Source organism: Phocoena phocoena, chromosome X (assembly GCF_963924675.1).
Source record: "Phocoena phocoena chromosome X, mPhoPho1.1, whole genome shotgun sequence".
Classification (NCBI taxonomy): Eukaryota; Metazoa; Chordata; class Mammalia; order Artiodactyla; family Phocoenidae; genus Phocoena; species Phocoena phocoena.
Window position 1 is genome coordinate 130,083,037 of NC_089240.1, and position 144,179 is coordinate 130,227,215.

Here is a 144,179-nt window from a genome sequence, read left to right on the forward strand (position 1 = left end):
ATTTGTGGATATTGAAAAATCCTTGCATCCCTGGGATAAATCCCACTTGATCATGGTGTGTGATCCTTTTCAACATGTTGTTGGATTCGAATTGCTAGTATTTTGCTGAAGATTTTTGTGTCTATGTTAATCAGTGATGTTGGCCTGTTATTTTCTTTTTTTTGTGGTATCTTTTTCCGGTTTTGGTACCAGGGTGATGGTGGCCTCGTAGAATGAGTTTGGGAGTTTTCCTCCCTCTACAATTTTTTGGAAGAGTTTGAGAAGGATAGGTGTTAGCTCTTCTCTAAATGTTTGATAGAATTCGCCTTTGGAGCCATCAGGTCCTGGACTTTTGTTTCTCGGGAGTTTTTAAAACACAGTTTCAATTTCATTACTTATGATTGGTCTGTTCATATTTTCTATTTCTTCCTGGTTCAGTTTTGGGAGATTGTACCTTTCTAAGAATTTGTCCATTTCTTCCAGGTTGTCCATTTTATTGGCATAGAGTTGCTTGTAGTAGTCTCATATGATCCTTTGTATTTCTGTGGTGTCAATTGTAACTTCTCCTTTTTCATTTCTAATTTTATTGATTTGAGTCCTCTCCCTTTTTTTCTTTATGAGTCTCGCTAAAGGTTTATCAATTTTGTTTATCTTCTCAAAGAACCAGCTTTTGGTTTCATTGATCTTTGCTATTGTTTTCTTCCTTTCTATTTCATGTACTTCTGCTCTGATCTTTATGATTTCTTTCGTTCTACTAACTTTGGGTTTTGCTTGTTCTTCTTTCTCTAGTTGCTTTAGGTGTAAGTTTAGGTTGCTTTTTTTTTGAGATTTTTCTTGTTTCCTGAGGTAAGATTGTATTGCTATAAACTTCCCTTTTTGAACTGCTTTTGCTGCATCCCATAGGTTTTGGATCATTGTGCTTTCATTTTCATTGTCTCTAGGTATTTTTTGATTTCCTCTTTGATTTCTTCAGTGATCCATTGGTTTTTAATGACATATCGTTTAGCTGCCACATGTTTGTGTTTTTTACAGTTTTTTTCTAGTAGTTTAATCTCATAGCATTTTTTCTAGTAGTTTTTAATCTCATAGCATTGTGGTTGGAAAAGATGCTTGATATGATTTCAATTTTCTTAAATTTACTGAGGCTCACTTTGTGGCCCAGCATGTGGTCAGTCCTGGAGAATGCTCCATGTGCACTTGAGAAGGATGTGTATTCTGCTGCTTTTGGATGGAATGCTCTATAAATATCAATTAAGTCCATCTGGTAGAATGTGTAATTAAAGGCCTGAGTTTCCTTATTGATCTGTCTGGATGATCTGTCCATTGATGAAAGTGGGGTGTTAAAGTCCCCCACTATTATTGTGTTACTATTGATTTCTCCCTTTATGGCTTTTAGTATTTGCCTTATATAGTGAAGTACTCCTATGTTGGGTGCATATATATTTATAATTGTTATATCTTCTTCTTGGATTGATCCCTTGATCATTATGTAGGGTCCTTCTTTGTCTCTTATAACAGTCTTTATTTTAAAGTCTATTTTGTCTGATATGTTATTGCTACTCCAGCTTTCTTTTGATTTTCATTTGCATGGAATACCTTTTTCCATCCCCTCACTTTCAGTCTGTATGTGTCCCTAACTCTGAAGTGGGTCTCTTGTAGACAGCATATATACGGGTCTTGTTTTTGTATCCATTCAGCCAGTCTATGTCTTTTGGTTGGAACAATTAATCCATTTATATTTAAGGTAATTCTCGATATGTATGTTCCTATTACCATTTTCTTAATTGTTTTGGGTTTGTTTTGTAGTTCTTTTTTCTACTCTTCCTCTTTTGTTCTATTCTCTTATGGTTTGATGACCATCTTTAGTGTTGTGCTTGGGTTGCTTTTTCATTTTTGTGTGTGTATCTGTTGTAGTTTTGGGGTTTGCTGTTCCCATGAGGTTTTGATGTGGCAGTCCATATATGTACAAGATTATTTTAAGTTGTTGATCTCTTTCCTGCCTCAAGGAGTTCCTTTAGAATTTGTTGCAAAGTTGGTCTGGTGGTGCTGAATTCTCTTAGCTTTTGATTGTCTGTAAAGCTTTTGATTTCTCTGTCAAATCTGAATGAGAGCCTTGCTGGGTAGAGTACTCTTGGTTGTAGGTTCTTCCCTTTCATCGCTTTAAATATATTGTGCCACTCCCTTCTGGCCTGCAGAGTTTCTGCTGAGAAATCAGCTGATAACCCTATGGGAGTTCCCTTGTATGTTATTTGTCATTTTTCCCTTGTTGCTTTTAATATTTTTTCTTTGTCTTTAATTTCTGTCAATTTGATTACTATGTATTTCAGCATGTTCCTCCTTGAGTTTATCCTGCCTGCGATTCTCTGCACTTCTTGGATTTGGGTGACTGTTTCTTTTCCCATGTTAGGGAAGTTTTCAGCTATTATCTCTTCAAATATTTTCTCAGGTCCTTTCCCTCTCTCTTCCCCTCTGGGACCCCTGTAATGCAAATGTTGGAGTGTTTAATGTTGTCCCAGAGGTCTCTTAGGCTGTTTTCATTTCTTTTCATTCTTTTTTCTTTATTCTGTTCTGCAGCAGTGAATTCCACCGTTCTGTCTTCCAGGTAACTTATCCATTCTTCTGCCTCAGTTATTCTGCTATTGATTCCTTCTAGTGTATTTTTCATTGCAGTTATTGTATTGTTCATCTCTGTTCGTTTGTCCTTTAGTTCTTCAAGTCTTTGTTAAACATTTCTTGCATCTTCTCAATCCTTGCCTCCATTCTTTTTCCGAGATCCTGGATCATCTTCACTATCATTATTCTGAACTCTTTTTCCAGAAGGTTGCCTAGCTCCACTTCACTTAATTGTTTTTCTGGGATTTTACCTTGTTCCTTCATCTGGGACATAATCCTCTGCCTTTTCATTTGTCTAACTTTCTGTGATTGTGGTTTTCGTTCTGCAGGCTGCAGGATTGTACTTCTTCTTGCTTCTGCTGTCTGCCCTCTGGTGGATGAGGTTATCTAAGAGGCTTGTGCAAGCTTCCTGATGAGAGGGACTGGTGGTGGGTAGAGCTGGGTCTTGTTCCTCTGGTGGGCAGGGCTGTGCTCAGTAAAACTTTAATCCACTGGTCTGCTGATGGATGGGTCTGTGTTCCCTCCCTGTTGGTTGTTTGGCCTGAGGCAACCCAGCACTGGCGCTACAAGCTGTTTGGTGGGGCTAATGGTGGCCTCCAGGAGGGCTCACACCAATGAGTACTTCCCAACACAGCTGCTGCCAGTGTCTTCATCCCTGCAGTGAGCCAAGCTGCCCCCCACCTCTGCAGGAGACCCTCCAATACTAGCAGATAGGTTTGGCCCAGTCTCTTATGGGGTTACCACTTTTATGCCCTGGGTCCTGGTGCACACAAGACTTTGTGTGTGCCCTCCAAGAGTGGAGTTTCTATCTCCCCCAGTCCTGAGGAAGTATTGCAGTCAAACCCACTGGCCTTCAAAGCCAGGTTTTCTGGAGACTCCTTCTCCCATTTCCAGACCCCCAGGCTGGGAAGCCTGATGTGGGGCCCAGAACTTTCACTCCAATGGGAAATATTTTGTGGTATAATTGCTTTCCAGTTTTTGGGTCACACAATGGGTATGAGATTTGATTTTATTGCAATTGCACCCCTCCTACCATCTCGCTGTGGCTTCTTGATTGTCTTTCGATGTAGGGTATCTTTTTTGGTAGGTTCCAGCATTTTTTTTGTCAATGGTTATTCAGCAGTTAGTTGTGATTCCAGTGTTCTTGTAAGAAGGGGTCAGCACACATCCTTCTACTTTGCCATCTTGAGCTGTCAGCTTGAATGGATTTTTTTTTAAAAGGCACACACACACAAGATCCAACTATATGTTGCCTACAGGAAGCTCACTTAACTTTAAGGACACATATAAGCTGAAAGTGAAGGGATGGAAAAAGATACTTCATGCAAATAATCAAAAGAGCAGGGTTAGCTATAGTCAGACCAGAAAAATAGACTTTAAGTCAAAAACTGCCAGAAGAGACAAAATAGATAATTATATAATTATAAAGGGGTAAATTCATCAAGAGGATATAGCTTTTGTAAATATATAAGCATCCAACCCTGGAACACCTAAATATGTAAGGCAAATATTAACAGAAATGACGGGAGAAATAGATAACAATAAAATAATAGCAGGAGCCTTCAATAGCCCACTTTCAACAATAGATCATCCAGACAGGAAATCAATAAGGACACAGAACACTTGAGTAACACTACAGACCAAATGAACCTACAGATATATACAGGATGTTCTATCCAATGGCAGCAGAATGCACATTGTTCTCAAGTGCACATGAAACATCTCAAGGATAGATCATATGTTGGGCCACAAAACAAGTTTTAACAAATTTAAGAGACTAAAATCATATCAGTATCTTTTCCAACTACAATTACCTCCACATAATAAAGGGTATATATGATAAGCCCACAATTAACATCATAGTCAATGGTAAAAAGTTGAAAGCTTTTCCTCTAAGATCAGGAACAAGACAAGAATGTCCACTCTCACCATTTCAATTCAACATAGCATTGGAAGTCCTAACCAGAGCAATTAGGCAAGAAAAAGAAATAAAAGGCATCCAAATGAGAAAAGAAGAAGTAATGTCTGTTTGCAGATGACATGATCTTATACACAGAAAACCCTAAAGATGTCACATAAACATTGTTAGAACTAATCAATGAATTTTAAAAAGTTGCAGGATACAAAATCCACACAAAAAAATAAGTTTCATTTCTATATACAATCAACCAACTATCCAAAAAAGAAATTAAGAAAACAATGCCGTTTACAATAACATCAAAAAGAATAAAATACTTAGGAATAAATTTAACAAAGGAAGAGAACAATGTGTATACTGAAAAACTATAAAACATTGATGAAAGAAATTGAAGAAGACATAAATGAATGGAAAGATATCCCGTGTCCATGAGTTGGAATAATTAATATTGTTAAAATGTCCATACTGTCCAAAGTCATCTATAAATTCAATGCAACTCCTATGAAAATTTCAATGGCATTTTATACAGAAATAGAAAAAACAATTCTAAAATTCATATGGTACCACGAAAGACTCTGAGTAATCAAAGCAATCTTTTGCAAGAACTAAGATGGAAACAACACACTTCCTGTTTTCAAAATGTATTACAAAGCTAAAGTAATTGAAACAATAGGATACGGGCATAAAAATATACATACATACCAATGGAACAGAATAGAAAGTCCAGAAATAAATCTATACCCCTACAGTCAACTGATCCTTGACAAGGGAGCAAGAATATACAATGAGGAAAAATAATCACTTCAATAAATAGTATTGGGAAAATTGGATATTTACAAAAAGAAATTTTTCTTTTTGTAAATATCTAAGAATGGACTTGGACCCTTATCTCACACCATATATGAAAATTAACTTAAATGGAATAAAGACTGAAACATAAGACCTGAAACTGTAAAACTACTAGAATAAATCATAGGGGAAAACTTCTTGACATGGGTCTGCACAATGATTTTTTTTGGATATGACCCTGTATTAGTCAGGGATCTTCTGTGAAACAGAACCTTAGAGATAGAGACAGAGATAGATAGATAGATAGATAGATAGATAGATAGATATGAGATTTATTATAGGAATTGGCTCATGTGGTCATGGAGACAAGAAGTCCTACAATCTGCTATCTGAAAGCTGGAGAACCAGGAATTCTGATGGTATAATTCAGTCCATGTCTGAAGGCCTGAGAACCAGGGAAGCCAATGGTATGACTCTCAGTCCAACACCAAAGACCTGAGAACCAAAAAACCACTGATGTAAGTCCTGAAGTCTGAAGTCCCAAGAACCAGGAGCTCTGATGTCTGATGACAGGAAAAGATGGACATCCCGGCTCAAAAAAAGAAAGAGAATTTGCCCCTCCTTTGACTTTTTGCTCCATTCAGGTCTCCCAACAGATTCGATGTTCCCCTCCCACATTGTTGAGGGTAGATTTATTTACTCAGCCTATTGAATCAAATGGCTATCTCTTCTAGAAACATCCTCACAGACACACCAGAAATAATGATCTGCCAGCTATCTGGGCATTCCTTAGCCCAATCAAGTTAATACATAAAATTAAGCATCACAGACACCCAAAACAAAGGCAACAGAAGAGAAATAAACAAATGGAATTGCATGAAACCAAAAAGCTTCTGCACAGCAAGGAAACAATCAACAGAGTGAGGAAACAACCTATGGAATGAGAGAAAATATTTGCAAACCATACATCTAATAAGGGGTTAATATCCAAAATATATAAGGAACTCAAACAAAAAGTGGGCTAAAGAAATGAATAGACATTTCTCCAAAGAAGATACACAAATGGCCAAGCATATGAATAGGTACTTATAATCACTAATCATCAGAAAATGCAAATCAAAACCAGTGTGGTACTGGAATAAAGACAGACATATTGATCAATGGAATATGATAGAGAGCCCAGAGGTAAGCTCTCATGCATATGGTCAAATAATTTTTGCAAGGTTACCAAGACCATTTAATGGGAGAAAGGGCAGTCTTTTAAACAAATGGTGCTGGGAAAACTAAATATCCACATGCAAAAGAATGAAGTTGGACCCTAATCTAACACCATATAAAAAAATTAACTCAAAATAGATCAGATAGCTAAATGTAAGACATAAGACTCTAAAACTCTTAGAAAAAAGATAAGGGAAAATCTTCATGACATTGGATTTGGCAATGGTTTCTTGGATATGACACCAAGGGCACAAGAAACAAAAGGAAAAAATAGACAAATTGGAATTCATGAAAATTTTAAAACTTTGTGTATCAAAAGACAGTATAAACAGTAAAAAGGCAGCCCACAGTATGGGAAAAAATGTTTTCAGATCATATATCAGATAAAGGATCAATATCCAGAATATATAGTGAACTCCTAAAACTCAACAACAACAAACAACCTGATTCAAAATGGACAAAGCCCTTGAACAGACATTTCTCCAAAGAAGATATGGAGAAATCTAAATGGCCAATAAGCACATGAAAGGATTCTCAACATCATGAATCATCAGATGAATGCGAATCAAAACTCACACCCATTAGGATGGATAATATCTAAAGAACAGAAAATAATGTGTTGAAAGGCTGTACAGAAATTGGAGACCTTGTGCACTGTTGATGGTAATGTAAAATGGTACTATCACTGTAGGAAGCAGTATGGAAGTTTCTCAAAAAATTAAAAATAAAACTACCATATTATCCAGCAATTCCACTTTGGAGGTATACCCAAAAGAATTAGAAGCAGGGTCTTGAAGAGATAGTTGAACACCAATGTCCATAGCAGTATTATTTACAATAACTAAAATGTGGAAATAACCCAAGTGTCAATCAATGGATATATGGATAAGCAAAATGTGAATATATATATATATGTGTGTGTGTGTATATATATATATATATATATATATACATATATATATATATATCACTATTGTACTGCGAGTCCTAGCCAGAGCAATCAGGCAAAAAAACTGAATAAAAGGTTCAAAATTGGAAAGGGAAAAGTAAAAATGTCTCTATTTGAAGGTGACATAATTTTATATATACAAAATCCTAAAGACTCCACCAAAAAAATGTTAGATCTAATCAATAAACTCAGTAAAGTTGTAGGATATAACATCAACATACAAAACCCAGCAGCATTTTTATACACTAACAATAAAATTATCCGAAAACAATCCCATTTATCATAGTATCAAAAACAACAAAATAATTGGGAATAAATTTAACCAAGAGGTGAAAGATCTCTACACTGGAAACTATAAGACACAGATGAAAGAAACTGAAGAAGACACAAAAAAATGGAAAGATATCCAGTGTTCATGGATTAAAAGAATTAATATTGGGACTTCCCTAGTGGTCCAGTTGTTAAGACTTCGCCTTCCAATGCAGGGCGTGTGGGTTTGATCCCTTGTTGGGGAGCTAAGGTCCCACGTGCCTCATGGCCAATAAACCACAACATAAAACAGAAGCAATATTGTAACAAATTCACTAAAGACTTTTAAAAATGGTCCACATCAAAAAAAATCTTATAAAGAAATGAATTAATATTGTTAAAATGTCCATACTTCCCAAAGCCATCTATAGATTAAATGCAATCCCTATCAAGATTCCAATGGAAAAATACCAGAAGTCAAACACACAATCCTAAAATTTGTTTGGAACCACAAAAGACCCCAAATAGCCAAAGAAATCCTGAGAAAGATGAACAAAGCTGGAGGAGGCATCGCACTTCTTGATTTCAAACAATATTATAGAGCTAATATAATAAAAAAATTGATTTATGTTTAAAACATAAATAGAAACAAACACATAGAAACAGATACATAGACCAATGGAACAGAACCAAGAGCCCAGAAATAAACCCATGCATACATGGCCAACTAATATTTGACAAGGGAACCAAGAATACTCAATGGAGAAAATTCAGTCTTTTCAATAATAGTGCTAGGAAAATTGGATATTGACATGCAAAAGAATGAAACTAAGACTCCTATCTGACAACAGTCACAAAACGTAATTCAAAATGGATTCAAGACTTGGGCTTCCCTGGTGGTGCAGTGGTTGAGAATCTGCCTGTTGATGCAGGGGACGCGGGTTTGTGCCCTGGTCTGGGAGGATCCCACATGTCGTGGAGTGGCTGGGCCCGTGAGCCATGGCTGCTGAGCCTGTACGTCCGGAGCCTGTGCTCCACAGCAGGAGAGGCCACAACAGTGAGAGGCCCGTGTACCACAAAAAAAAAAAAAAAAAAATGGATTAAAGACAAATGCAAGACCTGAAACCATACAACTCCTCCAAGAAAACAAACGGAAAAAACCTTTCTGACATTGGTCTTGGCAATGAGTTTTTAGATATAACACCTAAACGACAAGCAACAAAATAAAGTAAGCAAGTAGAACTGCATCAAACTAAACAGCTTCTGCATAGCAAAAGGAATGATGAACAAAATGAAAAGGAAACCTACAGAATGGGGAAAATTATTTGCAAACCACATATCTGATAAGAGGTTAATATCCAAAATATATGAGGAACCCATTCAATTCAGTGTCAGAAAAACCCACAAATAATCCAAGTAAAAAATGGGCAAATTACCTGAATAGACATTTTCCCAAAGGTTTTCAAATGGATATTCACATGAAAAGGTTCTCAGCATCACTAATCATCAGAGAAAATGCAAACCAAAACCACAATGGGGGTGGACCTTCAAGATGGTGGAGGAGTAAGATGTGGAGATCACCTTCCTCCCCACAAATACATCAAAAATACAACTACATGTGGAACAACTCCTACAGAACACCTACTGAAGGCTGGCAGAAGATCTCAGACTTCCCAAAAGGCAAGAAACTCCCCATGTACCTGGGTAGGGCAAAAGAAAAAAGAAAAAAACAGAGACAAAAGAATAAGGATGGGAACTGAACCTCTGGGAGGGAGCTGTGAAGGAGGAAAAGTTTCCACACACTAGGAAGCCCCTTCACTGGTGGGAATGGGGGTGGGGGGGGGGAGCTTCGGAGCTACAGAGTAGAGTGCAGCACCAGAGGTGCAGAGGGCAAAGCAGACAGATTCCCGCACAGAGGGTTGGTGCCGACTGGCACTCACCAGCCCGAGAGGCTTCTCTGCTCACCCGCTGGGGCAGGTGGGGGCTGGGAGCTGAGGCTCGGGCCTCGGAGGTCAGACCCCAGGGAGAGGACTGGGGTTGGCTGCGTGAACACAGCCTGAAAGGGGCTAGTGTGTGCCACAGCTAGCTGGGAGGGAGTCCAAGAAAAACTCTGGACCTGACGGAGAGGAAGGAGACCATTGTTTTGGGGTGCACGAGGAGAGGGGCTTCCTGCTCCATGTGCCCACAGATAGCAGAGCACCACCTAAGTGAGCTTCAGAGACAGGCGTGAGCCACAGCTATCATCTAGGACCCCACAGGCAGGCATGGACCACTAACGCTGCCACCACTGCCACCAAGAATCCTGTGTGCAACTGCAGTTCACTACCCACCTCCCCCCAGGAGCCTGTGCAGCTCACCAATTCCAGAGTCCCATGATCCAGGGACAACTTCCCTGGGAGAACACACAGCATGCATCAGGCTGTTGTAATGTCATGCCAGCCTCTGCTGCCATGGGCTCACCCCACATTCCAATTATGACTACCATATCCCTCCCTTTCCCTGGCCTGAGTGAGCAAGAGAGCCCTAATCAGCCGCTGCTTTAACTCCCTCCTGTCTGGGTGGGGAACAGAGGCCTGAGGGTGGCTTACATGCAGAGGTGGGGCCAAATCCAAAGCTGGACCCCAAGAGCTGTGCGAACAAAGAAGAGGAAGGGAAATCTCTCCCAGCAGCCTCAGGAACAGTGGATTAAATCTCCACAGTCAACTTGATGTACCCTGCATCTGTGGAATACCTGAATAGACAATGAATGTTTCCAAAATTGAAGCGGTGGACTTTGGGAACAACTGTAGACTTAGGGTTTGCTTTCTGCATTTGATTTGTTTTTGGTTTTATGTTCATCTTAGCTTAGTTTTTAGTGCTTGTTATCATTGGTGGATTTGTTTATTGCTTTGGTTGCTCTCCTCCTTTTTTTTTTTTTCTCTTTTTGAGAGTGTATGTGTGTATGTTTATTTGGGTGATTTTGTCTGTTTAGGTTTGCTTTTACCATTTGTCCTAGGGTTCTGTCTGTTTGGTTTTTTTGTTTGTTTGGTTTTGTTTTTTTGTGGGGCTTTTTGTTTTTTCTTTTTATGACTGTGTGTGTGTATATTTCTTTGTGTGACTTTGTCAGTTTAGTTTTGCTTTTACCATTTGTTTTGCAGTTCTATCTGTTCGGTTTCTCTTTCTTTTTTTACTTCTGAGCCGTGTGGCTAGCAGGGTCTTGGTGCTCCAGCCAGGTGTTGGGTCTGAGCCTCCATGATGGGAGAGCTGAGTCCAGGAGATTAGACCACCAGAGACCTCCTGGCCCCATGTAATATCAATCAATGAGAGCTCTCCCAGAGATCTGCCTCTCAACACTAAGACCCAGTTGCACCCAATGGCCAGCAAGCTCTAGTGATGAATGCCCCATGCCAAACAACTAGCAAGACAGGAGCATAACCCCACCCATTAGCAGAGAGGCAGCCAAAAGTCATACTAAGTTCACAGACACCCAAAAACACACCACTGGATGTGGCCCTGCCCACCAGAAGGACAAGATCCACCCCACCCACCAGAACACAGGCACCAGTCCCCCCAACCAGGAAGCTTACACAAGTCACTGAACCATCCTCACCCACTGGGGGCAGACACCAAAAACAATGGGAGCTACAAACCTGCAGCTTGCGAAAAGGAGGCTTACCCCAAACACAGTAAGTTAAGCAAAATGAGAAGACAGAGAAGTATGCAGCAGATGAAGGAGCAAGGTAAAAACCCACCAGACCAAACAAATGAAGAGGAAATAGGCAGTCTACCTGAAAAAGAATTCAGAGTAATGATAGTAAAGATATCCAAAATCTTGGAAATAGAATGGAGAAAATACAAGAAACGTTTAACAAAGACCTAGAAGAACTAAAGACCAAACAAACAATGCTGAACAGCACAATAAATGAAATTTAAAATACTCTAGAAGGAATCAATAGCAGAAAAACGGAGGCAGAAGAACAGATAAGTGACCTGGAAGATAGAATGGTGGAAATAACTTCCTCGGAGCAGAAAAAAGTAAACAGAAGGAAAAGAATTGAGGACAGTGTCAGAGACCTCTGGGACAACATTAAACGTACCAACACTTGAATTATAGATGTCCCAGAAGAAGAAGAGAGAAAGAAAGGATCTGAGAAAATATTTGAAGAGATTATAGTTGAAAACTTCCCTAACATGGGAAAGGAAATAGTCAAGTTCAGAAAGCACAGAGAGTCCCATACAGGATAAATCCAAGGAGAAAAATGCCAAGAGACATATTAATCAAACTATCAAAAAATTAAGTACAAAGAAAAAATATTAAAAGCAGCAAGGAAAAAGCAATAAATAACATACAAAGGAATCCATGAGGTTAACGGCTGATTGTTCAGCAGAAGCTCTGCAAGCCAGAAGGGAGTGGAAAAACATATTTAACGTGATGAAAGGGAAGAGCCTACAACCAAGATTACTCTACACAGCAAGGATCTCATTCAGATTCAATGGAGAAATCAAAATCTTTACAGACAAGCAAAAGTTAAGAGAATTCAGCACCACCAAACCAGCTTTACAATAAATGCTAAAGGAACTTCTCTAGGGAGGAAACACAAGGGAAGGAAAAAACCTACAAAAACAAACCAAAACAATTAAGAAAATGGTAATAGGAATACATATATTGATAATTACCTTAAATGTAAATGGATTAAATGCTCCAACCAAAAGACATAGACTGGCTGAATGTATACGTATATATGCTGTCTATAAGAGACCGACTTCAGACCTAGGGACACATACAGACTGAAAGTGAGGGGATGGAAAAAGATATTCCATGCAAATGGAAATCAAAATAAAGCTGGAGTAGCAATTCTCATATCAGACAAAATAGACTTTAAAATAAAGACTATTGCAAGAAACAAAGAAGGACACTATCGATCCTTGATAATGATCAAGGGATTGATCCAAGAAGATATAGCAATTGTAAATATTTATGCACCCAACATAGGAGCACCTCAACACATAAGGCAAATGCAAACAGCCATAAAAGGGGAAATCGACAGTAACACAATCATACTAGGGGACTTTAACACCCCACTTTCATTTTCATTTTGGACAGATCATCCAAAATGAAAATAAATAAGGAAACACAAGCTTTAAATGACACATTAGACCAGATGAAATTAATTGATATTTATAGGACATTCCATCCCAAAACAACAGAATACACTTTCTTCTCAAGTGCTCATGGAACATTCTCCAGGATAGATCATATCTTGCGTCACAAATCAAGCCTCGGTAAATTTAAGAAAATTGAAATCGTATCAAGTATCTTTTCCGACCACAATGCTATGATACCAGGTATCAATTACAGGAAAAAAAACTGTAAAAAATACAAACACATGGAGGCTAAACAAGACACTACTAAATAACCAAGAGATCACTGAAGAAATCAAAGAGGAAATTAAAAAATACCTAGAAACAAATGACAATGAAAACACGATGATCCAAAGCCTATGGGAGGCAGCAACAGCAGCTCTAAGAGGGAAGTTTATAGCAATACAATCCTACTTCAATAAACTAGAAATATCTCAAATAAACAGCCTAACCTTACACCTAAAGCAACTAGAGAAAGAAGAACAAAAAAAAAAACACCCCAAAGTTAGCAGAAGGAAAGAAATCATAAAGATTAGATCAGAAATAAATGAAAAAGAAATGAAGGAAACAAGAGCAAAGATCAATAAAACTAAAAGCTGGTTCCTTGAGAAGATAAACAAAATTGAAAGCATTTTGAAAATTGAAAACAAAAACCATTAGCCAGACTCATCAAGAGAAAAAGGGAGAAGACACAATTGAACAGAATTAGAAATGAAAAAGGAGAAGTAACAACTGACACTGCAGAAATACAAATGATCATGAGAGACTACTAAAAGCAACCATATGCCAATAAAATGGACAACCTGGAAGAAATGGACAAATTCTTAGAAATGCACAACCTGCCAAGACTGAATCAGGAAGAAATAGAAAATATGCACAGACCAGTCACAAGCACTGAAATTGAAACTGTGATTAAAGATCTTCCAACAAACAAAGGCCAGGACCAGATGGCTTCACAGGCGAATTCTATCAAACATTTAGAGAAGAGCTAACACCTATCCTTCTCAAACTCTTCAAAAAATGCAGAGAGAGGAACACTCCCAAACTCATTATACAAGGCCACCATCACCCCGATACCAAAACAAGACAAAGATGTCATAAAAAATGAAAACTACAGGCCAATATCACAGATGAACATAGATGCAAAAATCCTGAACAAAATAGTAGCAAACAGAATCCAACAGCACATTAAAAGAATCATACACCATGATCAAGTGGGACTTATCCCAGGAATGCAATGATTCTTCAATATATGCCAATCAATCAATGTGATACACCCTATTAACAAATTGAAGGATAAGAACCATATGATAATCTCAATAGATGCAGAAAAACCTTTCAACAAAATTCAACACCTATTTATGATAAAAACTCTCCAGAAAGTGGGCATAGAGGGAACCTCCCTCAACATAATAAAGGCCATATATGACAAGCCCACAGCCACCATCATTCTCAATGGTGAAAAACTGAAACCATTTCCTGTAAGATCAGGAACGTGACAAGGGTGCCCACTCTCACCACTATTATTCAACATAGTTTTGGAAATTTTAGCCACGGCAATCAGAGAAGAAAAAGAAATAAATGGAATCCAAATCAGAAAAGTAAAACTGTCACTGTTTGCAGATGATATGATACTATACATAGAGAATCCTAAAGATGCCACCAGAAAACTACTAGAGCTAATCAATGAATTTGGTAAAGTAGCAGGATACAAAATTAATGCACAGAAATCTCTGGCATTCCTATACACTAATGATGAAAAATCTTAAAGCGAAATCAAGAAAACACTCCCATTTACCACTGCAACAAAAAGAATAAAGTATCTAGGAATAAACCTACCTAAGGAGACAAAAGCCCTATATTCAGAAAACTATAAGCCACTGATGAAAGAAATTAAAGATGATACAAACAGATGGAGAGATATAGCATGTTCTTGGATTGGAAGAATCAACATTGTGAAAATGACTATACTACGCAAAGCAATCTACAGATTCAATGCAATCCCCATCAGACTACCAATGGCATTTTCACAGAACTCGAATGAAAAATTTAAAAATCTGTGTGGAAACACAAAAACCCCGAATAGCCAAAGCAACCTTGAGAAAGAGAAACAGAGGTGGAGGAATCAGGCTCCCTGACTTCAGACTGTACTACATAGCTACAGTAATCAAGACACTATGGTAATGGCAAAAAAACAGAAATATAGATCAATGGAACAGGATAGAAATCCCAGAGGTAAACCCACGCACATATGGTCAACTTATCTTTGATAAAGGAGGCAAGAATATACAGTGGAGAAAAGACAGCCTCTTCAATAAGTGGTGCTGGGAAAACTGGACAGCTACATGTAAAAGAGTGAAATGAGAACACTTCCTAACACCCTACACAAAATAAACTCAAAATGGATTAAAGGCCTAAATGTAAGGCCAGACACTCTAAAACTCTTAGTGGAAAACATAGGCAGAACCCTCTATGACATAAATCACAGCAAGATCCGTTTTGACCCACCTCCTAGAGAAATGGAAATAAAACCAAAAATAAACAAATGGGACCTAATGAAACTCCAAAGCTTTTTCACAGCAAGGGAAACCATAAACAAGACCAAAAGACATCCCTCAGAATGGGAGAAAATATTTGCAAATGAAGCAACTGACAAAGGATTAATCTCCAAAATATACAAGCAGCTCAATATTAAAAAACAAACCCAATCCAAAAATCGGCAGAAGACCTAAACACATTTTTCCAAAGAAGATATACAGATTGCCAACAAACACATGAAAGGATGCTCAACATCATTGATCATTAGAGAAATGCAAATCAAAAGTACAATGAGATATCATCTCACACCAGTCAGAATGGCCATCATCAAAAACTCTACAAATAACAAATACTGGAGAGAGTGTGGAGAAAATGGAACCCTCTTGCACTGTTGGTGGGAATGTAAATTGATACAGCCACTATGGAGAACAGTATGGAAGTTCCTTAAAAAGCCAAAATTAGAACTACCATATGCCTTAGCAATACCACTACTGGGCATATACCCTGAGAAGACCATAATTCAAAAAGAGTCACGTACCACAATGTTCATTGCAGCACTATCTACAATAGCCAGGACATGGAAGCAACCTAAATGTCCATTGATAGATGAAGGGATAAAGAAGATGTGGCACATATATACAATGGAATATTACTAAGCCATAAAAAGAAGTGAAATTGAGTTTTGTAGTGAGGTGGTTGGGCCTAGAGTCTGTCATATAGAGTGAAGTAAGTCAGAAAGAGAGAAACAAATACCGTATGCTAACACATCTATATGGACTATAAAGAAATGGTTCTGGTGAACCTAGCGGTAGGACAGGAATAAAGGCACAGACATAGAGAATGGACTTGAGGATACAGTATTGGGGGAAGGGTAAGCTGGGATGAAGTGGGAGAGTGGCATGGACATATATACACTACCAAATGTAAAATAGATAGCTAGTGAGAAGCAGCCACGTAGCACAGGGAGATCATCTCGATGCTTTTTGGCCACCTAGAGGGGTGGGATAGGGAGGGTGGGAAGGAGACACAAGAGGGAGGGGATATGGGGATATATGTATACATATAGCTGATCCACTTTGTGATACAGTGGAAACTAACACAACATTGTAAAGCAATTGTAGTCTCATAAAATGTAAAAAAAAGTACATAAAAGAAAAAACCACAATGAGATTTCACCTCAAATCTGTTAGAATGGTTATTTTCGAAAGACAAGAAATAACAAGTGTTGGCAAGGATGAGGAGAAAAGGCAACTCTTGTGAGCTCTTGGTGGGAATGTAAATTGGTGCAGCCACTGTGGAAAACAATGTGGAGGTTCCTCAAAAAATAAAAGTAGAACTACCATATGATCTAGCAATTCCTTTTCCAGGTATTTATCCAAAGAAAACAAAATCACTAACTCAAAAAGATATATCCACCCCCCATGTTCATTGCCACATTATTTACAATAGCCAAGACATGGAAGCAAGCTGTTCCTATCAATGGGTGAATGGAAAAGAAAATGTTTTACACACACACACACACACACACACACACACACACACAATGGGATAGTATTCATTCATAAAAAGGAAGAAAATCTTACCATGTGCAATAACATCGATAGACCTTGAGGGCTTTATTCTAAATGAAATGAGTCAGACAGGGAAAGACAAATACTGTATGATCTCATATGTGGAATCTTGGGGAAAATACTGAACTCAAAAATACAGAGAATAGAATGGTGGTTGCCAGAGGTGGGAGATTCGGGAGGGTGGGCAAAATAGGTGAAGGTGGTCAAAAGGTATAAACTTCCAGCTGTAAAACAAATAAATCCTGGGGATATAATATACAACCCAGTGGCTATAGTTAATAATGCTGCATTATTTAATTGAAAGTTGCTAAGAGAGTAGATCTTCAAAGTTCTCATCACAAGAAAAAATGGTGTAACTATGTGTGGTGATGGATGTTAACTAGACTTATTGTGGTGATCACTTCACAATATATACAAATATTGGACCATTAGGTTCCACCTAAAACTAGTATAATGTTATATGTCAATTATATCTCGATTAAAATAAAAACAAAAACAATGCCATGCACACACATAGAAAGTCCTCATTATCCAAGGACAACTGGTACTTAAAATGCAACCTGAAGGGAATCAACCTAAAAGGGGAAAAAAATTTCATCACAAATGATGGATAAAAGGTTTGTTTGGGACTTCATCCAGAAAAATAAAACCTAAGATTATGAAAATAAGCTTGCTTAATCTCATATTTAAAAGAATTTAGGTTTTAATTGCAGCTATGCACTAATTTTTAGATTGGACAAAGAATGAAATAAGAATTGTTTGGGGGATTTGGGGCATTTTTCCAATAAAAGTATCACATTATACAGTATCCTTCACCCCATTTATTGTTCTCCTAGCATAAAAAGGTGATTTTTGCCCAAACATTTGAACAATTCATTGTTTTTTCTAAAGACTCCTCATTAATTTGGTATCAAAATACCTATCAATCATCCTCCATGTAGATTTTCTTCACTTTCAGTTGTTAACTGATCTAATTCATGTGTCAGTGGCTTTGGTGTATTGAAGCAAGTATCCAACACTACTTTCAAACTTATGAAATCCTATATCTTTTGCATGATTTATAATTTTACCTTGCAATTAATTTGTAATTTTTTATTTTGGCCATGCCACGCAGCATGCACGGGATCTTAGTTCCCCAACCAGGGATTGAACTTGCGCCCCCTGCAGTGGAAGAGCAGAGTCTTAACCACTGAACCACCAGGGAATTCCCATTAATTTGTAATTTTTGCATTGTTAGCATTCAAAAGTCAACGAAGGACCAATGATATGATGAAGAGTATAGATGCTATTGTTTAGGTTTTTGAGGCGGACTAATTTTATGTGATCAATTTATTGGTGGTCTTTTCCATGGTATAATGAATTTTGCTTTCCTATACAATGTCATAAATCATACACACTCAGAAAAAAATTAAAGTAATTTTTTACACACACATACACACGTCTAGATACATGTAAATTCTTGTGAGATATATACCCTAAATGGTAGGATTAAGGTTGATTTTTATATTTTCCTTATTACCTACTTGCATTTTCAGATTTTTCTATTACTGATCATGCATTACTTGTGTAACTTAAAAAACTTTTATGACTTATCAAATGAAAGTAGGTTTTGAATAAGGTTGGAAAATAATGAGGCTTATAGTCTGTCTAGTGACAGATTTCGTTTGCATTTGTTTTACGAAGTGGCAGCTGAAATTAGGCCTCGGTAGCAGTGTATCCTAGAGACTATGGACAGTAAATGGACTTGAAACTACAGGATGATAGATTTTGGTTATATCTACTAAACGACATTCTGTTTGTGTTGTTAACTCTGGTAGGCACTACTGCAAATTGAAAAATCTGATCCCAGTTTAGGATTAAATCTGATCCTATTTTGGAATTGGGGAATTAAATAGGTTTCCATAGTCTCTGCTTTTGCAGTATTTTCTAAGCTTATCAGCATCACTTGTGTTCCTTGCTACAAATTCAGATACTCATCTTACACCCTCAAAAATGTGACTTTGTAGGCCAGGAATCTATGTTAACAGCTAACACCCCAGGTGATTCTTGTGTAGCCTATGCATACACTGGTGTTAAAGGATCAATGTTTTAGTCCAATGGTTCTAGGAAGAAACCACCAAACTCTTGGTGAATGGACATTTACATTCACTTCTTCATGATCATATAATGAGAGTTTCTTAGGGTCCTCCTTGGGCAATAAAAATGTGATACAACTTCTATATGCATCAACTGGAAGCACCTGCCAACCAAGATACAGTGAAAGATTACTGTTATTCCTCAGTATCAAGTACCAGACCATAGAATGCAGCAAAATTTGAAAGAGAAAAGTAACCACTTAAAGAAAGCTTTTTACCAGATTCTAATACAGCTAAATTATAAAAATTTTTCTTAATGACCAGCTAATACAACCTCATAATTTATAGAGTCAGAAAGATGAAGACATATGAATTGTATTGAAATCAGAATTGTAACAAAATCCAGGACAAAAATGTCTCAATTGCATATATTATTTAAGTCTTTTCAGAGCATGTATCTCTAGTACTTAGCATACTTCTTGGCACATGATGACTCAGTAAAGTTTGTTGAACTGAACTGCTCTGTTTAATTGCAGGTAATCAAAGTCATGGCAATAACTTCTAAAAAAATTTCCTAGAATGTTGGCCTTCCTAATTTGGCAGGCTAAAATTGTATGAATAACTCAGTAAGTCTGGATAACTAAATCATGTTACCTTAATGACTGAAGAAAAGAGGTTCTTTCTGTGGGATTTATTACATAAGCAGTAACCTTTGTCTCTATTATGCTCCTGTCCCACTCATCCTTTAAGATGCAGTTTGACTGTGAAGTCAGATTGGGCTTGGCCCCACAGGAAGCTGCATTGTATAAAGGTATATGGGGACTGTGGAGTAAAAAGAGACATTGGATTTGAATTTCTGATTTGCTATTAACATTTAACAAGAGTTAAGCCCAAGATTTCTCACCATTTTCACCATGTTCTTTTATATATCTACATAAAGAGATGTTTACGGATTGTTTGTAAAATTCTAGTTGTTACTGAAATTTTAAGATATGGACCTCAAGAAGATACTACCCAGGGTTGTTGGAATATTAACTGAGACCACATATATCTAAAAAAATGAATGTAAGAACGTGCCTGACAGTAGGAACTCGACCACTGCAGTCTCCAAGAGAGCAGGAACTGTGTTTTGTGTACTGTTGCATTAGTATCTTGGACATAGCAGGGACTCATTAAATATATGTTCAATAAATAAAATGTTAATGTTTCCTTTCCTCTGCCTACTTTGTTCATAAAATCTCTCTCATATCAATTATTGTTCTACCATGCTAAGTACCTTGACCCAGATTGTGAACATATGGTTTTATCCTTGTTTGTAGTCTCCCAGTTCTTGGTCTTCAGCAGGCTCCAATAAATGTTTGCTAAATAGAAGCCATTAGCCTGAATGTTGATTCAATCCTCTTAAATTTCTATATGACTTTCCATTATACTTAGAAACTTACTGTCTTCTTACAAAAATATTTCCATCTCTCAACAAAGCTAATTATCTGCACAGCTGTGTGAAGATAGAATGCAGAGTTGAGCAAGAGTGTATTCTAGAGATCTTGTGAGCCACAGGATACGTGAATGAATTCCAGCCACTTTTTTTTTACACAGCTTCCAAAACACTCTGCAATTACTTCCCAGAAGGAAGTAAGATACACAAATTAAAAACATATATCCCTTGATTTCTATTGTGTTACATATGGACTCACAGCTTTCAGATACTCTTAAAACATAGCACGAAAACCATTATCTTTACATGTAAGCTATCTGAAGCCTTTTTTTTTTTTTTTTTTTTTTTTTTTGCGGTATGCGGGCCTCTCACTGTTGCGGCCTCTCTCGTTGCGGAGCACAGGCTCCGACGCACAGGCTCAGCAGCCATGGCTCACGGGCCCAGCCGCTCCACGGCACGTGGGATCTTTCCGGACTGGGGCACGAACCCGTGTCCTCTTCATCGGCAGGCGGACTCTCAACCACTGCGCCACCAGGGAAGCCCTCTGAAGCCTTTTAAAATTTCTTTTCCTTACAGGGAACTACCGCGGCCGCAGATTTGAAATAAAGTTGAAGGCTGTGGTGGGAGGGAAAAAAAAAGTTTTGTGATGCCTTGGGGACACCAAAGGTGTGGGTGGCAGCCGCCTTGGGTTCTAGTCCCAGCTCCACAGTCTCTAACCCCGGGATGATTTAGAGCAACCCCTGTGAGCCTTACTATTTTAGACTCTAGGACTGGACTCTATCGGTGGTCCCTACCCCGACCCCCCACCCTGTCAGAGAAGTGCTCCAGGTAAATCCCGAGCCGAGTGGGGAGGGAGATGAAATCCTGCTCACTGTGTTTTTGAGAAGCAATAAAAGAAACAAAAGAAAACCAAAGCTAACCTGCTCTTCATGACTGTTCTGTTCCCTTGCCCCTTGAAGAAGGTCACAGGTTCGGTCGGTTTCCCGCTGCTTTCCCGAACCGGGGTCACGAGCCCGCATTCAGCGGCCATGTTCAGTATGGAAGGGTAGCGGCCCTCCTACCCTTCCATTCCTCACTGGAGCGCTGCACCCTTAACAGAGAAGCTGCCACAGGCAGTGACACAACACCAGGCTTGCCTGGTCTCTGTCCCCTGACCTTGTTCCCGATTCTGTTTCAAGCTCTGGGCCCCTTGGGCCCTTTCTGCCAAGGTCCCTGGGCTGTGTACTCTGAAATACTTCACCCTTTGGTAGCAGTTACGGACTGTCTTACAACCATTTTGCTGAGAAATGTGAGATTTCTGCTCCCTCCCCCATCTCTGCAGCTTCTGCGTTGTAATCGTCCCTTTTCAAAGTGACAGGAAGGCCCAGGACACAGGAACAGAAATGGAGGGGACAAACGGAAGCAAACAGGTCGATCTAGGACTGTTGGATTTAGTCAACCAACACTGATTGCCTATCCTTCCTTGCATTCCCTCTTAAGGAACTTCTGAAACTTATGAAGACGGGATGGATTAGGAAGCCAAGACCTCGGGAGGCAAACCTTGGCCCCTTCAGTTTCTGTGCAACTTGGAGCCACGGTTTTCTTATCTGGAAAAAAAGGTTGATGACAATAATAATGACTTCCTACCATTACACCAATGATTAAATGCAGTAATATATATTTATCTTAGAATACTATTTGATACCAGAGAAAGACATGTGCACAGATATGGAGGTTCAGCGTTCAGTGCTGAGTAAACAGCTGATGCAAAAACTCAAAGGTAGGAACATACCAGCTCTGTTCCAAGATAGAAATCATGGACGTGCAATATGATCACGCCTTAGAGATGTATTTCTACCCCTGTGCATGTGGGGATAACTTATATAGGCATCTTCATCCCTACCAAGGAAGAGTTGGAGAATGGGGAAGACATTGCTATGTGTCCTGGATGTTCTCTCATTATGAAAGTGATTGATGACAAAGATCAGTTTATGTGTGGAGAAACAATCCCAGCCCCTTCCACCAGCAAATAATTGGTTAAAGGCTGAAGGCTTGAGGAGTCAAAAATTCTAAACAATTGGAAATGAGGCAAGGTGGAAAAAACAAATGTCAAGTTACAGGCCTCTCCCATAGGGACACCAGTTTTGTGGTTTGTTATTGCGTTAGATTGTGGATTCTTTACATCAGATTATAAGTAAGCCAACATATGGGTTTTATGCTTAGAGCTTTGAACTCTAAGTGTTCTCAATTTTTCATCAGAATTGTAAAGGAGGATAATTTCAAGTCAGTGCTTTCTTTCCCTCTGTTTCATCATTTTAATGTCTTAAACCTAATTGCTTGCTGTCTGATAGCAGCAGTATCTACCCCAAAGTCATTAGTATCCCTTATTTTTGACTTGGTTATAAAAGTAATTCAAAGTAGCCCATTTTACAGTTTGACATCACCTTTGCTTTGGAAACTTTGGAACTTAAGACACTTAGTTGCCTTGTCAGTGCTGCACTTTCATCTCCTGCACCAAGCCTCAGGCTTGCCTTTGGTCTTGCCCTTTTGAGAATGTTCATGTTCTATGAAGCAGGCCTTTTCTGTTACACTCCATGCAGTGTTTGTCATGCCATTAAAGTGAAAATATAGTGAGCTCCCAATTTCTCCAGGACTAAATGTTCGTGGATAAAAAAGAAAAGTCAAAAAGTTAAATGGTCACAAAATTTGGAATTTCCTCATGAATATTCTGTATTTTTTTTGAAAACTGGAAAAAGTCAAGGAGCTGAGGGAGGTAAAATTCATAACAGAATGAGAGGAGCAAAATATGCCAACTTAGTAAGTGGAACACTTGAATAATTTTGCCAGACCAGGGCAGATATTTCTATATCTGGATGCTCACTTGTTTTTAGAGTAGGCTAATGAAATTGCTCTTCAGATGGGAGTTGATGTCAAGTCTTTATGACTGGCAACAATGCTTTCAGCACTATCACAGTATCATTTTACTTAACCTAAACAGTGAAGCACCTACAATAACTCTGTTTGCTGATGATTGTCTTGAAAATGAGAAGCCAAATCTGAATAGATGTGTCCTTGGGGGCATATCTAATGCACCTCCATAATCTGTGACCAAACCAGAGGAACACTCTGACAGAAGAATGTTGTCCTGGAGAAAAATAAATATATAAAGAAAGCTGGGTCATCAGCTTTCCTCCATTAGAATGCTGAGAGGAGCAAGAAATTAGAATCAATATGGAAATTTGAAAACTCCCCTTTTATACACAACTTTCCTGTGTGCATATAAACTTAACAAAAATGCACTGACGTCTGGCAGGTTGTTTGGGAAATGGATCCTGCAATTAGAAAGTAAAATGGCTTACCAGAATGTGAACATTCTATTACTGTTAGCTGCACATGGAAACAAGAGGTTTAAATTAAAACGTTTGTAGTCTTTTATTTTTGCCTGCCAGCACCATGGCTACGTGTAGCCATTTGACTGAGAAATAATAAATCATCAAAAGTTGGATGATGGAAATGCTTGGTATGTTACGAGAAGCACTGTTCTATTGCAGATGTAAAGAAACGGCATGTCCTTCGTATGATGAGAAATTTCATTGCTATGTGGGATAGAAACCTCAGAAGTAATCCACAGCTGCTTTGCCAAAGCTGGTGTTGGAACCATTGATGGCTCAGACCAACAGAGCGGGAAGTGTGATGACACTAACTGGAATGAGCTACAAAGAGAAACAAACTGTCCCATACTCAAATGTCAATGATTTTGTAGATATTGATAATGTGTTAGCTCCCTCTACTGATTGTGAATTTCAAAGGAGAACAGGCATTCTCAAGGTAGATCTATTTTGAGCACAGACGAACAGGAAGAAAATTTGCCCAAGTCCAAATATCCAGGAGAAAAGAAGCATAAATAGCACTGGTGATCAGTGATAAATTGCAATAATGTGAATGATGTTGATGCCAAAACAACAGTCACTAGATTTGTTTGTGAACTACAAAATAACACATCATGATCCAATCCTGTTAAGCAGAATGTAAAACCAGGATCTCTCAGATATGACTAGAGTTCTGTATGATATATGTATCTTACTTTAGCACAACAGACAGTTCTGGAGCATCTACTATAAGAAAGCTAGTTTGTAATCCAGGCTCCATCTCTTCTTAGCTTTGTAATCTTTGTCATGTGTATAATTGGGAGACTGGATTAGGTTATCTAAACCATCAGTTCTATAATTCCAGGTTTGGTAGCTGCAGGAACTGAAATGGAAATTGAAACCTTTACTCCATAAGCTCATACTATCTAAAATCATGTATTATAAAAAAAGAGAATCCATTTTTCAGTAACCTGATGAAATGGTAACAGAACTTCTAAATTTGAAAATTATCAAATTATAAAGTCACCTATTTAAATGGTTCTGCATGCACTGTAGTATACACATCCAGAAGCACTCCTCTTGGAAACTACCCAACATATTTTGAAAACTGTACATATTAATTAATACCAGGGTAGACAGTATATTGGTATGCTAAATAAAGCCAGATAATTTTTAAAAACCCATACATCATTTCACTCCTTTGCTTGAACCTCTCTATTTCCCGTTACACTTAGAATAAAGTCCAAACTCCTTCTTCTAGCTTACGCAGCCTTGCCAGACCCTCTGGCCACAAAAAGATAAGAGGGAACAAACTCCAAGCAGAGAGAGCTGGTGCAAAGATATAAAGTGAGGAGGAGCTTGACATATTTGAGGAGCAGAAAGGCCTGTGTGATCTCCTCTCCTACTACTCTCCCCTCACTTCCACTACCCTCCAGTCACTATGGCTTTATTTCTGTTCCCTCTGATCTTCTTATGGCTGATCCCTTCTTGACATTTATATTTCAGCTTAAATATTACCCCATCAGAGAGAACTTTCCCTGATTTCCCAGTATAAATGCTTGTGCTAGAGATACAAATTTTGAAGCACAGGTGAGATTACTTTAGGAGAGAATATAGAGTAACAAGAGGGGCTTTGATAGAGCTCTAAAACCTCTAAATTGAGGCAACATTTAGAGTTCATATAGCTATTAACTCAGGACTGTCAGGATCCAAAACTTCTCTTTCTAAGACACTATGCTGTCGGGCTTCCCTGGCAGCGCAGTGGTTGAGAATCTGCCTCCTTAATGCAGGAGACACAGGTTCGAGCTCCTGGTCTGGGAAGATCCCACATGCTGTGGAGCAACTAGGCCCGTGAGCCACAACTACTGAGCCTTCGCGTCTGGAGCCTGTGCTCCGCGACAAGGGAGGCCGCGATAGTGAGAGGCTGGCGCACCGCGATGAGGAGTGGCCCCCGCTTGCCACAACTAGAGAAAGCTCTTGCACAGAAATGAAGACCCAACACAGCCAAAAGTAAATAAATAATTTTTTTAAAAAAGTAATATCTCAAATAATAGGTATTGAATAAAATTAAATTAATATTAAGATGAAAAGTAAACCTTTGCAGAGGATGAAAAAGCTTAAAAACGCGTGTACTTGGCTGGAAAATTAAGAGGTGATATTTAAGATATGTCTTGAAGGGTAAATAAGACTTAGATAAGGGAGGCAGCCTGTGCAAAGTCACTGAGTCATGAAAGAGCATGGCATTGAAGTGTTAACTCCAGTAGGCAAGGACATTGTCTGTCTTGTTCACTGCTATATCACCAGAATCCAGAATAGGCCTGGCTCATAGCAGGCACTTAGTACATATTTGTTGGAGGAATAGATAGATGGATGAATTAGTGAATGACACCATACAAGAGTAGGCTTGAACACAGGATGTGTTGGTGAGAGAAGCAGAATATGAAGCAGGGAAGGTAGAGAGAGGTCAGGTCATTGAAGGCCTTGAATTCTCCGTTTAGAATCTTAGACTTTATCCTCTACATAATGGGGAGAGAATTAAGATTTTAAGTAGAAGTTGGAAATGATCAGATTTTGTTTTAGATAGAACAATTTCAAGTGATGAGGAGTGGGTGGGAGGGAGATCGTGAAGGAGACACTGTACGTACAGAGATATTACTTCTGGTTTGTAGTGCTCAGATCATTTGTCATGATTTTTTTAATGTCTATAGCCCAGCCAGAGCTGATAACAATAAATAAGGTATGGTATATATTGCACACATTAGAGTAGAACAGTTTGTATAGTGCCTCGTGACTACTGCTATATTTTTGTCATGATTGGAAAAATACTGAGGAATGCAGTGGATTGTAACTTACACAAAATATCTCACCATTTCTCATTTTCCTTTTCTTTCTCCCAAAGTATAAAGTAAATGCTAGCTATCATTATGTAAGACCTAATAAAGAAGAACTCATGACAAATATAATGCTTGTTCAATAAATGCTTATTGTCCTTGAGTGCTTACTCTTTGCCAGGCAGTATTGCTCATTTATCATTGCAGCAATCTTTGAAGACAGGTGCCATTATTATCTTCATTTCAAAGATGAGAAAACTGAAGTTTGACAAGTGAGATATTTAGGGAATGGAATTAACATGGCTTGCTGATTATTTGGATGTGAACTATGAGGGAGTGAAAGCATTCAAAATGATACCCAGCTTTCTGGTGTGGGCAACTGATTGCATGGTTGTGCCATTTACTGAGATGGGATTAGAGGAGAAGGAGGAGCAGCTTGTGGGAGAGGGGAGAGTAGAAATGTATTAGGTCAACTAAAGACTACATTAATTTTTAGGTGCCTGAAAGAGATGCCCAGCTTTCATTAGATATTTCAGTCTGGGTTACAGGAGTCTTGTCCGGGCTTCCTATATGTGAGAATCATCAGCATACAGATGATAATCAAAGCAATGGGATTAGTTAAAATCACCCAAGAAAAGTTTGACGACTAAGAAAAGAAGAGAGTGTAAGGAAGAGCCCTATGGAAAATGAACATTTCAAAGGAAAATGAGGATCTGCCACAAAAGTGGGAGGGGAACCAGAAGAGTGCAGCATCTTAGAAAAATCTAAGAGAATAAAGGGTGCTATAAAGTGAATGTTTGTGTTCTTCCCACCCCAATTTATATATTAGAGCCTGGATCCTCAATGTGATTGTATTTGGAGGTGGATCTTTGGGAGTTAATTAGATCATGAGGGTGGGGTCCTCATGAATGGGATTAGTGCCCTTATAAGGGATGTGTGAGAGATACTATCTCTCCACCACATGAGGACACAACAAGAAGGCAGCAGTCTGCAAGCCAGGAAGCAGGTCCTCACCAGAACCCCACCATACTGTGGCACCCTAGTCTGAACCTTGCCAGTCTCCAGAACTGTGGAAAATTAATTTCTGCTTAAGCCATTCAGTCTGAGGTATTTTGTTAAAGCAGCCCAAACTAAGGGGGTTTCAAGAAGGAGGGAATAACCAATGTAAAATCCTGCAGAGTTGAAGTATTGTAATGATTAAAAAGTGTCTATTCTAGCAACACGGTTGAGAATTTTGACTGGAAAGTAGAAGTTAAGTCTGTGTGTGGTGAGAGGTTTGGGGTGGTGTGGGGTTGAGAAAGGTGACTTTGGAATATTTTAGATGAGAGAAACTTTGACAATCTTTAAATGCTGATAATAAAGGGCAAATAAGCAGGGGGCCGTTGAAACACGAGACAGACTAGTTTATTAGTGGAGCTCGACTGAGTAAGTAAGAAGGAATAGGGATGTAAAGGGGATGAGGGAGTTTACATCAAAGGAGAGTAGTTGGTTTATTATTATTATTACCATTTTTATTATTGCAAAAGAATGGGAGAAAGGATTGCTGAGGGATCCAAGGAGGTTAAAAAAATTTCGTGGCGAAAGTAGAGGGAATTCCTGTCAGGTGAATTCTATCTTGTCTGTGAAGTAACAGGCGACGTTACCTGCTGAGACTAAGCAGGGAGACGGTGGGGAAAGCTCGGCTCTTCATTTATGCCGCCGGTGGACTTTTTGTGGCCGGGCATTCTCTCGCTTTCTCTAAGGAACAGCGCTTGATGTTGTTTATGACAAGAATTGTTGATGGAGCGAGTGACAGATTCGGCGATCGGCGATAGGCCAGCCGAAACTACCACTCCCAGAATGCAGTGCGGCTCCTGGGAAGTGCGGAGGTTGGGAACGCAGCAGGCCCCTCCCCTCCTCTCGCTCCCATTGGAGGAGCGCTCATATTCCCAGGAAGCCGCGCGCGGGCGGGGCGCTTTTGCGGAAGCCGGCGGCGTCCGGTTCAGCCTCCTCCGGGAGCAGGCAGTTGGCGACCCCGCGCTAACCGGCGCGACTCTGTCCCGATCCCCGAGTTCTCACACGGTGTCCAGACAGGTAAAAGCAGCGGGGAGCGCTGGGCCGAAGGCGGGGAGACGATGGCAGAGGGAGGGCAGAGGTGTCGACGGGAAGGTGGAATTAGGAGGCACTGCAAGGTTGACTAGGGCTTCTCTGGTGTCGACAGTTCGAATTGTCGGACAGGTCCAGTTTTGGTGAAGTGCGTTTTATGCCGCTAACAGGGCCTCGAGTGAAAGAGTCAGAATGCGTCACTTAAGTTGTTACAGAGGAAAAAAGAATGTTAACTTTCCCTCAGTTTGCATTCTGCAAGACCTCTTTGTACCATTTGAATATCTTGAGATTTCTTGAATCTTCTAAAAACTCTCTACGCCCTTGTTTCGATGACGTCACTTTCTGCTTAACCTCCTACTTCTAGGCTCCTAGCCCTCTGCGTGCCCTTCCTCCAAGGCCCAGTGTTGTAATTCTTCTTCCTCAGTTCGGATAGGAGCTCTATATCTCTGCCCCGACCTATTTCCTCAGCGTCAGACCTGTACAGTGTTGTTCTTCTTATTACTATTGGCCAATATTCAACAAACTGACCACGTACTAGATTCTTTAGTAAATGCTTTACACCTCCCTCCTCCATAACCCCCACAAGCAATCAGTTATCAAGTCCTTTTCTTTTTGTCTTATTAATTGCTCTCAACTACCTGTACCTCCATTGTCCCACCCTTGATCCTGGAGTATACTGTCATGTTTCGGACATTTTTTCCCTTTGAAAAGCTGTGACTGAGAGCAGAGCCACTCATATGTTTTGTTTAACACACATTTATTGAACAGCTAATATGTGCTAGACACTCTTGTAAGTGCAAGGGATATAGCTGGAAACAAGACATAGAAGATCGCTACTCTCAGTAGCTTACATATTTGTGAGTGTGTGTGGAAGGGGCAAACAAGAATCAAGGTGATGTTATATGGTGGTGGTGGTTAATGCAAAATAGAACAAATGTTTTACTTGACAGGGTAGTCTTCTGTCCTGAGAAAGTTAGAAGGGTTGGGTTGGGTCTCAGAGCATCACCGCAAAAGAATATTTGTAATACCAACAAGAATAGTCTTGATCTGTGACCAGACTTCAGGATTTTCATAAACACTTCTTCTTTTTCTCTTTCATATCAATGTTTGTTCTTCATTCTTCTGTCTCCTCCAAGGTTATTACATCAGAATTGGTGGCTTTTCTGTCATTTGCTTAGTTCCTGCCTAAGAAGAGTTGAGGATTGGATTATTCTCAGCTCGACTCCTTTATCTTAGGGAGATAGTTTGGTAATCAAACTATTGTTCTTGCCAGGTCCTACTAAATATAAAGTTATCTGTCATTTATAGTATATTTAAAACCAAAGCATGCTCAGTGTTTATTAAATATTTGAGGGATTATTATATGTCAGGCACTGTGCTGGACATTGAGAACCTAGTAAGGATAAAACAGACACTTTGACCTCTCTTCCAAGAAGAAATAATTGTATACTGAGGGAATTCCCAATACATAGGCTGACACCTGCATTTTTTTTTCTTCATCCAAGATGAGATAATCACAAAACTTTAAGAAATCTTCTAAACAATTGGGTGCATTCTTAGATTATTCACCCTTAAAGTTTATTGCATTTATTTGTTTATGTCTGTCTTCCATATTTTACTATGGTTTCCTTGAGTATAGATGTCCTTTCTTGCTGGTCTTCATACCTCCAGTGTTTACTATATTGGGTGCCATATAGTAAAGCCTTAGAACATGTGTTGAACTGAAATAGAAAAACTATTTCAGGAAATACAAGTTACTTAATTTATACAAGGCCTTCTTTTTACATATGGCCATTAGACTTATCCCAAAACCTTCTCATTTGCCAAATGTGGACCATTCCATCTCATCAGGCTAGTTTATTTACCTTCTCAAGCATGTTCTCACTTCTGTGCCTTCTCTTGTTTCATAGCTGTCTCCTAAAATGAGTTCCCATCTTTTTCCTGAGCACCTTCCATGCCCCCCACATTTAATGTAATGGGACAATTTAATAGTATGCCCCATGATACAATGGTGGAAAAAATTTAATTTCCATAATGTATTTCCTGTGAAACATTCTGCTAATGAACTGTTGCAAGGATTAAACATAATGCATTTCCTTGCAGTAATACAGATAATGGTACAAAATGCTTTCTTTTGATTTGGCATTGGCTATTGCCATGCGCTATGTGACGAGTTAATTCTTCCATTTCTTTCTTCTGTTTGAATAGTTGCGCAGTGTTTATTCATACAGCACATTATAGTATCATTTGGGTTCCATTTGGTACAAACACCTTTGAGTATTATTTTTTGCTTAGCTTGAGATAATTTATGAGTTAGTTATTCTTCCACACTGTCATTTTCAGAATGTCAGAAAACTAAGTCTCAGTTCTTAAAAATAAAAGGCTTTTTCCATGCAGATATCTTTCAGATGTAAATCGTTACTGCAAAGTATAAATTTTGTCCTTATAACTGATTAAAAAACACAACAGGAATACAAGAGTGCTTGAGTCATGATTGTCATTATGATTTTAGGATGTGTCAGCCTAGGAGCAGCCAGACATGCCTCCAATACATTAAAAATTAAGCACTGTTTTAGGGAATTTCTTGGCACCTATGCCTTCGTAATGCAAATGCAGCACTGAATTGTTTGCCATCACTCATTTATATGGTATACATGTAGATAATCCGGGTATTCGTATATATTTTTAATGTTATCAAAATAAAAATACAGAATTAAAAAAATTCTCAGAACACAAAGACTTGAGTGTGAGAAACACCGACTCGTCCTTTTACCCTCCTCAGTTCCCTGAAACCATCTTCAACTTCCATTTGAAGATGCCTCCACTGAGGAGGGACATTTATGTTGTTGCTGTGCTATTTTGTTAGCAATATATTTAATGCAGGCAATCCCTTACAAATGGATATATCCCAGATTTTCCTTTGTAAGATTATTGTTTGAAAATCTGGGTGCATTTTTTTCTATAAATAATGCTACTTATGGCATTTCGGTTGTTAAGCCAACGAATAGCATCATGTATAACCTTTAATGGACTTAAAGACCTTGACCACAATTTCTAATAATTCCTCTATAAAAAACTACATTCAGAATTCTCACTCGGATTCCCCCGTAGCATATCTTTTTTTTGGAATCCCAGCAACTGAAACAAAAATGTTCTTTCCTTAAAACTTTCTGAGCAGTAGAAGCTGGTCTTTCTAACTCTAAGCTGTTGGAGGTTGCTCTTCTGGCCCATCATTCTAAGGACAGGCCTCTAATATGATTATGGAAGGATGTGAGACAGAGGTTTTGGAGAAGAGAGGGAGGCAAGTTGGGGTGATATGAATATGTGGAGAGGGGAGAGTAGGAGTGATTTGGGAGGACTGGTGAGTTCCCAAGATGGGATTTGTTGTGTCCTCAAAAAAGATGTTGAATCCTGACCCCTGCTATCTGTGAACGGGACCATATTTGGAAATAGGGTCTTTGCAGATGTAATTAAGATGTAAGTTAAAGTGAGGTCATACAGGAGTAGGTGTCCTTATAAGAAGGGAAGAGACAGAGACTACCATGTGAAGACATAGACACACGTGGAGAATGCCATGTGACTATGGAGGCACAGATTGAAGTGCTGCAGCTACAAGTCAAGGAACGCCAAGGATTGCCAGCAAACCACCAGAAGCTAGGAAGAGATTCTAGAAGAGATTCTCCCCTACAGATTTCAGAAGGAGCATGGACCTGCCAACATCTTGAATTCGAGCTTCTGGCCTCCAAAACTATGAGGCAATAAATTTCTGTTATTTTAAGCCTTGCATCTTTTGGTACTTTGTCACGCAGCCACAGGAAACTCATACAGGATTCTTAGCAGGAATGTAGTAGAATTGGGATGATGGCTGTGGGACCAAGCAAGGAGTGAGTAAGAGAACAGGGAGGAACAGTGTTAAGACAACTTGCCTTTATATTCCATTATCTTCTTTTTTCTTCTCTTTCTGGCTTATAGTTTAATTCTTTTTCCTCTTGAATCTGATCTTATATAGCACTCTATCATTTAATGGACATTCACATACTGCTAATAATTAGCAGAGCCATGTTTTCGGACTTCAAATGCAGTATTCTTTTGGCCACAGTTGTTTCTATTGTCCCAATATTCATTAAGGCATTACAGATTGTATTGCAAGATAATAATAGTGGGCCCATGTGAGACTTGATTACAGGTGTGATTTTTAGCAGTATAGGAAAGAGTAAGAAATGCTTATTTGTTTTTAACATCTTTATTGGAGTATAATTGCTTTACAATGTTGTGTTAGTTTCTGCTGTATAACAAAGTGAATCAGCTATATGTATACATATATCCCCATATCCCCTCCCTCTTGCATCTCCCTCCCACCCTCCCTATCCCACCGCTCTAGGTGGTCACAAAGCACCGAGCTGATCTCCCTGTGCGATGCAGCTGCTTCCCACTAGCTATCTGTTTTACATTTGGGGGTGTATATATGTCAGTGCTACTCTCCCACTTCATCCCAGCTTACCCTTCCCCCTCCCCGTGACTTCAAATCCATTCTCTATGTCTGTGTCTTTATTCCTGTCCTGCCTCTAGGTTCTTCAGAACCATTTTTTTTTTTTAGATTCTATATATATGTGTTAGCATACAGTATTTGTTTTTCTCTTTCTGACTGACTTCACTCTGTATGACAGACTCTAGGTCCATCCACCTCACTACAAATAACTAAATTTAGTTTCTTTTTATGGCTGAGTAATATTCCATTGTATATATGTGCCACATCTTCTTTATCCATTCATCCGTTGATGGACACTTTAGGTTGCTTCCATGTCCTGGCTATTGTAAATAGTGCTGCAGTGAACACTGTGGTACATGACTCTTTGAATTATGGTTTTCTCAGGGTATATGCTCAGTAGTGGGATTGCTGGGGCATATGGTAGTTCTATTTTTAGTTTTTTAAAGGAAGTTCCATACTGTTCTCCATAGTGGCTGTATCAATTTACATTCCCACCAACAGTGCAAGAGGATTCCGTTTTCTCCACACCCTCTCCAGCATTTATTGTTTGTAGATTTTTGATGATGGCCATGCTGACTGGTGTGAGGTGATACCTCATTGTAGTTTTCATTTGTATTTCTCTAATGATTAGTGATGTTGATCATCCTTTCATGTGTTTGTTGGCAATCTGTATATCTTCTTTGGAGAAATGTCTATTTAGATCTTCTGCCCATTTTTGGATTGGGCTGTTTGTTTTTTTTGATATTGAGCTGCATGAGCTGCTTGTGTATTTTGAAGATTAATCCTTTGTCAGTTGCTTCATTTGCAGCTATTTTCTCCCATTCTGAGGATTGTCTTTTAGTCTTGTTTATGGTGTCCTTTGCTGTGGAAAAGCTTTTGAGTTTCGTTAGATCCCATTTGTTTATTTTTGTTTTTATTTCCATTTCTCTAGGAGGTGGGTCAAAGAGAATCTTGCTGTGATTTATGTCATAAGGTGTTCTGCCTATATTTCCCTGTAAGAGTTTTATAGTGTCTGGACTTACATTTAGGTCTTTAATCCATTTTGAGTTTATTTTTGTGTATGATGTTAGGGAGTGTTCTAATTTCATTCTATTACATGTAGCTCTCCAGTTTTCCCGGCACCACTTATTGAAGAGGCTGTCTTTTGTCCGTTGTCTATTCTTGCCTCCTTTATCAAAGATAAGGTGACTGTATGTGCATGGGTTTATCTCTGGGCTTTCCATCCTGTTCCATTGATCTATATTTCTGTTTTTGTGCCAGTACCATACTGTCTTGATTACTGTAGCTTTGTAGTAAAGTCTGAAGTCAGGGAGCCTGATTCCTCCTGCTCTGTGTTTCTTTCTCAAGATTACTTTGGCTCTTCAGTGTCTTTTGTGTTTCCATACAAATGGTGAAATTTTTTGTCCTAGTTCTGTGATAAATGCCATTGGTACTTAGATGGGGATTGCATTGAGCCTGTAGATTGCTTTGCATAGTATAGTCGTTTTCACAATGTTGACTCTTCCAATCCAAGAACGTGCTATATCTCTCCATCTGTTTGTATCCTCTTTAATTTCTTTCATCAGTGGCTTATAGTGTTCTGCATACAGGACTTTTGTCTCCTTAGGTAGGTTTATTCCTAGATACTTTATTCTTTTTGTTGCAATGGTAAATGGGAGTGTTTCCTTAATTTCCCTTTCAGATTTTTCATCATTAGTATATAGGAATGCCAGAGATTTCTGTGCATTAGTTTTGTATCCTGCTACTTTACCAAATTCATTGATTAGCTCTAGTAGTTTTCTGGTAGCATCTTTAGGATTCTCTATGTATAGTATTATGTCATCTGCAAACAGTGACAGTTTTACTTTTCTTTTCCGATTTGGATTCCATTTATTTCTTTTTCTTCTCTGATTGCCGTGGCTAAAACTTCCAAAATTATGTTGAATAATAGTGGTGAGTGGGCACTCTTGTCATATTCCTGATCTTACAGGAAATATTTTCAGTTTTTCACCATTGAGAATGATGGTGGCTGTGGGCTTGCCATATATGGCCTTTATTATTTTGAGGGAGGTTCCCTCTATGCCCACTTTCTGGAGAGTTTTTATCATAAATGGGTGTTGAATTTTGTTGAAAGATTTGTCTGCATCTATTGAGATTTTCATACGGTTTTTATCCTTCAGTTTGTTAATATGGTGTATCCCATTGATTGATTTGCGTATATTGAAGAATCATTGCATTCCTGGGATAAGCCCCACTTGATCATGGTGTATGATCCTTTTAATGTGCTGTTGGATTCTGCTCGTATATTGTTGAGAATTTTTGCATCTTTGTTTATCAGTGATATTGGCCTGTAGTTTTCTTTTTTTGTGACATCTTTGTCTGGTTTTGGTATCAGGGTGATGGTGACCTTGTAGAATGGTTTGGGAGTGTTCCTTCCTCTGCATTTTTTGGAAGAGTTTGAGAAGGATAGGTGTTAGCTCTTCTCTAAATGTTTGATGGAATTCACCTGTGAAGCCACCTGGTCCTGGGCTTTTGTTTGTTGAAGATTTTTAATCACAGTTTCTATTTCTTTGCTTATGATTGGTCTGTTCATATTTTCTCTTTCTTCCGGTTCAGTCTTGGAAGGTTATACTTTTCTAAGAATTTGTCCATTTCTTCCAGGTTGTCCGTTTTATTGGCATACAGTTGCTCGTAGTTGTCGCATGATCATTTGTATTTCTGCAGGGTCAGTTGTTTCTTCTCTTTCTTCATTTCTAATTCTGTTGATTTGAGTCTTCTCCCTTTTTTTCTTGATGAGTCTGGCTAGTGGTTTATCAATTTTGTTTATCTTCTCGAGGAACCAGCTTTTCATTTCATTGGTCTTTGCTATTGTTTCCTTCGTTTCTTTTTCATTTATTTCTGAGCTGATCTTTATAATTTCTTTCCTTCTGCTAACTTTGGGGTATTTTTGTTCTTCTTTCTCTAATGGCTTTAGGTGTAAGGTTAGGTTGTTTATTTGAGATTTTTCTTGTTTCTTGATGTAGGATCATATTGCTATATACTTCCATCTTAGGGCTGCTTTTCCTGTGTCCCGTAGGTTTTGGGTCATCGTATTTTCATTGTTATTTGTTTCTAGGTACTTTTTGATTTCCTCTTTGATTTCTTCAGTGATCTCTTGGTTATTTAGTAACGTTTTGTTTAGCCTCTATGTGTTTGTATGTTTTACAGTTTTTTCCTGTAATTGATATCTTGTCTTACAGAGTTGTGGTCGGAAAAGATACTTGGTATGATTTCAATTATCTTAAATTTACTGAGGCTTGATTTGTGAACCAAGATATGATCTATCCTGGAGAATTTTTCATGAGCACTTGCAAGGAAAGTGTATTCTGTTGTTTTTGGATGGAATGTCCTATACATTTTAATTAAGTCTGTCTTGTTTAATGTGTCATTTAAAGCTAGTGTTTCCTTATTTATTTTCATTTTGGATGATCTGTTCATTGGTGAGAGTGGGGTGTTAAAGTCCCCTACTAATAGTGTGTTAGTGTCGATTTCCCCTTTTATGGCTGTTAGCATTTGCCTTATGTATTGAGGTGCTCCTAGGTTGGGTGCATACATATTTACAATTGTTATATTTTCTTCTTGGTTTGATCCTTTGATCATTATGTAGTGTCCGTTTTTTCTCCTGTTTTAGTCTTTATTTTAAAGTCAATTTTGTCTGATCTGAGAATTGCTACTTCAGCTTTCTTTTGATTTCCATTTGCATGGAATATCTTTTTCCATCCCCTCACTTTCAGTCTGTATGTGTCCCTAGGTCTGAAGTGGGTCTCTTGTATACAGCATATATACGGGTCTTGTTTTTGTATCCATTCAGCCAGTGTATGTCTTTTGGTTGAAGCATTTAATCCATTTACTTTTAAGATAATTATTGATACGTATGTTCCTATTACCATTTTCTTAATTGTTTTGGGTTTGTTTTTGTAGGTCTTTTCCTTCTCTTGTGTTTCCTGCCTAGAGAAGTTCCTGTAGCATTTGTTGTAAAGTTGGTTTGGTGGTACTGAATTCTCTTAAATTTGTGTGTCTGTAAAGCTTTTGATTTCTCTGTCTAATCTGAATGAGATCCTTGCTGGGTAGAGTAATCTTGGTTGTAGGTTTTTCACTTTCATCACTTTAAATATGTCCTGCTACTCCCCCTGGCTTGCAGAGTCTCTGCTGAAAGATCAGCTGTTAACCTTATGAGGATTCCCTTGTGTGTTATTTGTTGCTTTTTCCTTGCTGCTTTTAATATTTTTTCTTTGTATTTAATTTTTGATAGTTTGATTAATATGTGTCTTGATGTGTTTCTCCTTAGATTTATCCTATATGGGACTCTCTGTGCTTCCTGGTCTTGATTGACTGTTTCCTTTCACATGTTATGGAAGTTTTCAACTGTAATCTCTTTAAATATTTTTTCAGCCCCTTTCTTTTTCTCTTCTCCTTCTGGGGACCCCTATAATTTGTGTCTTGGTGTGGTTAATGTTGTCCCAGCAGTCTCTGAGACTGTTCTCAATTTTTTTCATTCTTTTTTCTTTATTCTGCTCTGTAGTAGTTATTTCCACTATTTTATCTTCCAGGTCACTTATCTGTTCTTCTGTTATTCTTCTATTGAATCCTTCTAGAGAATTTTTAATTTCATTTATTGTGTTGTTCATCATAGTTTGTTTGCTTTTTAGTTCTTCTAGGCCCTTGTTAAATATCTTGTATTTTCTCCATTCTGTTTTCAAGATTTTGGATCTTTACTATCATACTCTGAATTCTTTTTCAGGTAGACTGCCTATTTCCTCTTCATTTGTTTGGTCTGGTGGGTTTTTACTTTGCTCATTCATCTGCTGTGTTCTCTGTCTTCTCATTTTGCTTAACTTACTGTGTTTGGGGTTCTCCTTTTCACAGGCTGCAGGTTCGTAGTTCCGTTGTTTTTGGTGTGTGCCCCCAGTGGGTAAGGTTGGTTCAGTGGATTGTGTAGGCTTCCTGGTGGAGGAGACACGTGCTTGTTTTCTGGTGGGCGGGGCTGGATCTTGTTCTGGTGGGCAGGACGCAACCAGTGGTGTGTTTTGGGGTGTCTGTGATCTTAGTATGACTTTAGGCAGCCCCTCTGCTAATGGGTGGGGTTGTGTTCCTGTCTTGCTAGTGGTTTGGCATGGGGCATCCAGCACTGGAGCTTGCTGGCTGTTGGGTGGAGCTGGGTCTTAGCGTTGAGACGGAGATCCCTAGGAGAGCTCTCGCTGATTGATATTACGTGGGGCCACGAGTTCTCTGGTGGTCCAATGTCCTGAACTCAGCTCTCCCACCTCAGAGGCTCAGGCATGACACCAGGCCAGAGCACCACGACCCTGTCAGCTACACGGCTCAGAAGAAAAAGAGGAAAAAAGAATAATAAAAAAAATTTTTTTAATAATTAAAATAAAAAGGTAATAATGAAAAAAAGAAGAGAGCAACCAAACCAATAAACAAATCCACTAATTATAATAAGTGCTAAAAACTATACTAAGATAAACATAAAAATCTGAAATCAGTTCCAGACAGCAGACCCCAAGTCAGTTACTCCCAAAGTCCACTGCCTCAACTTTGGGATGATTCATTTTCTATTCAGATATTCCTCAGCTGCAGGGTACATCGAGTTGATTGTGGAGATTTAATCTGCTGCTCCTGAGGCTGCTGGGAGAAATTTCCCTTACTCTTCTTTGTTCGCACAGCTCCTGGGGTTCAGCTTTGGGTTTGGTTCCGCCTCTGCATGTAGGTCGTCCTCAGGCATCTGTTCCTTTCCAGACAGGACGGGGTTAAAGCAGCAGCTCATTAGGGGACTGTGGCTCACTCAGGCCAGTGCGGGGAGGGAGGGTTACGGAATGTGGGGCAAGCCTGCGGAGGCAGAGGCCAGTATGACGTTGCAACAGCCTGAGGCACGCCGTGTGTTCTCCCAGGGAAGTTGTCCCTGGATCTCGGGACCCTGGCAGTGGTGGGCTGCACAGGTTCCCGGGAGGGGAGGTGTGGATAGTGACCTGTGCTTGCACGCAGGCTTCTTGGCGGCAGCAGTAGCAGCCTTGGCATCTCATGCCTGTCTCTGGTGTCCGAGCTGATAGCCATGGCTTGCACCCGTCTCTGGAGCTCGTTTAGGCGGTACTCTGAATCCCCTCTCCTTGCGCACCCCAAAACAGTGGTCTCTTGCCTCTTAGGCAGGTCCAGTCAGCTCCCAGCCCCCACCCACCCCAGTGGGTGAGCAGACAAGCGTCTCAGGCTGGTGAGGCTGGTTGGCACCGATCCTCTGTGCAGGAATCTCTCCGCTTTGCCCTCTGCACCCCTGTTGCTGCGCTCTCCTCCGTGGCTCTGAAGCTTCCCCCACCCATCTCCACCAGTGAAGGGGGCTTCCTAGGGTGTGGAAACTTTTCCTCCTTCACAGCTCCCTCCCAGAGGTGCAGGTCCCATCCCTATTCTTTTGTCTCTGTTTTTTCCTTTTTCTTTTGCCCTACCCAGCTACATGGGGATTTTCTTGCCTTTTGGGAAGTCTGAGGTCTTCTGCCAGTGTTCAGTAGGTGTTCTGTAGGAGTTGTTCCACATGTAGATGTATTTTTGATATATTTGTGGGGAGGAAGGTGATTTTCACATCTTACTCCTGTGCCATCTTGAAGGTTCCCTCAAGAAATGTTTATTAGTGACATCTGAGAGGAAAGTAAAGTTTTGGATGTGATGTACCCAATGTTTAATAGGCATTTTTAAAATTGAGGACTGCTTTTATTGAATAAAACACTGCTATGCATAACTTACATAGCTATCCTTATAACTTATATTCACTGTTCCTAGTTATATTCCAAATAATGTCCTCCCTCTTCTAGGTGACTATACTTTATATAAACTTGAAGATTGCTGTCTTTTTCATGTGTAATATTTCTAGTTCCTCTAGCCATTCTTCAAGTGATACAATCTCCAGGTCTCTCACCATACTTTGCCCTTCTGTCCAGTCTTAGAATACTGTACCTAGAATTGAACTCAGTATTACACATGTGTTCTAAAGAGTGCAGAGTATAATGGCAATAGTACTTAAAGAGATCAAGACACCCTGTTTCTTAATGTAATTTAAGATTACATAAGAATTTTAAGCAATTACATCATAACACTTCATAACGAACTTATGGTCCGCTAGCACACTAGATCTTTTTGTATTGTTGCTAAACTCAGTTTTCTTCTTGAAGCTGCTAAAGGACTGAAGCTGCTACCTTTTCATCTCTTTGTCTCAGGGACCATATGATTTCTCATCTCTGTTTCTCTTTGTGTTTTTTTCCCACTCCACTGCATGTCTCTTTGACCCTTACCAATGACCTACTTCCTTATAAAATTTCAGTGACTGTTTTATAATCTTAATACTGTGTATCAGTGAACAGAGCTGGGAGGTGACACTTGTTCCTTCTTCAAGGTTTCTTTTCCTTTGGCTTCAAGGCCACCATACTCTTCTGGCTTTCCTTTCACTTTCCTGGTTGGTCCTCCTCCATCTTCTTTGTGGGTCTCTATTCATCTACCTTTCCCTCAACTATTTGGTATGCCTTGTGTTTTGTCTTTGGTTTTTCCCTCAACTTTGGTTGTGCCTTTGGTTTTTTCTGTATGCAATGTATCTTCAGCAAATAAAGCATGTTTAAAATGGCAGGTCTAGATGAGCTCATCTAGGATAAGAGAGTGCAGAACCAGTACCCATGGAAAGTCAACATTTAGAGGTCAGCTAGAGGAGAAGGATTCAGCAAGAAGACAGAAGGAACAGCCAGACATTTAGGAGTGTTCCCAGAAGGAGGGTTATTCAGATGTGTTGACTATTTCTGAGAGGTCAAGTAAGGTGAGAATAGAGAAATGACCACAGAAGTTTGCAATGTAGAGGCTGTTGGTGATCTTGACAAGCATGGTTTTGTGGAGTGTTGAGGGGAAAAGCCAGATTATAGAAGAGAAGAATTAAAAGAAGATAGAGAAGCAGAGATAGTGTGTAGATGATAATTTTAAGAAATGGAACAGTACCTGGAGCATGTTACATGGTCAGTTGAGGCTTTTAGGTTCAAGGGATATAGTGTATGAGAAAGTCATTTGGAAATTATAACATGCTACTACATATGTGTGTGGAGAAATCCAGAAAGAAGATGGCTGAGGACACAACCCTGCGAAACACCTTCATTTAGAGAGTGCAATGAAGAGACTCCAAGAGGAGTTCAGCTCAAGAGACACATGAGCATTTCCGTTCTGTATGCTGTCCTTCATACCAGAGGCATTCCAAGAGGGAATCAGTGGATTCCCTGACCTCAAGCATTTTATAGTTGCTGTGTTTCACAAAACGTGGTCACGTGAATCGCCTGCATCCAGACAGGCTTGGCTCTTAAGTATATATTCCAGAGCCCCACCTCAGGCCTACTGAATCAGAATTTCAGGGAATTATACCAAGGATTTGAATTTTTAATAAGTGACTCTCACTTTGCCACCCAAGATGACTCTGGCTTATTGGATGAAACTGAACATGTTAACAAATAACATTAGGTTGAAGAGTTAGTTGAAGAATAGGAAGATATTTGTTCATCTCTTTTATGAGTTCATGCCATTAAATAAGAGAAACCAGGCTATTCTGTGGGGAAAAAATTAGTACAAATTCATAAACACGAGGAAAATACAGGCATACCTCTTCTTATTGCACTTTGCTTTATTGTGCTTCACGGATATTGCTGGGGTTTTTTGTTGTTGTTTTTGTTTTTTTAACAAATCAAAGGTTTGTAGCAACCCTGCATTGAATAAGTCTGTCAGTGCCATTTTTCCAACAGTATTTTGCGTACTTCATGTCTCTGTGTCACATTTTAATAATTCTTGGAATATTTCAAACTTTTTCAGTATGTTAGTTATGGTGATCTGTGATCAGTGATCTCTGGTGTTACTGCTGTGACTCCCTGAAGGCTCAGATGATGGTTAGCATTTTTTAGCAGTTAAGTTTTTTAAAATTAAGACATGTACATTGTGTTTTTTTAGGTATAATGCTATTGCACACTTAATAGACTACAGCATAGTGTAAACATAACTTTTATATGCACTGGGAAACCAAAAAATTCGCGTTACTTGTTTTATTGTGATATTTGCTTTATTGCGGTGGTCTGGAACTGAACTTGCAATACCTCCAAGGTATTACTGTAATCTTAAACTCATTCTGTATTGTTTTAGAAATATTTTGTTTATAAAGGATCTTACCATAATTTATAGAACCATTCCTCTCTTGCAGAAGATTCAGGTTATTTTCAGTTTATTTCTGTGATGGATAATGCCTTCGTAGGACAGGCAGAATATAGTATAGGGATAAAATTGTGAGTTCTAGAACCATACTGCCTGGGTTTAAATCCCATCTTTTACCACTTACTAGCTCTGTAATTCTGGACAAATTATTTAAGTCATTTATATTTCATTTTCCTCATTTTAATGTAAGTATCATGATAGTGTATTAATTTCATTGATGTAAGGATTAAATTAAGTGTTTAAAATGGTGCCTGGTGCATAGTAAGTGCTTAATAAATATGGGCTATTATTATTGTTAATAGGTATATTAGTGAATATAGAATCTAACTGCTGTTGAACTATTTCCCTAGGATAAATTTTCAGGATGGGATTACTTTATTAAAGGATGAAGACATTTTTATGTCCCTTTGCCATCTATGGTCATTGCTTTTCAGAGGATGATAACAGTTTGTGCTGTGTAATTTGTAAATGCAACCTATGTATCAGTGTAATGTATGTGTATGTATGCGTGTATCACATATACATTACATTGTATATACACACACACATAAAAATATATTATGTGTATGCATTTGGTTTTTCTCTAAATATGAATGCATATCAGTGTGGTTTAGATTATAAGTTTGTAGAAGACTGTGATTTTGTTAAGTCTGTTGTTAAGTCTGTTCTGTTTAATGTTACAGTGCCTTGGTCAATACTGTCTCCAGATGGATGTTGATAACGATAGTAAGTTACTTTTGAAAGATTATGTCAAAGAAATATTCTAAGTCTTATGTGTCTTTTTTCCTTTTGATAGATCGAAGCCATGGCCATTCTTTTCGCTGTTGTTGCCAGGGGAACCACTATCCTTGCCAAACATGCTTGGTGTGGAGGCAACTTCCTGGAGGTGACAGAGCAGATTCTGGCTAAGATACCTTCTGAAAATAACAAGCTAACGTACTCACACGGCAAGTGAGTTCTGCTCTGTGTGGGCAGCGGGTGAAAGAAGTGAATTATATTATTATAATCAGAAAAGTAGAAAACTAGAAAAGCAAGCTTCTCAGTAGATAATTTGAATAAGCTGACAGAACAATAATCTTTACCAGCTTAGAAAATGTCTGGTTCTATTAATTTTAAATTTAACTAAAAATTATTTTATTCTGTCATCAAAGTGATATTAATATTTTAAAGAAAGATATGGAAATGTTAGATGTAAAAGTGACTTTGCTATAGAGCTCTAGTACATGTGAAACTTGATGTAGTTAAGAAGAAGAATATTTTTTTCTTTCATTCTTTCTGTAAATATTTACTGAGCACTTGACTATCGCCAGACGCTTTGCTTGGTGCTGGGGATACAAGAAATCACTCAGTATTTGCCCTCATGGAGGTTATAGTTTAATGAAGGAGACAGTCAAATCCATAGGTAATCACAGTAGAGGGTAGAAGCTAGTGGACAGGGGGATGGTATTCCAGGCAGAAGGAACAGCTGGTAGAGAAGCATGGAGGCATATTTAGTGAACTGCAGGTGTTTGTCTGTGACTGGTGCCCAACATGGTGAAAATAAAGCTAGAGAGACCGACAGAAGAGAAGTCCTGTAGGGCCTCATAGGCCATGTTAAGGGGTTGTACTTTACCGTATGGGCAATGGGAAGGCATTGAAAGTTTTCAGCTGGGGTGTGACTTGGTAAGCTTTTTCTTTAGAAAGATCACTGTCGTGGCTGGTTGGAGAACGAATTGGAGGGGGCATAGGTGGGAAATCTTAGTAATCATAAAAAGTGCCTCAACCTTCCTCCTCAGTACTTAACAATCTTTTGTTACCTAACTCATCCTAATTTCCTTAGACCCTATCTCAGAAGGAGGTCCTTATTGGTTTCCAGTGCCAACTCCTTGTATAATTTAGGATCTAGTCTAAGCTGCTGTAAGAGAGAGAACCCAAAATACAGTATTAATTTATGAGATAGCCCAGAGATGAGTACTTCGGGACTGGTGGGGTGGCTCTGCCATTTTTAATTAGTGCCTTCCAACTCTGGCCAAGGCAGCTTCTTCAGTTCTTGTTACTTCCCTGTGCTTGCCCAGTATTTTTAAAGGCAAAGCCCAGAAGTGGCCTGACAGTTTATTGTTGACTGCATAGTTATGTAGCTAACCTAGCTGGAGTGGAGACTAGAATTTGTCATCTCTAGCTGTGCAGCCATATGCTCAGCTAAAACTCTGTTACCCTGGAGGAAGTTATAGGACATCAGGAGACAACTTGCAATCTTCCAGTCTACTCTTCTGGGCCACCAAAATATTAGGATGTACTCTTCTTCCCAAACATGGAGCATACCTCCTCTCTGCAGGAGGTGGCCCCAAAGACTCATCTGATCGCTGTGTGCAGCTCCAGGTCCAGACAGTCCGAGTGATACACAGTCCTCTCCATCACGCCCAGGAGTGGCTCCTGTGGCCCATTAACAACAAACTAAAAGACAAGTCATATGATCTCCCTGTTTCATCAGACCAACCCAACAGACATTGGTGGAATAAGAACAGCATCACCAAGTGGAAGTTGTAAACCTTGATTTAGAAAAGGGAAGAACAAGAAACACATAGATGTCACTGCTTCTTAGCAATATTCAAATAACTACTCCACAGCAATTTCAGAGACTCTTATTCTGACCTGGGAGTGGTTAGTGGTTCTGCTTTCTTGGAAGAAATTCTTCATCTTTTCTCTCTTTCTTCTCCAGGAGGCTCTTCCTGGTCCATTATCCTCTCTGGCCACATCCAGAATGGGTGTTAGTGTGTCATCTTTGGGAACTGTATAGGTTTTGTAGTCTGTTACTGCCTGGTGTAGTTTAGGGACTAAGAAGTTACCTCTGGGTTAAATGACCTCAGTTTCTTGTGAGTATGGCTTTAGGGTTTCTTCAAAAATTTATTGGGCTCAACGATCGTGTTTCTAGTCAGTTCCCAGGAAAGTGCTCAGGGAAAGCACATGTCATCTTTGTAGAGGCAAGGCTGGGAAGTAGGGCATGTTCCTTCCACTCATATTTTATCAGGCAGAACTTAGTCACTAGCCATATCTATAGCTACAAGAGAAGCTAGACTATGTAATCCAATGAAAATGTGGTTATAGCGCAAGAAAGTGATGTTATCCATCTGCTGTGTCTTTCCACCAGCATCCTGACCCAGTCCTACCCGGTATCCTTTGGAGTAAGTCTCTATCACTGAGTTGTCTTTTCTTTTTAACCTTCTGCCTTAGTTTCTTTCCTATAATCATGTTCCATAATCCCAATCAGTTTGGGAATAAAATATCTTTTATTACTGTACACCAACAGAAAAAAGTACATTTTACTGTATGAAAATCATTTCTCCCTGAAATCTGACCTTCCTTTTGCTATTTCTTTCTTTCTTTAATAGCATCACCAGTCATTCAGTTGGCTAAGCCTAAAACTTCAGAATCGTATTTGACTCCTTAACCAAATCCTTGCCATTCTCCTCCAGGAGGTATTTCAATCTCCTCTATCCTCACTTGTCATAGTGTCTGTTCAGGCATTCATTGTTTCGCATTTCTAATAACCTCCTCCTAGCTGGTTTTTCTGCTTCTAGTTGATCCCTCCTTAAATCTGTATTTCACATTCCTATGATTATACTTTCTTGCTTAAAACCCATTGCTTTTAGAATAAAGCCCAAACTCAGCCTTCACAATTTTGTCTATTCCTGACTTTTCTTTCCTTATCTCTATAGAAATCTTTGTCATTACCTGACCTATCTATGTTATTTCAAGCTTTGGTATACTTTTTTCATGATTTTGTGTCTTGGAATGTCCTTCCATTCCTAGGCCCCCGGTAAAGTTTTGCTCCTTTTACAGGTTCCAAATGAAATACTTTCTTAATTGTCACTTTAATCCTTCTGATTAAAGGGCAGTTCTGATCATGTCCCTTCCTTCAGCAGGTACTCAGGGTAAAGTTCCTTAACACTACTTGAAAGATTCTTCAAGATCTGCCCCTGCTCCCTTCTCTGGCCTTATCTCTCTTTACTTGAGCCCTCAGTTTTGTTCTCCAGCCATACTCAGCTATGTGCATTTCAGTGTTGGGTTCTTTCTCTCTTCCTAGCCTTTGCAATAGCTATTACTTTTTAAAAATCTGAGTTTGTCTTCCTGAGCTTATACGTTTCCTCTTCTGGAAACCCCTGAATTCCAAGACTGGGCCAGGTGCCCCCTTTTTGTGTATCTCCATAGCATCCTGTGTTTATTCATATTGTAACACTTATGAAGCAGTGTTATAATTGCTATCTTTATTTTTTGTCTCTGTCCTCTGACTATAGGCTCCTTGATAGCAAGGACCATATCTCATTACCTTCTGTGGTCTTTGCACCAACGTACTCCCAAGTGTGGTTTAGGAGAAGCAAATTTTGTGGGGAAAATGATGACTTTCATTTTTGCACCTGTAGTGTTTAAGTTGTCTATGGTACTCCTGTTGGATATGTCTAGTAGACAGTTGTATGCAGGCCTGGAGCTCGGGAGATAGGTCAGATTTAGATTTGGGAATCATTATGATTGTAGTAGCTGAAAACAGATATTGACAGCAAAACAAGAGAGTGGATGCCACCCTCCAGGGAATGTGTGTGAGAAAAGCAGGGGGCTCCGGATGCTGCAAGACATCAACAGAGAGCGAAAGAGACTACCATATAAACCAGGCAAGCCTGGTGTTAAGAAATCTAGTGGAGAGAAAACACTTTCTAGAGGAAGGAAGTGATCAGCACTATCAAATGTGTCAGAGAGAGCCACTGAATATGCAGTGTGGAAATCATTGGTGGAGTTGATGTCAGCAATTTCAGTGGTGGAGGAAGACATTTTGCCTGAGTTCCCATACCTCCTTGTAATTCATATCAAGCCTCTATGTGAACATTAATAATACAATTCAACAAGTATTCTTGTCTATCTACTTGCCCAGGGTAGAAATCTGGGAAGCAAAATAGACTTATCCCTCTGCCTCACCCCCAGTAGCCAGTTATCAAGTTCTATTATTTCTTCTCAGTCCCTTCTTCTTCACTGCCCATAGTACTTTAGTTTGTTTCTCTCACTGTTCTACTTCAATAGTCTTCTGTCTGGTCCTCCTTTCGGTCAGTTCTCCACACTTTAGCCTAAGCATCCTTTTATATGGCAAATCTGATCACACTCCCAGGCTAAAACCCTTTGATGCTTGTTCATTGTTCTTAGGATAATGCATAGTGAGGTTCGAAAGTCTTATACAGCATGATATTTGCTTACTTACAACCTCATTTGTGCAAGCAGTTTATTTTTTCCTTACATTCTATACTCTAGTCCAGGGGTCCTCAAGCCCCAGGCTGCGGACCGGTGGTGGTCCGAGGCCTGTTAGGAACCGGGCCACACAGCAGGAGGTGAGTGGCGTGTGACCAAGCAAAACATCATCTGTTGCTCCCCATCACTCGCATCACTGCTTGAACTATTGCTCGCTCACATTCATTACCACCCGAACCATCCTCCCAATCGCTCGCATGACCGCCTGAACCATCACCCCTTCCCCGCCCGTGGAAAAATTGTCTTCCACGAAACTGGTCCCTGGTGCCGAAAAGGTTGGGGACAACTGCTCTAGTCATATTAACTAATTTTACTTTTAAACCCAGTATTTGCTCTTTTATTTCAAAGCCCTTAAGCTTGTTGGTCTCTCACTCTGGAACACTCTTGCTTGTTCTTTTTGTCGTCTCTTACTTAGTCTTCAGGTATCAGCTCAGGCATCACTTGCTCCAGGATGTTTTCCTGTTACCCTTTGACAAACTCTGTTAGGTGTCACCTCTATGTCCTCACAGCACCATGTACTACCCTTAACTCCTTATCATCCTGCTTACTATGTTGTTCCACAATTGCCTGCACTTTCATCTCTGTAAAGGCAGGGACTGATGGTTTTGCTTATTTGTATCCTCAGCACCTAGCCCAGTAACTAGTTCAAAGTAGATGCCAAATGAATGTTACTGTTAAGTATTCAGTAGAAAAAGTGTTTGCTATGAAATCTTAGGAGAAGGCAAAGAAGACTGTATGGCCCATTTGGGGGTTTTTCTTAATTATGTGTCCCTCAGATGTCATCTCTTGTTCAAACCTTAAGTATCTGGGAATTCCCTGGCGGTCCAGTGGTTAGCACTTGGCGCTTTCACTGCCAGGGCCCAGGTTCAATCCCTGGTTGGGGAACTAAGATCCTGCAAGGCACGTGGCACAGCCAAAAAAAAAAAAAGTCCAATTATGCTTTTGCAGTTATTATTTTAATGGGTAATGTGCATAACATTGCACTATGTAGCTTGTTTTAATTTCTTATTTATTTCTATCAGTTTGACTTCAGAGGAACATGTATATAGGGGAGAGGGAGAATAGACAGTATCTATAAATAATATGGTCACGTTGGCAGTACTAAAATTTCTTATACATAGATAGAAGTGAAAGAGATATTACTCATAACCACAGTAAGTTTTATATCTTTTATTCTACAGTTATTTGTTTCATTACATCTGCCAAGACAGGATTGTATATCTTTGTATCACTGATGATGTAAGTAACTTGAAGACATGTTGCTATTTAAGTATGTGTAATGTTAATAGAGCCGGTTCTTAATTATCTGTATCTGTGGTGGGTAAAGGTGATGTGAATATAATGTCTGTAGCTGGAAATTTTTTTCTATACTTTGTATTTATCATATAGAGCAGCAAAACAAAATGAAAGTTGATATCTGGGTATATGCAAATCAACTTGGTTCTGTAGAGTTTTAGCTTAACCTCTTGTAATTTCTATGTTTATTTTATTGTGTAGTGAGAATTGGTGTTCATAATTATGATTCTTTGGTATCAGACCCCCTCAAAATTTATTTATCTGAAATAGTAAATAGATTATTTCACTCCTCCAATCAATAGTGAATTTCTTTTAATGTATGTGGACTTTGGGAAAACAAAATCACAATACATTATGATCAGCTTTGTAAACCTGTAGTTCACATTGGTAGGTTGTTTTTGAGTATTTGTAGCTTCTAGATGGAAAATGCTCAGTAACTTAATGGTGGTCATCAAGGTCCTTTCTCCTCTCTGCAATCCTAGTGTTAGCTTCTTCCTGGACACATTCCCCTTATGGTTGCATGGAGCCACATGCTTATTTATTTGTGTCCAAAAAAGACGGACTATGTCTTCTCAAGTCTCTTACTGTATGAATGAGGAAACTTCCCAGATGCACACCCTCCCCTCCCCACGCTTTCAAAGTAGACTTCTTTTCATGACTTATTGGCTAGGACTAGGTTACGTATTTATTTCTAAATTGATCACTGATAAGAGGCATGGAATTGGCATGATTGCCATAGGTCAGGGTTCTTACGTTTATTGTATCACAGACCCCTTTGGCACTCATGGGCCCCTCCCAGAATTTTTTTAAATGTGTGATTAAATAAAACCAATTATATACAGTATTCAAAATATTTTAAATATTGATATAGTAATGTATATGCTTCTTTATGAATTCATTAAATAACAAGTTCTCATGGGTCTAATAAATAAAAATTATTTTGATGTGGTGATGAGTATAAATAATATTTTGAGAGATGTTTATAACTGATGGTATATGAAAAAAAGACTTCTCTTGGTGACAAAGTCACAGGTACTGTTAAATACTTCTCCGGTTTGTTACCACATTCACAATTGAAATTTGAGTTAAAGATTGGTGAAAATAATGATGAGATTTTTTTTTTTTTCTATCCAAGTACATCAGCTCCTTGAATTTGGACCATTGACCCCACTTTAAGAACTCTTGGCTTAGACTAATCATCTTAGGTGAAATGGAGATGAGTGTCAACCACAGTGATCATCACAATGATTTATATTCCCTGATTTCACAGTATTTTCTAAAGTTATTTTAAAAATACAGCTATATCTGAAATGACTGATGTGAAAGTGCTTGGAGTAGGTGAGAAATATCACTAAATTTGGGATGGTCAGAGTTGAGTCTTATATTTCTTGAGCTATAATTATATTTTTGTATATATGTTACACACACACACACACACACAAACACACACACACACACACACACTTTTTGATTGGGACTAGATAAGAGTACATCCCTTGATCTTTTCAAATGTATCACCACTATTGAAAAAAATCAATTCAAACTTTATGTCAATAGTGTTATCTTTGTATGTGAAAGACTGTACTATTATGGATTTCTTAAGCATCTTCTTGTGCTGGGCTTTCTGATAGATCCTGTGAAAGATATAGATGGAGTAAAACCCAATTCCTGCTCTCAAGAAGCTAACCTAGGTACTGTTATCTTAGTTGGCAGTAATCAAACATATTTGGATTAGACTCTCAGCTCTTTCATTTACTAGTTGTTTCACCTTTGGCAAGTTAGTTACCTTTTCAGAGCTTTTGTTTCTTTATTAGTAAAATGAGGTCAGTTCCTCCTCATAGAATCATTGTTAGTACATGTTAGCTGTTCTTCTGGTTGTTGTTAATCATCCATATCGTCTTTGTTTACTGTAATGTAAACTCTGTGTTGATCTCCTTTCAGGATTTTGAGCGTTCCAGAGCCTTTAATTTTCTGAATGAGATAAAAAAGAGGTTCCAGACTACATATGGTTCAAGAGCACAAACAGCGCTCCCATATGCCATGAATAGTGAGTTCTCAAGTGTCTTGGCTGCACAGCTGGTAAGATCTTTCTCAGGATATAGTATTTGATTCATATCTTCTTTATTACCTTAAAGCACCATGAATATAGGGGACTCTGACCTGCAGTGTAATTTTCTGATTGTGTTATTATATGCCAAGATAGTAAAACTTCCCTGATTAAAAAAATATATACAAGGGCCATTTTAGGATGGAAAGTGAATAATTGGTGATATTCTCTATAAATGGTGCTCAGAGTATCTCAGGGTTGGGAAAGAGATTAAAGATCATCTACTTCAACTACCCATTTAATGTGTAAATCCACTCAACATGCCAAATGACCTCTTAACCTATACATTAACCTCTACCCTCCCACGAGGCAAATTTAATTTTTGAACAGCTCAGTCAGTCATTTGAAAGTCTGTTCATCTGTATGAATACTTAATTATCCACTCAGTAAAGTTGTACATATGTATACACCCGTGAAATACCACCCTTTTCAAGATACAAAACATCTCCATGACCCTAAAGGATTCCTCATATCCCTTTGCAGTCAGTTCCCTCCCCATCACTCTGCCTGAGGCCACCACTGCTCTATTTTCTGTCACCATAAATTAGTTTTATTTTTTCTAGAATTTCCTATAAATGGAATCATACATTATATACTCTTTTGTGTCTTCCTTGTTTTGTCAGTGTAAGCTTTTTGATATTCATCCATGTTGTATAAATCAGTAGTTTCCTTTTTTGCTGAGTAGTATTGTATGCATACACCACAATTTGTTTCTTCCATTCACCTGTTGCTGGATATTTGAGTTACTTCCAGTTTTCAGCTATCACAAACAAAGCTGTTATGAACATCCATGTACAAATCTTTGTGCAGACGTGTTTTTATTTCTCCTTGGTAAATACCTAGGAATGGAATTGCTGGGTCATATGGTGAATGATGTTTAATTTTATAATGAATTGTCAAACGTTTTTCCAAAGTGGTTGTACCATTTATATTCCCACTAGCACTTGCAGTGTCTCTGCATACTTGCCAACACTTGTTATGGTCTGTCTTTTTAATGTAATTCGTCCTTGTGGGTGTGTAATGATATCTCATTGTGGTCTTAATTTGCATTTCCCTGATGACTAAGGATGTGGAGACCTTAAAAAAATGCTTAGTTACCTTTTATCCATGAAACTATTTGAGTGCAAAGACATGAGTTTTATCTGTGATGGTGTTGTGAATGAGAAAAAGAGACTTACTGTAATTGAATACGTTCCTTTTCACTTCTCCTTTTTAATACCCTTTTTGAGGATTACACTTCTAAATATGCATCCTGTAGGGATGAAGTTCCTTTAAATAGTTATAAATCTTTATTATTCAATCAGTTGGTTTGTTTCATACTTCCACTAGGAAACATTCATATATGTGAAGCTATGTAAAACATCACCAGCAAAATATATACCAGTGCCCATTTGAAAGTAAATAGGGTCAGGTTGGTGGCCAAGACGGTGGAATAGGAAGACCCTGAGCTCACCTCCTTCCATGGGCACTCCAAAATTACAACTATTACAACTATTTACAGAGCAGCTATTGATGAGAAAGAACAGAAGACTAGTAGAAAAGATCTTATACAACTGAAGATATAAAGAAGGAACCACAGTAAGACAGAGGGGCAGAGACACAGTATAATCAAGATCCATACCTCTGGGTGGGTGACCCACAAATGGATAATTACAATTGCAGAGGTTCTCCCCAAGGAGCGAGGTGTCCAAGCCCCACATGAGGCTCCCCTGCCCTGGGGTCCTCCATTGGGAAGATGAGCTCCCAGAACATTTGGCTTCAAAGGCCAGCGGGACTTCATTTCAGGAGTGCCAGAGGGCTGTGGGAAATAGACTCCACTCTTAAAGGGCATGTATAAAATCTCACATGCTCTGGAAACCAGAGCAGAAGCAGTAATTTGAAAGGAGCCTGGATCAGACCCACCTGCTGATCTTGGAGAGTCTCCTGGAGAGGCAGGAGGCACCTGGAGCTCACTCTGGGGACATAGACACTGGTGGCAGCCTTTTTTGGGAGCTTGTTCTACCATCCTTTACTAATGGAGCTTGCAAGCACCATTTTAGAATATTCCCTCTAGCGTATTAATGCCAGGACCTGGCCCTGCCCATCAGCGTATCTGCATCAGTACTGGGACACCTCAAGCCAAGCAACTAGCCAGGCAGGGACACACCTTCACCCACCAGCAGGCTGGTTGCCTTAAGAACCCTTGAGCCTACAGCTACTCCAGGACCTGGCTCTGCCCAACAAAGGGCCCAGGACCTGACCCTGAATAGCAGTGTGCCTGCACTAGCCCTAGGACCCACTGGGCACTGGCCCTGCCTACCAGGAGACCAACACCAACTTCGGGACACCCCACACTCCACAGCCAGCCATCTCAGAAACTAGCTCTGCCCATCAGCAGGCCAACACCAGCTCTGGGATCCCCAGGGCCCTGCAACCAGAGACCCCAGGATCCCCTGGACCTCTACAGCCAGCTGCCTTGTGACCTGGCCCTGCCCACCAGCGGCTGACAGCCTCCACACAAGGCAGGATCTGGTAACCAGCCAGACTGGGGACCAGCCATGCCTACCAGATTATCCACAGTAGTCAGCCAGCCACAACAGAAGGACCCACACAGCCCATGTAGGAGGTATCCTTATAGCATACAGCTCTGGTGACCAGAGGGAAGTGCACTGCTGGGACTCGTAGGACGTCTCCTAGAAAAGGCCAACTTCTTCAAGGTCGGAAAATGTAATCAACTTACAAAATACATAGAAATAAAAAAAGGAAATTAGGAAAAATGAAGGCACAGAGGAACGTGTTCCAAACGAAGAAACAGGATAAAATCCCAGAAGAAGAGCTAAGTGAAGTGGAGATAAGCAATCTACCGAATAAAGAGTTCAAGGTAGTGATTGTAAAGATGATCAAAGAACCCAGGAGATGATTGGATTAACAGAGTGAGAAGTTAGAATTTTTTAACAAAGAGAAAGTGTAAACGATGACCAAACAAAGGTGAATACAATAACTGAAGTAAATACACTAGAAGGAATCAACAGTGGATTAGATGATACAGAGGAACGGATCAGTGAGCAGGAAGACAGAGTAGTTGAAATCACTGAGGTGGAACAGAAAAAAGAATAAAAAGAAATGAGGACTGTTTAAGAAACCTCTAAAACAACATCAAATGTACTAACATTTGCATAATAGGGGTCCCAGAAGGAGAAGAGAGAGAAAAAGGGGCAGAGAACATATTTGAAAACATAATAGCTGAAAACTTCCTTAACCTGGGGAAAGAAACAGATATCTAGGTCCAGGAAGCACAGAGAGTCCCAAACAGGATCAATCCAAAGAGGACCACACCAAGACATTGTAATTAAAATGGCAAAAATTAAAGAAAGAATATTAAAAGCAGCTAGGGAAAAGCAAAGTGTCACATACAAGGGAATTCCCATAAGGCTATCAACTGACTTTGCTGCAGAAACCCTGCAGGCCAGAATGAAGTGGCACAATATATTTAAAGTGATAAAAGGGAAAAACCTACAACCAAGAATGCTCAGCAAGACTTTCATTCAGTTTTGGTGGAGAAATCAAAAGTTTTACAGATAAGCAAAAGCTAAGAGTTCAGCACCATCAAACCAGCTTTACAGGAAATGTTAAAGGGGCTTCTCCAAGCAAAAAAGAAAAGGCCACAAGAAGAAATATGAAAATTATGAAAGGAAAAATCTCATTGGTAAAGACAAATATACAGTAAAGGTAGTAAACCAACCACATATAAAGCTAGGAGGAAGATTACAAGAAAAAGGAGTAAAATCACCTATAACCACAATAAAGGATACACAAAACAAAAAAGATGTAAAATATGTCAGTGTGGTGGGAGGGGGCATAAAAATGCAGGGTTGTTAAAATGCATTTGAACTTAAGAGATGAGCAACTTATAATAATCACGTATGTATATATAGATTGTTACATATAAACGTTATGGTAACCACAAACCAAAAATCTATACTAGATACACACACGAAAAAGGGAAAGGAATCTGAACATAACACTAAGATACTCATCAAATCATAAGGGAAGAGAGCAAAAGAAGAACAAAAAAGAAGTATAAAAACAACTGAAAAGCAGTTAACAAAATGACAGTAAGTACATACCTGTCAATAATTAAATGTAAATGGATTAAATGCTCCAATCAAAAGACATAGAGTGGCTGAATGGATACGAAAACAAGACCCATATATATACTGCCTACAGGAGACTCAGTTCATATCTGAAGATGAAAACAGAAAGTGAAGGGATAGAAAAAGGTATACCATGCAAATGGAAATGAAAGGGAAGCTGGGATAGCAATATTTATATCAGAGAAAATAGACTTTAAAACAAAGTCTGTAACAAGAGACAGAGAAGGACTACTTAATGATAAAGGAATCAATCCAAGAAGATATAACAATTGTAAATATATATGCACCCAACATAGGAGCACCTAAATACACAAAGCAAATATTAATAGACATAAAGTGAGAAATTGACAGCAACACAATAATAGTAGGAGACTTTAAAAAAATTAATTTATTTTTTTACTTTTGGCTGCATTGGGTCTTCGTTGGGTTGCGCGGGCTTCTCATTGCAGTGGCTTCTCTTGTTGTGGAGTACGGGCTCTAGGCTTGAGGGCTTTAGTAGTTATGGCTCTCGGGCTCTAGAGCACAGGCTCAGTTGTAGCACACGGGCTTAGTTGCTCCCCAGCATGTGGGATCTTCCCAGACCAGGGCTCGAACCCATGTCCCCCGCATTGGCAGGCGGATTCTTAACCACTGTGCCACCTGGGAAGCCCAGTAGGAGACTTTAACACCTCAATGGACAGGTCATCCAGATAGAAAATCAATGAGGAAACACTGGCCTTAAACAACACATTAGACCTAAATGGGCTTAATTGACATATATACAACATTCCATCCAAAATCAGCAGAATACACATTCTTTTCAAGTGCACATGGCACAGTCTCCAAGATAGTTCACATGCTAGGCCACAAAACAAGCCTCAGCAAATTTAAGAAAAATGAAATCATATCAAGCATTTTTTCTGACCACAATGCTATGAGGTTAGAAATCAACTATAAGAAAAAAAACTGCAAAAGACACAAACACTTGGAGGCTAAACAGTATGCTACTAAACAACCAATGGATCACTGAAGAAATCAAAGAGGAAATTAAAAAAGTACCTGGAGACAAATGAAAATGAAAACACAATGATTCAATATCTGTAGGATACAGCAAAAGCAGTTCTAAGAGGGACATTTATAGCAATGCAAGCTTACCTCAGGAAACAAGAAAAATCTCAACCTAACATTACACCTAAAGGAGCCAGAAGAAGAACAAGCAAAACCCAAACTTAGTAGAAGGAAAGAAATCATAAAGATCAGAGCAGAAATAAATGAAACTGAGACTAAGAAAACAATAGAAAGGATCAATGAAACTAAGAGCTAGTTCTTTGATAAGATAAACAAAACTGATAAACCTTTAGCCAGACTCATCAAGAAAGAAAAGAGAGGTCTCAAATCAAAAAAATCAGAAATGAAAAAGGAGAAGTTACAACAGATACCACTGACATACAAAGGATCATAATAGACTGCTATGAACAATTATATGCCAATAAAATGGACAACCTAGGAGAAATGGACAAATTCCTAGAAATGTACAATCTCACAAGACTGAACCAGGAAGAAATAGAAAACATGAACAGAACAACTACCAATAAAGAAATTGAGTCAGGAATTTTAAAACTTCCAACAAACAAAAGTCTATGACCAGATGGCTTCACAGGTGAATTCTACCAAACATTTAAAGAAGAGTTAACACCTGTCCTTCATAAACTATTCCAAAAAATTGCAGAGCAAGGAACACTTCCAAACTCATTCTACAGGTCAGCATCACCCTGACACCAAAACCAGACAAAGATATCACAAATAAAATTACAGGCCAGTATCACTAATGAACATAGATTCAGAAATCCTCAACAAAATATTAACAAACTGAATTCAACAGTACATGAAAAAGATCATACACCATGATCAGGTGGGATTTATTCCAGAGATGCAAGGATGGTTCAGTATCTGGAAATCAATGTGATATACCACAGTAACAAATTGAAGAATAAAAACCGTATGATCATCTAAATAGATGCAGAAAAAGCTTGACAGAATTCAACATCCATTTATGGTAAAACCTCTGAACAAAGGGGGAACATACCCCCAAATAATAAAGGCTGTATATGACAAGCCCACAGTTAACATCATACTCAGTGGTGAAAAGCTAAAACCCTCTAAGATCAGCAACAAGACAAGGGTGCCCACTCTTGCCACTTTTATTCAACATAGTATTGGAAGTCCTAACCACAGTAATCAGACATGAAAAAGAAAGAAAAGGAATCCAAATTCGAAAGTGAAACTGTCACTCTTTGTAGATGATGTGATACTATATATAGCAAATCCTAAAGATACTGCCAAAAAAACTTAGAAATAGTAAATTCAGTAAAATTGCAGGATAAAAAATTAATATATAGAAATCTGTTGCATTTCTGTACACTAACAACAAACTATCAGAAAGAGAAATTAAAAAACAATCCCCCTTACCATCACATCAAAAAGAATAAAATGCTTAGGAATACATCTAACTAGGGAGGTAAAAGACCTGTACTCTGAAAACTATAAGACCCTGATGAAAGATATTGAAGAAGACACGGATGAAAAGATATACTGTGCTCATGGATTTGAAGAATTTATATTGTTAAAAATGACCATACTACCCAAGGCAATCTACAGATTCAATGCAATACCTATCAAAATACCAATGGCATTTTTTACAGAACTATAACAATTCTAAAGTTTGTATGGTGATGCAAAAGTTGCAGAATAGCCAAAACAATCTTGAGAAAGAAGAACAAAGCTTGAGGTATTACACGCCCAGATTTCAAACTATACTACAATAGTCAAAACAGCATGGTACAGTCACAAAAACACACATAGATCCATGGAACAGAACAGAGAGGCCAGAAATGAACCCATGCTTGTATGGTCAAATTAATCTACGATAAAGGAGGTAAGAATATAGTGGGGAAAAAGCTGTCTTTTTCCCTCTTCACCAAATGGTGTGGGAAATCTGGACAGCTACAGCAAAAGAATCAAACTGGACTACTTTCTTACACCATGCACAAAAATAAATTCAAAATGGATTAAAGACTTAAATATAAAACCTGAAACCGTGAAACTTCTAGAAGAAAACATAGGCAGTATGCTCTTTGACATTGGTACTAATAATATTTTTTTGGATATGTCTCAGGCAAGGGAAACAAAACCAAAAATAAACAAATGGGACTTTATCAAATTGAAAAGCTTTTGCACAGTGAAGGAAACTACCAACAAAATGAAAAGGCTGCCTACTGAATGGGAGAAGATATTTGCAAACAGTATATCCGATAAGGGCTTAATATCTACAATGTGCAAAGAACTGATAGAACTTCAACATATAAAAAACAAACCAACTATAAAGTGGGCAGAGGAGCTGGATAGCTGTCTTTCCAAAGAAGACATACACAGATGGCCAACAGGCACATGAAAAGATGCTCAACATCACTAATTGTCAGGGAAATGCAAATCAAAACCACAATGAGCTATTACCTCACACGTGTCAGAATGGCTATTTTCAAAAAAGGCAACAAATAACAAGTGTTGGTGAGGATGTGGAGAAAAGGGAACCCTCCTGCACTGTTGATGGGATTGTAAATTGGTGCAGCCACTATGGAAAACAATATGGAGATTACTCCAAACGTTAAAAATAGAACTATTGTATTATCCAGCAATTCCACTCCTGGGTATTTATCCAAAGAAAACAAAAACAGTAATTAGAAAAGGTACATACACCCCTATGTTCATCGCAGCATTATTTACAACAGCCAAGATATAGAAGCAACCTAAATGCCCATCAAGAGATAAATGGATAAAGAAGATATGGCATACACACACACAGACACACACACACAGGAATGTTACTCAGCCATATAAAAGAACGAAATCTTGTCATTTGCAACAACATGGATGGATCTAGAGGCTATAATGCTAAGTGAAATAAGTCAGAGAAAGACAAACACTATGATTTCACTTATATGTGGAATCTAAAAAACAAAACAAATGAACAAACTTAACCAAACGTTAACAGAGTTATAGATACAGAGAACAAATAGGTTGCCTGAGGGGAGAATGTTGGGGGTAGGAAAGAATAGGTGAAGGAGATTAAGAGTTACAGACTTCCAGCTGCAGTATAAATGAGTCACAGGTATGAAATGTGCTGTGTTGGGAATATAGTCATAACTATGTAATATCTTTGAATTTTGACATATCATAGCTAAACTTATTGTTGTGATCATTTTGAAATGTGTAGAAATATCAAATCACTATGTTGTGTAACAGGAAATAACATAGTGTTATAGGTCAATCATACTTTAAAAACAAACTCATAGAAAGATAGATCAGAGAGGCGGAGTTGTGAGGAGGGGAATTGGATGAAGGCAGTCAAAAAGTACAAACTTCCAGTTATGAGATAAATAAATACTGGGGATATAGTGGACAACATGATAAATATAATTAATAATGCTTTATGTTATGTATGAAAATTGTTAAGAGAGTAAATCCTAAGAGTTCTCATCACAAGGGGGGAAAAAGGTAAATAGGGTTAGCTGGCAGCAAAACTTTCAATTTAGCTGGTTTGTCTTTAGCTCCAGATGTGTGTGTGAACCTCTAAACAAATCTGTGCCAGGATCCTTGACTATAAATGGAGATAATAAAAATGGCATCTTCGTCATAGAGTTTTTGCATGGATTAAATAATATCCCTTATTTGAAGCACTTAACACAGTGAAGTGACTGGAATATTGTGTATTAAGCAGTCCACAATTGTACGCTATAGATAATAATTTCAAAATATATATACTATCTTCAGTGTCTTACATTTCTAGATCCTGTAAGAAGCCAATGAAAATAGGATGCATACTCTGATCCCAACAGATAACAAGAACAGATGCTCAGAAGCTGGGCCAGTCCCTACCTCATCATACCCAAGAAATGGGGAAAAATTTAGAGTACCCTTTCCCTGTCCTGTTCCCCCTGCCCCCTCTACAGTCTTTTCTCCTTTCTTCCTTGTCTGAGCACAGATTATATAACACCCTACTTCTGCCCCAGGAGTCTCAGATGTATATTTGATGTAATACGTTTAGCTTTATTTCATTTAAAATAAGGTGATCTTTTTATACTATAACAATTATATTTCATATGGTAGCAAGTGTTATGCTTGCCTATATTTTTGGTAACAATTTTTGAATGAGTGACATCTATCTTTTGTGCCAAAGATAAAGACAGTTTTATAGCATTCTTCAATGTCATTCCTCTTCTTTTTGTTTTTGTATTGTAAATAATGTCTGGGTATCATGAGTTAAATCATATTCTTTTATAGAAGCATCACTCCGAGAATAAGGGCCTAGATAAAGTGATGGAGACTCAAGCCCAAGTGGATGAACTTAAAGGAATCATGGTCAGAAACATAGGTATGTTTCATGGCATACTCCGCATGCATGAGGGCAAAAATGATAATAGATTACTTGATTGGGGTCAAATCATTCTAGAGAGGCTGAAATAGCACTTCCTTATTTTTAATATTGGAAGCTAATTGTCAGCTGAGATATGGATATTACTTACCTATGATACTGCCTACTGTATGATGGTTTCTTTTTAGCACTTATGACTATTCATCCTAAATTTGTTAGCTTGCTTTAGCAAGACTAATTTCCAAGACCCTTAAACAGTTCAGCAACTTAGAATAATTTAGTCAGTTTTGGCTGGAAATACCCAGATAGTTGATATCATCAGTATAGACAACTATTTGCCCTCCTTAGAAAGTTTGTAGCTCTTGACTGAGAAAGAATTGGACCAAAAAACTGTTGTGTTCTTCAAGAGAATGAACTATGGCATGAATTCCATGGGCCTGTGTTTTGTCAAGAACCTATTTACCACATGAAAGTAATCCAGAGAAATGCACTGTTTGTTTTTTAATTGATTATAACAGTGGTATTTAGATTTAGGATGATGTTAATTTTTTAATAGCACCAGTTCTCACAATATAGTCCCTGGGCCAGCAGCATCAGCATCCCCTGGGAACCTGTTACAAATGCAAATTTTCAGGCCCCACCCCAAGCCTACTGAATCAGAAACTCTTGGAGTGGGAAATCTGTGTTTTCACAAGCCCTCCAGAGGATTCCAGTGCACACTCAACTTATAGAACCACTCTTAAATATATCTTCTAAGAGGAATGTCTTGCAGAGAATAAATTCTTAATATAAAATTGAACAAAAATTAGTATATAAATGCTTTACAAGATATTTAACTGAGATGTCATTTCATAAATGTCCATTTAGTTATAATTTTGAATTTACTCTTTGAATTTTACATTTATTATTAGAACTCTTAAAAGTTATGAAAAGACATTTTAAAAAATTTACTTTGTCTCACCATCCTAAAGTTTTATTTACATTTTCTTTCCTTTAAATTTTTACTTACATGTATACATAGTTAATCATAGTTTATATTCAGTTTTGTGGAGGCAGTATAATAGAGTAATCAAGATTTGGAGTCATACATGCCTGAGTTTGAATCCTGATTTCACTTCCTACCTGCTGTTAAGCCTTGATCAGTCCTCTAACCTCTCTGACCTTTACTCCTTAATCTGCAAAAAGGAGGTAATAGAACCTGAGGTTACCAGGATAAAAGAGGTAATGTATGTAAAACACTGTGTACAGTCCCTGGCACATAGTAAGAGCTGAATGATTGTTAGCTGTTAGTCTACTTTATGCTCATGCAGTATTTCTTTGAGTTATATCACAGGTTACCAATTTTGTCCTTATGTTGGACACTTTGGGTCTTTAGAGCATTATTACTCAGAGTGCTGTTTTACAACCAGCAAGGAGCTTGCTCCAGAATAGAAGTCAATGCTGTGCTTCCTTCATTGAGAACATCTTGCTATGAAAATGTCAATTTGACTGAACGGTATACTTGGAAACTTAGTTGAGCAGTAGCAAACACTCTCAGGTAGCACTGATTTAGAGTTTGTGTTATAGTAACAGTACTGTTATAAATGTTTCTGTGCCTATTATATTCTTCTTATTTTGTTGAGATTAGTTCCCAGGAATGGGATTAATAATCAAAAGGCAGAAACATTTTTATATTTCTTTTTTTTTTTTTTTTTGTGGTACGTGGGCCTCTCACTGTTGTGGTCTCTCCTGTTGTGGAGCACAGGCTCCGGATGCACAGGCTCAGTGGCCATGGCTCACGGGCCTAGCTGCTCCGTGGCAAGTGGGATCTTCCCGGACCGGGGCACGAACCCATGTCCCCTGCATCGGCAGGTGGACTCTCAAGCGCTGCACCACCAGGGAAGCCCTATCTTAATATGTATGTCTCTGGGTTATTTGAAGTGATTTCCTTTCATTGATTTTAGTTTTAAATATAGGTCTAGATGCAGACTAGAGAACTCTTAAATATATCTTTCAATATACCTATTGAAAAACTACTAATATTTTTCTCTTTTTTTGGCCACCAAATATATTTATTTGGCCTAAAAGTGGAAGCAGCCAACTGCTACAATAGTATTTATTGCAGATGCATAATGTTTCCAGAAAATGAACCTTTTTAATCAACTCCTCTTAAATGACATTTATGTTTAGAATTACAGAAATAGCAAATTAAAAATGTAGCAAAAACCTTTCTAATCATCTCCCTTTGATTTTTTAACAGCTTTATTGACACATAATTCACATACCATACAATTTACCCATTTAAAGTATACAATCCAATGGTTTTTACTATGTCCACAGAGTTGTGTGACTATCACCACAATCAATTTTAGAACATTTTCACTACCCCCCAAAGAAATTCTTTACCCATTTACAGTCACTCCTCTTTTCCCCTCAACCTGCAGACCTAAGCAACAATTAATCTCCTTTCTGTCTGTATAGATTTGCTTGTTCTGGACATTTCATATAAATGGAGTTATATAAAATGTGGCCTTAGCAATTTTGAAGTATATAATACAGTATTGTTGACTACAATTAGTGTGCTGTACACTAGATGTTCAGAACTTACTAATCTTCTAGTTGCAAGTCTGTACCCTTTTACAACATCTCCTCAATTCCTGTACCCCCCAGCCCCTGGTAACCACCATTCTACTCTGGTTCTATAAGGTTCACATTTTTAGATTCCACATATGAGTAATATCATACAATATTTGTCTTTCTTTGACTAGCTTATCTCACTAAGCATGGTGCCCTCAAGATCCATCCCTGTTGTTTCAAATGGCAGGATTTTCATTTTTCTCATGGCTCAATAATATTCCATTATATATGTACACTACATCTTCTTTATCCATGCATCCATTGACAGACACTTAGCTTGTTTCCATATCTTGGCTGTTGTGAAATAATGCTGCAATAAACATGGGAGTACAGATATCCTTTCAATATCCTGCTTTCATTTCCTTCAGAGAGAAACTCAGAAATGGAATTGCTAGATATATATGGTAGTTGTATTTTTAATTTTTTTAAGGAAGCTCCATACTGTTTTTCATAGTGATTGAACCAATTTACATTCCCACCAGCAGTGCATAAGGGTTCCCTTTTCTCCATATGCTCACCAACACTTAATCTCTTTCTTCTTGATGATAGCCATTCTAACTGGTATGAGGTTGATATTTCATTGTGGTTTTTATTTGCATGTTCCTGATGACTTGTGATGTTGAGCATCTTTTAATGTACCTGTTGGCCATTTGTATATCTTCTTTGGAAAAATTCTATTCAGTTCCTCTGCCCATTTTTTAATCCAATTGTTTGTTTTTTTGTTACTGAGTTGTATTAATTCTTTATATATTTTGGATGATAACCCCTTATCCAATATATGGTTTGTAAATATTTTCTCCCTTTCTGTAAGTTGCCTTTTCATTTTGTTGATTGTTTCTTTTCATGTCCAGAATCTCTGTAGTTTGATGTAGTCCAACTTGTTGATTTTGCTTTTATTGCTTGTGCTTTTGGTATGCTAAGTATCATTGCAAAGACCAATGTCAAGAACTTTCTTCCCTATATTTTCTTCTAGGTGTTTTATTGGTTTCAGGTCTTACATTTAAGTCTTTAATCCATTTCAAGTTAATTTTTTGAGTGATGTATATAGGGGTCCAATTTCAATTTTCTGCATGTGGCTATCCATGTGGTTTTCCCAGCACCATTTGCTGAAGAGACCATCCTTTCCCCATTGAGTGTTCTTGACTCCCTTGTCAAATCTTAGTTGACTCTATATGTGGGGGTTTATTTCTGGTCTCTCTGTTTTGTTCCAATGGTCCATGTATCTATTTTTGCCAGCAATACTGTTTTAATTACTATAGCTTTATAGTATAGTTTGAAATCAGGAAGTGTAATGCCTCTGGCCTTGTTCTTCTTTCTCAGGATTACTATGGCTATTTGGGATCTTTTGTGGTTTCATATACATTTTAGGATTGGTTTTTCTATTTCCGTCAAAAATGCCATTGGAATTTTGATAGAGATTGCATTGAATCTGTAGATGACTTTGGGTACTATGAATATTTTAACAATATTAATTTTTCTGATCCATGAACATGGGATGTATTTCCATTTGTTTGTAATTTCTTTCATCGAAGTCTTGTAGCTTTTATCACACAGATCTTCACTTCCTTGGTTAAGTTTATTCCTAAATATTTTATTATTTTTTATGGTATTCTGATTGGGATAGTTTTATTACTTTTGTTGATATTTTGTTATTATATAGAAACAACTGATTTCTGTATGTTGATTTTATATCCTGCAACTTGATTGAATTCATTGATTAGTTTAACAGTTTTTTTGCTTGAATCTTTTAAGATTTTCTATGTATAATATCATATCATCTTAAATAATGGCAATTTTACTTCTTCCTTTCCAATTTGGATGCCTTTTATTTCTTTGTCTTGCCTGATTGCTCTAGCTAGGAGTTCTAGTATTTTATGAATAATAGTGATGAGAGTGGGCACCCTTGTCTTGTTCCTGATCTTAGAGGAAAAGCTTTCAATCTTTCATCATTCAGTATGATGTTAAGCTATGGGTGTGACATAATGGCCTTTATTATGTTGAAGTAAACCCCTTCAATATTCAATTTGTTGAGAGTTTTTGTCGTGAAATTATGCTGAATTTTGTCAAATGTCTTTTCCCCATTTATTGAGATGATCATAAATATTTATCTTTCATTCTATTAATGTGGTATGTCACATGTATTGATTTGTGTATATCAAACTATCCTTGCATCCCAGGGATAAATCCCACCTAGTTGATTGTTTTGATGTGTTGTTGAATTCAATTTGCTAATATTTTTTTGAGAATTTTTGCACCTATATTCATCAGGAATATTGGTCTAGTTTTGTTTTCTCATAGTGTCCTTATCTGGCTTTGGTATCAGGGTAATGCTGGCCTTGTAAAATGCGTTTGGAAGTGTTTCCTCCTCTTCAGTTTTTTTCAAAGAGTTTGAGATGAATTGGCATTAACTTTCCTTTAAACGTTTGGTAGAATTCACCAGTGAAGCCATTTGGTACTGGGCTTTTCTCTGTTGGGAGGCTTTTGATTACTGATTCAATCTCTTTGTTCATTATTAGAATCTTCAGAGTTTCTATTAATTTCCGATTTAGTCTTGGTAGGTTGTATGTTTCTAGGAATATATTCATTTCTTCTAGGTTATCCAGTTTGTTGGCATATAACTTTTCATAGTAGTCTCTTATGGTCCTTTGTATTTCTGAGCTATCATACGAGCTATCAGTTGTGATATCTTCTCTTTCATTTCTGATTTTATTTATTTGGGTTCTCTTTTTTTCTTAGTCTAGCCAAAGCTTTGTCAATTTTGTTTATCTTTTCAGAAAACAAGCTCTTAGTTTTGCTGATATTTTCTATTGTTTTTCTGGTCTCTATTTCAGTTATTTCCACCATGATATTTGTTATTTCCTTTCTTCTGCTAACTTTGGGCTTACTTTGTTCTTTTTCTAGTTCCTTGAAGTGTAAAGTTAGGTTGTTTATTTGAGGTCTTTCTGTTTTCTTAATATATGCATTTATCACTATAAATTTCCCTTTGAGACTGCTTTTGCAGCATCCTATAGGTTTTAGTGTGTTGTCTTTCCATTTTCACTTGTTTCAAGATATTTTTTATTTCCATTTTGATTTATTCTTTGACCCATTGGTTGTTCAGGAGTGTGTTATTTAATTTCCACATATTTGTAGATTTTCTAGCTTTCCTTTTATTGTTGATATCTAGTTTCATACCATTGTGGACAAAGCAGATAGTATGATTTCAATCTTCTTGAGTTAGTTAAGACTTGTTTTGTGTCCTATCAGATGATCTATCCTGGAGAATGTTCTGTGTGCACTTGAGAAGACTGTGTATTCTGCTGCTGTTGGATGAATTGTTTTGTACATGTCTGTTAGGTTCACTTGGTCTAATGTGTGTTTTGAGTCCAATGTTTTCTTTTTTGATTTTCTGTCTGGATGATCTATCCATTGCTGAAAGTGGGGTATTGAAGTCCCCTAATATTATCGTATTGTCTATTTCTCCCTTCATATCTTTTAGTATTTGCCTAAGATAATTAGGTGCTCTGATATCATGTGAGCATATCATTGATTGTTATATCTTCTTAATGAATTGACCACTTTATTATTTTATAATGACCTAATGTGTCTCTTGTTACCATTTTTGGTGTACAGTCTTATTTTGTGTGATATAAGTATAGTTATACCCACTTTCTTTTGGTGTCTACTTGCATGGAATATCTTTTTCTATCCCTTCACTTTGAGCCTGTGTGTGGACTTAAATCTGGAGTGAGTCTCTTTGTAGGCAGCATATAGTTGAGTCTTGTTTTTTTTGTTTGTTTGTTTGGTTTGGTTTGGGTTTTTTTGTGGTACGTGGGCCTCTCACTGTTGTGGCCTCTCCTGTTGCGGAGCACAGGCTCCGGACGCGCAGGCTCAGCGGCCATGGCTCACGGGCGCAGCCGCTCTGCGGCATGTGGGATCTTCCTGGACCAGGGCACGAACCCATGTCCCCTGCATCGGCAGGCGGACTCTCAACCACTGCGCCACCAGGGAAGCCTGAGTCTTGTTTTTTAATCTGTTCAACCACTCTGTGCCTTTTGATTGGTAAATTCAGTCCATTTACAGTTTGAGTAATTATTGTTATGAAAGGACTTACTAATTACATTTCATTCATTGCTTTCTGCCTGTTTTATAGTTTCATTGTTCCTATTTCCCTCTACTTCTGCTTACCTTTTGAAATTGGTGATTTTCTGTGGTTGTGTCCTCTATTTCCCCTTTCTTTGTCTTTTGTGAATCTAATATAGATTTTTGTTTTGTGGTTTCCATTGGGCTTACATAAAGGCTCTTATAGATAAAATAGTCCGTTTTAAGCTGATAGCAACTTAACTTTGCATACAACTCTGCACCCATTTACTATCCCTATTTTATCTTTTTGACATCACACTTTACCTCTTTTTATATTGTGCATTCATTAACAAATTATAGTAGCTGTAATTATTTTTTAATTAGTTTTTATTGGAGTATAGTTGCTTTACAATGTTGTATTAGTTTCTACTGTACAGCAAAATGAATCAGTTATACATACACATATATTGCCTCTTTTTGGATTTCCTTCCCGTTTAGGTCACCAGAGTGCATTAAGTAGAGTTCCCTGTGCTATACAGTATGTTCTCATTTGTTGTCTATTTTATACATAGTATCACTAATGTATATGTATCAATTTCAATTTCCTCACCCCCGCCCCACTTTCCCCCTTGGTATCCATACATTTGTTCTCGATGTCTGTGTCTGTTTCTGCTTTACAAATAAGATCATCTATACCATTTTTGTAGATTCCACATATGTGTGTTAATATATGATATTTGTTTTTCTCTTTCTGACTCACTCGGTATGACATTCTCTAGGTCCATCCACGTCTCTGCAAATGACCCAGTTTCATTCCTTTTAATGGCTGAGTAATATTCCATTGTATATATGTACCACATCTTCTTTATCTGTCAGTAGACATTTAGGTTGTTTTCATGTGCTGGCTATTGTAAATAGTGCTGCAATGAACACTGGGGTGCATGTCTCTTTTTGAATTATGGTTTTCTCAGGGTATATGCCCAGTAGTGGGATTGCTGGGTCATATGGTAGTTCTATTTTTAGTTTTCTAAGGAACCTCCATACTGTTTTCCATAGTGGTTGTATCAATTTACATTCCCACCAACAGTGCATGAGGGTTCCCTTTTCTCCACACCCCCTCCAGCATTTATTTTTTGTAGATTTTTTGACGATGGCCATTCTAACCGGTGTGAGGTGATACCTCATTGTAGTTTTGATTTGCATTTCTCTAATGATTAGTGATGTTGATCATCCTTTCATGTGCCTCTTGGCCATCTGTATGTCTTCTTCGGAGAAATATCTATTTAGGTCATCCACCCATTTTTTGATTGGGTTGTTTGTTTTTTTGATATTGAGCTGCAAGAGGAGCTTGTATATTTTGGAGATTAATCCTTTGTCAGTTGCTTTGTTTGCAAATATTTCTCCCATTCTGAGGGCTGGCTTTTCGTCTTGTTTATGGTTTCCTTTGCTGTGCAAAAGCTTTGAAGTTTCATTAGGTCCCATTTGTTTATTTTTGTTTTTATTCTCATTACTCTAGGAGGGGGATCAAAAAGGATCTTGCTGTGATTCGTGTCAAAGAGTGTTCTGCCTGTGTTTTCCTCTAGGAATTTTCTAGTGTCTGGCCTTACATTTAGATCTTAAATCCATTTTGAATTTATTTTTGTGTATGGTGTTAGGGAGTGTTCGAATTTCATTCTTTTACATGTAGCTATCCAGTTTTCCCAGCACCACTTATTGAAGAGGCTGTCTTTTCTCCATTGTATATTTTTGCCTCTTTGCCATAGATTAGGTGACCATAGGTATGTCAGTTTATCTCTGGGCTTTCTATCCTGTTCCATTGATCTATATTTCTATTTTTGTGCCATTGCCATACTGTCTTGATTACGGTAGCTTTGTGGTATAGTCTGAAGTCCAGGAGCCTGATTCCTCCAGCTCCGTTTTTCTTTCTCAAGATCGCTTTGGTTATTTGGGGTATTTTGTGTTTCCATACAAATGGTGAACTTTTTTGTTCTAGTTCTGTGAAAGATGCCATTGGTAATTTGATAGGGATTGCTTTGCATAGTATAGTCATTTTCAAAATATTGATTCTTCCAATCTAAGAACACAGTATATCTCTCCATCTGTTTTTGTCGTCTTTGATTTCTTTCATCAGTATCTTATAGTTTTCTGCATACAGGTCTTTTGCCTCCTTGGGTAGGTTTATCCTAGGTATTTTATTCTTTTTGTTGCAATGGTAAATGGGAGTGTTTCCTTGATTTCTCCTTCTGATCTTTTGTTGTTAGTGTATAGGAATGCAAAAGATTTCTGCATATAAATTTTGTATCCTGCTACTTTACCAAATTCATAGATTAGCTCTAGTGGTTTTCTGGTGGCATCTTTAGGATTTTCTATGTACAGTATCATGTCATCTGCAAACAGTGACAGTTTTACTTCTTCTTTTCTGATGTGGATTCCTTGTATTTCTTTTTCTTCTCTGATTGCCATGGCTAGGACTTCCAAAACTATGCTGAATAATAGTGGCGAGAGTGGACATCCTAGTCTTGTTCCTGATCTTAGAGGAAATGCTTTCAGTTTTTCACCATCGAGAATGATGTTTGCTGTGGGTTTGTCGTATATGACCTTTGTTATATTGAGGTAGGTTCTCCCTATGCCCACTTTCTGGACAGTTTTTATCGTAAATGGGTGTTAGATTTTGTCAAAAGCTTTTTCTGCATCTATTGAGATGCTCATATGGTTTTTATTCTTCAATTAGTTAATATGGTGTATCACATTGATTTTCGTATGTTGAAGAATCCTTGCATCCCTGGTATAAATCCCTGTTGGTCATGGCGTATGATCCTTTTAATGTGTTGTTGGATTCTGTTTGCTAGTATTTTGTTCAGGATTTTTGAGTCTGTGTTCATCAGTGATACTGCCCTGTAAGTTTGTTTTTTGTATCTTTGTCTGGTTTTGGTGTCAGGGTGATGGTGGCCTCGCAGAGTGAATTTGGGAGTGTTCCAGCCTCTGCAGTTTTTTGGAAGAGTTTGAGAAGTATAGGTGTTAGCTCTTCTCTAAATGTTTGATAGAATTCACCTGTCAAGCCATCTGGTCCTGGACTTCTTTTTGTTGAACGATTTTTAATCACAGCTTCAATTTCATTATTTGTGATTTGTCTGGTCATATTTTCTATTTTTTCCTGGTTCAGTCTTGGATGGTTGTACTTTTCTAAGAATTTGTCCATTTCTTCCAGGTTATCCATTTTATTGGCATAGAGTTGCTTGTAGTAGTCTCTTATGATCTTCTGTATTTTTGTGGTGTCAATTGTGTCTTCTCAGTTTTCATTTCTAATTTTATTGATTTGGATCCTCTCCCTTTTTTACTTGATGAGTCTGGCTAAAGGTTTATCAATTTTGTTTATCTACTCAAAGAACCAGCTTTTAGTTTCATTGATCTTTGCTATTTTCTTCATTTCTATGTCATTTATTTCTGCTCTGATCTTTAAGATTTCTTTCCTTCTACTAACTTTGGGTTTTGTTTGTTTTTTCTCTAGTTGCTTTAGGTGTAAGGTTAGCTTGTTTATTTGAGATTTTTCTTGTTTCTTGAGGTAGGGTTGTATTGCTATAAACTTCCTTCTTAGAACTGCTTTTGCTGCATCCCATAAGTTTTGGGTCACTGTGTTTTCATTGTCATTTGTCTCTAGGTATTTTTTGATTTCCTCTTTGATTTCTTCAGTGATCTCTTGGTTATTTAGTAACATATTGTTTAGCCTCCATGTGTTTGTACTTTTTACAGTTTTTTTCCCCTGTAATTGATTTCCAGTCTCATAGCATTGTGGTCAGAGAACATGCTTGATATGATTTCAATTTTCTTAAATTTACTGAGGCTTGATTTTGACCCAAGATGTGATCTATCCTGGAGAAAATGTTCCGTGAGCACTTGAGAAGAAAGTGTATTCTGCCACTTTTGGGTAGAACGTCCTATAAATATCAATGAAGTCTGTGTGGTCTGTTGTATCATTTAAAGCTTGTGTTTCCTTATTTATTTTCTGTCTGGATGATCTGTCCATTGGTGTAAGTGGGGTGTTAAAGTCCTCCACTATTATTGTGTTACTGTCAGTTTCCCCTTTTATGGCTGTTAACATTTGCCTTATGTACTGAGATGGGCCTGTGTTGGGTGTATAAATATTTACAATTGTTATATTTTCCTGGATTGATCCCTTGATCATTATGTAGTGTCCTTCATTATCTCTTATAATAGTCTTTATTCTAAAGTCTGTCTTTTCTGATACGAGTATTGCTACTCCAGCTTTCTTTTGATTCCCATTTGTATGGAATATCTTTTTCCATCTCCTCACTTTCTGTGTGTATGTGTTTCTATGTCTGAAGTCAGTCTCTTGTAGACAGCATATATAGGAGTCTTGTTTCTGAATGCATTCATCTAGTCTTTGTCTTTTGGTTGGAGCATTTAATCCATTTGCACTTAAGGTAATTATAGATATGTGTGTTCCTCTTACCATCTTCTTAATTGTTTTGGGTTTGTTCTTGTGGGTCTTTTCCTTCTCTTGTGCTTCTTGCCTAGAGAAGTTTCTTTAGCATTTGCTGAAAAGCTGGTTTGGTGGTGCTGAATTCTCTTAGCTTTTTCCTTGTCTGTAAAGCTTTTGATTTCTCTATCGAATCTGAATGTGATCCTCGTTGAGTAGAGTAATCTTGGTTGTAGGTTTTTCCCTTTCATCACTTGAGATATGTCCTGCCACTCCCTTCTGGCCTGCAGAGTTTCTGCTGAAAAATAAGCTGATAACCTTATGGTTATTTGTTGATTTTCCCTTGCTGCATTTAATAGTTTTTCTTTGTATTTAATTGTTGATTTGGTTATTTGTTGATTTTCCCTTGCTGCATTTAATAGTTTTTCTTTGTATTTAATTTTTGTTAGTTTGATTAATATGTGTCTCAGTGTTTTTTCTCCTTGGGCTTATCCTGTATGGAACTCTCTGCACTTCCTAGACTTGATTGACTATTTCCTTTCCCACGTCAGGGAAGTTTTCACCTACAATCTCTTCACATATTTTCTCAGTACCTTTCCCTTTCTCTTTTTCTTTGACCCCTATAATTCAAATGTTGGTGTGTTTAATGTTGTTCCAGAGGTCTCTTAGGGTGTCTTCATTTCTTTTCATTCTTTTTTCTTTATTCTTCTCCATGGCAGTTATTTCCACCATTCTGTCTTCCAGCTCACTTCTCCGTTCTTCTGCCTCAGTTATTCTGCTGTTAATTCCTTCTAGTATATTTTTCATTTCAGTTATTGTGTTGTTCATCACTGATTGTTTGTTCTTTAGTTCTTCTAGGTGCTTGTTAAACATTTCTTGTATCTTCTCTATCCTTGCCTCCATTCTGTTTTCAAGATCTTGGATCATCTTTACGGTCATTACTCTGAATTATTTTTCAGGTAGATTTCCAATCTCCTCTTCATTTATTTGGTCTTGTGGGTTTTTACCTTGCTTCTTCATCTCCAACATATTTCTTTGTCTTCTTATTTTGTCTAACCTGCTGTGTTTATGGTCTCCTTTCCACAGACTGCAGGGTCGTAATTCCTCTTGCTTCTGTTGTCTGCCACCTAGTGAGTGAAGTTGGTCCAGGGGCTTGTGTAGGCTTCCTGGTGGAAGGGACTGGTGCCTGTGCTCTGGTGGGTGGAACTGAGTCTTTTCCCTCTTAGGGTAGGGCCGCATCAGGTGGTATGTTTTGGGGTTTCTGTGAGCTTAGTACAACTTTAGGCAGTCTGTCTGCTGATGGGTGGGGCTGTGTTCCTGTCTTGTTGGTTGTTTGGCGTGAGGTGTCCAGCACTGGAGCCTGCAGGCAGTTGTGTGGGCTGAGTCCTGGTGTTGATGTGGATACCTCCAGGAGCACGTGCACCGATTAATATTCCCTGGGCCCAGGGATTCTCTGGCGGTCCAGTGTCCTGGAGTAGGCGCTCCCAGCCCAGAGGCCCAGGCCTGACCCCTGGCCAGGGAGCCAAGAGCCCGCAAGCTTCACAGAGCAGCCAGAGAAAAAAGGAAAAATAGAAAAGAGAACAAACAGACAAACAAAATCCAAGACAAATAGAAAAAACAACAGCAAAGAGACAGCAGCAGCAACAAACACACACACAGAAAAAATAAAATAAAATAAAAACAAAACAAGAGCACAAGCAAAGGAATTCAAAGATGAGAATAGTCCATAGGACTAAACTAACAAAAACAAAAAAATTAAAAATAAAACTAAAACAGAAAGCAAACAGCAAAAAAAGTGAAGAAAACAAAATAGAGACATAAAAACAATAAAAAAGTATATGGGAAAGAACAAAAACAAGAATAAACCCACAAAACAACAAAAAAGTAAAGTAAAAATTTAAAAATATACATGTTAGGGGCTTCCCTGGTGGCGCAGTGGTTGAGAGTCTGCCTGCCGATGCAGGGGACATGGGTTCATGTCCCGGTCCGGGAAGATCCCACACGCTGTGGAGTGGCTGGGCCCATGAGCCATGGGCGCTGAGCCTGCGCATCCGGAGCCTGTGCTCTGCAACGGAAGAGGCCACAACGTGGCCTGCGTACTGCAAAAAATAAATAAATAAATAAATAAATATATATATATATATATATGTTAAAAATTATTTTTAAATAAAAATAAAGAATAGAAAGGTAAAAAATAATAAAATAACAAAAGCAACAGCACCAACAACTGAACAAAATGAAACAAACCAAAAATGAATAATAGTAATAAGAATATTTTCCTGGGGCCTCCTCTGTCAGTGTCCTTGCCCCCACAGTGAGCCAGAGCCAATCCCTGTCTCCCCAGGAGGCCTTCCAATACCTCTAGTTAGGCCTCGGGACCTGCTGTGGGTACTGTGGGGCCAGCTCAGACTCTGACCTGGCCAGACTCCTTGCCCCCAGAGTCCACTGCTGCAAAGGCTATAGTGGTCTCAGTTGTGGAACACTCGTTGTCTACTCAGGTATTCCACAGACACAGGATTTAGCAAGCCAACCTCAGGGATTTAATCCGCGGCTTGCACAGCTGCACAGAAAGATTTCCATTCCTCTTCCTTAGTCGCACTGCCCCTGGGCCTCAGCTTTGGTTTTGACCCCACCTCTGCATGTGCACCACCCTCAGGCATCTGTTCCTTGCCCAGGCGAGAGGGAGCGAAAGCAGTGGCTGCTTGCGGCCCACTTACTCAGGCCAGGGGCGGGGGGTACAGCGGCCACAGTTGGGCTGTGTGCAAATTGCCTGCGGTGGCAGAACCAGCAGGCAGTTGCAACAGACTGGCATGCTCGCTCTGGTGAGAGTCCCTCCCAGTGCCCGTGGAGGCAGGAGCTGGAATGTGGGGGTGGTGGTGGCCCTGCCCCCCACGTGTCTCTCAACAATGGTGCCTCATTTTCCAGGCAGACCACACTTCCTCTAGGGGCATTCCCAGCCGCGCATCCCCTCACTCCTGTCCCCTCTGCTATATCCACACAGCCAACAGCACTCCTCTCCCCAGACCCATTCTTCCAACCCCACACTTCAGTTCTCAGCCCCCACCAGCATCGACAGACTTTTGTACCAGGCAGGGGTGCCCAGCGCTGATTCCCAAGGAGGTTTGGGGGTGTGCAGCGCTCAGTCCCCCAGAGCCCACGGGCAGAGACCCCAGCTCGAGAGGCAAGTGGGCCTGCTCTGATGGGAGCCCCTCTCAGTGCCTGCAGAGGCTGAAGAAGCCGGCGGGTGGGGAAAGGGGTTGTAATGGCGGCTCCACCCCTCACGCACCACTGAACAATGACACCTTGATTCTATGGTATCCTGGATTTTTCCCACAGACTTTCCCAGTTGTGGAGCTCCTTACTCCTGTCCCTTCAGACTGTCTTTTCACAGCCAACAGCTGCCCCCTCCCTGGGTCTGCACTCCAAACTCCACTTTCCAGCACCCAGCCCCCCTCTGCAACAGGCAACTCACGACTCAGGCCAGAATGTGCAGAGCTGCAGTGTAGACCATGCATGCAGTCTTTGTCCTGCCTTCCACAGAGTGTCCACTGCATTCTCCTTTGATCCCCCAAAGATCCGTTTCTGTCCCAGCTGATTTCCCCACTGTGAGGGAGTTTTTCTGAGTGTGGGGACCTCTCCTCACCTTCAGCTTCCCGCCAGATTGCTGGTCCCCGTTTTGATTCCTCTTTTCTTTTTTTCTTCTTTCTTTCATCCTACCTGGTTGTGAGGGGATTTTTCTTGTCCTTTTAGGTTGTCTGAAGTCCTCTGCTAATGTTCAGCAGGTGCTCTATGAGAGATGTATTGTATTGTAGATGTATTCTTGATGTACTTGTGAGGAGTGACAAATTCCATGTCCTCCTATCCCACCATCTTGACTCCTCTCCAGTAGCTGTAGTTATTTTTAATACTCTTTTGCTTTAACCTTTATACTGTAGTTGTGTTTAGCACACCATCCTATTACAGAACAGGAGTGTTCTAAATCTGCATACTTACCTTTACCAGTGTATTATATACTTTCATATGTTTTCATTTCACTAATTAGAGTCTTTTCTGTTCAGCATTTCTTGCATTGCAGGTCTGGTGGTGATGAAATCCCTCAGCTTATGTTTGTCTGGGAACATCTTTATTTCTCCTTCATATCTGAAGGATAACTTTTCCATATAGAGTATTCTTGGCTGACAGTTTTTTTCTTTCAACATTTTGAATATGTCATTCCACTCTCTCCTGGCACATAGGGTTTCTGCTGAGAAAACTGCTGATAACCTAATGGGGGTTCTTTTGTAGGTCACAATCTTTTTCCTCTGGCTGCTTTTAGGAACTTCTCTTTGATTTTTGACAGGTTCATTGTAATTTATCTTAAGAAGGTCTTTTTGCATTGAGATAATAGGGTGATTAGCGTCATGAATTTGGATGTCCTAGTCTTTCCTTGAGTTTGGGAAGTTCTCAGCTATTATATCTTTAATAACTTTTCTGCCTTTTATCCCTCTCTTTTCCTCTGGAACCCCAGTTATTATAATATTTGTATGTTTGCTGGAGTCCTATAGATCACATAGGCTTTCTAAATCACTCTTTTTCATTATTTTCTCTTTGTTATCCTCTGATTTCAAATTTCCTATCCTTTAGCTCATTTAATCTATCTTCCACTCAGTCTACTCTGAGATAGATGCTCTCTATTGCATTTTTCATTTTACTCATTGAATTCTTCAGCTCCAGAATTTCTGTTTGGTTATTTTCCATGATTTATATCTCTTTATTAAATTTCAGATTTTGTTCATGTACTATTTTCCTGATATTCTTGAATTGTCTTTCTGTGTTTTCTTGCTGCTCTTTTGGTTTCCTCAAAACTGCTATTTTGGGCTTCCCTGGTGGCAGCAGTGGTTGAGAATCTTCCTGCCAATGCAGGGGACACGGGTTCGAGCCCTGGTCTGGGAAGATCCCACATGCCGCGGAGCAACTAGGCCCGTGAGCCACAACTACTGAGCCTGCGTGTCTGGAGCTTGTGCTCCGTGACAGTGAGAGGCCCGTGCACCACGATGAAGAGTGGCCCCCGCTTGCCGCAACTGGAGAAAGCCCACACACAGAAACGAAGACTCAGCACAGCTATAAATAAATAAATAAGCAAAAACCTGCTATTTTGAATTTTCAGCTAGATCCTAAAATTTCATGTCTTTGGTTATTGGTGATTATTACCCTTTTTTTTTTTTTTTTTTTTTTTTTGCGGTATGCGGGCCTCTCACTGTTGAGGCCTCTCCCGTTGCGGAGCACAGGCTCCGGACGTGCAGGCTCAGCGGCCATGGCTCACGGGCCCAGCCGCTTCGTGGCATGTGGGATCCTCCCGGACCGGGGCACGAACCCGCGTCCCCTGCATCGGCAGGCAGACTCTCAACCACTGCGCCACCAGGGAAGCCCTGATTATTACCTTTTGGTGATATCATGTTTCCTTGATTCTTCATGTTCCTTGGAGTTTTGTGTCACTGCTTTCACACATGAAGTAGCAGACACTTCCTCAAAACTTTGCTCATTGCCTTCAGGTGGGAAATATTGTTCATATGTCCTGTTATATCGGGGGTTTTCTCTGACCTTGTGTGGATATACCTGCTCCATGCTTCTTGCTCCCTCTTGTGGCATAATTATTCTTTTATGTCTTGTCTGGTCTTACAGCTCACCAGGATGTCTGCTAGAAACCTCTCTTTTGTTTTTCAGAAGGTAGCACTACAGTTCAAGTTTTTGGTTTCTCCCTTTCACATAGACCCTGGTCAGATATTTTGAGAGCACTTCTTTTATTGGAGCTTGCTCTTGCCACTGAACTCAGGAGCACATATAAGGAGCTGGCCGGAGAGTGGGGGGAGGTGTGAGTCTTGCACTCTGGGCATTGGGGGTGACTGTGGGACTGGTGAGGGGATCATCGGGTGAGGGTTTCCCAGAAGCTCACGGATGGACTTTCCACTGAAGTCTTGAACACAGTCATCAGGAACTATATCCCTTTAATATTGATATTCTTACCTGCTGCTTTCCTGATTTCTTCCCTTCCCCCTTCCCCCAGTCATGGAGGTCCCAGCCTCAAATTTGTTTTGTTTTGTTTTGCTCCAGTAGCTTGCTGGAATCTCCCCTCAGCAAGGCTGGAGTTATACAAATTCTGTTTTGTCCTTGGGTGCCTGCTCAAGTCTGTACTCTTCAGGTTTTCCCCAGCCTAACCATGGCCAAGAGGGATTGGGGCAGGTTCACCGGTCCTGCTGATTCCACAGCTCATACAATGGTCTTTCTGCCTATTACTGATGCACAGGTGGATGAGACTCCTCCCAGGTCCCTTGGCATATCTGGATCCCAGAACTCTAACAGAGGGACTTTTGTTCATGGATGGATGCCTAACTAGTTGTTTAAAAGGGGGGACAAAAAGGAATATCTTATGCCGCTATGATGCTGACGTCACTTGTCCTTGTTATATTCAGAGTTGAGCTCAGTCTCTCTCCCCTATTCCAATAATCTTGACCCCTATTGCAATAGTCTTGAATAAAGTCTTTCTTACCATTTTTGACAAGTGCCAGAATAATTTCTTTTTAATAGTATCTCTCTTCCAACATCTTTCTTGCCTCGTTCCCATTTTTTTATGCTATTGTAAATTGAACTTTTTTTCTTGGATTTTTCATTGCTCATGTATAGAAATACAGTTGGTTTTTGTATTTTGATCTTGTACAATCTTGTTGAACTCATTTAATAGTTCCTTATGATTTTATGTATATAGGATCATACCATCTGAAAGTAGAGTTTTAATTCTTCCTTTCCAATCTGGATAACTTTCATTTCTTTCTCCTGCCTAATTGCCCTGGCTAGAACCTCCGGTACAGTGTTGAATGAAAGTAGCAAGAGTGGACATCCTTGTCTTATTCCTGATCTTAGGAAGACTTTCACAGTTACGTATGATGTTAGCTGTGGTTCTTTCATAGGTGCCATTTGTCAGGTTCAGGAAGTTCCCTTCTATTTCTTGTTTGTTGAGTTATCATGTAAAGGTGTTGGTTTTTGTCAAGTCCTTTTTTGTATCTGTTGAAATGATCATATTGGTTTTTGTCCTTTATTTTATTAAAACATTACAATAATTGACTTTTGAATACTAAATCAACCTTGCATTTCTGAAACAAATGCCACTTCATCATCGTGTATAATCCTTTTTATATATTGCTGGATTCATTTTGCCAGTACTTTACTGAGGACTTCTTATGTCTTTATTCATAAGAGATATTGATCTATTATTTTCTTGTGATACCTTTATCTGGTTTTGATACCAGAGTAATACTGACCTTATAGGATGAGTTGCAAGTATTCCTTTCTCTTCTATTTTTAAAAGAATTTGTAAAAAATTGGTATTAATTCTTCTTGAAATGTTTGGTAGAATTCACCCTTGAAGCCATCTGTGCTTGTGCTTTTCTTTCTGCAAAGTTTAAAGATTACTGATTCAATCTCTTTATTTGTTGTAGCTCTATTCAGATATTCTGTTTCTTCTTGAGTCTGTTTTGGTGGTTTGTGTCTTTCTAGGAATTTATCCATTTCATTTATCTAATATGTTGACATACTCTTGTTCATAGTTCTCTTAGGATCCCTTTCATTTCTATGAATTTGATAGTTATTATTTTAGTAATTTGAGTATTCTCTCTTTTTTTGGTCTGTTTATGCAAATATTTGTCAATTTTGTTGATCTTTTCAAACCTACTTTTGGTTTCATTGATTTTCTCTATTTTTCTTTTATGATCTATATATTTTTTCTGCTCTAATGTTTATTATCTACTTCCCTCTGTTAGCTTTGGATTTAGTTTGCTCTTCTTTTCCCAGTTCCTTAAGATAGAACAATAGGTTATTAATTTGGGATCTTTTGTCTTAGTCAACTTAGAGTACTATAAAAAATTACTATAGACTGGGTGGCTTAAACAACAGAAATTGATATTCTCACAGTTCTGGAGGCTGGAATTCTAAGGTCAGGGTGCCTGTATGGGAACTGTCTTCCCAGCTTGCAGATGGTGCCTTATCACTCTCTTCCCAGCTTGCAGATGGTGTGCCTTGTCACTGTGTCCTCACATGGCTGGAAGTAAGACAGGGAGCAAGCTCTCTGGTGTTTCTTCTTATAAGGCCACTAATCCCATCACAAGCCTTCATGGCCTCATCTAAATCTAATGATCTCCCAAAGGCCCCATCTCCAAGTACTATCACATTAGGGGTTAGGGCTTCAATATATGAATTTGTGGGGACTCAATTCAGTCTATAACATTTTTCTTCTCTGTAATGTAGGTGTTTGCTGCTATAAATTTCCTTCTATTCACTGCTTTTACTTAATCCCATAAGTTTTCCTTGTTATTGATTTCTAATTTCATTTCATTGTTGAGTGAAGCAGCTGAGCTCTCCCTCCCCCAAGCAAGTTTCTAATTTCTGCTCTTTTTCCTGTGTATGGATCACACTTTCCTGTTTCTTTTCATATCATAACTTTTTTTGAAAATTGGACATTTTCAATAATGTAGCAACTCTGGGTACTGATTCCCAACCCCTAGGGTGTATTGTTTGCTGGTTTATTTGTTTAGTGACTTGGCTGCACTTTTTCTTTGAAGTCTATTTCTCCCACAGTGTGCAGCCTCTAATGTCACCTCTCAGAGGGAACAGCCTTGGGCATGCGCACAGTCACCCTGGAATGACACAGCTTTCTTGTTTCTTTTCCTAATCTCCCTATTAAGCCTGCCTCTGTGGTACCTCACCCAGCTGTTAGCCTCCACTAATTGCAGACTAATTGTTCCATTTTTATTTTTCTGACAGTTTCCCATATATAAAGTCCTCCAGTGATCTAATTAGATTTGGGGTTCCCTTGTGTTTGAGGCCAGTCTTAGGTATTTGTTCGGACCTCAGGAGGGTTCTTCTTAGCTGACTCTTCCCCCAGGTACTCTCTGTTAAACTTCTAGCTGTCACATGGTTTAGCTTGTTATTCTCATGAAGCTCCCAGCTTCCTGTAACTGCTCATCTCTCAAATCTCCATTGTTTTTGACAGCACCCTTAGGCTTGAACTTCTCCATACTCTGTTCCAAATAAAGTCTGTTCTCTTAGGAAAGCTCTCTGTTCTTAAGTCCTGCCTTTCCCCCTGGGAACAATCTATGAACCACTGTTCTGGAGCTATGGATAGGAACAGTGGACTGCTTCTCTTGGAGTGACACCCTTGCCCTACCAGTGGAGTGCTGGGTAACCCTGGTTTTCTTGGCTTGCCTCTCCCAGTATGGAACCTGTACTCTATGAGTTACATCAGGGCAGGGGCACTCAGAGCCCACTATTCTTGGCCTCCACTTGCGGTAGAGCTTCTGCCCTGTGCATGGGGACTAGGTAGATGGAGGAAGCCTCACACCTACCAGTCATGCCATGCTAGAGTAGAGCTTCTGCCTTATGGACCTGGGGATGGGGTGAGGTAGGAGGAGAAATGCTGATGAGTTGCTCCTCCTGGGGGCAAAGCATAGCCTTTGAATGGGACCTGAGGGGAAAGAGCACTCCCAGGCTTTATTTGCCAGGAGTAGAGCTTCCATCTCACTGAACTGAAGCATGGAGTAGATCATGTCTCAAATACCATAGACTCTCACTTTTCTTACTAAGAATTCATTGATTTTCTTGTGTAAATGTTTCTTCATTTGCTGTATGCCCTTAGGACATTCACAGTTTTCAGAGACTTTAACTTGTTTTTGTTTGTTTTTATAATTTTTACCAGTTATGGTGGTTTTATTGGAGAGAGGCTCTGTGGAGCTCCTCACACTGCAATTCTGGAAATGTCCAACTCTCATTTATTTTGAAGGTTCTTTTTTGGTTTTTACTCTCAGATCATACCCTTAATTCAGGTGTTTGCAAACTACAGCCCTTGGATCAAATCTGGCCTCTTTTTCTAAATAAAGTTTCATTGGAACACAGTCATGCCCATTCGTTTATGTATTGTTTATGGCTGACAGAGTTCAGTAATTGCAATTGAGACCATTTGGCCCACAAAGCCTAAAATATTTAGTGTCTGGCCCTTTACAAAAAAACTGACAACACCTACTTTAGTTGGTAAGCTTTACTAAAGTCTTCCATTACTTAAAGATATAAGTGCTTCCATAGTAAATATGAGTCGTCAAGAATACCAACAATAATTAAAATCAGATTTGGCTTAAAGGCAAAATTAGTAGATTTGTAATATAAACATGATATTTTTTGTTTTTCCAACATTTTCAGATCTGGTAGCTCAGCGAGGCGAAAGATTGGAATTATTGATAGATAAAACAGAAAATCTCGTGGATTCGGTAAGTATGGGGTATGGTAATATTTTTCCAGGATGTAAACTAGAGAAACCATGGTTGATGGCTAATATAATAGGGAAATGTCTTAAATTCAATACTTTAGTGGGGTTTTTTTTCCATTCTAACCCCCATTATGTGACTGCGTTGTGATCATGAGGATATCAATGAGGCATAGAAAAAAGCCACAACCCATTAATAGCCATTAAGGAAGCTTTCATTTGGAAAACATACTCAATATAAAGAAACAATTTGTTAAAGCTTTGGATTGATGCCTACATAATTTAGCACCTTAGCTACATATACCAGTCTGTTCTCTGTACATTCGTAAAACACAAAACAGAAGTGCGGGCCAGTTGTGACCCATTGTGGATCCTAAAAATCAGACAGTTCAGTCACTTTCTTGCTTACCGTGACAGCTTGGGCTTTTTTTGTATTAAGCAAGAGGCAGAGATTGATAGGGAAGGATGTGTCCCTGTAACCTACTTATGCTACAATTACGTGTGTCTCTGCATTTTCCATCTGGTTGGTGGATGAAAGTTTTCAGGGAAGATGATACATATACAGTGAATAGAAGGAGGGCAGAGATCAGTTACAATTTGGGTCTATACAATTACAAATTTACATGAAGAGTAGAAATTTACCCCTTGAAACAGATATCAGTGAGTGATCTTGTTCATTCTTACTGACAGGTAGATTTTAGTGGTTAAGAGCACAAGCTCTAGAGTCTGGTTGCCTGGGATTGAATCCCAGCTCTGTCACTCACTAGTTGTGTGACCTTAGGCAAGTTACTTAAACTCTCTATACCTCAGTCGTCATCATCTGGAAAATGAAGATGAATCTTTTTCATAGTGTTTTGAGGGTTAAAGCACACAATGCATGCAAAACCCCTAACACAGTGTCTGATACATAGTAAGAGCTATTTAAAGGTTTATTGTTATTGTTAGTTTTACAGAGACATCTATTAACGGTAGGTCTTAGGAGGATAATAGTTTTTTCACCAAAGTACATGGAAATTGGAGGAAGGGTGGCACCATACAGGAAGTTAAGACACCAGGGTTCTATAATGGCTCACTTTGTAAACCGTTGCTTGGGGACAAAGAGAGACAGGTGTCTGATTGTAGATCTGATGACAAGTTTTTTTGTACTTCCAGTCTATCTCTTAGGTATCCTCAGTCCCTGAAGATGACCTTATTTAGCTGGAGTGGCCTGTGTTTGACCAGTACTAGTATAGTCTGCACTTTCCAAAAAAAGCTTTCTTAATTTTGTTGACTACATCACCCAGATTAACAAAAGGTACTCATTAACTGCTGCCTCTTTTTATGGAGGAATAACGAATACAATAAAGTGCAGCAAATGTGCTACTTGTAATAAGTGTGCAGCTCAGTTATTGTTTTACATGTTTATACCCATGTAACCGCCACCTAGGTCAAGATATAAAACACTATCAGCACCTCAGAAGGCAGCCTCAAGCCCCTTCCAGTTAATAATCCCCAGCAGAAGTAACTTTTCTGACTTATATCACCCTAGATAATGTTTTTCCCGTTCTTAAAATGTATAGAAAAGTGGAAACGTGTGTTATATATTTGCATCTGTCCCCTTTCACTCACCAGTATGCCTATGAGATTCATCCATGTTGTTGAATGTAGTAATAATTTATTATTTTTTATTGTTTTGTACTACATATTCCATTGTATAAGTCTACCTACCACTATTTATCCATCCTCCTCTGTGGGGCTTTAATTCTGGATTCTCTATTTCGTTACATTGTTCTCTTTGTCTATCTTTATGCCAGTACCACACTGTATTGCTAACTGTAGCTTTATAGAATTCCCTAAGTCCTTCACTCTGTTCTTCACTAGGACTGTCTTCACCATTTTAGGTCCTTTGCATTTCCGTTTGTGTTTCAGAATAAGCTTGTTATTTTCCATCCTTAAAAAAAAATTGTATCTTTGATTGTGATTGCATTTAACTGATAGGTCAACTTAAGGAGAATTGGTAATCTTGACAGCGTTGAGTCTTCCTATCCATTAACTTGGCATATGTCTGCTTTTGCATAGGATTTCTTTAATTTTTCTCACCAGTGCTTTTTAGTTTTTGGTGTACAAGTCTTGCACATATTTTGTGAAATATACCTTTGAGAATTTCATGCTCTTGCATTCTATTTTAAATTTTGTTTTCCAATATTTATTGCTAATTATATAGAAATGAAATTAATTTTTATATATTGACCTGGTTTGTATCCTTCAACTTTCCAAAATTCACTTATTAGTTCTATGAGCTTTTTTGTAGGTGCTTACATTTTATTTCTTTTCCTTGTATTACTGCACTGGCTAGAACCTTCTACACAATAGTGAAGACAAGTTGTGACTGGACATTCTTGAATGAAGCACATCTTATGGGGAAAAAATCAGTATTTTCACAATTATGTTGTTAGCTGTAGATTTTTTAATAGGTACCCTTTATCAGGTGAAAGAAGTTCCTTCAATTCCTCATTTCAGAGTTTTATTCATGAATTTTATCAAATATTTTTTCTCTATATATTGAGAAGATTATATGGTTTTTCTCCTTTAATCAGTTAATATGACTGAACCTAACTTACTAAACTAATATTTATTTCTGAATGTTAAACTAACCTTGCATTCCTGCAAGATCATGATACAGTATCCTTTTTATCTAATACCTTATTGGATTTGCTATTGATTTATTCAGAAATTTTGTATCTGTGTTCATGAGGGATGTTTGTCTATAATTTATTTTTCTTTTTGGGCTTTGGCATCAGGGATATACTGGCCCCATCAAACAGGTTGGGAAGTGTTACCTCTCTCTCTCTATCCTCCAAAAGTGTTTAGGTAGTATCGATATTATTTGCTCCTTTGCTCTTTGGAAGGATTCACCAGCGAAGCAGTCTCAGCCTGGAGTTTTCTTTGTGGGAAGGTTTTAAATCTACCATTTTACTATTTGTTTCCTTTTTTTTTTTTTTTACCATCTGTTCTTTGTTCCCTTCACTTTCTTTTTCTGCCTTCTGTTCCATTAATGAGTACGTCTTAAATTCCATTTTTATTCTGTTTTGTTATTTTGTGATTGCTTTAAGGTTTACAGTATAAGGCTTTAACTTATCATAATCTACCTCCAAGTGGTATTATTCCACTTCACAAATAGTATGAGAACCTTATAATAGTATACCTCCAATTTTTACCTGGCCTTGGTGCTATTTTTGTCATACTTTTATACACACATATAACCTTCAAAAGAGATTTAAATAATAAGAAAAACATCTTTTGTATTTATCCATATAGTTAATATTTCTCGTAACTCTTCATTCTTTTGTGTGGATCCAGATTTCCATCTGGTGACATTTTCTTTCTGCCTGTAGGATGTCTTTTAACATTTCTTGTAGTGTAGGTCTGCTAGTAATGAATTCTTTCAGTATTTGTATATCAGAAAAGTCTTTATTTCACTTCCTTTTCTTAAAGATATTTTCACAGACTAGAATTCTATATTATTTTTTTCTTTCAATATTTGAAAGATGTTTCATCACTGTTTTTTATATTGTTTCTGACAAAAATGCCACTGTTGTTTTTACATATATAATTTGTCTTTTTTTCCTCTGGGTGCTTATGAGATTTTTCTATCATTGGTTTTAAGAAATTTGATTATAATATACTTTGGTGTAGTTTTCTTTATGTTTCTTCAGCTCTGGGTTTGTTGAGCTGTGGGTTTGTAGTTTTTATCAAATTATGAAAACAGTCAGCTGTTATTTCTTCAAATATTTTCCTGTCCTTCTTTCCTTCTAGGACTCCAGTTATGTGTACATTAAAGCACTTGAAGTTGTCCCACAACTCACTGATGCCCTGTTCGTTTTTTTCAGTCTTTTTTCTTTCTGTGTTTCATTTAGGATAGTTTCTATTACAGTGTCTTCAAGTTTACTTATCTTTTTATGCTGCAGTTTGTAATCTGTTACTCCCATTTTGTGTATTTTTCATGTCTACAAGTTTGATTTTGATCTTTTTTATGTCTTTCGTGTGTCTCCTTAACATTTGCATGCTTTCCTCTACATTGCTTAATATATAAAGTATATTTATAATTGAAATGTTTATTCCACTTACATGTAATATAAATATTGATAGAGTTGAGTTTAAGTAAGCTATGTTGCTCTTTGGTTTTTATTTGCTCTGTCCTCTTTGTTCCTCTTTTTTATTTTGTTTATTCAAATGTTTAAAAAATTGTTTCATTTTATCACCTCTTGGTTTTTCTAACAACCTTATTTAATTATTTATTTATTGATCAATAAATCACAGACCGTACAGTTGACCCATTTAAAGTGTACAGTTCAATGGGTTTTGGCATATTACATTATAATTTTTAATTGTGGTGAAATATATACATATAATAAATTTGCCATTTTAACCATTTTAGTGTATAATTCAGTGACATTAATTACATTCACAGTGTTGTGCAGCCATCATCACTATCTGTGTCCAAAACTTTGTCATTATGCCAAACAAATTCTGTAACTGTTAACCAATAAGTTCCCATTCCCACTCCCCCCAGCCCCTGGTAACCTCTTATCTACTTTTTGTCTCTATGAATTTGCCTATTCTAGAGATCTATAATTGGAATCCTACAATAATTTGTCCTTTTGTGTCTGGCTTATTTCACTTTGCGTCATATTTTCAAGTTTCATCCATGTTGTAGCATGTGTCAGGACTTCATTTATTTTTATGGCTGAATAATATTCCATTATAGGGATATACCACATTTTATTTATCCATTCATCTGTTGATGGACCGCTGAGTTATTTCCATCTTTGGGCGCTTGTGAATAATTCTGCTATGAACATTGGCATACAAGTATCCATTCAAGTCCCTGCTTTTAGTTCCTTTGGGTATTTACCTACGAGTGGAATTACTGGGTCATATGGTAATCCTATGTTTAGCTTTTTGAGGGACTACCAAACATTTTTTCATAACTGCCACACCATTTTACATTCCCAACATGTGCAAGGATACCAGTTTTTCCACATCTTCACCAGCACTTGTTATTTTCCATAGTTTTCTTATAGCCATCCTGGTGGGTATGAAGTGGTATGTCATTGTGGTTTTGATTTTCATTTCCCTAAGGACTAATGATGTTGATAATCTTTCCGTGTGCTTATTGACAATTTGTATATCTTCTTGGGAGAAATTATTCAAGTCCTTTGCCCATTTTTAGTGCATCATCAGCTGCTAGTGAAACCATCTACATGAAGTGGAGAGGCCATCAGGCTGGTCAGCTTGCCCTTGTCATTCTCACAGGGGTTTTTATATCTTTTTGTTCTTTTCTACTTACATCCACCCCCACCCATCCCCAAGGGAAGCTTTGGTAAGGTGTAACAATTGTTCTTTATAGTTGAACTGGTTTTAAACAGGTGATATATCAGTGTTCAAATACTGACCTGAGGATTGTGGAGAAATCTTCACCCCAACCTGTTGAATCACATAACTGTATTTAGGTTTATTAGTTTCATTGCTCACTACTTTTTCTTATTCATATTATCTTCCTCCTTCTTGGAGTCTTTATTGTGACTTAGTTTGTGAGTAATTGAAAAGAGTTTGGGCAACTGAGAAGTTCACCAACTATGTACAATTTAGAGGGCACAGTCCCCAAGCCTCCCTCAATTCTGACACCAGCTGCAAGTTTGTTCATTCCCCAAACCATTCTAAGGTTTGATAACTCACTAGAAGGACTCACAGAACTCTATGAAAGCTATTATAGTTATGGTTTTTTACAGGCAAAGGTTACAGATTAAGCTCAGCCAAAAGAAGCAGCACATTGGGTGGAGTTGGAGAGGTAACAAACCCACAGTTTCTGTTGTTCTTTCCCTATGGGCTCATTACTCTCCCAGCATAGATGTGTGATGACATTGTCAACAAAGAATTAATCAGTCCATCTAAGAAAGAAATGGAAAATTTTATTTGAGCCAAATTTGAGAATTATAACCAGGGAAGAGAATCTCAGAAAGCTCAGAGAACTGTTCCACCTGTTAGAAGTCAAGTCACAGTTCTATAAGGCTTTTGAGACAGAGGACTGGACATTAAATGACATATTATTGACACTTACACAATCCAGATCTAAGTGTCACTGTGACCCCTTACAAGATCAAGAAGGAATGTTATCTTTAAGTTGTCTTGTTGGTGCTGGGAGAATGTTGGTCTTTATGGTTGAGCAGGAGTTTTTGCTGATGGGGAAGGTTTGGTCAATGCATAATGCAGATACACAGTGCACATTGTGGGGAGAGAGGAGGCCAAAGGGCAGAGAAAAATTTTTATGTTTAAATTTTTGTCTTGCCATAAAATATGAATTTTATTTCACAAAATACACAGAGCATTGTACAACAAGGAAGCTTGCCCAAGCTTCATTGTTCAGTTTTGTTGTTGTTTTTATTGAAGTATAGTTGATTTACAATGTTCCATTAGTTTCTGGTGTACAGTAAAGTGATTCAGTTATACATATATATATATATATATATATATATATATGTATGTATGTATTCTTTTTCACATTCTTTTCCTTTATGGCTTATTATAGGATACTGAACATAGTTCCCTGTGCTATACAGTAGGACCTTGTTATTTCATTTTTCAGTTTTTATTGTGGTTTCATTACATAAGCATGATTGACTGATTGCCTACTTGCTTAATCTGAGTCTCCAGTCTCTAGCTCCTCTAGAGACCCAGAGCCCCTATCCTAAATCATATAGTTGGGCTTTCTAGAGAGAGTAGTCCCTGCACTAAATCACATTGTTACTATTTGGCTAGCCCATGGCCCCCAGAAAAGAAAAGGTTACCTCCCAGGAGCTGAGAGCAAAGGTCAGATCCCTGTTTGGGCAAGGTTAAATTCTTCATGATACAGTACACTTAGTAGGCATTTGGGTTGTTTCCAGTCATGAGATTAGACAAATAGTGCAGTTAGAAACATTTTTGTATATGTCTTTAGATGAACTTATACATATATCTCTGTTGGGTATATACCTAGGAGTGGAATTGCTGGGCTCTTAGGAATTTTTGTTTGTTTGTTTGTTTTAAACTGCTTGTGTCCTGGTGGGAATCGTTCAGTAGATATTGAGAAATTGATGCTGCAACAGAAAATGGATAACTGAAGGAGTGAAGTTCTTTGGGTTTGGGCCCTCATACGAGTAAATACATATCTTCCTATGGAAATTGAACAGGTTCTTATGGTTCACAATGCCAGGATTATACTGGGCAGAGTAGGCAAATGTGTTTGCAGCCAACTAGCTCATGCTTTCTTATTGGAAGCATGAAGATGAAAAGGCTTTTCTGCTATCACAAAGAACTACTTCTAGTGCTCAACATCACATGCATTGCTGTGGTGGAGAAGAAAAAGGAGGGAATCCTTTCCAGTGGGCTCATACTGCTTACCATATATGTGGCAGAGTCCTGCTTTGTGGAACTAGTGATTATGAATGGCCAGTCTCTACCTGTGGAGAGGGAAGGGGTAAAAACCATTGAAACAGAATTTAATGAAAGTAAAAGTTTTGCAGGTATTATTGCAAATCAATCATGTAGTCAATACCAGGGATCAAACAATCCATGCTTTTTTTTTTCTAGTCTGTCACCTTCAAAACAACCAGCAGAAATCTTGCCCGAGCCATGTGTATGAAGAATCTCAAGCTCACTATCATCATCATCATCATATCAGTCGTAAGTTTTTGTCCTTTTAATATATGGTTTTATTTTTCAATCTCTAAGAAATTAGGTGCTGGAATTCTTTCTCAGTGATTAACACTCTGAAAAAAAGTGATTAGCACTCTGAAATGAGCTATGTATAAATTTTAATGGTGAAACACATGACCAGGGATTAGTTTTCCTATGAAGTTACTGTGTCATAGCGTCCCTACTTAAACCCTATTTCCCTACTGAGAATTCTTATATGTAAGTAGTCGTTTAAGGCATTCCAGATATTCCTGATTATTTAATGGTTTTCTCACTGCTGAAATGGGACTCTTCTAAACTTACATTTTCTAATTGAGTGAATATTTTCTAATTATATTTCTGTTTTCTAGTTAATTCTGTTTTCTATTCCTTTGTTTCTGTTTTCTCTTTTCTAATTCATCTGTTTTGTTTCTGGCAACCTTGCATAATTTTTAGTAGTTGTAATAGTTTGTCAGTTGATTCTTCTGTGTGCTGTAGATCAGGAGTCAGCAAACTTTCTGTGAGGTCCAAATAGTAAATATTTTAGGCCTTGCAGTTCACATACAGTCTCTGTCACATATTATTTTTTTAAACAACTGTTGAAAAATATAAAAACCATTCTTAGCTCACAGGCGATGGCTGTAGTTTGTTGACTTCTGCTATAGATAAATTATGATACTGTCTATTAATAATCTTAACCTCATCATTTATTTATACACACACACACACACGCACACACACACACATTTCATTTACAAGCAGTGCTGAATAATTGTGGTATCAGTAGGAATCTTTATTTAGTTCCTGGTTTTAATTGGAATGCTTCTAATATTTATGAGTGATATTTAATATGAATTCTTGTTACTTTTATTGTGAGGTTAAAGAACATTTTATTTCTAGAGTGCTAAAAGTTTTTTTTATCAGGAATAGGCATTTCATTTTAAGAAATGGTATTTCTCTACCCAATGAATTGATAATATAACAACATTTAATAATATTGAATGACATTAATGAAAGCACTAATAATTAACTATTCTTTCATTTCTGGGATAAGTACTAAGAGGTCATTATGTAGTATTCCTTTTTTTTTTTTTTTTTTTTTTTTTTGTGGTACGCGGGCCTCTCACTGTTGTGGCCTCTCCCGTTGCGGAGCACAGGCTCCAGATGCGCAGGCTCAGCGGCCATGGCCCATGGGCCCAGCCGCTCCGCGGCATGTGGGATCTTCCCGGACCGGGGCACAAACCCGTGTCCCCTGCATCGGCAGGCGGACTCTCAACCACTACGCCACCAGGGAAGCCTTTAGTATTCTTTTAATGCATGGTGAGTTCAGTTTCCTAATACTTATTTACTTACCCTTGTCTATAAATATAAAGTAGTCTAGGGACTTCCCTGGTGGTCCAGTGGTTAAGACTTTGCCTTCCAATGCAGCGGGTGCAGGTTCAATCCCTGGTTGGGGAGCTAAGATCCCCCACATGCCTCGTGGCCAAAAAATCCAAAACACAAAATGGAAGCAATATTGTAACAAATTCAATAAAGACTTTAAAAATGGTCCACATCAATATAAACAAAAAAAAAATGTAGTCTGTATGCTGTCCTCCTTTTGGAACCCCAATATAAAAAGATATTGGACCTCTTTGAACTATCCTGCATGTCTGGTAACCTTTTTAATATGTTTAAACTCCTTTTTGCAACACATTCTGGATGAATCATTCAGCTAACTCTTCCAGCTCTGTTCATTCTGCTATCCAGTTCTTCTTTTTAAAAATTAATTTTAAAATGTTTATTTTTTAAAGCCATGCTTTAAATTTCTAAGAACTTTTATTATTCTTATTTTAACATTATTTTTTCATAGAAGTTGTACTTGTTAACAAATATACTCTCTCCTTGAATTTGTCTGGATATATATTCAGAGATATATCATAGGGAATTAGTTTCTGCAATGGCAAGAGCTGGCTAGGCAAGTCCAAAATCCACAGAGCAGGCTGTCAGGAAGGGCTGGCTGGACCTGAGGGGCAGGAGCAAGCCTGTATATACAGGCAGAATATCTTCTTCAAGGAAACCTTGGCTCCACTCTTAAGGCCTTTTAACTGCTTGGATCAGGCTTATTCAGATTATGTAGGATAATCTGCCTTACTTAAAGTCAACTGATTTATGAGCTTTAATCACATCTACAAAATACAGCAACACCTTGATTAGTGTTTGATTGGATACCAGTGCACTGTAGCCTCCCCAAGTTGACACACAAAACTGACCTCACAGAAATGTAGTTAGTTATGTTTATACGTAATGGGTATATTTTTAAAATTTTATTTCTAATATGGTTAAGTGTTGATAGTTATAACCCACCTCTAAACAAGAGGTCTTTGGAGTCCTCACTAATTTTTAAGAGTGTAAAGAAGTCCTGAACCAAAAGCTCGAGAGCTGCTGCTCTAAGGAGTGGGGGAGGGATGCTTTGCTTTGGGGGTAGTTTGTGTCTGGGCAAAGCAGCATTTCCTCCTCATCCTTTTTTCATTTACAGATGCCCAAAGTTAACTCCTAGCAGATATCTCTGACTCAGCTCCACTTCTCCTTGACCCCTATTGAAGGTCTTCCACCTTAGACAGCTGGACTTGCCTAACAGAGAAGGGCAGCTATAGCTCTATTAATGTTGTACTGGAAATTGTGCCTTGATTGTTCCCTTGTTCAGGATCCTCAGGTGGCACATTCTTGGCTTCTCAGCTTAGCTTCTTCCTCCTTCTTTGGTCTAGGAATTTAGATTGATTTATAAAGGTAGATTATTATTAAATTCAGATTATATTTACTGATTACTTATTACATGCAGAGTACTTTGCAACTTGCCAACCCTTTATCAGAAGGTGTTGTCACCTAACATATTGTACTTCAGCTTTAAAAATCCTTATATTTTAGCCGTGGCAAAGAGTCAACTTTCTATCAAATTGGAATATCTGTGTTTATGTGAATATGTTGAGTAGTTTAGCCTATTTATTAATAACCAGAATTTTCTATAACCCCTACCCCCAACATTTGTAGAGAAGTAAGGAAAAACACTTTGCTGACTTTAGGTAGGGAGCATGTAATTCATAATGTATTTTTTTCTAAGTGTGTGAGTAATGAAATCAGTCACTTAGAGATCTTAGAAAGTTGCAATTTAAATCAGAACAAAATGACTGATTTAATGTGAACCTAAATTTTACAATGAATCTATTTTTGGAATGTAGTAATCTGAGCAAGCATATGCCATGCAGAATATCATAATTTAAAATTATAATACCATAATTAAAAAGCTAATACCTCTTTTTTGTTTTTTCAATTTTTAAAGCTTTTTAAAATTGAGATACTTAAAGGAAAATGCACATATCTTAAGCATACAGTTCAATGACAGATTCACACATTTGTGTAACCCATACTTTTATCAAGATACAGAGTGTTTTCATCCCCAGAAAGATGGTTCATGTCCTTTCTCAGTCAACCCCCATCCCCAGCTGAGTGGCTACCATTGTTCTGATTTCTTTTGCTGTGGACTACTTTTGCCTCTTCTAGGACTTCACGTAACAGAATCATACAATGTATCCTGTTTTTGAGTCCTAAAACGCTAGTACATCTTTATTAGGACTAGTATTTTTGCTGTGTTACTTATAATTGGGTAATTATAATTATCATTGTAATCCACTGAAAGGTTCATGGCAACATTTTTGCTCATAGGTGATATAGATGTAGAGTCTACTCATACTTTTTAATATTTTTAATCATCCTGATAATGAAAAATTAATCCATGTGCAAAAACCTAAAAATATACTTAATTATAAAATCATACTTAAGGGAATCATGCTAATTTGTGATCTTTATGACAATGATGTTATCAGTAGAGTTGCTTATATAATTCCATTCTGCCTACTTCCCAGTGAAGAGAAACAACCCCACTGCTTTCCCTACCAGAAAAGAAAACAGTGGAATTCAAGTGGATGTGGGTTATATCAAAAAAGATCATTTTAATTCCACTTCTGTGTTTGAAAATACTTGATTAGTGTATTGTATTATTACACAACTCCTACTCTAATGGAACCAATATTTGTTCATCAGTCTTTATATATTATTTAGGAGCCTATGATGGATTCAAGAAAATAAAATTGCCTTCTCTGCCCCTCCCCAGGTATTCATCTATATTATTGTGTCACCACTCTGTGGTGGATTTACATGGCCAAGCTGTGTGAAGAAATAAAAAAGTTATCATTAACCAAGGATACGAGAGAACAAAGAGTTAAAAGCAATGCGTGTGATTCAAGCCTTTTAATACTGACAGATGGTGTCTGCCAGTCTCTTCAACCCTCTTCTTTCTCTTTTTTTAATATTCTTCTATGCCTCCAGATTTATCTTTGTCCTATCAACCAGTTTATTCCAGTGCACTTCAGACTGAACCATTTATTGCAGCAGTAGCCTTAAAAAGGCATTTTGTTTCTTTGGTTTGTTAACTAGTGTCATCTACTTATAGATAAATTTTTGTTTATAACTGCACAAAGCTATCACCAAGGTAGAAACCACCTGTCTTATGAGCTGTCTACTGAAATTATGGATGACCTTTGTGCACACAAAAGTTTAAGAGACAGTATTGCTAACATCTCGTCTTAATGTCTTTTGATTTTGAAGGGTTTTAAGTGCTTGAAAATAAAATACATGGAAAATTGTTGTTATTTGGGGAATTGTAATTAATTGTTGGTGTTTCTAGGAGCCCAAGCAGGTAAAGTATTAAACATTTTATCTCAGTCAGATGGGGAACGTTTTGCTAGCCTGTTAGAAGCAAACAGAATTATCCTTGTCTGCCTATTATTAACTTTTAGGAAGAAAGTTTTGATCATTCACAAACCTCACAGAGCTTGATAGCCTCTGTTTCCCCATTGCAGTTGATTTGAGAAGACGGTGGTTTAAATATTGTTGAAGGTTGTGGTTTTTTACATATTCCTTTTTCTTTGGTGGGTATTTAGGGCAATTGTGTAGACAATAGAATGGGTAGTGGAGGGAGTGGGGAGACACATTCCTCTGGCTCACCAAAGAAAAAGAAGAGAACCACAGTGGAAAAGCCCAAACTGAATATAGTCAGCAGTCAACTCCAGGGTTTGGGTTTGACTGGTGTTGAATAGTAGTTTGAGCATCCTTTGTGGTTTAGTAAGTTCTTTAATCTGCCTAGTTTTGAAGAATTCTTTTGGGAAACTTGAGAGTAGACAGTATGATACATAGAAACAGTACAAGACATTTTAGCTAACATCCATGTAACTGCAGTGTGAAATAACTGGAGTGTAATCATACTGCTTTGGCTACTCTGGCATCTGTTAGCTAGTGTGTACTTTTGGTGTGTATCTGAAAGGACAGCATTTGCTGCTGTAGATCTAATTGCATTTATTTATCAATAAATGCCAGTAAATGGAAATTATATTACATTTGACTATTTTCCCAATGAAAGAACAAATTGGTCTGTAAAACCTAGTCACCTTTTTAGCCTAATCATGTGCCTTGAATATTTATGTGTCACATAATCTGGCACCTGCTACCTGTTCTTCCATCTATATACCTTTCAATTTATGCTGATTCGTTTATTTGACATATTTTCAACCCCTTGGGACTCTTTTCCTGGTGAACATGTATAGTGAAAATGTTTTTTCAGTCCTCTTTATCAACACTAATGCCTTTTAATTACATCAGCATTTCGTATTGGAAAACACATTTGTTCCATGAAAACATTTGGCATTCCTTAATAATAATTTCCAAATGTCTTTAATCCAAAGAAAAAGACTTAAAGCTTATTTCCCTTTCTTATACACACCTGAATAAAAATGATGTGCATGTTTTAGGGATAAATTACTTAACCATCCCTTGATCTATTTATGTATAAGAATGCTTTTTAAAGCACATATCTTGTTTTAAATGATGCACAAACTGAAGGCATTAATAAAATTTAAGAGTAATACAATGAGTTGCTTGTTTTAGAGTTTCTTCCTGCAGTCTAATTTCTTCTGATGACATTTTGCCATAGTTTACAGAAGAAAAGTATTTTACTTATGCTGAAAATACATTTAAAAGTGTGATCTGGAGCCTTACAGTAAAGAGCTATAGCACTGTCTCAGGTGTATAAAATTTCTTCAAAACCAAAAGACACAAAAGAAGTTAAAAAAGTATGTAGGGCATACCAAAAACAATGAAAGATCATGAAATGACCACACAGCATCTACAGCCATCATCCTGAGACCATGGTTGAGACAGAACAGGAAAAGAACCCCAGGGATTGTAATCCAGTTCAACACAACTGACTGGTTCTGAAATAGATGGCTCAAAGGAAGGCATTTGAGGGTGAGAGAGAATAATTTGTTGGAGCAAAACAGGTTTAGGTAAAGAAAAAAAGAAATAAGAGTGGCAAAGATGAAATGTACAAAAACTGGGCCACAACGAAACAATAATCTGTCACTTTGGGCCTTTGAACCTAGGTAACTGAAGTCAAGAATGGTAGAATATGTTTCTGTACATGCTAGAGCAACTCAAAAACAGCCCATTTAACTCTCCCCAGGCCTCATCCAGGTTTCAACTGAAGTGTGCATTCCCTAACCAGACAGAGGGGGGAAAAAGGCTATTTGGTTGTTATGAACAAAGAAAGAAGTGGTAAAAGCTAATTATTTCTCTTTACTTCGAACCCTTGGCCACAAGGTCAAATAGTGTCACAGTCCCTAAGTTTCCTTCAGAATAGATGGATATGGCTTCCATCAGATAATGATTCTTCCTTGCTTAACTCTGCTTTCCCAGCCTCAAGATAGATGAAGAAATTGGGTTGCTTCCCTGGATATCTTAATGAAATTGATATAACAACACAAATAACAGCCCTAGACCCTCCTACAGTGTTTTACATTAGAAGCAGATCTGTTTCTGATTACTCCATCTTTTAAAAAATAATAAATGGGGTAGAGTGGTGGTGGTGGTGGTGGTTAACCTATGATTCAGTTTGAATTCAATGAGTAAAACAGAGCTAACACAAGTATTACTGAAACAAGGGGTTTAATACTGTCTTCAGGCTTATACAGGTGTATGACAAAGTAGGAAGATAAAGTCTGGAAGGGAGGTGCCAGGGGATCAGAGGAACAGTCCTAAGCATTTCCACTTAAAGTGCTAATGCTGTTGAACAGGTTGGAGCTTGTTGGAAAACCTGAGAATCCCTACACGTCTGTTTGCCAAAATAGGTGTGTGACAAGAGTTGTGTGGAAAAGGAGCCACAGGCTCAGTAAACCTGATGCCAAGTACCCAGTTGTGTCCCCAGTTGGTCAGCAGGGCCAGTAGTCAAGAGGATGAGCTGGATGCAGAGTGGAGGAGATAGAGAAAAAGCTAGGGTATGTCAGGCACCTTAGCGTCTTCAGGTCTGACTGCCCTGACCTTCAAAGAGTATTGGCCTCCACTTTCCTTCTGCTTTCCAAGTCTTACGTGAGTTCATTTCACTGGCAAAACAATTCTAAAAGCATATAGGGAAGGGAATTTTAATGAAATTCCCAGCTTCTAGCAAGAACAGTGGTGCCAGTCTAGCACAGTCAAGTTCTTCCTATATTCATTTTTAAGATCAACTGCTTCATCTTATGGAGAAAGACCATTTGGGAAGTTAAAGCATTCTTTTGGTCAAGGTACATTGTACAAAATTATTTTGGATGTGTGTTGTTTACTAAAACAAAACGTCTAAATTCAAAATATGTTGTGACTTGTTACATCTCTTCCAAAAAGAATAACTGTGAAAGAAAATTCATATGCACAGGTTGACATCCTGATTTACTTGTTTTTTATTTGCATTCCAATTTGAACCAGCATAAAGAAAAGTTTAAAAGTCTCATGCACAGAGAGAGAACATTAAATTCAGTAATACCCCTTACAGACTTCACTTCTGGCCAAGATAGAGTAACAGTGACTGTATTTACCCTCCCACCTGAAATAACCCAGTAAAGGACAAAATATTTGAAACAACTGTTTTTAAGACACTGGACTCCAGGCAATGAAGGGCAGTGATATTTCAAAGAGGTGAACCCAATTATTGCCCCAGCTTATTATGTTGAGAGAGTATCCAGGCTACAATGGAGTGAGAAGGAACCTAGGAAGAGCCTGGAAGATTCCCTAAGTTGACACATGACAGATACCCAGAGATGTTTGCAGGGCAGGGCATGGTACTAAAAATGAGACAGTTGCAGAGAGAGGACTCTAGAGATCTGAGGAAACTACCCAATGGCAGGGAAAGAACCACCCAAAGACTAGAAGGAAGAATATCCTACACCCACACAGGGCTAGGAATAACCCTACAAACAGGAGATAGACAGGAAAACCTCATGAGTCACAGGGTATTGGGTAGAGTACTCAGAAGGGTCTTGCATAGACCAGGGTTTCTCAATCTTGGCACTGTTGGCCTTTGGGGCCAGATGTTCTTTGAGGTTGTCCTGTGCATTGTGGGATGTTTAGCAGCATCCCTGACCTCAACCCACTGTATGCCAGGAGCACCCTCTCTCCAATTGTGACAACTAAGAATGTCCCAAATGTTCCTGTAAAGTTGGGGTGGGGAACAAAATCAACCTTGGTTAAGAACCACTGGCGTAGGGCTTCCCTGGTGGCGCAGTGGTTGAGAGTCCGCCTGCTGATGCAGGGGACACGGGTTCGTGCCCCGGTCTGGGAAGATCCTACATGCCACGGAGCGGCTGGGCCTGTGAGCCATGGCCGCTGAGCCTGTGCGTCCGGAGCCTGTGCTCTGCAATGGGAGAGGCCACAACAGTGAGAGGCCCACGTAACGCAAAAAAAAGAAAAAAGAAAAAAGAACCACTGGCCTAGACTTAACAGTCTCACCCAGGATAATCTTAAAATCCAGACCTTAGAAGCCGTTTCCAAGTAACTGTCCTAGAACAAAGCTGAAGGATATATTTGTGGGAATATAAACAAGGTAAAAGAGTGTTGGGCAGGGCAGCAAATAAAAAATGACCAGTCACACAAAGAAGCAGAAAATATGACCAATAATAAGGGAAAAGCCATTCAATTAAAATAAACGTGGAACTGATACAGATGTTAGAATTACCAAAGACATAAAAAGTTGTTAATATTATATTTCATATGTTCCAAAAAGTAAGTAAAGATATGGAATTTGAAAAGGCCCATTGAATTTTTAGAGATGAAGGCTAGGTTTTCTGAGATAAAAAATACACTGGCTAGAATTAGTGACAGCATAGACGTTTCAGAAGAAAAGATTATTGACCTTGAAGACATAGCAATACAAACTATCCAAATGAAACATACCCGTTAAATACATTGTTAAATGTCAAAATGAATTTTAAAAAAGGAAGAGTCAACTCTAAACGCCTATAAGAAACTCACTTTAAACATTAATGGGTTAAAGTAAAAACATGGAACAATATACATGCTGACACCAATCAAGAAAATTGGAATGGCTATTGTAATATCAGATGAAGTAGATTTCAGAGCAAAGAGTATCCAGGGATAAAGGAGTTTATGTGTCAATTCATCGGGGGTCAGGGTATAGGGATTAATATTGGGGGATAGGTTTGGGGTCACCTCTAACTGCAGCCCTATAATATGGGAAAAAAAATAAATACTAGAGGTTGGTTTGTACTTCAGATTCTTGCTTAGAAACTAACCCTAGTAAAGAATTGTGACTGGAGATACAGTGAGACATGAGAAATCAAAAGTATACCTTTATCAATTATATATTACTGCATAACTACAATCCCCAAAATGTGTGCCATTAGAAGATTACAAGTATTTTCCAGTGTTCATGTTTATGATCAGGTTAAGGACTCCATAGGGGTCAGGGTAAGGGTCAGAATCAGGGGCCAGGGGTAGTTGTCAGGAGTAGGGGTAGGGGTCAGGGTTAGGGGCAGTTCAGTTGCTCATCATTGTGCATAAATAGATAAAGCACAGATAAATACATGTTAAAGGTTACAATGTAGAGGCATGAATTTTAATTTTATTATTTGCTTTATGGTCTGCAAATACTTGCTACAGGTAAAACATGCACAACAATCCTGAGGAAAATGAACACTGGGTTTCTGATTAGCGATAACATTTCTGAAAGCCACTTTTTCTCTGATGGCTCCATGTGGCTTTTGAAGTAAATAAACTGAGCACACAAAGATCAACTTTGACCCACACACCAGTAAAACAAGCAACGCTGGTGAAAACGATAAAGAAAAAAAAAACAACCATTGCAGTCCTGGAAATTGACTTAAGGGCAGTCAGCACATGAAAAAAAATCAGGAAAGTCTGCTACATCTTGGTAAGAACAGTGAGATTCTGTGGCACTTTAACCCTGACCCACTCCCTCTCTTCCCCTCCAAACTCAAGCTTGATGGAGTGAGGCTAGAAGATAGGTATCCCTCCTCTTCCAGCTCCAGTCAAGAGATATGGAATCTACCCAGGAGTGTCAGGCTGCCAGCCCTTCTTATGTCCCCAGCTCCACATTACAGAGGCTCAATCCTAGGTCAGTGCAGCCAAGAATCAAGGCTCCCTTCCTCCACCTAGTATCCCTTCATAGGGCAGAGGCTCCACCTCAGGTGCAGCATGATGAAAATACTGGGGCTCCAATCTCCCTCACCCCAGGTCAGTTGTAGAGTACAGATTCTGTGCCAAGGCAAACAGGCTGCCACTCCAGCTCAGCACCCTGTCAGAAAGCACAGGTATCACTTTGAGGGAAGTGGGTTCCTGTCCCTAGCTCCAGAGAAGTGCCTTAGATATTCCACGCAGGGAGAGAGGCAAGAGATAGAAGGCTCTAAAGCTATCCCTAAAGGGACAGGCTATATATAGAACAGAGTGTGTGGGACGAAGCCTACGATGTAGATAATGGAGCAAAGCAGTTGAGAGCAGACAGGAGATCAAGATGGAATAGAAGGACATGGAGGTCACCTCCTCCCACAAATGTATAAAAAATAGTTACATGTGGAATAATTCTCACAGAATACCTGCTGAACACTGGCAGATGATATCATACAGCCAGAGCTGCAGGATCACCACATAACTGGATAGGACGAAAGGGAAAAAAAAAAAAAAAAAAAAAGGAATCAGGACAGAACCTATGCCCCAGGGAGGGAACTCTGAAAGGGGAAAGGTGCCCTCATCCTGGGAACCCCCTTCACTGGCTGGGAGATTAGCTGGACAGATAGAGAGCTTCAGAGGCTTAGAGGAGAGTGCAGCAGCCTGCTTGCAGCAGGCAGGACAAAGAGAGACCTGCACAGAAGGCCACCTGGCCACCTCACTGAACACCCCAGCCTGACACGTGTACCTGCCAGTGTATGCATCGGCTGGGTGCTGAAATCCAGGCTTCAGTGGACAGACCCAGGGACAGGACTCAGTTTGGCTCTGTGGAGACAGCCCAAAGGACCTGGAGTGTGGTCTGAGCCACAACTGGTGGTGTGAGCAGGATGGAGTGCAGGTCCACAATAAGAGCCCCATTATCAATGCCTGCCTGAAGGGAGGGGTGTGGCCCCGCCATAGCAGCCTCATTCTTAGCTTGCTCACAATGGGCCTAGCTCCACTGCTATGAGTTCTGGGAGCACGCAAGCTCTGGGGGGCAAGAGGGCTGAACTCTGAGCTGACTCCCAGTGGGTGCGCAACTTTGGCAGATTCATTCTGGCAGTTTTGTGAGTGCAGCACCTGGGGGACATCCAAGGTGATTACTGGTGCTCCCGTAGCTGAGGTGGGTCCAGCACCAGCAGCAGCAGGCTTTATGGGTGCACACACACAGAGGTGGGGCTGAAATCTGAGCTGATTTCCAAGTGCTTCCACAGCAGAGGTGGACCCAAGTGTAGTGCCAACAACAGTGTACTTTGTGAGCACACACAATGGGTGACAGGCAACATCACAGAGTACAAGTCTTGGAGGACAGCTCTTGGAGAGGAACACACAGTGACTCCTTTCCCAGCAGGAGCACTCCAATTCCACCTACCTCACACCTCAGCTTAAAACTGGATCTGGGGACTTGTACTCCAAAAACTGGAGAGCAGACCCTGTCCCCAAAAGGGCTGTGACAACCATGGAGCAAAGAGGAGGCCCTGTCTAACATCCAGTGCAGACTCTGGTCACCACAGCACTTATCATGCCCCCTATCAAGGGGATAATGACCAACACATCCTGAGGAAAGATATGGCAGGCATCCATACCAAAAACAGCCCTTGCACCAAAAATATTAGACTTGTGCAGGCTACACAGGGATGACCCCACATAAAAACAGGCCTTCAAGACAACAGTAGATAACTGTTTCTCCTAAATTCATAGCGTCAGAGAAATATAAGTAAAATGAAGAAGCAGAGGAATCACTCCCAATTAAAAGAACAAGAGAAATCCCCTGAAAGAACAAACAATGAAACAGACCTTCAGTCTACCAGACCCTTTGTTCAATAAGTAGGTAATAAAAATGCTGAAGGAATTAAGATAGGCTATCAATAGAAATGCAGATCACTGTAACAAGGAACTAAAAACTTTAAAGAGAAGTCAATCAAAACTAGACAACTCAATTGCCAAGATGAAAACTGAGCTAAAGGCAATAAATAGCAAGGTAAATAATACAGAAGAACAAATAAGTGATCTGAAAGATAGAATAATGGAAATCATCTGATCAGAACAGCAGACAGAAAGACAAATGAAAAAAAATAAAAGCAACATATGAGACTTATGGGATAATATAAAGCATGCCAATAGGGATCCCCAAGGGAGAAGAAAGAGAAAAGGGGATCAAAAATGTGCTTGAATAAACTATAGCTGAAAACTTCCCAAACCTAAAGAAAGAAACATATCCAGGTACAGGAAACACAGAGGGTCCCAAACAAGATGAACCCAAACAGACCTAAACCAAGGCATATCAGGATTCTAAAGGTAGCAAGAGAAAAACAAAGTGTTAGTTACAAGGGAACCCTCATAAAGCTATCACCTGGTTTCTCTACAGAGACTTTGCAGAAGGGAGTGGCAAGATGAATCCAAAGTCCTGAAGGGGAAAAACCTGCAAGCTAGGATACTTTACCCACCAAGATTATCATTTAGAATAGAAAAGAAAGAATTTCTCAGACAAGCAAAAACTAAAAGAATATAGCAATACTAAACCTATCCTAAAAGAAATATTAAGGGCTTCCCTGGTGGCACAGTGGTTGGGAGTCCGCCTGCCGATGCGGGGGGCGTGGGTTCGTGCCCCAGTCCAGGGGGATCCCACATGCCGTGGAGCGGCTGGGCCCGTGGGCCATGGCCGCTGGGCCTGCGTGTCCGGAGCCTGTGCTCCGCGGCAGGAGGGGCCACAGTGGTGAGAGGCCCGTGTACTGCAAAAAAAAAAAAAAAGAAATATTGAAATATTTATTTTCATCTCTAAATAGAAATGAAGCAAGAATCTGTAAGAAAGGGAAAATCACAGTAGGAAAAGCAAATGTATAAGAGGATTATAGATCACTTATATAAGCAGGTGTATAGATTTAAAAAAAAAATTTGTGAAAGCAGTTTTAACTACAATGAATAGCAAAAGGATAAACATGAAGATGTAAAATAGGACATCAAAATGATAAAGTGTGGGGGAGGGGAGTGAGAAAATGTAGATTTTTTTTAATAATGTGTTTGAGCTTATATGACTACCAGTCTCAAGTAAGTAGATATAGTAATGGGCTAACATACTTGAAAACCAGGGTAACCACAAATCAAAAACATACAATAGATTCACAAAAAACAAAAAGAAGGGAACTCAAGCGTAATACAAAAGTAAACTAATCAAACCACAAAAGGAAAAACAAAAATAAAAAGAAAGGAGCAAAGAAGTATGAAATCAACAGGAAACAAAGTTTAAAATGGCAGTAAATACATATCTATCAATAATTACCTTAAATGTCAATGGACTAAGTGCTCTGATCAAAAGACAGTGGTAGACTGGATAATAAAACAAGAACCTACAATATGCTGCCTACAAGAGGCCCATTTTAGAGTGAAGGATACATATAGATTGAAAGTGAGGGGATGGAAAAGGATATTTCATGCAAATGGAAATGACAAGAAAGCAGGGGTAGCAACACTCATATCAGACAAATAGACTTTAAAACAAAGGACGTAAAGGAAGATAAAGAAGGACACTACATAATTATAAAAGAATCAATACAAAACAGGATATTACACTCATTAACATATATGCACCCAATATAGGAGCACCTAAATACATAAAACAAATATCAACAGACATAAAGGGGGAAACTGATGGGAATACAATAATAGTAGGAGACTTTAACACCCCACTGAGATCAATGGACAGATCTTCCAGACAGAAAATCAATAAGGCAACAGAGATCCTAATGACAAAATAGAACAGTTAGACTTAATTTATATCTTCAGGGCATTACGTCCAAAAAACCAGAATACACATTCTTTAAAAGCACACATGGGACGCAAGAGGGAAGAGATATGGGAACATATGTATATGTGTAACTGATTCACTTTGTTATAAAGCAGAAACTAACACACCATTGTAAAGCAATTATACTCCAATAAAGATGTTTTTAAAAAAAGCACACATGGAACATTCTTTAGGATAGACCACATACGAGGACACAAAACAAGCCTCAACAAATATAAGAGGGTAGAAATGATTTCAAGCATCCTTTCTGACCAAAACAGCATGAAGCTGGAAATCAACCACAAAAAAAAATGAGGAAAAAAAAAAAGATTACATGGAGGCTAAATAACATGCTACTAAAAAACCAGTGGGTCAATGATGGAATCAAGGCAGAAATTTTAAAATACGGAGACAAATCACAATGAAAACACGGCCATACAAAAATCTATGGGATGCAGGAAAAGCAATCCTAAGATGGAAGTTCATAGCAATACAGGCCTTCCTCAAGAAAAACAAGAAATATATCAAATAAACAACTTAACCTACCACCAAAAAGAATTAGAAAAAGAAGAACAAACAAAACTATTATTTCCTTCCATCAGAGGAAGGAAATAATAAAGATCAGAGAGGAAATAAATAGAAATAAAAAATAGAAAAAAATCAATAAAACCAAGATTTCGTATTTTGGAAGGATAAAAAAATCAACAAACCTCTAGACAGGCTCACCAAGAAGAAAAGAGAGAGGACCCAAATAAACAAAATAAGAAATGAAAGAGGAGAAATAACAGCCAATACTGCAGAAATACAAAAAATTATAACAATACTATGAACAATTATATGCCAACAAATTGAACAACCTAGGAGAAATGGACAAGCTTCTAGAAACATACAGCCCACCAAAACTGAATCAAGAAGAAATAGATGATTTGAACAGACTGATCACTAGAAGTAAAAGAGAATCTGTAATTTTAAAGCTCCCTGCAAACAAAAGTCCAGGACTGGATAGCTTCACTGGGGAATTCTATCAAGCATACAAAGAAGAACTTATGCCCATCCTTCTCAAACTCTTCCAAAAGATTGAAGAGGAGGGAACATTTCCAAAGTTATTCTATGAAGCCACCATCACCCTGATAGCAAAACTAGACAAAGACACTACCAAGAAATAAAATTACAGGCAAACATCCTTGGTGAATATAGATGCAAAAATCCTCAACAAAATAGCAAACTGAATCCAGCAACACATAAAAAGGATCATACACCATGATCAAGTTGGATTCATCCCAGGGTCACAAGGATGGTTCAACATATGCAAATCAATTAATGTGATACACAACATCAACAAAAGGAAAGACAAAAAAGATGATCATCAAAGACACATCATCATCTCAATAGATGCAGAAAAAGCATTTGATAAAATTCAACATCCATTCATGATAAAAAAAAAAAACCTCTCACCAAAGTGGGTATAGAGGGAACATATCTCAGCATAATAAAAGCTATTTATGACAAACCCATAGCCAACATAATACTCAACAATGAAAAGCTGAAAGCCTTCCTGCTAAAATCTGGAACAAGACAAGGAAGCCCACTCTCACCAATTCTGTTCAACATAGTATTGGAAATCGTAGCCACAGCAATCAGACAAGAAAAAGAAGTAAAAGATATCAAAATTGGAAGGGAAGAGGTAAAATTATCATTATATGCAGATGACATGATACTTTATGTAGAAAACACTAAAGATACCACACAAAAACTATTACTACTGATAAACGAATTCAACAAGGTAGCAGGATACAAGATAAACATACAGAAATCGGTTCCATTTCTCTACACTAACAGTGAAATATCAGAAAGAGAAAGTAAAAACTACAATCTCTTTTAAAAATCGCATTAAAAAAATACATAGGAATAAACCTGACCAAGGAGGTGAAAGACTTATACACTGAGAGCTATAAAACATTGATAAAGGAAATTGAAGGTGATTCAAAGAAATGGAAACATATCCCATGCTCTTGGATTGGAAGGGTTAATACTGTTAAAATGGCCATACTACCCAAAGCAATCTACAGTTTTAATGTGATCCCTGTCAAATTACCCCTGACATTTTTCACAGAACTAGAACAAATAATCCTAAAATTTATATGGAACCACAAAAGGCCTAGAATTGCCAGAGCAATCCTGAGGAAAAAGAACAAAGCAAGGGGCATAACTCTCGCAGACTTCAGACAGTACTACAATGCTACAGTAATCAAAAGAGTGTGGTATTGGCACAAAAACAGATATATGGATCAATGGAACAGAATAGAGAGCCCATAAATAAACCCACACACCTGTGGTCAATTAATCTTTGACAGAGGAGGCAAGAATATACAATGGAGAAAAGACAGTCTCTTCAGCAAGTGGTGCTGGGAAAGCTGGACAGCTCCATGTAAATCAATGAAGTTAGAACACTCCCTCACACCACACACAAAAATAAACTCAAAGTGGCTTAAAGACTTAAATATGAGACATGACACCATAAAACTCCTAGAAGAGAACATAGGAAAAACATTCTCTGACATAAATTGTAGCAATGTTTTCTTAGTTCAGTCTCCCAAGGCAAAAGAAATAAAAGCAAAAATAAACAAATGGGACCTAATCAAACTTATAAGTTTTGTACAGCAAAGGAAACCATAAACAAAACAAAAAGACAATCTGTGGAATGGGAGAAAATATTTGCAAACAATTCGACCAACAAGGGCTTAATTTCCAAAATATACAAACAGCTCATACAGATCAATATCAAAAAACAACCCAATCAAAAAATGGGCAGAAGACTTAAATAGACATTTCACCAAAGAAGACATACAGATGGGCAATAAGCACATGAAAAGATGCTCACCATCACTAATTATTAGAGAAATTCAAGTCAAAACCACAATGAGATATTACCTCACACCAGTCAGAATGGGCTTCATCAAAAAGTCTACAAAAATAAATGCTGGAGAGGGTGTGGAGAAAGGAGAACCCTCCTACACTGTTGGTGGGTATGTAAATTTGTAAAGCCACTATGGAGAACAGCATGGAGGTTCCTTAAAAAACTAAAAATAGAACTACTGTATGATCCAGCAATCCCATTCCTGGGCATATAGCTGGAAAAGATGAAAAGTCTAATTCGAAAAGATGCATGCACCCCAGTCTTCATAACACTACTATTTACAATAGCCAAGACATAGAAACAATCTAAGTGTCCATCAGCAGATGAATGGATAAAGAAGATGTGGTATATATATATATACACATATATATACATATATATATATACAATGTAATACTACTCAACCATAAAAAAGAATGAAATAATGTCATTTGCAGCAATATGAATGGACTTAAAGATTACCATACTAAGTGAAGTAAGTCAGAGAAAGACAAATATCATATGATATCACTTATATTCAGAATCTAATAAAATGATACAAATGAACTTATTTACAAAACAGACTTACAGACTTAGAGAACGAACTTATGGTTACTGGGGGGAAAGGATAGTTAGGCAGTTTGGGATCAACATGTACACACTGCCATATTTAAAATGGATAACCAACAAGGACCTACTGTGTAGCTCAGGACCTTTGCTCAATGTTATGTGGCAGCCTGGTTGGGAGGGGAGTTTGGGGGAGAATGGATACATGTATACGTATGGCTGAGTCACTTTGCAGTGCACCTGAAACTATCACAACATTGTTAATTGGCTATACTCCAATATAAAATAAAAACCCAAAAAAACACTAATTTGAAAAGATACATACACCCCAGTTCATTCTTGATTTGACTATTGAGAAGTCTTTCCATTGGCTCCTGTTTTCCTTTGACATAATTCCATCTTGTGGGGTTTTTTTTTTTTGGAACTTCCTTACTTTCAAGATTATCCTGGCTTATATATTTACTGTCTCAGTCCTAGCATCAGCCATTTCTTCAAAGAGCCCTGGTTCATTTTATTAGAGAATGGTATTAAAAATGTACATGTGGGAGCTAAATGTGCCCCAATGACAATGCAGGAAAATATATCCAACCTATGTGTACTGTTGAAGCTTAGCTTGGCCCACTCCAAAATATGCCACAATGGCATAGTGATTATTTTGAATTAAAGTTATTTAAGAAATGGCTGATCTTCCTCTCTATCTCCCTGAAAGCAGGAAATACATCTCCCTTATGAAAGGTGCACTCCCATAAGGGTGGTAAAGAGACACCCTTATCCTGTGAGATAGGGAATTCAGGGCCAGAAGCCTATATGAAGTGTGGACCAAAAAACAATGCAGAAGGCTGCAAATAAGAAGAGTTTATTCGAGGTCTTAAGAATTGCAATTCAGGGATTTCCCTGGTGGTCCAGTGGTTAAGATTCCATGCTTCCAATGCAGGGGGCCCGGGGTTGATCCCTGGCCAGAGAACTAGATCCCGCATGCATGCCGCCACTAAAGATCCTGCATGTCTCAATGAAGGTCCCGCACTCAGCAATGAAGATCCCACATGCCACCAACTAAGACCCAGCGCAGCCAAATAAATAAATAAATATTTTTTAAAAAAGTAAAGAATTGCAATTCAGGTGAAACTGAAAGAGTGTTCCAGGGAAGAGAAAGAGTCAGGAGTTTATAAATATCCTCAGCATCCATCTCCAGTACTTTTTCATTTTTACGAAGTGCAATTGCATCCATTAAACACAAACGCTTCTCAACCTCTGGCAACCACATTCTACTTTCTGTCTCTGAATTTCATTTCTCTGAATACGTCTTATAAGTGGAATCGTATGACGTTTACCTTTTGTGACAAGGTTATTTCACTTGGCATAATGACTTCAAGGCTCATCCACGTTGTAGCATGTGTCAGAAATTTTTTCATTTATAAGGCCGAATAATATTCCTTTGTGTATATACCACATTCTTTTTATGGATTCATTCATCTTTGGACATTTGGGTTACTTCCACCTTTTGGCCATTGTGAATAGTGTTGCTATGAATATGGGTGTATAAATATCTGTTTCAGATTCTGCTTTCAAACATTTTTGGTGTATACTCTGAAGTGGAATTGACAGATCATATGTTAATTCTATGTTTAAGATTTTGAGAAACTGCCATAATGTCTTCCACAGTGGCTGCACCATTTTACTTTATTTCTTATATGGCAGAATAATATGGAAGTTTATGGATCTACCCTGTTTTGCTTATCCATTCATCCACTGATGGGCATTTGAATTGTTTTTACCTTTGGGCTATTGTGAACACAGTTGCTATGAATATTCGTGTACCACTTTTTGTTTGAACACGTGTTTTCAATTCTTTGGAGGCCTGTATCTAGGAGTGGAGTTGTTGAACCAAATGGTAATTTAATTTTTATCTCTTTGAGGAAATGCCAAACATATGGTCTGAACTTTTACATTTCCATAAGCAATGTGTAAGGGTTCCAGTTTTGCTACATTGTTGCCAACACGTTTATTTGTTTGTTCTTGATTATAACCATTTAGTGTATATGAATATATATTGCATTGTGTTCTAATTTGCGTTTCCATCATAACATGAAAAATATACCTAAGACGGTTTTATTAGAAACTCAAATCTCAGGATACTGCTCAGTAGCCATAGCTGTTGTATAACACCAAACTATTAACATTTACCCTAAATACATGTTTAAAACCATTAGGCCCAAAAATGAGCCACCAAAATTCATTACAATACCACAACCAGTTCTAACACTCACAATTAACACAAGCTCACAATAAATTTGTGAAGGTTTTAAAGAAAAGCCTATACAAGTAACTAGAAAAATAGTACTTAAATACAGTGTATGTCATCATTATTCTTACATGGAATGTAACCATGGCCAATGACACGAAAAATCCTCACTGTATTTCAACTATAAGAACACTAATGATCAACATTCAAAAATCCCTCGCATTAATCAAAATTGCTAATGACAAGTTTATTGATCTACCAGTCCTATGAAATATCTCATCATAGTGAAGTTTCTATTCCCTGCTTGGTATTTGTTTAATTTTACAAATATTAACAGATTTATTCCTAGCAATATATTATACATCAGATACAATAACCATTTTCTCATCTGTAATGCATATCTACCAAGATGTAAACTACAGATGAATTATCCGATACTTAACATGCAAGTGGAGCTTCCATATTCTTTATTTGCTTATTTGTTCATGTAGGGTGAAGGCCTGTATTATGGATTTTGCAGCCTTCTTAGAAACATGAGACATTGGAATCATTCTACTATTTACAGTAATAGCCACAGCATAGGTTATTACATCTTACCACGAGGCTAAATACCTTTTGAGGACCAACAGTCATTTCAGCAATTCCTTACATTGGCCCCAGCCTAGTCAAATGAATCTGAAAGGATTCTCAGTTGATAAATCCACCCTTATCTGATTCTTCACTTTCCACTTTATCCTCCCATTTTTTATTGCAGCTTTAACAGCTGTTCACCTATTAGTCCTTCATGAAACAGGCTCTAATAATCCAACAGGAATCTCATCCAATATGGGCAAAATCACATTTCATCCATACTGCAAAGTTAAAGATATCTTGGGTGCCTTGTTCCTATTTCTAATCTTACTAATACTAGTAGTATTTTCACCTGAACTTCTAGCGGACCCAGACAATTACACTCCAGCTAACCCCTCCAACACTCCCCACACATCAAAGCAGAGTAATATTTCTTATTTGCATACACAATTCTATGATCCATTCACAAAAAATAGGTGTACTAGCCTTAATCTTCTCAATCCTAATTTTAGCAATTGTCCAAATATTTCATACATCAAAACAACAGAGTATAACATTCTGACCTCTTAGCCAATACTTATTCTGAGTACTAGTAGCAGGCTTATTAACACTAACATAAATTGGAGGACAACCCATTAATGATTCATTTATTATCATTGGACAACCAGCATCTATTCTATACTTTCTTCTAATACCACTAACAAGCATTATTGAAAACAACCCCCTAAAATGAAGAGTCTTTGTAGTATATTTATTACTCTGGTTTTGTAAACCAGAAAAGGAGAACATATTTCTTTTCTTTTTTTTTTTTTTTTTTTTTGCAGTACGCGGGCCTCTCACTGTTGTGGTCTCTCCCGTTGTGGAGCACAGGCTCTGGATGCGCAGGCTCAGCGGCCATGGCTCATGGGCCCAGCCGCCCTGCAGCATGTGGGATCTTCCCGGACCAGGGCACGAACCCATGTCCCCTGCATCGGCAGGCAGACTCTCAACCACTGCGCCACCAGGGAAGCTCAGGAGAACATATTTCACTAAGACTCAAGGAAGAAGCTCCAGCTCCACCGTCAGGACCCAAAGATGAAATTTTACTTAAACTATGCCCTGAACAATTTTCTATGGGACATAAACACTATCTTTAAGTAATATATAAGTATTTAAAAATGACATCATAAAAGCTAACATTACTATGTATTTGTGCATTGTGCCCTCCCACATATATAAACACATAATATGCTTTATCATACATGGTACATATATGTATAATTGTGAATTAATTATCTACCCCATGCATATAAGCATGTACATCAGTCTATTAATATTACATAACACATTAAAACAGTTCAATGCATATTAGATTCCAGCCCCTAAGGATATTCATAGGGATAATTGAAGTGATTAATATTACATAGGACATACATTTATTAATCATATATACCACATAAAGTCAAATCATTTCCAGTCAACATGTTTATCACAACTGATAATGAGAGCTTAACCAGTAAGCCACAATAAATTATCAACCCGCCCACAAACATGCCTCTCTCTTTGTTCTGGGCCCATGAACCATGGGGATTTTTGTAAATGAACTATATCTGGCATCTGCATCTTACTTAAGGGCCATCTCACCTAAAATTGCCTACTCATTCTACTTCAATAAGACATCTTGATGGACTAATGACTAACCACCCCATGTTAACACATAACAGGTTTCATGCATTTGGTATTTTTAAATTTTGGGGGTTGCTGTGACTCAGCTATGGCCATCAGAGGCTTTAACACAGTCAAGCAACTTGTAACTGAGCTTAAATTGAATATTAGTTACCAACATAAGCAACTATAATGTGTTATTGAGTCAATGGTCACAGTACATAGAGCAATTACACATATATGTGCATATGCACCTGCGTTTCAAGTAAATAGCTTCCTTAATCAAACCCTTCTACTTCCCACTAAATCTCATACTTTGTATGCCATTATTGCCCTGCCAAACCCCCCAAACAAGGCAAAGCATATAACTACACAGGAGTCAACTAACTCATCTAACAAACATATTGCCCTTACCTCACCAACCCAAAGTTAGTATAACTACAAACTAGCCTCCTCATAATACCAATTACCTATAGAAGTCTTATATAGAAAGACACCCCCCTAGATCTGCCATTTACTTCAAACAAAATAAATAATAAAGTACATTTTAATACTCTGCATAAGAAAAAATATTAAATATTTCAATACTAATTTTAACACAACCCAAACTACTAAACCAAATACCAATATATCACTTAAATACAGAAATCTTATATGTACAAAGTCCTGCTTAACCTGTAATGTAGCTTAATAATTAAAGTGAAGCACTGTAAATGCCTAGATGAACTTATTAACTCCATAAACACATAGGTGTGATCCCAGCCTATTAATTTCTTATAAAATTCCACATGCAAGTATCTGCGTCCCATTGAGAATGCCGTCTAAATGATAAAAGATTAAAAGGAGCAGGCATCAAGCACACTAAAAAGTAGCTCACAATGCCTTGCTTAATTTTGCCCCCATGGAAAATAGCAGTGATAAAAATTAAGCCATAAAAGAAAGTTTGAGTAAGTTATATTAACTAATTAGGGCTGGCAAATTTCATATCAGCCACCTTGGTCATAAGATTAACCCATATTAATAGAACTACAGAGTAAAGCATGTTAAAGATTACCCCAAAATAAAATCCTAGCTAAGCTAAAAAGCCCTAGCTAAAATAAAAATAAGCTACAAAAGTGACTTAACATTTCTGATTATATGACAGCTAAGATCTAAACTGGGATTAGCTATCCCACTATGCTTAGCCCTAAATTCAAATAATTATAACAACAAAATTATTCACTAGAGTACTTACTAGCATCAACCTAAACCTTAATGGACCTGGTGGTGCTTCATACCCTGCTAGAGGAGCCTGTTCTATAATCGATAAACCCCAATAAACCTCACCAAACATATACACCACCATCCTCAGGAAACCCTAGAAAGGAACAGTAGTAAGCATAATTATAAGACATAAAAATGTTAGGTCAGGGCTTCCCTGGTGGCACAGTGGTTGAGAGTCCGCCTGCCAATGCAGGGGAGATGGGTTCGAGCCCCGGTCCAGGAAGATCCCACCTGCCGCAGAGCAGCTGGGCCCGTGAGCCATGGCCGCTGAGCCTGCGCGTCCAGAGCCTGTGCTCCACAATGGGAGAGGCCACAACAGTGAGAGGCCCGTGTACCAAAAAAAAAAAAAAAATTTAGGTCAAGTTGTAACTTATGGAATGGGAAGAAATGGGCTACAATTTCTACCTCAAGAATATAAATAATTTATATGAAAAATTTTATGAAATAAAACCAAAGGAGGGTTTAGTAGTAAATTAAGAATAGAGTGCTTAAATGAATCAGGCCATGAAGCACACACACACACTGACTGTCACTCCCCCTCCAATACTGATAATTTCATATGCCAGTAATAAGTTCCAGACATATAAGAGGAGATAAGTTGTAAGGAGATGAGCATACTGGAAAGTGTGCTTGGATGAACCAAGGTGTAGCTTAAAGAAAAGCACCTAGGGACTTCCCTCGTGGCACAGTGGTTAAGAATCCGCCTGCCAATGCAGGGGACATGGGTTCGATCCCTGGCCTGGGAAGACCTCACATGCCTCAGAGCAACTAAGCCCATGCGCCACAATTACTGAGCCAGCGCTCTAGAGCCTGCAAGCCACAAGTACTGAGCCTGAGTGCCACAACTACTGGAGCCCGCACACCACAACTACTGAAGTCCGTGCACAGCAACGAAGACCCAACACAGCCAAAATTAAAAAAATAAATAAGAAAAGAAAAACACCTAGTTCACACCCAAGAGAATTCATACTGCATGAACATTTTGTACTACAAGTAGCCCAAACTTCCCACCAAATTCAACTATCATTAAGTAAATTAAATAAAACATTCATTCAACATCTTAAGTATAGGATATAGAAATTTGTCTGGTGCTTTAGATAAAGTACCATAACGGAATGATGGAAGAAGTATTAAAAGTAGCAAAAACTTACCCCTTTTACCTTTTGCATAATGATTTAACTAGAAAACTTTAACAAAGAGAACTTAAGTTAAATACCCTGAAACCAGACAAGCTACTTATGAACAGTTTACGAGAACAAACTCATCTTTATGGCAAAATAGTGGAAACGATTTATGAGTAGAGGTGACAAGCCTAACAAGCCTGGTGACAGCTGGTGGTCCAGAAAAGAATTTTAGTTTAACTTTAAATATTACTTTAAAAACATAACTTTTGACATAATTTTAAATGTTATTATAAAAAGGTAGAGCTTCTTAGATATAAGATACAACCTTCCTTAGAGAGTATGCATAAATGCCACCATAGCTGACTTAAAAGCAGCCACCAGTTAAGAAAGCATTCAAGGTCAACAACACATTCATCTTAATACCAATAGTAAATAAACCAACTTCTAATTTAATACTGGACTAATCTATTAATTAATAGAATCAATACTGTTAATATGAGTAACAAGAAATATTTCTCCATGCATAAGCTTATATCAGAACAGATAGCCCACTGATAGTTAACAATAAACCTAAACTAATACTTAATCTATTCAAACACTGTTAACCCAACACAAGTATGCATTTAAGGAAAGATTTTAGAAAGTAAAAGGAACTTGGCAATCACAAACCCTGCCTGTTTACCAAAAACATTACCTCTAGCACTTCTGGTATTAGAGGCACTGCCTGCCCAGTGACATCTCTTTAATGGCTGTGGTATCCCAGCTGTGGAAACACAGCCTAATCATTTGTTCTCTAAAGAAGGACTTGTATGACTGGTCACACAAGGGATTTACTGTCTCTTTTAATCAGTGTAATGGACCTTCCTGTGAAGAGGTGGAAATAAGATGAGGAGACCCTATGAAGCTTTAATTAATTGATCCAAAAAATAAACAATAAACTTTAAGGGCTAACATCACTTTTTTTTTTTTGCTAGCATCACTTTTAAAGGATTAACAATTTTGGGTGGGTGACCTCAAAGAATAAAACGACCTCCGAGTGATTAAAATTTAGACCAACTAGTCAAAATGCTTTACCACTTATTGATTCAAAATATCGATCAATGGAACGAGTTACCCTAGGGATAACAGCTCAGTCCTCTTCTAAAGTTCATATCAACAATAGGGTTTATGACCTCAATGTTGGATCAGGACATCCCAATGGTGTGACTGCTATTAATGGTCTGTTTGTACAATGATTAAAGTCCTATGTGATCTGAGTTCAGACTGGAGTAATCCCAGTCGGTTTCTATCTATTATACATTTGTCTCAGTATGAAAGGATGAGAGAAATAAGGCCCACTTTACAAAAGCACCTTCAAACTAAATGATGATAAAATCTACATGCAATTAATTTATACATATCCTATTGTAGACAGGGTTTGTTAGGGTTTGCAGAGCCCAGCAATTGCATAAAACTTAAACCTCTATTCCCAGAGGTTCATGTCCTCTTCCTAAGAATATGTTTATAATTAACATTCTTTCACTAATTACCCAGTTTTACTCACCATAGCATTCCTTACATTAACTGAATGGAAAATCCTAGGCTATATTGAAATCCAGAAAGGGCCAAACATCACCAGCCCCTATGGATTATTACAGCCTACTGCTGATGCAGTCAAATTATTTATTAAGGGAGCACTATGACCATCAACATCATCACTTTATATGTTTATTATTGTGCCAATGCTAGCCTTAACCCTGGCTCTCACAATATGAATTCCTCTTCCTATACCTTATCCACTAATTAATATAAACTAGGCATACTATTTATATTAGCCATATCAAGCCTAGCCATTTATTCCATCCTCTGACCTGGATGAACTTCAGATTCAAAATATGCAGTAATTGGAGCTCTATGGGCAGTAGCACAGGAAACTTCATATGAAGTAACAGTAGCAGTTATTCTCTTATCAGTCCTACTGATAAATGGATCATTTACACTTTCAACAGCAATTATTACACATGTGGACTGAAAAAAATGCACAACGTGAGAGTTGTGAGTTAAGTTTTATTTGGAGCAAAATGAGGACTATAGCCCAGGAGACAGCATTGCAAACAACTCTGAAAAACTGCTCCAAAGAGGTAGGGAGGAAGGTCAGTACATATGTGATTTTTCAGAAGGCTGCTGCTAGTCTCATGAAACAGATGTCACCATGACAGATTTTGGTGCTTTTCTCGATATGAGGAGATGCAAGAATTGGGCTCATAAAATTTTCTCCTGAAAATATCTAACTATCTGAAGGCCTGTTCTGCCAGTTTTCCCCAGAGCACAGAGGGCCTCATTCCTGATCTCTGCCCTGAACTCCTTTCCGGGGTTGTTGAAAGTCAGTGGTCTCAGCAGCTTGTGAGTTAATCCTTGTAGAGATAGGCGGCAAGTGCCAACCTTTATTTGGCACACAAGAACACCTGTAACTAATTTTCCTCCTGACCCCATCCATAAATCGTTTATTCTAGCAGGAATCCAATGGAGCCCCATTTGATTTAACAGAAGGAGAAACCTGTGTTTGCCTTCAATGTAGAAAACATAGCCGGACAATTTGCCCTGTTCTTCCTAGAAGAATATGTCAATATCATCATAAGAAACATTTTCATAACAATCTTATTTTTAGGAGAATTTCGCATTTCCTTCCAGAATTATATACAGCTAATGTCATCATTAAAACACTCCTAAGAGTCTCCTTTCTATGAATTCGAGCATCGTATGCACAATTTTGATAGGATCAACTTATACATCTCTTATTTTTTAAATTTTATTTTATATTGACATATTGTTGATCCACAATGCTGTGCCAATCTCTGCTGTACAGCAAAGTGACTCAGTTATACACATATAGATATTTTTTATATTCTTTTCCATTATGGTTTATCACAGGATATTGAATATAGTTCCCTCTGCTATACAGTACGACCTTGTTGTTTATCCATTCTATATATAATAGTTTACATCTGCTGATCCCAAACTCCCAGTCCTTCCCTCCTCTATACTGCTCCCCCTTGGCAACCACAAGTCTATTGCCTATGTCTGTGAGTCTGTTTCTGTTTTGTAGATAGGTTCATTTGTACCATATTTAGATTCCACATATAAGTGATATGATACGGTATTTGTCTTTCTCTTTCTGACTTACATCTCTTATAAAATTTTTTTACCACTAACATTAGCCCTATGTATTATATATGAGAGGTTTCATCACCTGTCATCACATCAGGCATCACACCACAAACATAAGTAATATGTGTGAGAAAAGAGTCACTATGATAGAGTAAATAATAGAGGTTTAAACGCTCTTATTCCTATAATCATAGGAATTGAAACTACCCTTAAGAATTTTACATTCTCCATGCTACCACATAACACCACATGCAATAGTAAGGTCTGCTAAATAAGCTATTGGGCCCATACCCCCCAAAATGTTGTTGTATATCCTTCCTGTACTAAGAAACCCTATTTTTACTATCATTCTACTGACCATCATCTCAGGAACCATAATAGTAGTAACAAACTCACACTGGTTACTATTATCCCCATTATAATAAAAAATTTAACTCATGAGCTATAGAAACATTCAACAAATATTTTCTAAAACAATCCACCACATCAATACTACTTATAATGGCTATTATCATTAATCTAATATACTCTGGTCAAAGAACACAATGAATAACAAAAATCTTTAATCCAGCAGCATCCACCATCTTGACAATCGCCCTTGTCACAAAAGTAGGACTTTCCCCATTTCACTTCTGAGTGTCTGAAGTCACACAAGCCATCCCATGAACAGCAGGCCTGATGCTATTAACATGACAAACTTGCACCCCTATCAGTTTTATACCACATGTCACCATCCATCAACCTAAATATACTATTAATCATACTGATATTATAAATCATAGCTGGAGGCTGAGGCAGACTTAGCCATACTCACCTGGAAAAAATGACACCCTCCTCATCCATTGCCCATATAGGATGAATGACAGCTATTATAAAGTATATTCCAATTATAACAATCCTAAACATACTAATTTATATCATAACAACACTCTCTTCTTATTTATACCCAGATCATGTAGTACAAGAGTATCATTATCACACACATGAGATAAAACACCTCCCATCACAATCCTTTTCCTCACCATTATAGTATCATTAGGACATCCCCATCACTATCAGGGTTTTTACCCAAATGAATAATTATCCAAGAGATAACAAAAATGATAACATCATTCTACCAACACTAATAGCCATCATAGTAGTACTCAGCATATATTTCTACTTGCAGCTAACATACTCCACATCACTAACTATATTCCCTTCAATAAACAACACAAAAGTAAAACAACAGTTTGAACATACAAAACAAATAACCTTCCTATCATTACTAATCATGATAGCCACATGATTACTACCCTTAACTCTGATTTCTATCAGTGCTGGGCTAGGAATTTAGGTTAGTTTAGACCAAGAGCTTTCATAAGCCCTAAGCAAGTATTATTTACTTAATTCCTGAAAATAAGGATTGCAAGACTCTATCCTACATCAGTTGAGTGCCAAGAAAACACTTTAATTAAGCTAAATCCTTACTAGATTGATGTTCTTCCACCCCAGGAAATTTTCATTAATAGGTATGTACTCTAGTCAACTGGCTTCAATCTAATTTTGCCATCAAGGAAAAAAAGGTGGGAAAAGCACCAGCAGAACTGAAGCTGCTTCTTTGAAGTTACAATTCAATTTGTTGATTCACCACAGTGTTTGGCAAAAAGAGGGCTCAATCTCTGTCTTTAGATTTACAGTCTAATGCTAGCTCTGTCATTTTACCTCTGTTCATACACTGCTATGTAAAGTTAAAATAAGGAAGGAATAGAATTCTTTTCAGCTGCTGTCAAGCCAACACCATAATCATTATTTCTTTCTCAATAAATGTGATAATAGTAAAAAATTACATAACTTTGTCAAAGTTAAATCATAGGCAAAAATCCTGTGTATCACTAAGGCACATCCACTTCATCTAGGCTCTCAAGATGCAGCATCATCTATTATGGAAGAACTTTTACATTTTCATAATCACACATTAATAATAATTTTTAAAATAAGTTTTCTAGTCCTCTATATTATTTCACTAATATTGACAACTAAACTGACTCATATGCGTAAAACAGATGCACAGGTAAAGAGAAGTTGAACAATTTGCCAGCCATCATTGTAATCTTAATTGCCCTATCATCATTGTGAATCCTTTGCATGATACAGGAAATCAATAACTTTTCCCAAACCATAAAAACTAGGGGTCAGTATTGATGCTGAAGCTACAAATACACAGATTATGAAGATTTAAATGTTGACTCCTCTATAATCCCCACATCAGATCTAAAACCAGGAGAATTATAACTAATAGAAGCCAACAAGGGACTTCCCTGGTGGTCCAGTGGTAAAGAATCCGCCTTCCAGTGCAGGGGACACAGGTTCAATCCCTGGTCAGGGAACTAGATCCCACATACTGTGGGGCAACTAAGCCTGCGTGCCACAACTACTGAGCTCGCACCCATCAACTAGAGAAAAGCCTGCGCCATGCAACGAAGAGCCTGCGTGCTACAACGAAACATCACGCATGCCTCAATGAATATCCCATGTGCCTCAACTAAGACCCAACGCAGCCCCAAAAATAAACAAATAAAATAAATAATAAATATATAAAAAGAAATCAATGGAATTAAAAAAAAAAGAAGTCAATAAGGGAGTAGCATAGAGATAATCATCAAATGTTAATTTCATCTGAAAATGTTTTACACTCATGAGCTGTTCCTTCTTAGGCCTAAAAAACAGTTGCTATCCCAGAATACTTAAATTAAAGAATCCTAATATTGACAGGACCTGGCGTTATGTTGTGGACAATGATCAGCAGAGGTCGTTTTCCTGCATTCAAAGACAGGACAGAAGGAGATGGCTGAGATGCAGGGGTGAATTTGGAGCCCATGGGGGACGTGCGCTCTGAGCTCCACGACAGAAACAGGGTCCCAGACCACCCATCATGCCCTCTTGAGCGGAGTCTTGGGAACATTATGTGTTGGTGATGAAGTGACCTGAGTGCTTGCATAGCCCTGATGCTGTGTCCAACATGGGCCCCATGCTCTTGGGACCACACCTCGCAATCTATGGGTCCACCCTGCAGGGTCCTTCCTGCCACAGGAGTAGAGACCACCCAGCAAGCAGTCCCCTCCCCAACTAACAGGAAGAGGGGAGGAGAGCAGGGTCACCAGAGGAATCTCACTTAGACAACAATACCCCAGGGGTGCCAGCGGGGACAGTGATGATACAGATGAGGCACAGCCCAAGAGACTGGACCAGAGGGCCCAACAAGCAGCTGGTCAGGTCCTGGCTCATCTGCACCCCAGACAGCCTGTCCTTCATACACCCCCTTCCTCATATACCCTCTCCCTAAATGCAGATTCTTCAGATGTAAACAGGCAGAGCTTCAGACTGAAAGTCAGCTCTTCCAAAATGATCCCTCAGCAAACACTGCAGGATTCCACTCAAATGGGGGCCCTGGAGTTGACAACTCATGGACTGAGGTGGACGGCAGTGCTGGGACAGTGGGAGGGAATGGGAGTGAGACTTTCGTGGTTGTGGAATTTTGTTTTTACAAGATGAAAAGTTCTAGGGTTGGTGTGATGACTCCATGAGAAGGTCAATATATCTGATGCCTCAGAAACATGCACTTAAAATGGTGATGATTGTAAAGTGTATGCAATGTATGTTTTATTTCACTTAAAATAAAATAAAAATTTTAAATGATGTCTTATTAATTGGGATTCCAGTTAGACTCTCCTTTATCACAAATGTGTGAGGCCCAAGCACCATCCCTCACCTTGGGGGCCATAATGGTACCCTCCCATGGCACGTGAGGGACCATTCTTAGGGGGGCTAGTCTGTGATACCTAAGCTCTGTTCAGGGGAACTCAGACAGTCGTGACACCCCTCAGATTAGATATACAATATGCTATGATATTAATATGATACCACCAAGGGTTATTTGTCACTCAGCAGAACACAGAACAGCAACTCGCTCAAAGTTGCCTGTCCTCAAATGAATGTGACAAGATTAAGACAAGAAAAGGGACCACAGGTTAATCAGGGCAACAGCCTCAATTCAGATGTTGGAAATCGCAGAGGGCACAAGACACACTACAGCCAAAAAGCAGATGTACACGTGATCCTGACCCATGCAGATGACGTGAGACCCACACAATCCCCACACTCCCTACCTGGGGTCACCTGTCCATACTTCCAAGAGTGACCCCACCTCCCCAGACTCTGTACCTGGGGTCTCACATCCACACTCTCCAGGGTGACCCCACCTCCCCAGACACTGCACCTGGGATCACACATCCACACTCACCAGGGTAATCCCCACCTCCCCAAACCGCCCACCTGGGGTCATACGTCCACACTGTCCAGGGTGACCCCACCTCCCCAGACACCACACCTGGGATCACACATCCACACTCACCAGGGTGATCCCCACCTCCCCAAACTGCTCACCTCGGGTCACACGTCCGCACTCTCCAGGGTGACCCTCACCTTCCCAGACCCTGAACCTGGGGTTACCTGTCACACTCACCAAGTGACTCCCACTTCCCCAGACTCCACACCTGGGGTCACATATCTACCTTGGTCAGGACACCATGGCTGTGCTAAGTGGGGCCATATGTGTGAACAAGGCAGGTTCCTGGACCTCCTGGGACCCTAGAAAGAAGTGTAGGGTCCATCTCCTCTCCCCACACTTGGCCCAGAGAAGTCAGTCCCCTCCTGTTTCCACTTTGGTTCTATGTTATTTTAATTGTTTTTAATGCTTTCATGCTAAAGTTGAACACACCACCTTGGTTCTGGCAGGCTCAGCCCTTTCCTTTCTCACTGAGGTGATGAGAAAACTCATGGGACAGGAAGGCTGAAAAAGGAGGACAGGCCCAGAGAGTGGGGATGGATGGTCGACCAGAAGGACAGTGCAGAAGCAACCTCAACTGCTGCCCATCAGCCTTAAGCCCAGGTCCACATGCCCTGCAATCAACTCACCAGGTAAACCTGCCTCCCTACTCGCCCTGTGCATGCTGGTGAATAGGAATAATTACCAGGTAGCACACCTGAGGAATATCCATGAGCCCTAGGGAAGGTGAACCTCACAAGGATGAGAACTGAGGCCTCTACCACAGCACTGACCCTCAGCGTGCATCCCCTGGGAGGGCCAGGTAACCACACTCAGAGCAGAGGCTCTTACCCAGACAAGCCCACATCAGCTCCAGACCCCAGACATCTGAGCACTGACATTTGGATGAAAGCACAGAGCTTCCCAGTGCTGAGGCCAGGCCAGGTCTCCACATCCACCCTGAAGCTCCCAGGACTGAGGCAAGGCTGGGTCTCTACCTAGGTCTCCACATCTTAGTGCATGCAGAACACTGTCAGGTCTAAATATACTTGGTGTAAAGAAGACGGTAAGGTCTAAATTTCCCAGCATAGGCAGAAAATATTCTGGTCTAAATGTTCCAGTATAGACAGAACAGGCTCAGGTCTAAATGTACTCAGTGTAGACAGTACTTCATCAAGTATCAATGTGGTCAGAGTGACAGAATACTGTTAGGTCTAAATATACTCAGTGTAGGGCTTCCCTGGTGGTGCAGTGATTAAGAATCTGCCTGCCAATGCAGGGGGCACGGGTTCGAGCCTGGTCTGGTAAGATCCCACATGTTGTGGAGCAACTCAGCCCGTGCACCACAACTACTGAGCCCACGTGCTGCAACTACTGAAGCCCATGCACCTAGAGCCAGTGCTCCACAACAAGAGAAGCTACCACAATGAGAAGCCTGTGCACCAAAACAAAGAGTAACCCCCACTCGCTGCAACTAGAGAAAGCCTGCGTGCAGCAATGAAGACCCAATGCAGCCAAAAATAAATGAATAAAATAAATAAATTTAAAAAATAAAATAGTTAGATAGCCTCATCCACCAGAGGGCAGACAGCAGAAGCAAGAAGACCTACAGTCTTGCAGCCTGTGGAACAAAAACCACATTCACAGAAAGATAGACAAGATGAAAAGACAGAGGGCTATGTACAAGATGAAGGAACAAGATTAAACCCCAAACTAAATGAAGTGGAGATAGGCAACCTTCCAGAAAAAGAATTCCGAATAATGATAGTGAAGATGATCCAGGACCTCGGAAAAAGAATGGAGGCAAACATCAAGAAGATGCAAGAAATGTTTAAGAAAACCCTAGAAGAATTAAAGAACAAACAAACAGATGAACAATACAATAACTGAAATGAAAACTACACTAGAAGGAATCAATAGCAGAATAACTGAGGGAGAAGAACAGACAAGTGACCTGGAAGACAGAATGGTGGAATTCACTGCTGCAGAACAGAATAAAGAAAAAAGAATGAAAAGAAATGAAAACAGCCTAAGAGACCTCTGGGACAACATTAAACGCAACAACATTTGCATTGTAGGGGTCCCAGAAGGAGAAGAGACAGAGAAAGGACCAGAGAAAATATTTGAAGAGATTATAGTCGAAAACTGCCCTAACATGGGAAAGGAAATAGCCACCCAAGTCCAGGAAGTGCAGAGTCCCATACAGGGTAAACCCAAGGAGAAACACGCCAAGACACATAGTAATCAAATTGGCAAAAATTAAAGACAAGAAAAATTATTGAAAGCCGCAAGGGAAAAATGACAAATAACAAACAAGGGAACTCCCATAAAGTTAACAGCTGTTTTCTCAGCAGAAACTATACAAGCCAGAAGGGAGTGGCATGATATACTTAAAGCAATGAAAGGGAAGAACCTACAACCAAGGTTACTCTACCACGCAAGGATGTCATTCAGATTTGATGGAGAAATCAAAAGCTTTACAGACAAGCAAAAGCTAAGAGAATTCAGCACCACCAAACCAGCTCCACAACAAATGCTAAAGGAACTTCTCTAAGTGGGAAACAGAAGAAAAGTAAAGGACCTACAGAAACAAACCCAAAACAATTAAGAAAATGGTCATAGGAACATACATATCAATAATTACCTTAAACGTGAATGGATTAAATGCTCCAACCAAAAGACACAGGCTTGCTGAATGGATACAAAAACAAGACCCATATATATGCTGTCTACAAGAGACCCACTTCAGACTTAGGGACACATACAGACTGAAAGTGAAGGGATGGAAAAAGATATTCCATGCAAATGGAAATCAAAAGAAAGCTGGAGTAGCAATACTCATATCAGATAAAATAGACTTTAAAATAAAGAATGTTACAAGAGACAGGAAGGACACTACATAATGATCAAGGGATCAATCCAAGAAGAGGACATAACAATTATAAATATATATGCACCCAACATAGGAGCACCTCAATACATAAGGCAACTGCTAACAGCTATAAAAGAGGAAATCGACAGTAACACAAAAATAGTGGGGGACATTAACACCTCACTTACACCAATGGACAGGTCATCCAAAATGAAAATAAATAAGGAAACAGAAGCTTTAAATGACACAATAGACCAGATAGATTTAATTGATATTTATAGGACATTCCATCCAAAAACAGCAGTTTACACTTTCTCCTCAAGTGCGCACGGAACATTCTCCGGGATAGATCACATCTTGGGTCACAAATAAAGCCTCAGTAAATTTAAGAAAATTAAAATCATATCAAGCATCTTTTCTGAGCACAACACTATGAGATTAGAAATCAATTACAGGGAAAACAATGTAAAAAACACAAACACATGGAGGCTAAACAATACGTTATTAAATAACCAAGAGATCACTGAAGAAATCAAAGGGGAAATCAGAAAATACCTGGAGACAAATGACAATGAAAACACGATGATCCAAAACCTATGGGATGCAGCAAAAGCAGTTCTAAGAGGGAAGTTTATAGCTATAAAAGCCTACCTCAAGAAACAAGAAAAATCTCAAATAAACAATTTAACATTACACCTAAAGGAACTAGAGAAAGAAGAACAAACAAAACCCAAAGTTAGCAAGAAGGAAAGAAATCATAAAGATCAGAGCAACAATAAATGAATTAGAAACAAAGAAAACAATAGCAAAGATCAATAAAACTAAAAGCTGGTTCTTTGAGAAGAGAAACAAAATTGATAAACCATTAGGCAGACTCATAAGAAAAAGAGGGAGAGGACTCAACTCAATAAAATTAGAAATAAAATAGGAGAAGTTACAACAGTCACCGCAGAAATACAAAGCATCCTAAGAGACTACTACAAGCAACTCTATGCCAATAAAATGGACAACCTGGAAGAAATGGACAAATTCTTAGAAAGGTATAACCTTCCAAGACTGAGCCAGGAAGAAACAGAAAATATGAACAGACCAATCACAAGTAATGAAATTGAAACTGTGATTTAAAATCTTCCAACAAACAAAAGTCCAGGACCAGATGGCTTCACAGGTGAATTCTATCAAACAATTATAGAAGAGCTAACACCCATCCTTCTCAAACTCTTCCAAAACATTGCAGAGGAAGGAACAGTCCCAAACTCATTCTATGAGGCCACCATCACCCTGATACCACAACCAGACAAAGATACTATAAAAAAAGAAAATTACAGACCAATATCACTAATGAATAGAGATGCAAAGATCCTCAACAAAATACTAGCAAACAGAATGCAGCAACACATTAAAAGGATCATACACCATGATTAAGTGGGATTTATCCCAGGGATGCAAGGATTCTTCAATGTACGCAAATCAATCAGTGTGATACACCATATTAACAAACTGAAGAATAAAAGCCATATGATCATCTCAGTAGATGCAGAAAAAGCTCTTGACAAAATTCAACACCAACTTATGACAAAAACTGTCCAGAAAGTGGTCATAGAGGGAATCTACCTCAACATAATAAAAGCCATATACGACAAACCCACAGCAAACATCATTCTCAATGGCGAAAAACTGAAAGCATTTCCTCTAAGATCAGGAACAAGACAAGGATGTCCACTCTCACCACTATTATTCAACATAGCTTTGGAAGTCCTAGCCATGGCAATCAGAGAAGAAAAAGAAATACAAGGAATCCAAATTGGAAACAAAGAAGTAAAACTGTCACTGTTTGCAGATGACATGATACTATACACACAGAATCCTAAAAATGCCAGCAGAAAACTGCTAGAGCTAATCAATGAATTTGATAAAATTGCAGGATACAAAATTAATGCACAGAAATCTCTTGCATTCCTATACACTAATGATGAAAAATCTGAAAGAGAACTTAAGGAAACACTCCCATTTACCATTGCAACAAAAAGAATAAAATACCTAGGAATAAACCTTCCTAGGGAGACAAAAGACCTGTATGCAGAAAACTATAAGATACTGATGAAAGAAATTAAAGATGATAGCAACAGATGGAAAGATATACCATGTTCTTGGATTGGAAGAATCAACATTGTGAAAATGACTATACTACCCAAAGCAATCTACAGACTCAATGCAATCCCTATGAAATTACCAATGGCATTTTTTATGGAACTAGAACAAAAAATCTTAAAATTTGTATGGAGACAGAAAAGACCCCGAGTAGCCAAAGCAGTCTTGAGGGAAAAAAACGGAGCTGAAGGAATCAGACTCCTTGACTTCAGACAATACTACAAAGCTACAGTAATCAAGACAATATGGCACTGACACAAAAACAGAAGCATAGATCAATGGAACAAGATAGAAAACCCAGAGATAAACCCACGCACCTATGGTCAACTAATTTATGACAAAGGAGGCAAGGATATACAATGGAGAAAAGACAGTCTCTTCATCAAGTGGTGCTGGGAAGGCTGAACAGCTACATGTAAAAGAATGAAATTAGAACAATCCCTAACACCATACACAAAAATAAACTCAAAATGGATTCGAGACCTAAACGTAAGACTGAACACTATAAAACTCTTAGAGGAAAACATAGGAAGAACAATATTTGACATAAATCACAGCAAGATTTTTTTGATCCACCTCCTAGAGTAATGGAAATAAAAACAAAAATAAACAAATGGGACCTAAGGAAATTTCAAAGCTTTTGCACCACAAATGAAACCATAAACAAGACGAAAAGACAACCCTCAGAATGGGAGAAAATATTTGCAAACGAATCAATGGACAAAGGATTAATCTCCAAAATATATAAACAGCTCATGCAGCTCAATATTAAAGAAACAAACAACCCAATCCAAAAATGGGCAAAAGACCTAAATAGACATTTCTCCAAAGATGACATGCAGATGGCCAAAAGCACATGAAAAGCTGCTCAACATCACTAATTATTAGAGAAATGCAAATCAAAACTACAATGAGGCATCACCTCACACCACTTAGAATGGGCCTCATCAGAAAATCTACAAACAACAAATGCTGGAGAGGGTGTGGAGAAAAGGGAACCCTCTTGCACTGTTGGCAGGAATGTAAATTGATACAGCCACTATGGAGAACAGTATGGAGCTTCCTTAAAAAACTAAAAATAGAATTACCATATGGTCCAACAATTCCACTACTGGTCATATACTTAGAGAAATCCATAATTCAAAAAGACACATGCACCCCAATGTTCATTGCAGCACTGTTTACAATAGCCAGGTCATGGAAGCAACCTAAATGTCCATTGACAGATGAATGGATAAAGAAGATGTGGTACATGTATATAGTGGAGTGTTACTCAGCCATAAAAAGGAACAAAATTGAGTCATTTGTTGAGACGTGGATGGATCTAGAGACTGTCATACAGAGTGAAGTAAATCAGAAAGAGAAAAACAAATATCGTATATTAACGCACGTATGTGGAACCTAGAAAAATGGTACAGATGAAATGGTTTGCAGGGCAGAAGCTGAGACACAGATGTAGAGAACAAACATATGGACACCAAGTGGGGAAAACCACAGGGGGTTGGGGATGGTGGTGTGCTGAATTGGGTGATTGGGATCGACATGTATACACTGATGTGTATAAAATTGATGACTAACAAGAACATGCTGTATAAAAAAATAAATAAAATTAAATTTAAAAATTAAAAAAAAATAGCAAAGAGGACAAAGCAGGGAAGTAAAAGCATCTCTTCTTACCAAAATAAATAAATAAATAAATAAATATACTCAGTGTAGACAGGACACCTTCAGATAAATGTTCCAATGTTCCAGTGCAGGAAGAACATAGCCAGGTATAAATGTACTTAGTGTAGACAGATCACTCTTGGGTCTTAATATCGCAGTGTAGACAGGATATGGTCAGGTCTAAACATACTCGGTGTAGACAGAATATGGGAGATCTAAATCTACTGTGTAGACAGAACTTGGTCAGGTTTAAACTACCTTAGGGCTGCTCTCCTAGGAGGACAGGTCATACAAGTGGGGTCTCTCATCTCTGGACAGGGGGCTCACTCTCATGTGGGAACTAGGACGTACATTGCTTGGAGACTAAATCAACATTGGGCTCCACACTTCACCCACATCAGGAAACGGAACAAAATCTCTCTGTCATTAAACATTTTGGCATGCAAAACAAAAATGTTGCCAGTTTCTCTGGCCACATTATGGTTGGGATCCAGGGAAGAGTAAAATATGACTCCATGTTGGATCTGCTTCTTTTACTTTAACTTTTGCTCTCCGTTGCTTTTTGTTACTATAATCACTAAAAGGATGCTGACTATAGCCATTGGCATACATAATGGCCTACTTTGGGTAATCCTGCCCCTCTGTCTGAATGTTAAAGTGCCTTTGTTCCACTCACAGGGAGACATTCTGACCCTACCCACCTGTGAATAGCTGCAGAAAAGAAGAAATTAAGACATCCCCTCCCCGAGGCTGACCAAAACCAGGAGATATTTTGCAAGACTTATGGCCTTTTTACTTTACTTCCACATGTCCTCTCCCTCTCTGTTCTATAAAATAAACTGGCATCCAGACCCCAATAAGATGATACTCTAGGACATTAGCCCACCATCTTCTCAGATGCCTGGCTTTCCAAATAAGTCACTGTTCCTTGCCTTAACACCTCATCTCCTGATTTATTGGCCTGTTGTGTGGTGAGCAGAGTGAGCTTGGACTCGGTAACAAATTTGGCTTAGCCAGCCAGGAGTCTTCCTGCTCGTGGCTAGCCAGTCCTGGTCAGGGAATTTTAGGGCAAGGCCCTAGCAGCTGCTGGGACCATTTGTCCTGAAGATCCTCCCTTCAAAACTCGGTGAAGCAGCACCTGCTGCCCCAGTGCTTGGCAGTTGAAGCAAGGAAACTACAAACTTATGCTAGTTGATGGACTCGATTTTGGAGGGTAAGTCACTCTGGTGTGCACCCCAGGAGCATATTCCCCCCTCAATTTTGGCTTTCCCTTTATGGGACAAGCCAATTTGTTTGGTCGGGGTACGTGTTGGAGAGGGGAGTTGTTGTTGAACTCTACCTGATTTGGGAAGCGGTTCGTTGGTTTTGGTTTTGTGTGCATCAATGCTGGAATTTATTTTTGGCTTTTGTGTTGGAATTTGTTTGCGTCTTTTGTGTTTTGGTGTTATCAAACTTATAAAAATGGGAAATACTCCATCTATCCTGAAGGAGAGCCCTTTGGGGCATATATTAGATAAATGGGCAAAACATAGCTGTGATGGTGGACTAAGAAAGACATGATGTACTATTGTAATAGGGTGTGGACTGAATATATGTTAGGATCAGAAGAGTGATGGCTCCTGAATGGCTCACTCAATTATTATATGATCTTGCAATTAGAAGTGTTTTGCAAAAGAGCGGGGAAAAGAGATGAGATTCCATGTGTAGAAGCTTTTATGCTATTGCATCAGGAGGAAAAGGAATCAGAGGGCTGCCGCCTTATGGTGCAGTGGTCTGAAAGAAAATCCAAGAGGGGACCTAGACAAAAGAGCTTAAAGAAAATTCAGGAGATAAAACAAAAACCAAATGAGGATCCATCCTCATTTGGATTTCTACAGTTTCTAGAAAGGATTTACCAAGATAGAGTTTCTAGAAAGGATTTATCAAGCTTATAGGTAGTATACAGATACAGACCCTGAAGCCCCTGAGAACTTAAGGATGGTAAATATGACCTTCATCGGGCAAAGCACCCCAGATATAAACAGAAAATTATAGAACTTAGATGGTGCATTTGGAATGAACCCTTCTCAATTAGTAGATCTTGCTTTTAAAGTATTCAACAACAGAGAACAATGACAGAAGCAAGAAGATGCAAAATGAAATGCAACCTTTCTGGCAGTAGCATTGAATTCCCAGAAGGGGAGTAACCTAAAGGAAGGTAAGCCAACACTGGGGAAGGAACAATGTGCTTACTGCAAGGAGGAAGGGTGCTGGAAAAAAGATTGTCCTAGACTAAAGAATAATAGAAGGAGGACAGGAGCCTCTCATATGTTAAAAAGAGAGGAACACTCTGTTAATGAATGAAGAGGCCAGGGGACTCCCTTGGGCTTGACGCATCTGATTCTCATTTCCCCACAGGAGTCCTGGGTAACTTTGACAGTGGGAAACAAGTTGATTGACTTTCTAATAGATACGGGTGTCACATATTCTGTGGTAAACACCAAGGTGGCACAGAAAACATCCCAGTCTATCCTGGTCAAGGGAGTTTCTGGAGAAGTACAAAACCGTTCGTTCTTACAATCTCTAGAATGCCAACTAGGGGACCTCACCCTGAAACACCCAGTGTGTTCAATCCCCCTTTTGGGGTGAGATCTCCTTTGTAAAAGGAATGCTGGAACACCTAATCTAAAACAATATCTTCTGAGACAAGAGTCCCAAAAGGGAATTCAGCCAATTTTGGAAAAGTTTTTGAAAACAGGACTGATTAAACTTTGAAGGTCCCCATATAACACCCCTATCCTACTGGTCAAAAGGCCAAACTCAGCAGAATATCGCTTTGTCCAAGATTTGAGGGCTATGAATCAAGTAGTCCAAGACTTAAACCCTGTGGTGCCTAATCCATACACTCTGCTCACAACTCTTCTGGGAGAATACGGCTGGTTCTCAGTCCTGGACTTAAAAGATGCCTTTTTTTCTGCATTCCTATTGCAGAAGAATCACAGCAGCTAAAAGTAAAACGTTCCAAAGTAGGTGAATGGGTATGTCAGTCCTTCGATATCATTGAGGTAGCCACCTAATTCTTTGAAAAAACTGTTCTTGTTTTACAAATCTAGTCTTTACAGGGCCAGAGGTGTGGCTCCAAAAATAATCCGAAACCCACCAATCCTTTTACCACTCCCCAAACCTTCCCTATTTATCTTAAGAGGCTTGTAAGTATTAAACAAAGGGGAAACAAAGTCATCCTAGGGGAAACTTGCCTATATCTTTAAGATGCAAATGTCCTACCTGGTCTTCTCAAGAACCCTTTACCTCTGCCATCTTTTTAAAATGCAAATTTTGAAAAGAGGGTAAAGTAATTTAGAAATTGACTTGTCAAGGATAAATAGAAATCCTAAGTGTCTTTTCCATAAACATTAGTAAAAAGATTTAGCCATCTAGACAAGTGAGCTTGATTTGTTCCATTGCCAGAAACCCAATTTTAATCCAACCGCTTTTGTAAACTGATGGATTTTACACGCTGTACCTGACTCAGGGCTGAAATTTTGAAACGAGAACTATGTCTCTCTGTGTGTTTGTATGTGTCTATGTGTGTTGTAGATGTATGGTATTACCAAAATTAATTCGTAAAAGAGCTCTACCTAATTGACTTTTAAAAAATTAAGTGCTTATATAAATACTCAGGAATATAAAACTGGACAGAATGAATTTTAGGTTCACATGATCTAGAAAATATTCAACATTAAACTGATATCTGGTACTGAAGGTGGCTTAAGCTTGTTGATCTAATTAATATAGACATGTCTTCAGAGTCATTAATATTAAGCATAATACTTTTTTGTACGTAGGAATCAAATAAGACCTTATTACATCTGTTGCAAGGAAAATAACTTGATATGATGAAACTTTAAAGTAAATGTAAACGAGATAAGAGCTTTCAGGTAAACTCTATACGAATTATTATGTTCTGAAAATTATCTAAAGTAGTCTCTCCAGATTTGGTGACTATTACTTGCCTCTTGGTTTTCACTAGAAATTAAGGTTTTTAAGAGTTGGAGATTCTAATTTAAATATGTAATTAAAACTACTAAAAATAATGAAACATTTCACCATATAATAGGAAAGTGGGATATATGTTTTGAGTAAAAAGGAGTTTTATGCATGGTCAGGCTGAGATTGGATTCAACTAAATTGGGTAAATAGATTTTGTTATTAAAAGTAGACTGGTGCAGGACCAGATTTTGTGCCTCTTTGCTAAGAGAACAAGTTTACTTAGAATGCTGCTTTTGATAACAGATTGTGTGAACTATCTTGCCTTTGAGCTGTATTTGTTCTTAAATTTTCTATCTGACCAAATGTTTAAAATTTTTTTTGATATTTTTGATGATTTTCCTATCAAATTCTAATTAAAGTTCTTTTGACTTCAGCTAGCTTTGGGATGCTTCAGAGGGCCCCTGAGAGCCTTCCCTATTGTGTAGGTTTTGCCTGTGGCAGAGTTTTGGTTGGGATTTTCCCTTTTGAACTAGCTTGGTCATTCATTCAGCTTCATCTCCAATGGGGCATTGGTTGGGGTTCTTCCCTTTTGTAGTGATGGGGCACTGGTTGGGAATCTTCCTTTTTTGGGGCTAGGGAACTGTGACCCTGAGGCACCTCCAAGGCGGGGGGGGGGGGAATATATATATATTAAACTGACTAGAATTGGTTGGTATGCTAAATTACATGGAAAGCATTGTCAAATGAATGATAAGCCTCCTCGGATCGTACAGTATGAATAAATGTTATTGATATAGACATTCTAAAAATTATATAAAGTTTCTGAAATTTGCATATATCCTGGTATAATTTTATAGATTTAGTTGTTATCTTAAAGTGTTGTATGTCACAACAACTTGGATAAGCTTCTTTGCCAAGAAGAATTGTAATCAGATCTTTAATCTTATCTTTTTAAGACCTTTATCATTCATAGGCAGCTAAGGTGATGCTTTGCAAAACTGCCACATTTTCAAGGAGGCTCATAAGGACTTCCCTGGTGGTGCAGTGGTTAAGAATCTGCCTGCAGGGGCTTCCCTGGTGGCGCAGTGGTTGAGAGTCCGCCTGCCGATGCAGGGGACATAGGTTCGTGCCCCGGTCCGGGAAGATCCCACATGCCGCGGAGTGGCTGGGCCCGTGAGCCACGGCCGCTGAGCCTGCGTGTCTGGAGCCTGTGCTCCGCAACGGGAGAGGCCACAACAGTGAGAGGCCCACATACTGCAAAAACAAACAAACAAAAAGAATCTGCCTGCCAATGCAGGGGACACGGATTTGAGCCCTGGTCTGGGAAGATCCCACATGCTGCAGAGCAACTAAGCCCGTGTGCCACAGCTACTGAGCCTGCGCTCTAGAGCCTGCGGGCCACAATTACTGGGCCCACATGCCACAACTACTGAAGCCCACACACCTATAGCCCATGCTTTGCAACAAGAGGAGCCACCGCAATGAGAAGCTCGCGCACCACAACGAAGAGTAGCCCCCGCTCGCAGCAACTAGATAAAGCCCGCACGCAGCAACGAAGACCCAACGCAGCCAAAAATTAATTAATTAAAACAAAGAAGCTCATAAAAAGAAATTTTTTAACAAATATAAGTTTCTGATAGCCTTTAGATAATACCATTAGACTGGGTAACAAATGACAAAACTAATGGGAAAACTGATTACTTCATCTAGATCAACAGGAATTAATTACATGGGACTGAGTGAACTGATAAATATGATTTATAATTTTATGACTTTGGGAAATATACTAGCCTTAATCTTTGTTTTCCAGAAAGACCTTTTCTCTTATGCTATGACCTACAACAAGTTGATAAAGTATACCCTTGTAAACAAAGGTGAAACATTTAGCTTTTTCTCTCTACCTGATCCTGCCAGAATTTGGCTTCTCCAGCTAGCTCTCCTGTGGACTTGATGGTTTACTGTAACTGGATTACAACTAGTTATACTAAGCATTGTTTTAATTTGTTCTTTGTTTCCAAATTGTTTATGTTTTGTGTCTCCCTACTGCACTATGACTTTGTCAATGTTACTAGCTGCATTACTTATATACTGTCTATTTTATAAGATTGTTGTCTCTTAGAGTACCCAGTATGTAACCAGGTTTCCAACACAATTGATGATAGCTCAACATCTTGAGGAAATAGATCACATTTATGACTCTTATAGAATAATTGTAATACTGTGATTCTAAGTATGTGAGGAAGCAATAAGGGAAAACATTTTCTGGATCATAATAGACTAGAAAGACAGAGAATCTTTAATTATCACCAGGGCTTAATCTGGAAATTAGCACCTGGAGTGGCATATCAACAAGAATTTTCACCTGATCTTGGATGAGCCTTCCCAGTGCTGTGGGACAAAATTTGGTCATGAAATGTCTCCCAAATATTGGTCGAATTCCAGACCAAGAGGAGGATCTGAGAAATGGAATATTTCCTGCCACAGTCATTGGTGATTGCAGCCCTCCAACATGAGCTGTTGAGCCCTGTGGAAGGAAGAATGCCTGCCATCTAGCAGCCATCAGACTGCAGCCACTCCCTATGGTGAACCTTGAGGAAACTCAGGATGTGAAAATACAGGATTCAGGCCCCAGATAGCTGAGGTGCATATCAAAGGAATGATTTCAGTGAGCCCAGACTCTTGTGTTTTCCCATACAAAGAAAACTGCTAAACTCCTTAACCTGAGATTGTAATTTCCTTACAGTTGGACAAGGGTGGGTTAATCTACTTGTTTAATCCTATTCAACTGAACAACACAGCATCAGGTTCAAAGAGTTGGGAGTTTCACTATTTACTAAAAATTCTAAGAATTATTCCCTGCACAAGGCTGATCAATTCTATTCCATGATCACCCCTCATCAACCCTACACCTCAGGAAGCAGTTAGAGTGGTCATCGCCCCTTTTCCCACAAGATTGTGGAATGAACATTGACTGTGGGGAATTGTAACAGGGAAGAGCAAAATCTCACTCCATGTTGGATCTGTTTCTTTTACTTTAACATTTGTTTTAGTTGCTTTTGTTATTATAATCATTAAAAGGATGCTGTCTATAGCTGTAAGCATACATAATGGCCTGCCTCTGGGAACCCTGCCCCTCTGCCTGAATGTTAAACTGAAGTGCCTTTGTTCTGCTCACAGGGAAAGGTTCTGACCCTGCCCACCTGTGAATGGCTGCAGAAAAGAAAAAGTTATCACATCCCCTCCCTGTTGCTGGCCAAACAGGGAGATATTTTGCAAGACTAATGGGCTTTTTTATTTATTTCCTTACCTCCTCCCCCTCTCTGTTCTATAAAAGAAACTGGCATCCAGGCCCTGAGAAGATGGTACTCTAGGACATTAGTCTGCCACCTTCTCAGATACCTGGCTTTCCAAATAAAGTCACTATTCCTGGCCTCAACATCTCGTCTCCCAATTTATTGGCCTGTCGTGTGCTGAGCAGAATGAGGTTGGACTTGGTAACAGGGTGAGCAGGGAGCTTCATGTAGTGCAGCCCAGGCTCCTGCAAGGACAGACCAGAAGTGGCCTGACTCCAGCGTCCTGGGCTTCCAGCAGGAGGCAGCTGCACTGGAAGCCTGGGTAGAACAGTCCATCCCATGGGTTGACTCCAGGCGTAGCACATTCAGGGTCACCGAGAGCCCCACACTCAGGTCCTGCTTCCCAGCAGCATGTGTGTGTGTGTGGGCCTGATGGCTCCTATGGCTTCTGGTCAAGTGACTTCCTGCACTAGTATGATGCCCAGAATGGGCACTGCACTGTCTTCTTCAAGGGAAGCCATCCAATTGGAGAACCCACAGGCTGAACTCCTTGCACACTGCCCCATCTCCACCCAGTGACTCACCTGCCCACCAGGGGCCCATATCCCATGCCCACCACCCCTGTGTGCATGGTGCCTGCTCTTTCAAAAGCAAAGTCTCACATGAGGGAGACCCAGTGGGGGCTGTCAACTCCCCAACTCTTGATGCTGAGTTTGAGGAGAATGAACCCCCTTCACTGAACAGTAGGACACTCTGAGGAAAGAGGTGCTGACCCCATCAGAGTCGGAGGCTGTGCTGAGCAAGTTACTCCCTGAATATTACAAGACATGAGAAATTAACGTAGACACTACCTGTGTCCATTAATGGCTGAACAGAAAACCAAAACATGGTCCATCCACACAAAGGAATGTTATTCCGCCTAAAAAGGAAGGGAATTCTCACACCGGCTACAGCATGGATGACCCTGAGGGCATTATGCTCAGTGACGTGAGCCAGACACAAAAGGACAAATACTGTGTGATTCCACTCACACGAGGCCCCTGGGGCAGGCAGATCCACAGAGACAGATGAGAGTTTCACCTTCCGTCATTCTTGGGGTGTAACCTGCACTTTTAAGCAACACCCAGGGGTCCTGTGCAGAGGCTGAACGCCCAGCCCCACACGGTGCCCAGTCCCCCGTGAGACCAGAGCCCAGAAGGAAAGGTGAGACAGGCCTGCCTGTTTACAGGACCAGTGTCCTACGGTCTCATGTGAAAACACCTCGCTGGTCCGCGTCCTGTGAGAGCCACTCCCCAGGGCGCCACGCGGGCAAGACCGAATGGTCAGGGCCACGGTGCTGCCTTCAGTTCAGGCCCACTCATGGTAGCTGTCTAGCTGGAAAGTGTGGAGGCTCCAGGGGAGGGTCCTTCCCGCCTCTTCCAGCTCCAGGTGTCCCTGGGCTTGTGGCTGCATCCCTCCCATCTCTGCCTTCATCTTCTCATGGCTTCCCCTCCGTGTCTGTGTCTCCACTCATCTTATAAGGACACAGTTACACAGGATTGGGGCCACCCTAATGCCCTTGTCTTACCTACTTACACGACCAGGCCCTACTTCCAAACGAGGTCACGTCCTGAGGCCCTGGGGTCAGGAAATGGATGTCTCCCTGTGGGGTACATGATACCCCTTCACTCTGAGATAACAGATAATGTTGCCCAGAAAACAAGCAAGCCCCTTACCTAAGCCAGCCCCTGGAAGAGATCTGAGCCCTCCTGGTCTTGGAAATTGACCTGGGCAGGAGAGTGCAACTCATGACCCGAGTGTGAAGAATGCCAGGAAGCATCCGTGTGAGGGTCCAGTTCACAGCAGCAGCACTGGACCAGCTGATGAAGTCCAGCAGGGCAACTCCGTCCTCCTTATAGGACTCAACCTATGTGGTCTGGGGGTGACAGGCAGCAGTGAGCTGGTGTGTGATTAAGTGTATGTGATGGGTTTGCAGTGAGCAGGTGAGCATATGTGTGTCTGACATCAGGCACATGTGGGGTCAGCAGTGAGCACACATGTGTGAGAAATCAGGTACATGTGATGCACCAGTGGTGCAAACACACGTGATCAGGTGCACCTGGCATCTTGGCGGGCAGGGCACCACAGGGCTGCAGAGCTGCCACAGGTTCGAGCCACCGACCCTGCCTGGTGTGGAGCATCCTTCCCCCACTACATGCCCCAGCAGCTCCCATGTCCCCAGCTATGTCCCCCTCAGTGGCTGCACCTGTGCAGAGTATGTCCCCTGGGCAAGTACTACTTGAAGAGGGTCACCTCCATGGTGATGGTGACCTTCCTCTTCAGCTGCTTCAGCGAGGGCTACCCCCACCAGCGGCTGCTCTGTGCCAAGGCATCTGGCCCACGGAGAGGTGGTCCCTGCACCTGAGACCAAGGAGAAGGACTTGAGGGGCTGCGTTTTCCCCCACCAGGAGCCCCATATCTGGGGGGTCAGTAGAGGCATGTCAGACACACAGGGCCAGACATTCTGGTTCAACTTTGCCCAACACGGTGGGTGAAAGGAGAGCCATGTGGGACCTCAGACCACGTAGGTCAAGGCACGTGTTGAGGACCTTCTCACCACTGTCGACCGGCCCTTTCAGTTTGCTCTCCTGTGAAATGTTGTTTATGACTGGCCCAGTTTTCTACTGGGCTATGTATTATTGGGACATATGTATGGCTATTGATTATTGAGTTATTTTACACGTGTATGTGTGTCTACATCACTATATATATATATATATATACACACACACACACATATATACATATATACACAAATGCATAATGTCATGTATCCACAAATATAGTATCATACAGAGTATTTCTCTGCCCTAAAAATCCTCGGTGCTCTGCCCATTTGATGCCCCAGCCCCTGGCAACACCATCTTCTTACTGTCTCTGTAATCTGTCCTCCTCAATACGTCATTTGGTTGAAATCACACAGGATGTAACGTCTCAGACCAACTTCCTGTTCTTTTTTTATTTGAAATTGTCTTTTCATTCCACGTCACTCAGAGACTTATTCCAATGCAATGGACTTTGATGCCTAGAAGTCTCACTGACTACCCAGCATATCCATGTTTATAAATAGATTATTAATTTTTTGTTTTATTTACTATGATCATAGAGTTCTAAAGGTTGCATTTTTTTCTTAATTGTTATTACAATTATAAGTAGTTCCAACTCATTAAAACAGTATATATATTATTACACATATTTTATAATTATTAAAAATAAATGCTTTTTGGGTTTTTTTGTTTGTTTGTTTTTGTTTTTTTGCGGTACATGGGCTTTTCACTGCTGTGGCCTCTCCTGCTGCGGAGCACAGGCTCCGGACGCTCAGGCTCAGCGGCCATGGCTCACGGGCCCAGCCACTCCACGGCATGTGGGATCTTCCCGGACCGAGGCACGAAGCCGTGTCCGCTGCATCAGCAGGTGGACTCTCAACCACTGCGCCACCAGGGAAGCCCGATAAATGCTTTTTGGAAACATATCTTTTAATAGAATGAATGTGACTTTTCCCTTTTATTTTTTATATGTATTCAAGGATGCCCATGACTATTTGCTAGGAAGAGAAAAGATTCAGAAATTAGATCTATTCCTATTTTGTATCTTTTACACATTAGCACTGAGACACCTTGTTCAGATAAGAGTGGGAGTTTTGTTTTAAAAATGTCACTTATTCTTTCAATTCTTTCCCAATTACCTACCTAAATATTACACAAAATATTTGGTAATCTATCAGCTGACGATGTCATTAGCTTTTCTTTCAATCTTGCTGAAAGCAAACCATGGAAAACTTTCAAGAGGATTTATGAGAATCCCGTCTCAGTGTCTAGGAAGCAGGACAAAGCCTTCATTAGGCTCAGCAATATTTGACCAGCTGCTCTTTCACTGAGAAAGTCTTGCTTAACCTGATGGCCCAGGAAAGTTGCAACAATTGAACAGGCCTGGTTGGATTCTCTGATAGTTAAGACTCATTTCAATGTGCACTGCAAGAAGTGTGTGCTTGTGTTGCGGGGAGGCTCACCAAACCGGTGAGAGGCAAACTGCAGGCAAACAGCAGCCCCACTGAGATCAGAATAAGATGATGGAGTTGGGGTGAACTTGGTTCCTATTTAAGTCACAGTAACAGGAGAGATCAAAATGTCACTTCTCATTAAGCCGCTGAACATGCAATGATGCTAAAATGCTGGGATACTTTAACAGCTTTATCGAGGTGTAATTGACATACAACAAATGCACATGTTTAAAGTGTACAATTTGATAGGTTTGGAAACACATGTACCCCATCAAGATAATGATTATACTGTCAATGAAAAATTAATCAATGGTCAATCTAAGAAAGAAATGGAAATTTTTATTCCAGCCAACCTGAGGATTATAACCCAGGAGACAGTTTTTCAGAAAGGTCTGTGGACTGTCCTGAAGAGGCAAGGGGGGGAAGCCAGTTTATATGTGATTTTGGTGAAGGGGTACGTGCAGCCAAGCACACAGCTTGGTAGGAGGTTACTGCTATTCACAAGGAACAGATACCTTAATGGTTTTAGTGCTTTTCTAAGTGTGGGAAGAGGTAAGAATCCAGGTTCATAAAAATTTTCTCCTGAAAATATGGAACTCTCTGCAGGCCAGTTTTCCCAGGGCACAAAGTGCCGCATCCTGATTGTTGTCTGAATTCCTTTCAGCGTGTCCTGTAAGTCAGAGATTGTGGTGGGTGATGACAATTCTCGTAGAACTGGTTGGTGGGCAACATTCTTTATGTTACAACCCCTCCCTTTTGGTCTTAATTTTGACCAAGGTTTGGGAGACTTTTAGTGACCAATTTATCCCACGGTGCTAGGAATGCTCATTCCCAGTTCAGGCGAGGATTTCCTTGATAGGCCACTCAATGTTCTGTTACTGGACTAGGCCCTGTTAACAGTAGCCCAAAGCCTCTGGGCCGCCTGTCCTGCTAGTCTGTTATGGTCCAGGAAATGGTTCCCTCTTGTGGCTTCTTCCCATATCTAGAGTTACACTATTACAATCACTGATCTTATAGAACTATGTATTTGGCAATTGTTTTAGGTCACGTAGTCATCATTATTTTTATCGGACGCTCGGTCACACATTTGGTAATGCAAGAAAGAATAATCTTGTAAAATAGGCAGCATACAAGTAATATAGCTAGTGACTTTAATAATGTCCTAAGTACGTATTTGAGCTAAGAACTTCTTTTAGGTGCAGCCCGGTATCTCCCCAGGTCGTCTGACCAGTCTGTTCTGCACCAATCACTACCTCTAAGGGAAATGATATAGTGGCCTCATCCATAAAGTCCACCAAAGACGTCTGCACGTACAAGGTGAGTGGTGGGTCATTGTGACCCCTTACAGGATAAGGAAAGGAATGCTACCTTATAAGGAGTTACACGGCTGTTGCCAGAAGGAGAAAAAATGATTTTTGTGTGTGAGCAGATATTTCTGTCACTGGGGAGGTCAGGTGAACACATAATGCAAATGCACATGCATACTAGTAGGGAGGGAGGAGGCCAAAGGGCAGAGAAAAAGCTTATGTTTTTAATTTGTCTTGTCTTGCCTTAAAATATGAGTTTTTATTTCATCCATACCTTCATCCCCAGAACTTTCCTCCTGCTCTCCCCAATCCAGGCAAACTTGGATCTGCTATCCGTCACTACAGATTACTTTGCACTTTCTGGAAACGTACATGTGAGTGTGGGGAGTGGCTGTATCAAACTTTGGTTTTTAGCTTCAGAATAAGTAACTAAGAAGACATAAAGATTAAAAATGCCTTCAGCGCTTCCCTGGTGGCGCAGCGGTTGAGAGTCTGCCTGCCAATGCAGGGGACATGGTTTTGTTCCCCGGTCCGGGAAGATCCCACATGCCGCAGAGCAGCTGGGCCCGTGAGCCATGACCGCTGAGCCTGCGCGTCCAGAGCCTGTGCTCCACAACGGGAGAGGCCACAACAGTGGGAGGCCCGCGTTCCGCAAAAAAAAAAAAAAAATGCCTTCAATGACTTTATCACGGTCAAACTTCAAGGCAGTAGAGAGGTATTTACTGCAGATGGGGCAGGGCAGATCAGGTCAGCAGGTAGAATACACTGTATTAATAGAAAAGTGTACAGATAGATACTCTATTAATACAAAGTTATAGACATTTTCTAAGGTTTGATGAGGACCAGCCACACATGAAACTAAACAAAAGAAGCTCTGGCTGCTCCAGGAAAGCACGCCCACCAGGAAGAAGTCACAGAGCGCTTTGCTCCAGGGAACAGCCGCAGCCCTGGACAGCATGACAGTTGACAACCCATCCTGTCCTGACCTTCCTGGGATCTTTCCTTTCATGTAGAGAAAAGCTGAAAAGAACTGCTTGTATTTAAAAAGTGACACATTTTTGTGCTCACCCCTCTCACCAGCGCTGCGGACACCTTGTCCAAGTGGGCTCCCACTTGGGGGCAGTGGTTCTCATGTGGTTGGAGGATAGATGAGGCACACGTGACAGAACTGTCCTGGCTCCACCAACAGCTTATTTCCTGCCTTCCCTTGAGGCCACCTGCCCCATCTCCTGTCCTCGCCCTTAACACAAACATCCCCGGGCCAGGAAAGGCAGGCAGTCTTGTGGTCCAGGCATGTGCCTGCTGTGGGCTGAATTGTGTCCTCAAAATTCACATGTTAAGTCCTGACCCCCAGGATCTCAGGACGGGACTGTGTTTGGAGAACAAGGTCTTTAAAGAGGTGATGATTAAGGTAAAATGAAATCACTAGGGTGGGCTATACTCCAACCTGACTGTGCCCTTATAGGAAGAGGTGATTAGGACACAGACACAGAGGGATGACCATATGAGGACACAGGGAGAAGACGGCCATGTACACACCAAGGAGAGAGGCCTCAGCAGGAACCAGCCCCACTGACACCTTGCTCTGGAACTTCCAGCCTCCAGGACTGTGAGAAATAAATGTCTGCTGTTTAAGCAGCCCTGTGTGTTGTATTTGTTATGGTAACCAAGTTATGATGTCTTGCATTTATGCGGCCTTAAGGATTTAATGTCCTAGGAAGGGGGGACTGCACCAGAGTCCCTCTTCACGGGAGCCGCTCTGCAAGCAGGGGCTCCAGGAAGGCCAGTTTCAGGGGCAGCTGCAAAGTGACCCCCTTACAAACCATGCACTCTCCTGCACCCTGGACATGGGGCACATGTCCCTGTTTGGGAATCTCTGGTCTCAGCTGCGTTCTCCCAGGCACGCGTGGAATGGTGCGCTTGTGCTCGACACAAAGGTTGGGGTTCTCAGGCACATTGTGGCAGTGCCCTGAGCTGCCAGGCCTCCTGCAGGAAGGGCTGCCCTGTGCCCCCCACCCTTCCTGGGAAGGACCTGCTCGTGATTTTCTGAGCCAAGAATCTGACTCTGTTCTACTTTACACACAAGTTATTTCTGTATGCTGTTAAGATACACTAAATCATGCAGGAATATAACAGTGATGTGACTCTAGGAAAGCTTGTTCTCATAGTTATTCAGAACTTTAACAAGAATTCTCCAACATTTTAGAAAATTGTATCTCCTGGCTCAGAGTTTCTGAATTGCCAGTAAATGCACCAGGATTGCTGTCACAACAGTAATTCAAATTATATACAAGGATGTCTATTTGCTCTCATTTACAAACATTAAATATAAAGGTTGAATTCAGTTGAATGTTATCTACCTTTTCTTCATCTAAATTGAAGAAAAATTCAAGCAAACGTCTGATTATTTAGTGTAGTTGAAGCCAAGCACTCACCTGTTAAATTATGTATTATTTCATTAAAATATATTTCCCTTTAATGCTCCTCTGTATTGTAACTATAACTGCATAGATACATGAATATAATTATATTTAAATTATATGTGTATAGAGATTACGTTACCTCTGCATTTGATTTCAGAAAGTGAGGGGAGTGTCACAAAATACTTGATACAAAAGGAGTGAGGGACTGATGGGCTGACAGAACCCCTATGACATAGCATTTCATTCCTGCTAAGGTGCTAGAATCGAAAAGACAGACAATAACAAGGGGAAAAATTGGAACCTTCAAACACTGCTGGTGGGAATGTGAAATGGTGCCAGTTTTGGAAAACAGTCTGATAGTTTCTCAAAATGTCAAACATGGAGTCACCACATGACCCAGCAATTCCACTCCTACATATAAACCCAAGAGAAAGGAAAACACATGTCCACACAAACACTTGTACATGCATGTTCATAGCAGCATGATTCACAACAGCCAAAAGGTGGAAACCACCCAAATGGCCATGAACTGGTAAATAGAGAACAGATACCCACAATGTGCTCCATCCACACAATAGAATATTA

At 39.1% G+C, this 144,179-nt stretch overlaps 1 protein-coding gene and 1 pseudogene across 2 annotated transcripts; both read left to right on the forward strand.

The window, feature by feature from the left end:
* The first annotated feature begins 28,600 nt into the window (after window positions 1-28,600).
* VAMP7 (vesicle associated membrane protein 7) lies at window positions 28,601-94,798 on the forward strand. 2 transcript variants are annotated; one of them, XM_065900749.1, is made up of 8 exons: window positions 28,601-28,706; window positions 43,238-43,392; window positions 48,894-48,951; window positions 50,950-51,087; window positions 60,568-60,658; window positions 81,996-82,063; window positions 89,668-89,760; window positions 93,902-94,798. In XM_065900749.1, exons 2-8 carry the CDS (start codon window positions 43,247-43,249, stop codon window positions 93,968-93,970), a joined length of 663 nt encoding a protein of 220 aa, XP_065756821.1. In that variant the 5' UTR covers window positions 28,601-28,706; window positions 43,238-43,246; the 3' UTR covers window positions 93,971-94,798. The 2 variants fall into 2 exon arrangements, with proteins under 2 accessions (XP_065756821.1, XP_065756822.1); XM_065900750.1 differs by lacking the exons at window positions 28,601-28,706; window positions 48,894-48,951 and having other exon boundaries at window positions 43,247-43,327; window positions 93,902-93,970.
* Window positions 94,799-115,919: 21,121 nt separating this feature from the next.
* LOC136142634 (NADH-ubiquinone oxidoreductase chain 1-like) lies at window positions 115,920-117,686 on the forward strand (annotated as a pseudogene).
* Window positions 117,687-144,179: the final 26,493 nt, after the last annotated feature.

Excerpts from the sequence above, each read along its gene's own strand:
- VAMP7 (XM_065900749.1), top strand. The coding sequence starts at position 43,247 with ATGGCCATTCTTTTCGCTGTTGTTGCCAGGGGAACCACTATCCTTGCC. Across the intron at positions 60,659-81,995 it reads AATCATGGTCAGAAACATAG|ATCTGGTAGCTCAGCGAGGC; the intron begins GTATGTTTCATG and ends CAACATTTTCAG. Across the intron at positions 89,761-93,901 it reads TCATCATCATCATATCAGTC|GTATTCATCTATATTATTGT; the intron begins GTAAGTTTTTGT and ends GCCCCTCCCCAG.